Source organism: Trichosurus vulpecula, chromosome 6 (genome assembly GCF_011100635.1).
Source record: "Trichosurus vulpecula isolate mTriVul1 chromosome 6, mTriVul1.pri, whole genome shotgun sequence".
NCBI classification, from domain to species: Eukaryota; Metazoa; Chordata; class Mammalia; order Diprotodontia; family Phalangeridae; genus Trichosurus; species Trichosurus vulpecula.
The window spans coordinates 247,969,093-248,113,271 of NC_050578.1; the positions used below are offsets into that span (position 1 = coordinate 247,969,093).

Sequence of the window (144,179 nt, forward strand, 5' to 3'; positions counted from 1 at the left end):
GAGAAGACTAAGGTGGTACCTAAGAGCTGTGTTCAAGTACTAAAGGGATGTCATAGAGAAGAGATGTGGAGCTTGTTCTGTTTGGATCCCGATGGCAGAACTAGGGCAATGAGTGGAAGCTACAAGGAGGCAGATTTGTTTTGATGTGAGGGCAGAGGTAGGGCTAGGGTACATGCCTTCATGAAAGCAAAAACAAGAGGATAAAAAAAAAAACCACCTTCCTCCTTTCTTTCGGCCCACCCCCAGAGGAAAAAAATAATCCAATAACTGGGACTAAGCTTGCTTGGGTCACTTTACCATATATAATAATAATCATTTAATATCAATTTGGTAACTTCAATAAGGGTCAGAGCCTGAACTGATTAACCAGAGGAAGAGCTTGAACTGATTAACCAGAAGAGTCTGAACCTAAGCTTCTTTGTTCTCTGAGTAAACTCAGAGAATACCTCTTCCTATGTCAACAAGGCCAGATTGGGCTCACTTAAGAGCATTCTTTTCCTCTGTCTATTAGCCATTAAGGATGAGGCCCTTAACCTGAGAAACTATCTTGCTCAATATTTTATGGGCATATACTATGTTATGGCATGTTAATGGTAAATTACACACAGAGATCCTAGGTTTGTAATTTCAATTGACAATTTGTCAACTCTCTTATCTTATTGTATTTACAATCTATTCAATTAAGAAAAGTCCTTTTCTTGTATCATGGTTAAACATACGTGGGGATCATAAAATTGAAGTAACGCAGGCATGCTGAGTTGGGACTAAAAATGTATTTAAACCTTCTCATTCCTTTGTTCAGGCATTCAGAACTTAAGCTCTGGCTCCTTGTACATACAAGTAAGCTAGCTTTGTACCAGGAGCCAGAGCATAAGTTCTGACTATCTGGAAAAAAGAGTGAGAAGGCTTAAATACACTCTAGAATAATCTTAACTTAGCATGTCTGTGTTATTCAAATTTATGATTTCCATGTATATTTAACCATGATACAAGAAAAGGACTTTTCTTAATTGAATAGGTTATAAATATAATTAGATAAGAGAACTGACAAAGTGTCAATTGAAATTACAACCCAGGATCTCTGTGTTTAATTTACAGTTAACATGACATAACATAGTATATGTCCATAAAATATTAAGATAAGAGGGGGGAGAGTCACGATGGCAGCTGGAAAGCAGAGTCTTGCTTAAGATCTCCCCCAAATCCCTCCAAACACCTATAAAAATGGCTCTGAACAAATTCTAGAGCTCTGGAACCCATGAAATAGCAGAGGGAAGCAGGTCTCCAGCCCAGGACAGCCTGGATGGTCACTGGGAAGGGTCTATTGCATGGTGCTAGGAGCAGAGTGCAGGCCAGCATGGGTCATGCCAGGACCAACCAGACCAGCAGTTGGGCGGAGCAGGCCTGTGGGCCATGAATTATTGAACTGTGGCAGTTAACAGACCTCTCAATCCACAAACACCAAAGACCACAGTGCAGGGTAGTGGGAAAACTGCTGGATCAGGTTAGAAAGTGGGCCAGCCCAGCCCTGGGGGTGGTAGAGGTGGCACAGCAGTGGCAGTGGCAGCAGCAGGAAGCTCCTGCAGCTGCTTCCAGAGCTCCAGTGTCAGCTGCTTACGGAGTCCCTGGCTCACACGGTGGGAGAAATCAAGCGGTGGATCAGAATGGGAGTGCAAGGAGCATTTTGCTGGCAAAGAGGCAGGTTCTCTTGCTGTGCCCTGCTTGGATCTGGGTCGTGGTCCTGGTTGGTGGTTCTTGGGGGAGGAGGAGTGCTGCTGTGGTAGAGCTTGTGGTGACAGTGGAGTAGAAGTAGCTCTGAAAAGAGCAGCACAGCCCCTAAAGCTTGGGACAAAGTACTCTCTACTCTACAAGCAGTCATACCCTGACAAAAAGCTCAAAGGTCAAGTAGTTGGCTGGGAACATAAACAGGCAGCAAAAAAGGACACAGACTCAGACTAAAACTGAGACTCTAGAATCTTTTTTTGTTGACAAAGAAGATCAAAACATACAGCCAGAATAAGTCAACAAAGTCAAAGAGCCTACATCAAAAGCCTCCAAGAAAATATGAATTGGTCTCAAGCCAAGGAAGAGCTCAAAAAAGATTTGGAAAACCAAGTAAGAGAAGTAGAGGAAAAAATATAGTTAGTCTTTTACAACATGAGTATTGTAAAAATGTTTTACATAATGATACATATGTGGCCTATGTTTAATTGCTTGCCTTCTTAGGGAGGGTGGGTGGGAAGGGAAGAGGGGAGAGAATTTGGAACTCAAAATTTTAAAAGCAGGTGCTCAAAAAGGCTGTTTTTGCATGCCACTGGGAAATATGATATATAGGGAGTGGGACATAGAAACCTATCCTGCCCTACAAGAAAGTAAGGGGAAAGGGGATGGTGAGGGGAGTGGGGGGACAGAAGGGAGGGCTGACTGGGGAACAGGGTAGTCAGAATATATTCCATCTTGGAGTGGGGGGGAGGGTAGAAATGGGGAGAAAATTTGTAACTCAAAATCTTGTGGAAATCAATGTCGAAAACTAAAATAAAATATGAAAAAATATGAAAAAAATATGAAAAAATAAAAAAAATTAAGATAAGAAAAAGTCACGTTATTCAAGATAGCATCTCTCAGGTTAAAGGCCTCATCCTTATTGGCCATAGACAGATGAAAGAATGCTCTTAAGTCAGCGCCGTCTGGACTTGTTGACATAAGAAGAGGTATTCTCTAAGTTTACTCAGAGAACAAAGAAGCTGTTAGGTCCAGGCTCTTCTTCTGGTTGATTAGTTCAGACTCTGGCCCTTATTGAAATTACTAAATTGATATTAAATGATTATCAAGGCCAAGGCAAAGCCCAACTGCCTGTGTCTCCAACTTTCTTGCCTTGGTACTGCCTTCCCCGCTATCTTACTTGACTCCCAACTGTAGATTCCAAAAAGGTTTGTGGGGCTGGATTTGTGTTTATGGGGATGGAGAAGTAGGGTGTGGGAGGGACTTGTCTGGAATCCAGGAGAGGAGAGAGGGATTTTTTCCAGAAGGCCATGGGTAAAAATTAGCTAAATTATTGCCACAACAATTCATTTATCACTTTACCCTGTTGATACCGCAGTCCTTGAGAGATTAAGAAAGACAAATCTCAATGTGGGAACCTGAAGGGAGGTAGAGCATAGGAACTCAATTAGGACATGGGATGTGAAAGCAGGAAGGGGCCTCAGAGATCGTGAAGTCCAAATGAAACCCAAGGTAGTACAATGACTTGCCCAAGGTACCGCCTGCGCTCCTTATTCTTTGTGTGATTTTGGACAAATTCCCAAACCTTTTTGAGTCTCAGCTTCCTCATCTGTAAAATAAGGCGATTGGACTAAATTGCTTCTCAAGTTCCTTATTGCTCTTAATTGAAATAAAGTTATTTAGAATTCTCTTACTCCCTGTCTGTCTTACATGTGTCATATTACTCATTCCCAGTCCAGGTGAACTTGGAAAGCTTAATGGATTCGTAGGATCGCCTTTGCAATCATTTACAATTTTTTTTAAATCGATGACTTTTAAAAAACTATCACCTGTGTTTCCATATATTCCTTCTCCCTATCCTTCCCACACTCAGAGGGCCATCCCTTGTTTCAAAGAATAAAAATAAAAAAAGAAGCAATTTAGAGAAACTATCCAACTGAGCATGGCGGCTAGGCGGTGCGGTAGATGGAATGCTGGGCCTGGAGTCAAGAAGATTCATCTTCCTGAGTTCAAATCCAGCCTCAGACACTTACAAGGGCAGTGACCCTGGACCCTGGGCTTCCTCATCTGTAAAATGAGGGGTTTGATTCAGTGACCTCTAATGTCCTTACCAGCTCAAAATCTACGATCCTATGATCTTATGGGTTTCCTCTGAGCTAAGTACTTTTGGTGTTGTTAACCCACTTTACAGATGAACAAACTAAGATTGAGATGAAGTCACTTGCCTGTGGCCACAAAGCATCTGAGGCAGGATTCAAACCGAGGTCTCTTCTGGCTGTCATTTTAGTGATGACTAGAACCCCTCTGTATACTCAGCCTTACAGTGAATCGAAGGTAAATCTTTGTGCAATGCACTTGGCCCCCAGGGATTCTGTCCACTTCCATTATCCATAAGAACAAAATGACTTCAGTCAGATGGGCTGAATATCAGCCCCAGAAAATCTGTCACTGTGTGTCTCTTTCTCTCAGTTGAGGAAGAGGCTGCATAGAACCCATTAGGTTTGCTCAACTGGCATGTTCTATTGAGTGCCATCTCAACAATGATGCATGGCCATTGATTGTCCTCCTTCCAGCTCCCTTAAAATATTATGCTACTTGACACTATCCTGTTTTCTTTTTTCTTTTTTTTAGTCCTGCAGATAAGCTGTCTGAGTCATATTATTGAATCTGTAATTGGTTGTACATGTTCAACATTTAGACATATCTGGGAAGTGGAAGAAAATACTTTATTCCATCCTGATGCTCTCAAATTATTTTGCAAAGCATTGTTAGGGTGGCCTGATATTAAAGTAAAGAGATGTCTTCTTTTTAACAACCCTGCTGGAACCCTGGCAGTCAAAGGGGTTAGTCTGCAAGTGCTTCAAGAGAAGCTTTCTTCTTTATTTTTCCACCTTGCTTTTGTCCTCATATTATACTATCCAGCTGGGTCACACTCACTAGATTTGGCACTGAATGACATTTTCATAAATCATTCTACCCTCTAGGGATGAAGATTTGCCATTGTTGTGTGCATTTAAAAGGATGTGAAATACTTTCTGAATTCCATTTCCACAGGTACTCCAAAAATGTTTTGAGTAATCCAATCTAATAAACATTAATTAGATAGATTGATAAAACATTGATTAAGCACTATGTATCAGATACTGTGCTAAGCCTGCTAGGGATGTAGGTAGAGCAAGAAGGTCTTTGATCTCAAGGAGCTGGTATTCTAATGGAGGAAGACAACAGGTAAGAGTGCCAGCCTTCTTATTGTAAGGCGTTGTGCCTGGCAATACAAAGATAAAAGTGAAAAATAGTCCTTTCTTGCAAGGAGGTTTACATTCTTTAAGGGGGATATAACATGTAAGCACATTAGTATTGTTTAATATTAAAATATATGTGTAAATCACATAAAATTCCCTCCAAAGATGCAGATTGCAACCCGCCCATGCCTGTCCATCCTGTGAGACTTTTGTTCGTGTCCTCCCACAGGTTGGAGGTCCATTCAATATGCTAGATGCCTACTTCCATTTCTTCTAACGTCAGGTGGGTACCAGTGAACAGTCTGGCTGTCCATCTGTTACCCTTTGGTCTCTCCATGTGCCCAGCCCATCTTCTCTTCCTATCACATATTTTCCTGATGGCACCTTTTACTACTTTGGGTGGATGAAACAATCAGGGATCAGGATAGGTTTTCTGTAGGAGAATTCATAGGAGTTAAGCCTTAAAAGAAGATGGGGGATTCTAAGAGCAAAGGCAACATATCTGATAGAAGGTAAGCTACTTGAGGATATGACGGTATTTTGTTTTCTTTTTTGGATACTCGGCACTTAAAACTCTGCTGTAAGGTGCACATAGTAGGGGCTTAATAAATTCTCATTGGATTAAATGAAGTTGGAAGACATGAATAGTTTCTCAAAATGACTCCCTTAAATGCGGGACAAGTTGCTTTATTGGGATATTTTAGTTGTTGTATATTAAATTTTGTTATATTATAATCGTGTAATGGACATTGCTCTTATTGCCGAGATGAGTTAAAAGGACATATTTTGCATACCAGTTGTTTTTCCTCATGATAAAAAAAATAACCCCTCCATCCCAACTGGGAATGAAAAGTGCCATTTGTGAGATGTAAATTTGACTGTAGACTACAGTGCATAGGGATGTGGACTGCAGCAGTGACTTCATCAATATAAGGAACCAATTCTTCCAATGCAGGTTGGCACCTTCTTTGCAAGTTAATCTTATGGCATTGCCTATGGCACAGAAAGAGATTAAGAGACTTGCCCAGGGTCACATAGTCAGTACTTGTATGTAAGGACTTGGGTGACCTCCCCACCCTCCCCACTCTAGGAATCCCAAATCTCCCAAGTCACCTGGCCAAAGCAATGTCCCTATGAATGGCCAAAAGCTCAGTTTCCCTTTGGCAGAGAGTTTGAATATCAACCAGCTGCCAACTCCTGGGTAGGAAACCCTCTCTCCTTCCTTCCCTATCCCTACTGACCAGCACGAATTAGCATCAGTATGGGCTCCTCACTCCCTCCTCCCAATGCCTGGTCCTGCTTAACCCAGTTGAAAACCCTTTGAAACCCGCCAGATTTTACTGGTTTGGGGTGTCCTATTCCTCTGGGCCTTAGCCGACCGGACCTGTTCCCGTTGTCCCTGACTGCCCTTCTTTATTGTGAGTATGCTGTGCCCCCTTTGTTGTCGTTCAGTTGGTTCAGTCATCATGTCCAACTTTCCGTGACCCCATTTGGGGTTTGCTTTGCAAAGATACTGGAGGGGTTTGCCATTTCCTTCTCCAACTCGTTTTTTTTAACAAATGAGGAAACTAAGGCAAACAGGGTCAAGTGACTTACCTAGGGTCACACAGCTAGTACTTGTCTGAGGCCAGATTTGAACTCACAAAGATGACTCTTCCTGACTCCAGGCCTGGCGCTCCATCCACTAAGACACCTATCTGTCCTTCTGTTCCCTTTACTTTTGTATTTTTTCGTGTGTTCCTGTGTTCCTTCTACTGAATTTTGGGTACGATATTTAACCTCTCTAGGCTTCAATTTCCTCATGTGTAAAATGAGGGTTTTTGGACTAGCCAGCCTGTGAAGCCCCTTTGCCCTCTCGTTTTATGATCCTTTGGTATCTTTATTAACTAAATCAAGGGCGGAGATCAGGCCACTCCCCTCTGAGGATCACTTGGTTTCCTGAGCTCTTGTCAAAAACCTCAAGATTGCAGCCACGGTAACACTGCCATGTGATGCCTATAAATATAATAGGATATGATGACTGAGGTCTGTTGAGAGAATGGCATGGCAGAATTCTGCTCCCTTATGAGTGGCTGTGAATAATTGGTAAAAAGCAGTAGAAACAGGGAAACTCTTTACACTTCATTTATTAGTTTTATAGGATGGTATTATCCACAATGGCAGTTGAAGGTGAACACTGTAAAGAAGGAAAGAACAAGCATTTATTAGGTACCTGCTGTGTACCAGGTACTGTGCTAAGAGCTTTTTACAAGTGTAATCTTACTGGTTCCTTACAAACAACCCTGAGAGGTAAGCTCGTAAACGCTCATTTTACAGTGGGGGAAAGTGAGGCAGACAGAGAGGTTAATTGATTTGCTCAGGGTCACAAAGCTAGTAAGTGTCTGAGGCTACATTTTAGACTGGGTCTTCCTGATTCCACGCCCAGTGCTCCTTGTCGATGACTTTTGAAAATGAGTACCACAACGTAAAGAATCACTTAGAAGTCGCATTCTTCAAATTACACCACGAATACACATTGTTTAGGCTACATCGGCGATATTTGGGAGCTGGAAGATGAGGCCGCAGTCGAGGAGATGTGAGCTTTGCTGTTCCCTCTCCCACAGGACTTGTGTCTTCTCTGCTGGGCCCTTGTTGAAGACTGATAACCAGTGATGACAGGGCAACTGTTTTTAGTAGAAGATGCAATTCTTTCTTAAGAAAACACTCCAGCAGAGGGGATGTTTATTTCTAATTCTGTCTAGTGATCAATGGAAACCCTGGAGCTTCAAAATTACTAGTCCTTGTAACTTTCATTCTAGCTGGTGCAAAGCTTCTTCTTTTTCCTGTTAAGTGTCTAATTGAACCTTACCAAGCTCACTGATTTTACAATATCATTTGGCATCCAACTGCACAGGTTAACTAGGCACTAAATAAAAAAAAGAAGGACCCCTTTTACCCATTTCTAATCACATGTCTTTTAATTTCCCCACCTATTTTGAGCTTCTCTTGAAGGAATTCAATAAAAACATCTGGCTGGCCTTCACATTGGTAATTTCATTAATACCCCTCTTAACACCTTCTCAATCGCTTCTCTTTCATTTTCCCAGGGCTCAACAGGCCTGATCTTCCACTTCTTGTGAAATTGTCTTCAAAGGCTTCAGGTTTATAAGAGAGGATTTGAGGCCAGAAAGGCCCTTAGAGATAAAATAGTCCAGGCTCCCCTCATTTAGGGATGAGGATACTGAAAGCCAGTGAGGTCACTCTCACCTGGAAAGGTTACACAGGGGGTCAGCAGCAAAGCCAGGAACAGAACAAGGTTCTCTGAGCCCAAGTGTGTGATCTTTCCAGTGCACCTGGTGATCTGCTGGAGCTCAGCAACTGAATTAGTTCTAACTAATTCAGCTCACTGCTTTAGCTCAGCACCTGAAGCTCTTATGATGAGTAAGGTGTAGAGTCAACACTGTAGACACTTGGGGATGGTGAGTGATATTGACTAGAACTGGAAAGATGTTAGGACTAAATGTTCCCTTTTCCTTATGCCATTAGATAGACATTAAAAAAATGAGATCCTAGACACAGACTATAGGCTCAATGTGATGTAGAGGAAAGGTCATCAGGAGTGCTGGGTTCTGGTCTCAGCTTTGCCATTAATTAGCTGTCTGACATTGGGTAACAGAAGGCATAACTAGGGTGGGGTGATCATAGTTTTCCCCCAAGGTGCTGAGGTTTAAAGGGCATTCCTTTGGCAAAAGATGGCTGGCTTTCTTCCCCCGGGGTTCCTCACACTGTGCATGAGCTCTGAGTTCTCTACCCCTTGAGCAGAATAACTGCCACATCCCAGAGTATCTACCTTTTCTCCTCACAACTGAATTTGTCTTAAAAATTTTTTGTGAGGGTTCATTTTATGCTGCTTGCTTGGGGGAATGTTTTGTGAAACTTGCCATAGGTTTTTTTTTTTTAATGCTCTGTTAGGTAGTCACAGATGTTCTCTATATTTCAGTTGTATTTATGAAGTGGGTTAATCCTGTCTCACATGAAGACCTAAGGCAGTGGTGTCAAACTCCATAGAAATGGTGCCACTAAATAGTATATAAGGATCCCTACAGGCTTCCATGTTGACTTAGAAAACTACATATTAACATTATCTGTGTTCTGTTGCACTTTTATTTATTTTGTTAAATATTTCCCAATTACATTTTAATTTGGTTGGGTTACTCTCAGTGTTGCTGGCCATATGTTTCATATCTCTGATAAAAAAGGCACAAAAATATTTATAAAATCAAAAGTTCTACAGAAATGTAAGGTATTACTATTATAATTTCTATGTTTAAGGTTTTTCATGGGTAATATTTGGATATGAAGTCTCATCGAAAATAAGGCTGGATTTGGAGTCAGGGGATCTGAGTTCAAATTTGGTTCCACTGCTTACTACCTCTGTAACCTTAGACACATCTCATAACTTGTCTAGGCTTCAGGTTCCTCATCTGTGAAATAAAGAGGTTGGATATGATGACCTCTAAGGTCTCTACCAACTCCAAAGTTATGATTTGGAAGCCTCTATATATATTACTTGCTGAACTTACAGTTTCACCACCAAATGTATTTAGAATTGTACTTTCTGAACTCTCTTTACTCTAGGACTAAACTTATATGAGGAAAAGAAAGATGATTTTTTTTCAGTGGACAAAACAGACTTTCCCTGTGTTAGAACTGTGGTTCTTTAGCTTAGGTCTAAAAATTGATGCATGAAATTGAAATTCAAAAATTCTTATCAATCTAATCAAATAACTTTCTAAAAAATGATTTCTTGGCTGGAGTTATTATTTTCACTGGGGCTTTTTTGCGGATGGGTTTCAATGGAGTTCTTTTTAAAGGCAGAGTCTTTTTCGGTGTTTGCAGGCCCCTTGCCATCTCCACATGCTCATTGCAGAAATATTTACTGCTTCCTTCTGAGAGGCGAATGAGCAGCTGCTCAGCCAAGTTCATACACTGGGCATGGACCCAGTGGCCATCTCCATGAGAACAGTAGATCATGGCAGGTTTATTGAGTTCAGTGGAATAGAAGGGTACCCAGGTGTTGATGTCAACATCACAGGTGGGGCAGCAGATGATCCAATAACCTGTTTCTGATTCATCTTCTTCATCATCTTCATTATAGGTGTCAATATCATCATCCCCATCAAAGCTGTTGATTTCTGCACTGAAACAAAATTCTTCTGAGTCTTCAAAGGGAGTGGAGTCCCCTGGGTCTTCTGCTGATGCTTGACTGCAGGAGAATGTTGCCTGTTCTTCTGCCACTGAGTCATCCTCACCACACTTTAAGATGTAGAAGTAGTGTGCATCCGACATAGTTTGCTTATTGTCCCCTGGTATACCAAGAAAAACGGTCCCATTCCCCATGCTGCTTCCAAACCATAACTTGCTGTGTTTAATATCGGGGGTCCAATCTGGGGTCTCCATATCTTGGATCTCAATCTGGTTGTCCTCTACAGTGACAATATTGCAGATCATCCTTTTTTGATTTTCAAGCTGGTAGCCTCCCACGATGACAAACTCATTGCTTTTAGTTTGAGTCAGGATGGCACTGGAGATTGACACCCCTCCTGGCAAGACAGTGCAACTCACAGCTGGGCTCCCCAGTGGCAGATCCACCTTCAGTCTGTACAGGCTGGGTGGTCGGCTATTATTAGTGAGAGAATGGCCCCCTAGAATGTAAATGGTATCATTTCTGGCAATGGAGACATGAAAGGAGAGCCCATCCTGGAGCTCTGGAAAGTTATAGGAGGTACAGCATCCAAATTCAAAATCCATTAAGAAGACATATGGAGAGCAGTCAACGACACTATTCCATTTTTCTGTGGTCCTCTGGGCAGATGGCACGTAGGACCGTCCTCCAAAGATCACACACCTGCTCTTTCCTCGGCTATAAACCACATCAATAGTGTGGCCGTATCTTGCCTCAGGAACATCTCCAACTAACTCTTTCTCAGTACAACGAAAAGTAACTTTCTTGTTGTTCTTGCAAATGGCACTCATCATGTAAATCTTATCTGACAGCTCATTGTTTGGGGTTTTTCCTCCATGGATGATATATTGCACTTTTTCCGACTCGAGGCTACTTTGGAAGGTGCAAGTAGCTGGGTACCGAAGAGGTGGGAGGTAGCAGGAGTCCTTAGAGAAAAGAGCAGGCTTCAGTTTGAGCTGATTCCGCTTGATGTCGAAGAGAAAAACGCCAGTAGGGCAAGACCTCTTGGGCCAACCTTTTTGCCCAAAGAAAAAAACTTGTCCATCAAAATTCATCAAAGAGAAACCTGGTTGAATTAAGGAGGCGTTATTATTCACTGTTATCATCTGTAGGGACATATTGGCTGATGATGGGCAGATCCTTTATCTAAAGAAATCACAGAAAACAACAGTAAGAACTCACATTTATATACCACTTTTATTGGTTGTTGTTGCTGTTCCGTCAGGTCTGATTCTACATGACTTTTCTGGCAAAGATACTGGAGTGGTTTACCATTTCCTTTTCTGGTGCATTTTCATTTTGCAGATGAGGAACTGAGACAAGTAGGGGTTAAATGACTTGTCTAGGGTCACACGGCTGTAAGCGTCTGAGGCTGGATTTGAATTTAGGAAGATGAGTCTTCCTGATTCCGTTCTATCCACTGTGCCACATAGTTGCCCTTAAAGTAAATAAATATGAATGTGTGTGTGTATACATGTGTATATATATGTGTGTGTGTGTATATATTTATTTTTGTATATACAGGAATTTGAACTTGTATATGTGTACATATATACACACACACATATATATATATATACACATATGTATATACACACACACACACAGACATATACACACACAGAGCAGTTAATTCAAGGTTGTTTGGGATGGCACCTCAGAAATGTGAAATGACTTGACCAGGATCTCCCCACTGGTGTGAGCCAGGGCTCTAACCCAGGTGTCTTGAGTCTCTGTCCAAGGTGCTGCTGCTTCATGGTGGCCCTGGAGATGGAGATCACTCCTGGCAAGGCTGCATAGCTTATCAGTGAGCTCCCCGTTACAAGAGCTACCCCCGGTTTTTGGATTTTCACCCTCGAGCTCATCGTCACCTAGACTGGCAGCCAGTAGCACCGTAGACAGAGAGCATTGCACTTGGAGGCAGGAATTCAAGCTCCAGTTCATTCTCTGAACCTTCCTGGCCGTGGGACCTTGGGCCAGTCACTGGTTTCCAAGTTTTAGCCACCATGAAAGTCAGTTGCCTTCTGCTTCCACTCCTCCCAGCTTCCTCTCCCCTGGGAGAGCTCTTTCTCAGTCCCCACCTTGGGGAAGGGCTCCATCCCGCCCGGCCATCCCTTATTCTCCCCAGGCCAGGTATTTTCTCTCCCTTCTCCCCTTTTCAGCGTTGTCTTCAGTCACGAGAATGGAAGCCCCTTGAGGGCAGGCATGTCCTTTTGTTTGTATTGGTATTCCTGGTACACTCTTTCCTATTGGTAGGAATGGCCTCAGGGAAGCTAGATGGCCCAGTGGATAGAGTTTAGGGCCTGCACTCAAGAAGCCCTGAGTTCAAATGAAGACTTAGACACTTAATTGGCTGTGTGACCTTGGGTAAGTCACTCAACCCTAATTGCCTCAGTTTCCTCTTCCGTAAAATGAGCTGGAGAGGGAAATGGAAAACCACTCCAGTATCTTTGCCAATAAAACCCCAAATGGGGTCACGAAGAGTCAGATACGAGTGAACAGCAACAACAAAACAGCCAACAGCCACCCCCCAAAACAGACGGCCCCGTTAAGTGAGGGGTCGCAGAACTTTCTACCGGAGCTCTTCCAGCCGTGGGGACAGGTTTAAGGACAGGACTTGTTTCCCTGGGAATTCTGGGAATTGTAGTCCCGCGTGCCTACACTTTCCGCTCTTGGTCCTGCGGGCGGGACTTAAACTACATTTCCTAGAAGCCTTTTCGCTCAGAGATGCGCGGCTAACGGCGGCGCAGGCCTCCCCCCCACCTCCACCCCCGTCCCCGCTCCCAGCGGGAAGGAAGCCCGGACTGCTCTCGGCTCCAGAGCGAGGCGCACACAGCAACGAGGTGAGCGCCGAGGCGAGCGTCGAGGCCTACTGCGCCGGCAGCCGAGGGGCGGGGGAGGCCCGAGGGCCCAGCAGAAAGGGCGGTCCCGGGCCGGGAGCGGCGGGGAGCCGCCGTTGTCATGGTGACCCGCCTCCTCCCGCTCAGCTCTGACCACCCGGAGGAGCCCGAGCTGGGGGCGCGGTGAGGGGGGAAGGGAGCGGGCTGGGAGGCCGTGCGGCCCAGCCGCCTGCATCTTACGGAGGGGGAAACTGAGGCCAAGCTCGCAGATCTCCAGCTGGCAGGGAACCCACCTCCCTCGTCCCATTTTACAGATGAGGAAACTGAGGCACAAGGCGGTAGCGAGCTCTATCGCCGTAAAGGACCCCCGCAGTCACAGATTTCCCACCCCACCCCCTCGTTTCACAAATGAGAAAACCGGGCCCCCAGAGCGGGGAGGAGACTTTTCCAAGGCTGCCCCGCTAGGACTGGACACAGCATTCGAACCCAGGCCCTCGGGCCCCAGAACCAGCAGCGCTGGGCCTCAGAAGGAGGCAGCTTTAATAATCGGATGGCACGGTAGAGACTGCCAGATTTGCGGTAGGAAAGACCTGGATTCAAATTCTGCTTTTGACATTTCTTAGCTGTGTGGACCCCAGGCAAACCACTGGATCTCTTGGCGTCTCTCCGTTTGTTCCTGCGTTAAGTGGGAGAGGCACCAGATCTGTCATTGCATGGGTTTGGGGGACTCCCTCTGTCCCTCGGGATCAGTACTTTCTCTGCAATTTAGAGCTTATGTGACACAGGCAAGACTTGAACCCAGGACTTCCCTGCTTCCAGGTCAACTTTCCATCCTCTAGGCTGCCCTGGTCATCTGTTAAAGGAGCTTTAGAGGACCTTGTGAGGTTTGAATGAGACCGTGTAGAAAGTGCAGACCCTCAAGCCCCACGTGTGCTCCACATGCCCGTCACTGTCAGTCGTCCTGAGCCTCTGATGGGCTGGGATGTGGATGGCTGCTGCGTACACAGTGCCAGCAAGTTGAATGAAGGGAGCCAGCCCTACTTTCAATTTATTTCTTACCAGCGCGTTTTTTTCCCTTTGGGTTCATCTTTCTCTATCCCTCCCTATGCCCTTTTATTCATTCTCTGTCCCCTGTGTTAGAAGTTAGTTCAAATTTGAGCCCTGAAGTTATTTTATCGTGATGTGGGCTTGGCCAAACCACAGAATCCCGGTGTCTGAGCTCAAAGAGTTGGTGAGATCATCTAAGCCGAGAGTTCTTAACCTTTTTTTTTTTTTTTTTTGGTGCCTTTGACAGTTTGGAGAATCCAGAATGTTTTTAAATCCATGAAATAAATCACATAGGATTGTGAGGGAGACCAATTCTATTGACACATAATTATCAAAATATTAACAAGTTCACATTTTCCTGGCTAAGAACTACCAACCTACTCCAGGCTTCTCATTTTATGTTGGAAGAAACTGAGGCAGAAAGTGACCTTTCCAAAGTTAGATCCCTAATAAAGGACAAAGCCAAACTGGAATCCAGGCCTTTTAAGGATTTTGACCTTCAGGTGGTCTCTTCCACGTTTCCTCCCAGTGAACCTCTCCAAGCCTCTGTTTCTCTATCTTGCAAATAGGCTTCATACATAGTTGTTTCACTACATAGTTCACACAGCACAGTGTGAATTTAATTTACTCTTATAAGGCAAGCCAGTCTCCCTCTCCTTTCTCCTTTTCTTTCTCCAAAGAACAGATAGGAAAACGATGAAAGTGGGGTCCAGTGAGTTACTACCTCTTATTCTCACTGTCCTGCTTTCTGAGATGGGAAGGGGCTTTATATCTTCTCTGAGAACAAATTGTTATTGAATAAAAAATATGCTTTCACATGTGAGAGTGCAAGTCTTTCTCGATTCAGTAGACATTTATTAAGCATTAAAGACAAAAGCAAAACTGTCCCTGCCCTGAAGAGTTTACATTCTACTGAGCGAGTTAATTGGGAGTAGGGGACCGCATCTTCATTTGGGCAGTTCCACAAGGGGTGACCCCGAATCAGATCTTTTTAGGAAGCCATTTATTATAAGGGGCCAAAATGAGAGGGGCCAGGAGTCAGGTATGGAAAGCGGCTTATGTCAATACCCAGAGGTGGGAGTTAGAATGTCAAGTTTGGGGCATGGCTGGTATCTGGGTCAGATTGTCAATTCTGTGTAGAGGAGTATCCTGAAATGAGGTTGGAAAGGTGTGTTGGAGTCAGATTATGTAGGGCTTTAAATGTCAGCTGGAGAAATTTGTGTTTTTATAATTTATTCAGAGGTAATAGCCACTGAAGCTTTTTGGGTCATAATAAGGTCAGACCTGGGCCTTTGGAGGATTATTTGGGCAGCTGTGTGGGTAGTGGATCACAGAGGGCTGAGACTGGAAGCAGGTGGACCAAGTAGGAAGCTCTCACAGAAAGTGCAGGGGAGAGGTGATGAAGGCCAGAACTAGGGTGGTAGCTGGGAGGTAGAGAGATGGGGACCTAAGCGAGAGATTGTGGAGGCAGAATTGACAAACTTGCCAGCAGATTGGGTATAAGGAGTGAGGCACAGGAAGTAATCCAAGATGACACTAAAGTTATGAAGCCTCGTTCACTGAGAGGATGGTGGTATGTGCCTTCCCTCCCTGCAGAAATAGGAAAGTTTGAAAGAGGCAACTTCTGGGAGGGGAGATGATGGCTTCCATTTTGAGCGTTAAGTTTGACATGCTGAGGGAACGTGTGAGTGGAGATGGTGATAAGGGTTAGGGGTTTAGGAGTGGGATTACGGCTAGATACATAGATAAGGGGAGTCTTTTATATTTTGCCATGGTAAAGTAAGATCAGCAAGGGAAGACGGTATATAGGGAGAAGAGGAAGAGGCACAGTACAGAGCCTTGGGGACACCCATGATTGAGGATGGGAGAGGGATGATGACCCCACAGAAGAAACCGAGAAGTCCTACAAGAGATAAATTGAGATAGAGCGGTGTTAGGGAGCAGCTGCTCTCTGGAAAGCCAACATGACAAGGAGGTCCTGAAACTAACTGAGGTTTTAGTATTTATTTCTTATTTCAACTGAAAAATAGCTCAGTGTCTTTCCTAAAGGCACTTAAAATCTAACAAGGTGAAGGAGATTCATGTAATACTAACTATGGCATTTTGAAGTTTGTGAAGTGCTATATATGTACATATATGTATCTTACATACCTACCATATATAAATGTATATATGCACACATATACATATATATTTATAACTATCTAATAAATAACCTCTTTTGTTTGAAACACCCAGATAAGTCTAGTTCAAGGTGGAATGTGATCATTTCTTAAATACCCTTTACCATGCAAAGTAAGTATAATTAGACCTTATTTAGAATGTGAACTTATGAGGGATATTGGGTCTTCTAATGCTGTATACCATGCCTGTTTAAATAGTAGTGAAGCTAAGGCCAAGAGGTTCAGGGAACAAACAGAAACAGTAGTGTCAGAATGGAGCCGGGAAGCATGTCTTGAATTTATTGGGCCCTTTTTTTAATAGGCTACTAAATCTCTGCATCTGAACCTGTCACAAGCGATGCTGTTAGTATATAATAACTTGTCACACTTGGGAGGATGATGGTCTTAACGCTGACAGGTGATTACTAAGCTTTGGAAACTGGGACAACTGGTTATTGTGTATGGATTTTTAACCTTCCTGGTTAAGTGGGATAGAATGAGTCACCTTCAGTGGCTCCCCTTTGTCCCTAAGATAAAGGTTAAATTCCTTACTTTGGCATTTAAAGGGAGGCAGCTAGGTGGTGCCGTGGATAAGACTTGCAGTTAAAAAGACCTGGGTTTGAATCTTGGCTCTGTCACTTACCAGCTGTGGGACTCTGGGCAAGTCACTTGAGTGCTCTGTGCCTCAGTTTCCTCCTCTGTGAAATGGGGATAGTAACAGCAGTTACCTCCTGGGGCTGTGGTGATGATTGAAAGCAATCACATATATAAAGCACTTTGCAAACCTAAAGCACCATGGAAATGCTAGCTACCACTAGCCCTTATTAAGGCTTTTTACAGTCTAGCTTCAAGCTGCCTTATTTGACACTACTCCCCATCACACACTCCATGCCCCAGGTTAACTGGCCTTCTGGCTGTTCAGTTTATATCTGTGTATTTGTACAGGCTACTTTGTCCTGCCTGCTTAGAACCTACTCCCTGCTCTTCTCTGCTTGTGGAAATCCTTCTCTTCTGTAGCCAGACTCGGGGCCATGGCCTCCCTGAAATCTTCCCTAAAAGAGATCATATCTCCTTCAGTTTTCCTCAAGCATTTTGTTTCTCTCTCGTCCTCCTCCTCGTCACATTCCTCTTTGTACCACACCTAATGGGGCACCATATGTCCTCCCCTTTGGACTGGAAGCAGATGCATGTTGCTTTTCACTTTGTATCCTTAGTGCCTAACAGAGGCCTTACAGATAGGAAGGTGCTTAAAAGTGATTGAATTAAATTGGGGGTCTTGAGATCAATTCAAATAACATAGTTTAGTGCCTTCCACTAGGCTCCCAGGGACTGGAGAATCAGGAATTCCTTCAATAAAGAATGAGAGGTTCAAATGACAAGATTACTAAGGGTTCTTCCAAACTCTTGGAATCTTTGATTCTGTGATCAGTTTGCTGCCCATGTATCCTTGAACCATGTTGATGGTTCCCTAACCCTAATTTGTAGTAATTTTCAGGGAGTGGTTGGTGCTTCTACCTAAATCAGTGCTCCATATTATATCTTATTAAATCTTCTATGTATAAAGGTTTTGGACTGAGGAGTGATCTTTAAACCTTAACTCTCCTGAATTTCCCTGGTGGGGTGGGGCGTGGCAGAATCTATTGATAACAATCTTGGTCCCCTCGACACTATTGGGCCAGAAGTGATGTATAAGAAGGGTTCCCCCCCACAAAAAAACTCTTGGTTTTCTTTTTCCTTGGAACATACAGGTATGTAGGTTTAACAAGGTATTTTTGTTTTTGTTTTTTTATGTGTATGTTAGTCCTAGTGGCAGACTTATTTACCATTGGCTTATCCTGGCACAGGAAGAGATGGCAGTCATGTAATTAAGAAGGTTCTGGCTATGAATCTATAATAACTGAAAGGAATTATTACTGGCCCTCAATTTAATAAGCTGGAACACATAGGTGATTATACTCAGCAGTATGTACATCATTCTCTCATAGCTGCATAGCTCTGGGGCACAGGCCACGAAGAAGCCAGAGGCTGCTTGTTTCTAACACCTGGGAAGGCTGTTATTAGGTTAGAAAACAAACTTTGCAATGGGAAATGGCTTCCAGATCCCATGGGTGAAGCAGACACTATGGAGCAGGATGTTTTTTGTTCAGTAAGGCTTTTAAAAACAAGTTTTTATTTTAACCCACTGGCTTCAGCTTTTGAGTGTCATAGGGATCTTGGACTCTCATATGTGAAAACATGATTATTTTTGATTAAATAAAAAATTTGTCCTTGGACAAGAGTCAAGGAAGACTCCTCATCCCTGCTATCTTAGGGTCACTGTGGATTTCCCTAGCAGCTTTGGAAATGAGTACTTGACAATACTGAATTTTTGACCTGCCCTTACTTTGCCCCTGTTGGTAACTCACTTCATTGTCATTACAGGGGCCTCAGAACAGTGGCTGAGATGACAAATAAATAAGATAAGTTGGCCTTATGTGTTTTGTACCACTTACCAAATATTTCCCTATTCCATTTACAAAAATACTTCCTATTTAAAATCAGGTAAGTAATACACATATGTAAATGATCAAATATGTTTCACCTGTACAACCTATTATTTTGCCCTATTTTTTGGTTAGTTACATATCACTTTGTTAGGTCAAATATATGTTCCTTGATTTAGGCAGTTATACATTTTCCATAAATTTCATATATTTGCCGTGCCTTTGTTTTTAAATGAATACTGGGAATTAAAATAATGTAACAATGGTCTTTCTTTAAAAAAGAATAAGTTAAAATGGGCCAAATTTTAAACAAGGCACTATTCTTCAACCGAGGGAAATTTCAAAGTGAGCACACATTGAAGAGCTTTTCTAAAAGGCAGAAATCTCATACCATTACACTTCTATGGTTTTTCTAACCCCATGCTAACATTTCTCAGTGGGAGAATTTCATTTATTCATTTTGAAGCCAAGAGCATAGATTACACTCAAACCAAGACTGCAATATGAGGTCTGGGTTTGTAGTTTCTCGTATCAGTTTTCCTTCCTCCTCCCCCCTGATTTTTTCCTTCTTGAAGAAGGTACTGGACTCTGGATTAAGATCAGATTTAATCTGTCAGTATTGCCCATGTTTTCAGATCGCCCCTTAATAGCAGATAACTTTATGTAACTGCAGGCATTTAGTGTATGAATTAACACCATCTTGCAAGGTTAATCAGGTTTGATGCATACATTATTTGATTTTTGCTAGCAGTAAAACTAGGATTAGTTTTTCTTTCTGACAGTTCTGCCAGGGAAGCATTTGTGCACTAAGATTAATACACAGTTCTCCAAAGGCACAGGGATTAAATTCCCGCAGTGTGCTGAGCCAGAAAAGCAACCCAGCTTCCCAATTCTTCATTATCCCTTCCCCATCTGGACACCCAGTCCACTTGAAATGAATAAGCTTCTGAAGTGTGGCATTATAATTTCCCCCAAAGTTTATGAAGTGGCCCCCAGCTTTAGATTTGGTAGAAATGAATGGATTGGACCTACCTGAGCGCCAGAGGGGCTGCTTCCCCCTCCCTGAAATCTTTGCGTCTAAACCAGGATTAAAATGTCAGCACTTTGGGAAGATTCTGTGCCTGCACAGTGGGGCCGTGGCAGCAGAAAGCTGACAGTGAGAGAGAGTGTGTGTGCTTACAGATGTTCTAATGAACACTCTTCGAATGTGGGTAACTGACTGTGACTGTTTCCCCCCCCCACCCCCTTCAGATGGTTCAGGAAGATACCCAACAGGGTATATGGTGTAGGTTCAAAATTTAACTGTTTCATGACTAGTCAGAGAACAGGGAAGAATGGTGGTGGTGCTGGTGGTGGGCCGGAGGATTCAGTTTGGGCTTGTGAAGATGTGTTCCTTTGGCATGTGAATTTTTGTAAAAAACATTTTAGGGAATAATAACAACAAATTCAAGTTTTATCAAATGTGAATACTTCCTCCTAAAGTAGAGACTACAGTCACTCAATCAGTAAACATTTATTAAACACCTGCTATGTGCCAGGTGCTGTGCTAATAAAAAAGAGGCAAAAGATGGTCCTTACTCTCAAAGAGCTTGCCATCTAATGGAGAGACAATCAATGTGCAAACAAATATATACCAAGCAAGCTATATACAGGATAAATAAGAAATAATTAGGAGGGGTAGGTGCTGGAATTAAGAGATGTTGGGGAAGGCTTCCTGTGGAAGGTGTGGTTTTAGTTGGAACTTAAAGGAGGCCAGGGAGATCAGTAGTCAGAGTGGAGGAGGAGAGCACTCCAGGGATGGGATGGCCAGAGAGAATAGCCAGAACCACGAGTTAGTCTTCTTCATGGAACAGCCATTAGGCCAGTGTCACTGGATTGAAGAATGTGTGTTGGGAAGGTGGGGGGGGGACTTAGGTATGAAGGGCTTTGAATACTAAACAGAACATTTTATTTTTATTCCTGGAGGTGATAGGGGAGGCATTGGAGTTTATTGAGTAGAGGGTGTGACATAATTGGTCCTGAGCTTTAGGAAAATCCCCTTAGTGGCTGAATGGAGGAAGGGGTGGAGTAGGGAGAGACTTGAGGCAGGCAGACCCACCAGCGGTTATTGTAATAATCCAGGCATAAGGAGATGAGGGCCTGTACCAGGGTGGGGGCAATATCAGAGGAGAGAAAGGGGTGTATTTGAGATGCTGAACAGGTGAAATTGACAAGCTTTGGCAACAGCTTGGATATAGGGAGTGAGAGATAAGGGGTCTAGGCTGATTCCTAGTTTGTAAGCCTGAGGAACTGGGTGCCCTCTACAGTAATAGAGAAGGTAGGGGTTGGGAGAAAAATAATGAGTTCTGTTTTGGACATACTGACTTTAAGATGTCTGCTGGATATCTAGTTCAGGATGTCTGAAAGGCAGTTGGACACGCAAGATTGAAGGTCAGCGGAGGGACTGGGGTAGAAAAGGTAGATTTGGGAATCATCAGCAGAGATAGTTTATTAATATAGATAATAAATAGATAATTAAATCCCATGGAAACGATGAGATCATCAAGTGAAGCAGTATGGGAGAAGAGAAGAGGGCCAAGGACAGAATCTTGAGGGACACCTTTAGTTAGAGGGCGTGATCTGGAGGAAGATCTAGAAAAGGAGAGAGAAGGAGCAGTGAGATAGGTAGGAGGAGAATCAGGAGAGTGGTAGCTCAGAAACCTAGAGACAAGAGACATTCAAGGAGGAGAGAGTGATCAGCATTGTCAAAAGCTGCAGAGAGGTCAAGGAGAATGAGAACTGAGAAAAGGCCATGGGATTTGACAACTAAGAAATCATTAATTTTGGAGAGAGTGTTTTTGGTGGAATGATAAGATTGGAAGTCGGAATAGAATGAAAGGAGAGAAAATGGAGGTAGCTATTGTAGATGGCCTTTTTGAGGAGTTCAGATACAAAGGGCAGAAGAGAAATAGGATTTTAGTAGGGATGGAAAGGTCAAGTGAGTTTTGTTTTCAGGATAGAGAAGACATAGGCATGCTCGTAGGCAATAGGGAATCAACCAGTAGACAACAGGAGTTTGAAAATCAGTAAAAGAGTGGAGATGACAGAGGAGGGCATCTGTTGGAAGAGATGGGATGGAATGGGATGGCTTTAACAAGTAGGAGGGTTAGCCTTGGTAAGTAATAAGCCCAGTTTATCATGTGAGACAAGGGTGAAGGAGAGAATGTCAGAAGGCATCTGAGTGATAGGAGATGAGGAAGAGTGGAGAAGAGGGAGCTCATAGTGAATGGCCTCAATTTTTTCTGTACAATAATGAGGCAAGGTTCTCGGCTGATAGAAGGGAGTGGGGGAAGCGTGAGAGGTTTGAGGGGGTATGAAAAGTTTTGGAAGAGTTGCCATGGAGAGTGGGAGAATGAGTTGAGATCCTGATAACGTAGATGTGCATTTCTGGTGGCTTTTTTGTTTGGGGACCTAACCAAAGGGAGCTTATGTCTAGTTTTAGTACCCTTAGCAGCTGGAGGCCAGTAACTTCCAGATGGTCAAAGGATGAGTAAGCCAGAGTGAAGAATCAGCATAGCACACTCTAGTTTTCTTGCTGATTGGTTTCCAGAAATGGCATGAATATCATACGAAAGGATAAATAACAGGAGAAACAAAGTCAGCCAGCCTTGTAGTGAAGATGAGGGGACAACACATAGCCTCAGTGCTGCCATGTTAAAATGTTGAGAGCAAGGCCTCTGTCATGTGGGCATCCTTAATGGAGGATTTATGGAGAGACAGGAACAAGAATTTTGCAGTGGGAGAAAGTTGCCTCCCTGGGTTGCAGTTTGTGTGGGCAGGCTGATGAAATCACAGAGAATGAGAAATCAGTTGGAATATGGTTTCCATTGATTAGAGTATTGGCCCATACCTGTAAAAATGGGAAATTCTATTCCAGATATTTCTTCCAGATTACCTTTTTGGTTTGGTAGCAAAATAGATTCCACAGGATCTTTTTTGCACTCTGTTTATATTGGCATGTGCAGAGCTATGATTGATTTCAAGAAGAAAGCATAATGAGGAATTCAAATGAAGAATATCAAAGAATTGGCATACCAGGTGTCCCATGGTCTGAATTTATCAAGACAAATTAAATAGCACAGAATAGAAATAATTAGTAGCTATTGGCTAGTTTCTGAGATTATGGGTTTTAGTAATAACTAAATAACTGTAGATAGGTTCAGTAAATTCCTCAGTATGGAGCATAGTAGTTGCCTTCCAGGGAGGTTGGGATTTAGCAAAAATATAGGTTCATAGAATTCAGAGCAGGAAGGAAGTTACCTTAGATTGTCTAACCCTTTCATATTCTATATTAGGAAGATGAAGCCCTGAGAGATGAAGAACCATTGAACATCACCCAGGACTCAGGCTCAGATACGTGACTCCAAAGTCAGTGCTCTCAGAGCTTAGACTGTGCACATGCCACCTCATTCATTGTTAGCAAATTTGAGAATTGCCCTGATCAAAGGCAGGCAGCCTGCCCCACTGATGTCTTGTTTGACACCTAGAAGAGAAGTGGCCAGTCAGCAAAATGCCAGCGCCTACTGGGTATGGAACCATAGCTTAGTAAGGCCTCGAGAGAATTAGAAAGGAAGTGTTGGATATAGTGTGGGCTTCTAAAGACCTTAAAGAGTGGTGGGAAAAAGCAGCCACACAGGCAACTTCTGGTTGTGGTTACATTCGATCAGAATTATCTTGACTTTTGTTTTCCTGCCTGATTCAGCATTTCCCAGTAAGTCACCCATAGGGAAATCACAGTCATAAGCTATATGTTCTTCCTCCTTTTTTCAGGCAGATCAGAAATAAAATTTTCACTGTAACATATTTCTATACCCTTGTCTTAAATCAGAAGCAAATGAACATTTGTAGAATGGGAGTAAATGTAATACCAAAGGTAGAAAAAAATCTTTGCATCTGTGTGTATTTGGAAGGCTTAGCAAGGCAATATACTGACATCCTTTGATCCTTGGATGGAACTTGATGTTAACAGTGAGGACGTTCCCTTTCCCCAGGGCATATTTTAACCTCTTCACAGCTTCTCATCCTGTGCCATTTTTGTGTGTAGCTTTTCTGAAATCCTTCAGAGAGGATATTCTTAAGGGATTGGAGGCTTCCTGTGATTCTTTTACTATCTTAGGGATACTAGACTATGGATTGTCCACTAATTTGTTTATCATTTCTGTGACATAACTGGTTCACCTCCTTTTGGAATGATACATGTCCTCAGTGCTGTCTTTTCTCTCACTTCTCATGTACTAGCCAACTGTAGTGATATGTTGCAGTATCTTTATGCCGACCATACATTTTTCTGTTACCTTTTGGGCTACTTGTAATTTTGATTCTTCTGAGATTGTGATCTTCCATTATTTATAATGAAATAACATTGCCAAGAAAGTATTTGTGTTAAAGAGATGGATTATTTTTTGGCAGTAAGAATTTTGGCATCTTTGAAAACATGAGTTATTATGAGTTTTCCAAATGACTCATCCTGATCTCCTTTTACTTAATTCTAGACTTAGACTTAATAAGTAATGAATTGTCTATATACATTTTCATGGGCAGCTCTTGCCCATATCTGTGGGTCCAAGATGTTTGAGTAGTTATGTGGTGCTTTTAGTGACCCTGAGCTTTTCCTGGGATAGGGAGAGACCTGTATTTTTAAACAGCAATATTCTTCCAGTGGTGCTGTGTGGCTATGGCTTTGAAGATCACGGTTTCTAAAGAATTAAAATTGAGCCTCCCCAAAGGCCAGTGCAGTAGGCCACAACAAGTTACCCATGGAAAGTTATGAGAGGAAAGCCTCAGGGAGGATGTCATCAGAGGAAACTGAGCAGAAAAGGTGAGCCAGTCAGTCCTGTGGTGAGAGCAAAGAAGAAATGATGGGCATCCATACCATGTTGGAGACCCTGTAGAAAATTTATGGGAAGATATAGACAGAAATCACATAGAATGAGGGGATGTGGATGGGTTGTGATTGGCACCTTTGGGGAGGGTACCATTGGTGATAGTACTATTTCTGAATAAGTCACTGGTAGGGAAATTACAGTCATTAGTTATCCATTCTTCGCCCTGCTTCCAGGCGGGATGGAATTTGTGTTATTATTGTAATATATGTATCTACGTATATAACCTGTGTACATCCTATATCTATCAATATCTATATCTACATCTACATCTACATCCATATCCATATCCATATCTGTATCTATATCCACACTGTATATAAATGGACTTGCTCAGTATCTCTACAAATGATGTGTGGTTGCCCATCCCACCTGATGAGGCAATGATGATAAAAGGGAAGGGAATCAGTAACAACAAACCAGAGCTGTGGAAGGGACTTTAGATGTTCTTTAGTGTATCCTCTTTGTTTTATAGATGGGAAATTGAGGCCCAAGGATGTGAATCTACTTGCCCAGTGTTACATAGTTAGTAAGTAGAGAAGAATAGGGCAGCCTCTTTCATTAAATTATCTTAGCAACATGAAAGTATCTGTGCAAAACTTGCAAGCATTTTTCTACTTTACAAATAGAGAAGCAGTTTAAATAACTAACAAGATGAACTTCAACAGGAATAAATGTAAAATTCTGCATTTAAGTTAAAACTTTCAGCTGTGTAAGTACTTTTTAACCAGACTGAATTGTTTACTAACTCAGTATGAGCCATCAGTGTGGTGTGGTTGCTAACAAAGTGAACATTGTCTTAGTCACATTAATAATAACATACAGATCAAGGGAGGTAACAGTCTCACTTCGTTCAGCACCAGTCAAACCACAGCTGGAATTTGGTGACCGGTATTGCACATTGTATTTGAAGTGGAATTTCGCAAAGTAGAAAGAATATATAGAGGACAGTCAGAATTTTTAGGGGTCTGGAAATGAATGTGTTTAATAATTGGATTGAGGGAATTAGGGAGTTTAGGCTTTAAAAAGCAAAGACTCAGAGGAAACATAATAGTTCTCTTTTGATATTTTGAAGTACTGTGATTTGGAAGAGGGAGTAGTAGTTGATTACATGTGACTCCAGAAGGCTGAATTAGGACCAGTGAGTGGAAATTCTAGAAAGGCAGAGTTGGGCTTATATGGCACAGACCTTTCTAACAATCAAGCAGTCTATCAGTGGAATGGGTTGTCACAAAATAGTGATCTCCTTGTCACTAGAAGTGTTTAAAAAAGAGATGGACTTCTGTCAAGGATGTCTGAGTAGAATGGATTCTTTCATTGGGAGAACTGTTAGACTCCATGACCTCTAAGGTACCTTCCAAGGCTAAGATACTATCATTTTAAGACTTAGTGTTGCCCAATGAGTCAATAAAAGTATCAAAAAATAGAATCAGTGGCAGTTTTTCACAATATTTAGGATAAGCCTAGAAAATTGAATCATTGCTCTCTGTTAACAAGTACCTGACCTGTCAGGAAATAATATAACTGAGATTGGAAAGGGAGATAGTTTGGCTTGTTGAATGAATGATTATTACTATGAGAACTTTCTGAAACTGGCAAAAAGGAGGAAGGAGGAAATGAAGGGAAATACCAAGAGAGAGGCAATTTCTAATTATCATGATGGATTGGTAAGAGGAGAAAAGGTGACAGTTGATGTGCCAATTTCATTTAAAACAATTAATTAAATGTAACCATCCGACCAGAATAACTAGAATGATCCTTCACTAAAAGGTTCCATGATCTCTGTTTTAAAGTTAGGCTAAAAGTGATGCTTGAAAATGAAGATGAAATCCAAATTCTAGGGCAGGTTTGCAGTGGCGATTGAAATTCCTTTTCCAGAGGGAGAAAGCTTGTCTTTCCATCCTTTGAGCGTGGAGAAAATGTTGGCAAAGTGAAGCTGTTTTTTGACACATTGAAAAAGTGGAATCAAAACTGCAAAAAGAAAATATTGAAACCAATCTGTTTCAAACTTTTAGAATTTTACTTCTTAAAAATTTAAATTCTATAAAATGTGCAGACACATAGTAAATTCACACAAAACTTATACCCACATCATATCCTTTTTAGAAAAGATGATAAACTTGATTTTAGTTAGTAACCTATTCCTAATACACATCTTTATTACATATTTTGTCTCTAATGTTTTAAAGTTTTGAGTTCCAAGTTCTACCCCTCATTCACTCCCTCCTTTTCCCCCTCCCTGAGATGCTAAGCAATTAGATATAGGCTATACATGTGCAATTATGTAGAGCATTTCCATGTTCATCATTTTATAGAAGAAGACTTGAATAATAAGAGAAAGAAATTAAAAAATGTATCATGCTTCAGTCTGTATTCAATCAATATCAGTTTTTTCTCTGGAGGTGGATGGTATGCTTCATCATTAGTCCTTTGGAATTGTCTTGGATCAGTATATTGCTGAGAATAGCTGAGTCATTTACAGTTTCTCATTGAACAATATTGCTGTTACTATGTACAACGTTCTCCTGGTTCTGTTTCCTTCACTATGTATCAGTTCATGTAAGCCTTTCCGGGTTTTTCTGAAATCATCTTGCTTATCAATTCTTATGGCACAATAATATTCCATTACAAGCATATACCACAGCTTGTTTAACCATTCCCCAACTGATCGGTATCCCTTTGATTTTCAATTCTTAGCCACCACAAAAAGACCTGCTACAAATATTTTTGTACATATAGTTCCTTTCCCCCTTTTTTGGATGTCTGGGATGTAGACCTAGCAGTGGTATTGCTGGATCAAAGGGGATGCACAGTTTCATAGCCCTTTGGGCATAGTTCCAAATTGCTCTCTAGAATGGTTGGATCAGTTTACGACCCCACCAGCAGTGCATTAGTGTCCAAATTTTCCCACATCCTCTCCAGCATCCAACATTTTCCTTTTTTTTGGTCATATTAGCTACTCTGATAGGTATAAGGTGGTACCTCCAAGTTGTTTTAATGTGCATTTCTCTGATCAATAGTGACTTAGACCATTTTTTCATATGACTATAGATAACTTTGATTTCTTTGTCTGAAAACTGCCTGTTCATATTCTTTGACCATTTATCAATTGGGGAATGACTTGTATTTTTATAAATTTGACTCAGTTCTCTATATATTTGAGAGATGGAGCCTTTACCAGAGATACTTATTGCAAAATTTTCCCCTAGTTTTCTGCTTTCCTTATAATTTTGTTTGCATTGGTTTTGTTTGTGCAAAAACTTTTAAATTTTATATAATCAAAATGATCTATTTTATATTTTGTAATGCTCTCTGTATCTTTTTTGTCCTAATTTCTTCCCTCATCCATAAATTTGACAGATAAACTATTCTGTGCTCTCTTAATTTGCTTATGGAATCACTCTTTACATGAAAATCATGTATCCATTTTGACCTTATCTTGGTATATGGTGTGAGATGTTGGTCTATACCTAGTTTCTGCCATACTGTTTTCCAGTTTTCCCAGGAGTTTTTGTCAAACAATGAATTTTTGTTTCAAAAGCTTGGATCTTTGGGTTTATCATATATTAGATTGCTATGGTCATTTACTATAATATAATTTGTACCTTATTATGTTCCACTGATCCACCACTCTCTTTCTTAGCTAGTACCAGATTGTTTTGATAATTACCTCTTTATAATACAGTTTCAGATCTGGTATGGCCAGACCACAGTCTTTCACATTTTTTCATTGATTCCCTTAATATCCTTGAGCTTTTGTTCATCCAGATGAATTTTGTTATTATTTTTTTCTAGCTCTATAAAATAATTTTTTGATAGTGTGATTGTATGGCACTGAATAAAAAGATTACCTTAGGTAGAATTGTCATTTTTATTATGTTGGCTTAGCCTACCTGTGAGCAATTAATATTTTTCTAGTTGTTTAGATCTGACTTTATTTGTGGGAAAAGTGTTTTATAGTTGTGTTCGTATAATTCCTGGGTTTGTCTTGGCAGGTAGATATGCAAATATATTATATTGTCTATAGTTATTTTAAATGGAATTTCTCTTTCTATCTCTTGCTGCTGGACTTTGTTGGTGACATATATAAATGCTGATGATTTATGTGGGTATCTTTTCTAACCTATAACTTTGTTAAAGTAGTCTTTTAGTTTTTAGGTATTACATCATATCTACAAAGAGTAATAGTTTTGTTTTCTCATTGTCAATTCTAATTCCTTTAATTTCTTTTTCTTCTCTTATTGCTATAGCTAACATTTCTAGTACAATATTAAATAATAGCGGTGATAATGAGCATCTTTCCTTCCCCTGTGATTGTGTTGGAAAGGCTTCTAGCTTATCCCCAGTATAGATAATACTTGCTGATGGTTTTAGAGAAATATTACTTATTTTAAGGTAAGGTCCATTTATTCCTGTGCTTACTGGTGTTTTTTTTTTAATAGGAATGGGTGGTGCGCTTTGTCAAAGGCTTTTTCTGCATCTATTGAGATAATCATATGATTTCTGTTGGTATTGTTATTAATATGATCAATTGTGCTGATGGTTTTCCTAATATTGAACTAGCCATAAATCCCTGGTCATAGTATATGATCCTTGTGATATATTGTTGTAATCTCTTTTCTAGTATTTTATTTAGAATTTTTGCAACAACATTCATTTAGGAAATTGGTCTATAATTTTCTGTTTCTGTTTTGGCTCTTCCTAGTTTGGGTATCAGCACCATATTTGTGTTGTAAAAAGAATTTGGTAGGACTTTTTCTTTGCCTGTCTTTCCAAATAGTTTATGTAGTATTGGGATTAATTATTATTTCTTTTTCTAAAAATTGGTTAAATATTTTATTTCTTCTTTTGCAAATCTGGGTAATATGTATTTTTGTAGATATTCATTCATTTCATTTCGATTGTCAAATTTTTTGGCATATAATTGGGCAAAATAGCTCCTAACTATTGTCTTAATTTCCTCTTCATTGGTTGTGAATTCACTCCTTTCATTTTTGATACTAGTAATTTGGTTTTCTTCTTTCCCTTTTTTAATCAAATTAACCAAAGTTTATCTGTTTTATTGTTTTTTTTTTCCATAAAACCAGCTTCTTCTAGTTTTATTTATTAGTTCAATGGCTTTCTTTCTTTCAGTTTTATTACTCTCTCCTTTGAGTTTCAGAATTTCTAATTTGGTGTTTAAATGGGGATTTTTAAATTGTTACTTTTCTAGGTTCTTTTAGTTGCATGTCCAGTTAATTGATCTGCTTTTTCTCTATTTTATTGATATAAACAATTAGAGATATGCAATTTCTCCTGAGTACTGCTTTGGCTGCATCACCTAAATTTTAGTATGTTGTCTCATTGTTGTCATTTTCTTTAATGAAATTATGAATTGTTTCTATGATTTATCCTTTGACCCACTTGTTTTTTAGGATTAGATTATTTAATTTGCAATTAATTTTTTTTATTTTTCTTTTGATTGCCCATTATTGAATGTAATTTTTATTGCATTATGATCTTAAAAGTATGCATTTACTATTTCTGCTTTTCTGCATTTGGTTGTGAGTTTTTTACGTCCTAATATATGGTCAGTTTTTGTGTAGGTGCTGTGTACTGCTGAGAAATATGTGTGTGTATATATATATATGCATATATACATATATATGCATACATATCTTTTAATTTCCATTCAATTTTCTCTGGAGATCTATATAACTTTTCCAGAATTTTATTCACTCCTTTCTTATTTATTTTTTGGTTAGGTTTATCTAGTTGTGAGAAGGGAAAGTTGACATCCCCCACTAACATAGTTTTATTATCTATTTCTTCCTGTAACTCATTAAACTTCTTCAGAAATTTAGATGCTGTACCATTTGGTGCATATATGTTTAGTATTGATATGACTTCATTGTCTATGGTAGCTTTCAGCAAGATATAGTTTCCTTTTTTATTTCTGGTTTTAAGTCCTCCCAACACTGAGTCACAAGAGTGGAGAGAGACTTTCTTCTTTTGCCACAGAGCTGAGTTTGAATGTGGATGAAATGTATGAGATGTGGACCAAATGCAGAATGTCACTTGATGGAGTGCTGATTTCTGAATTTGCTAAGGGGGAGTTTTGGCTGGGAATATTGTAGGTTTATTTGATGCAGATTACACATAACTCTGGTATTTCAAAAGTTCAAGTATTTTAATCTATTTAATTAAAAGATAATGGATTTTTACAAGATTTTGTTTTATAGGCACATAATTCAGGTTCCTTGGACTCAAGAGAGTTTTTATTTTTTTTTAAAGAGGAAGCTCAAGTGCTTAACTATTTTCCTTTGTTTAATGGAATTAATAACTGTGTAATTGAAATCACACTAATATTCAGCTGACCTAACTTGGTGATTCAATTCAGACACTTCTGGGTTGGTTTAAACAGCTGGGAGGAAGACTATATATTTTTTTTGGAAATAAGATTGATTTTATACAATCTGCTGATGATCAGTAAGACTTAATGAATGATAGCCTCGAGAAACTTAATTATTATTATTTGGATGGGTGAACAGGAAAGGAAAGCACATTTTTCAATAAGAAAAAAAGTTTCTGTTTAGCCATATAATTTTATAGGCTAGTTTTGTTTTCATTCCCCAGGCTTTCTGAAGAAGGATATAAATGGGCAACCCTGAACTCTAGTACTACAGAGGCAGCAGAGGACAGTGGAAAGAAAGCTGGGTATAGAATCAGGAGACCTGAGTTCAAATTCTTCTACTGGCACTTAGTTATGTGACCATAGGCACGTTACCTAACCTCTTAATTTCCTCATTTGTAAAATAAGAACAATGATAATTTCTCTACCTATCTCATAGGTTTGTTTTGAGAAAAGTGCTTTGTAAAGTATTATGTTTGTGCAAATTGCTGTTACATAAAATTTTAGAAAATTTTAGGTCCTTAGAACTTTACTTGCACAATTGGTCTTGTTTTGTCACTGATCTGTGTCGTGTTTGTTTTCTTCTTCTAATTTTATCTTTTTATTCCCCTTTGTATTTTTTTTTTGCTTTTCTTTTAATATAATCTTGTTCTGATTTATGTAGTCACAAGTGACCCTGCTACAGTATTGAAACTCTCTCACTAAATAATTAAGTAGATTATAAGCCTTTTTGAGAATAGGCTTCTGATCTTCTTTTAGCACAGTTTGTCACACCTATTCTTACTTCAGGACAGCAAGGTGGTGTAGTGAATAGAATGCTAGGCTGGAGTCAGGACCATCTTCCTTAAACCAAACCAGAATCTGGCCTCAGATACTAGCTTTGTGACTCTGGACAAGTCACTTAACTTCTGTTTGTCTTAATCCACTGGAGAAAGAAATGACAAACTAGCCCAGTCTATTTACCAAGAAGACCCAAAATGGAATCACAGAAAGTGGGACACAACTGAAAAATGACTAAAATTCTTACTTTGATGGGTTTGTGATATGCCTGATATGGTCTTCCTCTGCTGGGTCAGGCCTCAGGCCATCTATGCCTTTTCATCCCATGCTGTTCTTTTCCGTGGTCCTTTATGAGTCTTCTCTGGAAAATATACCCAATGTGCAAGAAGCCTGTCTAGATAGCAATAATTGCCAATGTTTTCAGGCATAAGGGCCCCCTTTTAATGTGAAAAAAATTTCATATTGCCTTCCCCCACCACATGATAGGTGTTGTACTATTACTATGCATTGATTGAGAAAGTGTATGACTTTTTGGGAATTCAGTGATGCTTCGAAATAGCATCTACATTCATTTAGAAAAATCTTACCTATCCTGTGAAACATTATTTATAGTTTTGCATGGGAATTTGTGGACCTTTACAGTTACTCAGTAGACCCAACCAGGTTCATGTCCTAAAAGTTGGAAACCACTTGTGTGCTTTTCAGTAGTTCATGGGTACCAATGTAGTCCTCAGACTGTCTGTGCATTATTGCTTGTCCATGTTATATAACTGGCCCACTTCAATTCTGGATTGTTTATTTTCTTCATGATGTCTTTTATGTCACTTATGACATGTAAATCATTATTGTAATAAGCTTCAGCGTACTTAGACTTACCATGTGCCTGGTGATTTTAATTCTTCAGTGATTGTGGTATTCCATGGTAGCATCATATTTTATAATGATAATATGGCTTGGAGAATATTGATGTTAAAAAGATGAGTTTTTGTGTCAGGGAACAGGAGGGAGATCATTGAAACCTCTTTATAGTTTCCCAAATACAAAACAGCTTACCCTCTGTCTTCTTGTCATTTCTGGGCGTAGTTCACTGTCCCTCTGCTTTCTTTGTCTAAAATAAATGTAATATTGGACTAACTCAGTGGACTGCCTAGTCAATTGAATATCATTATTTGGGGATTACACGTTTTTCATCCTGTTTTTCCCCCCATATAGATTGCTTGGTCAATCTGTTTTGAGTGACCAAGGACCTTAATGGGTAGACCTTTTAGTATCCTGAGGCTTGATATAATCATCACAATGTAATCAGTAGCATTTGGAGGATCTCACTATCAATAGGAAGTCTCTCTTTTGTTTGGACTGTACATGGGAATCCTCTATTAGTGTCAATCATCCTTGGTGAGCATATATACACACACACACACACACACACATATATATATATATATATATATATACATATGTATACGTATTTATTTTATTTATGCCGTGCTTGACTGAAGCCCTGCTCTATTTCCTCATGTAGGTGATCCTGTGACCTCCAGTGCTTTCATAGCAGACCGCAAACTCTGTCAGGTTCTATCAAATTGGAAAGGCAAAATATGATCTGGATAACAGGCCATGTATGCTGCTTACAGGCCAGCCTAGTCAGGTTTGGAGAGGCTCATCTCTAGCAGATGGATTACCAACTGATGATAGTCATTGACCATGGTGACTTGTGAAACAAAGAAAAACATACAGTCACCCTCAGTCCTCTGTGGCCATGGTCTTGTTCTGCAGTTATTCTGGTGGAATAGCAGGAGAGGAAGGTGTTAGATCATCCACAAATACCAAGTTAATACAAAAAGCATTTTCTAAGTATGTACTATGTACTAATGATTTGAGATGGAAAACAAAAGCAGTCCCTGTTATCAAGGAACTTAATACTTCTGGAGGGGAAACAACACAAAGATAGCCCAGTCCAGTGGAAAGAGTGCTAAAATTCAAATCGAGGAAATCTGATTTGGGTTCAAATGCTGACTCTGCTGCTTGCTACCTATTTTGCCTGGAATATAGAATATGTGAGCTGGGAGGAAAAAAAAATAATGATTGCTGGTACTTTAAAAGTGAAACCTTTGCCCACCAACCAATGATGTCAACATGCTATCAGAGCAATCAGATTGTAGCAGTATTGACGTTATCACCCTTTGGAGAGAGAAATATAGGACTTGGCAAGGTTGCTTCCATTTTATACCCAAAGGCCATAAGAAACATAATTTTATGGGAAAATTGGTTATTTTGCCGTCAAGCACTGTTCATGATATAAACAAATTACCAGAAAAGAAAAGGGAGGAGGAGAACAGGCATTTATTAAGCACCTACTGAGAGCCAAGCTCTAGCTAAGTACTTTACAATGTTATCTCATTTGATCCTTACTATAACCTGACAAAGTAGTGTAGTGCCAATGGGATACCCACAGCTGCTACGGCGGCTATGAATGTGCCGGACTAGTTCTGAATCATAAAATGTAACAGACTCTCTCTACTGAAGGTGAAACCAAAACATTTATTCAAACACCAGAAAGCCAAATCCATAGCAACAAAGAAATCTATACACATTATTGGTGCAGGGGGTACTGCCATCCCCAAGCCTTCCCTCTGTTAGGGCCTTCCCACAAACAAGGGCAAAATCACTCCCTCTCTCGCTCACAGTCGTAGCTGCTCAGTGTCTCTCTGTCTTCCAGCTCTGCTCCGCCCTTCCTGCCGCACTTGTTCAGCAAGCTCCTCACACCACAGACTATGTGACTCAGAGAGGTCACATAGACCTATTAATGCACGGGAAGATCTTCACATTGTATTAACAATTCGTTAACAATACCAGTAGGTGCTACAATGATCCTCATTTTGCAGTTGAAGAAACTGAGGCAGACAGCAGTTAAGTGACTTGCCCAGGGCCACACAGCTAGTAAGTGTCTGACGTCACATTTGAACTCAGGAAGATGCATCTTCCTGACTCCAGGTCTGGCATTCTGTACTGTGGTGCCATCTAGCTGCCCCAAAGTGAGAATAGCTATGACAAATTGTGCTGAAAGAAGACTTCAATCCTTACTGACTTCAGGCCCAGTATTCTATTCACTCTGCCACCTAGCTGCCTATCTATGAGTATACATTAATACTCAGTAATCTTGATGCAGAAGATTGCAAGGAATAATTGGAAAATATAGTTTGGGATTAAGAAATGAAAGAGACCAAAGGACTATAGACCCATCAGAAGCATCATACTTATATATCATGAATACCTTATTTAAGAAGTGGACATGCTGAGCATTGAACAATGTCACATACACAAGTAAAACTGGCCGTATTTTAATAGACTGCTAATAATTGGTCGTTGTTGTGTTAGTCTCGTATGAGCTCTGTTTACAGTCAGATCAGTTAGAAGAAGGAGTAAGGCCATACGATTGCAACAGCACCAGCCTGATTTATTCATGCTGCATGATGGGAAACCGATAAAAAGCAGAAGACATTAACATGGACCATCACCATTTCCTATAGAAGTTACCTATGATAAGGTCATTGCCATAGTGAGGAAACTGGAGGAGCCAAGAAACTGCTTCTGTTGGGAAACGTTTGATCTCGATGAGAAGGGAGATGAGGGAATCCAGGGCAATGCTGGTTTTTGAATAGAAGCTATTTTGCTAAATGTTAGAGAGGAGACTGGGAGAAAATTTTGTGCAATATTACCTCACAAGAACAAACAATAGTGAAGGGGAAAAACAAATCTGTGGAAAGCTTAGTATTAGACTCAAGCCAGATTATCCCAAGAACATTTAGAGATGAAACTGGAAGAACAACACATAGTTGAAGATGGCATAGTCTATAAGAATTCCTCCCACAAACGTTTCACCATCACTAAATGGAAAAACCACACTTGGACTTCATCTTTCCCAGCCCATTATGTTCTGTGAAGTTGAAATGGCAGTTTTAAGAGAGATTCTGGAAGAACAGCTACACCAGGCCAGATGAACCACAGAAACCATTCATGCTGGAGAGTCAGTGTTGAAAGCATCGAGGGATCAAATGATTTTTAAGATTTGTGAAAATAAGGAAGATGCTGAGTAACTAGAGAGAACCATGAACAGTATCATTTTTAAAAAGAGATGATTGAGAAGACTTAATAGTGATTCATTTACCTGTTGTCTCATTTCTATAATGTCTTTATGAGAATGATCCACTTTTTGAATATATTCTGATGAAATTGTGAAAAGGTGAGCAGACATCTTTTTGTAAATTATCCTCAGTCACATAGTTAATGAAAGGTACAGAGGATTCAAAATCTTGCCATTTATTCCTTGCTGATTATTATAAAAAAGCATTTGCTCACTAGAACAGAAAGTATCTTTAAAGGTCTTGTTCCATCTAGTTGTCTCCCATGCGTATGTGAAGATCATACATAATTCCTTGATTGCTACAATATCAGCAATACCTTTACTCAGCAATCTCCTGATTGTTGGTGTCAAGCAAGGCATAAAACAATATACATTATGAGAAGTTTTCACTCTTGGTTTTGAGGAGGATGTCCAGTGTAGAGTCCAAACGAAGGAGGGCTTCCCCAGACAAGTCCTCCAGATGGCATTGTGCCAGTTATGCCAAAACCCATAATGGTACAATATCTCCTCAGTGAGCGCCACAGCCACTTAAAAGAAATCACAGACAGAAAAGCAAATGGATTAAGGATACCTATCACTTTCTAATGGGGGAAACAGCAAATGCAGAAGGTAAGATTTGAGCAGTCTTAAAGGGAGATGGACAATAAAAAGTCAAGGTGAGGGGGGAGAGCGTTCTAAGCATGGTGGACAGTCAGTATAAGGCATGGAGACAGGAGTTGGAGCGTCATGATAAGTAGGCCAGCAAAACTGGATTGGATTAAGTAAAAAAGTAGGAAGGGAAACAGGCTATAAAGAACTTAAATGCCAAGTGGAGTCATTTATATTTGATCCTAGAGGTAATAGGAAGCTTCCGGAGCTTATTGTATAGGGAGGTGATTTGGTCAGTCATGCTTTAGAAAAACCACTTTGACATCTGAGTGGGCATGGAATGGGGGAGATTTATGGCAGGGAAGGCAATGAAAAAACTATCATTCTAGTCCAGAGGAGAGATGATGAGGGCACAAACCGGGGTGGTGGCTGTGTCAGTTAAGAAAAGGCAGTTTTCCTAAGAGGTGCTGAGAAGGTAGAAACAGCATTTGCAATGGATTGGATTTGTGGGGTGAGAGGGAGTGAGGAGTTACAATGACATTGAAGTTAAGAGCTGAGGTGACTGGGAGGAGGGTGATGCCCTGGATAGTCATTAGGAAGTTGGGAAGAGGAGAGAGTTTTGGGGGAAAAGAATGGGTCCTGTTTTGGACACATTGAGTTTGAGATGCCTCTGAGACTTCTGATTTGAGATTCCCAAAATGAGGTAGCTGATACAGGACTTGTGTAACTCAAGAGATGGACTTGGCCTGAGTATGTACATTGGGAGGCGTAGCCATAGGGATGATAGTGGAACCCACGGGAGCTGATGAGATCTCCAAATGAGATCAAAAGAAAAGAGAAGAGGGGCTGAGCTTTACGGGACACTCATAGTGAATGTGACCTGGATGGAGATCCAACAAATGAGACAAGAAGGAGTGGTCAAACAGATAGCATAACTCAATTAACGTGAATACTACTCATTCTTGGTGGGCATTTATCTAGAACAGTGGCAGGGACATGCTTCCCATTTGCCAATACAGATGGATGGAGAGAATGCCACCAATCATCAGACACAGTTATTAATGTTTGTAGTTTGAACCTCCCTTCTACCTGAACTTTGTGCATACCCTAAAATGTGTAATAATGAACATTTGTTTTAAAAGAGACTCATGTCATCATCAACCAAATACTTTATACCTTGGGGCTTATTTGAGGAGGCTTAAATGTTAGCTGTTGTTCAGTTGTGTATGACTCTATGACCCCATTTGGGGTTTTTCTTGGCAAAGATGCTAGAGTGGTTTGCCACTTCTATCTCCAACTCATTTTGTAGATGTGGAAACTGAAGCAAACAGGTTTAAGTGACTCTGACCTTTGGTCAGAGGCCAGATTTGAACTCAGGAAGATGTCTTCCTGACTTCAGATTTGTGCTACCTTCCTGCCCCAATATTAGCTACCAAGTCTTATAGCATGCTAGACTGAAGTCTACCAAATGTTATCCTGAATTTTAGTCTTTATTTCTTAGGCCTTTAGGTTTGAAGTTTTTTGTGATCTAGATTAGGTTGGAAAGCTAGACCAACTGAGTATGGAAGCACATCTCACTGCCTTTCATCATATGGGAATTTGCAGGTCATTAGTCATTAATTGAGTCATAAATTGATAAAGACCCCTCCTGATCTTTCTTTCCCTTAGTATTCTATTTTATTATTAGATGACATCCCCCTCACCTTCAGTATAACCCTTCAGACATAATAAACATTAGATAGTTGCATCTCAGAACTAATACTAGTTTTAACTACCTTTTGAATCATTCAATCCAATTACATTGCTATTTGGTTTCCTTGGGCTCTGGTCATTTGCAAAAATGTAAAAGGAAATCTACATTGAAAATTACAGAGGTTACTTGCTTAAAATTTCCTTAGCCAAGGTGAGTTATTTTTGTAATATCCTTTTTCATCTCTAATCATAGCAACAGATTCCTATTGAACTTAGAACCATCAAAATTTGAGAAAGTGGGCTTTAATGGCCCCTCTACAGTCCTTGGAAAATGTCAAATTGTTTATTGCTTCTAAGCAGAAGCAATAAGCCTCAAGTTATGTGTTTCTTTTAAAAACTTTTTTTTAATGCAGATACACAATCCCCTGTGGTGTTAAAAGGAGTTTGCACTTTGAGAGGAGACTAGTCTCCAGGGGGCTTAGTTTCACAGTCTCTCTGGCACTCTCTTTTGAAAACATGACCCTCCAGGTAATTTTTATTTTTGTGATAAGTGGGGATTTGAATTTAATATATATTAGTGGTAGAAAGTAAGGTCTTCATAGCTGGAATACTGATGATATTAATGATGATTATTGAGGGGAAATTAATAATGATAATCTATGATTTTATAGGTGGGGTTGTGACCATCACTGATGGAGCGTGCCTTCTTTCCAAGCTTTCTCATCCTCTGTGATTCTTGACTGTGTTTTCCTGTAAGTCTCACAGAGGCATTGTAATATGGTGAAAAGAGTGCTTTGTGACTGTGGGGCCAGCCTAATCCCTCAGTTTCCTCATCTGTAAAATAAATGATAATGTAGTGTCTGTCTTGCAGGATTGTTGTTCCAGAGTCTTAGGGGCAGGGGTCAAGGTTCCATTTGGGCTCCCTGTGAGGTTCATCTTCCTGAGGCGTTTGTCATTGCATTGGTTGTTGGAGGGAGACCACACAGTGAGGGTACTTCTATTTAAATGAACATTTGCAGCCAGTGCCCAACTCTGAACCGTTTCCCAGTTTCTGCCATTCTGGTCATTGTTGCTTTGGAATGAAAAGAGGAGTGAACAGGGCTGAAAGCCATTTTGTAATTTTGTTTGTTTTCTAGGTTTCTGTGGCCAAAAATATTCCCTGCTTGGTAGTCAGCCTTCTGATAATGAGCCTCTTCATGTTTAGCATCTCTTGTCTGAACTTCAATGGAAGTCTTACCAAGTCTTGCCAGAGCTTGTGCTGTATTGGCAAAACCTTGGAAAATGTGGGATTTCCAGGAGGACTTAGTGGATCTTCAGTGGTTATTGTATTGCACCATATTCTTATTAGTAATTTCCCTCCAGAGGGTACACATAGTATTTATAAATATCATCTCAGGTGGTTGTTTTTCTATTTTTAAAGATGGGAAATAATAATGATAATGGTTATTATCATTTACATAATTACTATCTATTATAGATAAATATATATGTTTTTATAAAAGAACTATAGAGTACTTTAAGATTGGTAAAATGTTATCACATATGGTATCGTATTTGATCCAGACAATAACCCTGGAAGTTTGAAATAGAAACTTTGAGTGGTTAAGTGATTCTTCCTTCGTTATTGATTACTAGGAAGGGAAGGCTTTCTTCTTGTCCAGTGCTAGTGGTATCCTTTAGTGAACTTCAGTATTCCAGGGCCAAGTGTGTAACTTTCACTTCCTTTCTTGGTTTGGAGTAGAGTGGGAGAAAGTCGCTAATACATGAGGAAGGCAACAAGCATTTGTAAAACACCTTCTATGTGCCAGACACCATGATAGGTGGTTTACAGATATTATCTCATTTGACTGCCACAACAACCTAGGAGGTGGGTGCTGTTTTATTTTCCCCCTTTTACAGTAGAGGAAACTCAGGCAGACAAGGGCTTAGTGACTTTTTGTAGGGTTACACAACTAGTATTTGAGGTCAGATTGAACTCACTTCCCTGACTTTAAGCCCAGTGCTCTATACACTGCACTACCTAGCTATAATACTACTTATTATACTAATACCATTCATTAAGACTCTCCTGCCGTGATCCTAATGGTGTTGAGGTGACCCGAAGGTCTTGGAGACTATCAGAATAAAGCATAATTTCTGACAGAACCTATACCAACTATGAAGGATTCTGGTATGAGCCTTGTCATGGACTGTGTGACTGTTGCCTCAGGATAAGACACATTCAGAGAGTCTGGAGATACTAGTGAATCTTCCTGACTTCCAGGACTCCATCCACTGCACTACTGCCTACCTGCCCCCGTGAACGTGAACACAAACAATTTGGAGACCCTTTACAACAGGCTTGGTCACTAGGTAGGGCATTTTGGGTCATTTCAGCTCTTTAAATTGTCTATTAAGGTTGTAGTCTTCATAGCTAGAATGTTTTGGAATAGTATTAATGTTTTTTAAAATTATATTTACTTCATTAAATAGTTCCCAATGACATGTAAAAGAATTTTTAACCATCATTTTTTATAATTTTGAGTTCCAAATTCTCTTTCTTTCTCTCCCTTCTCTCCTTGTTGAGGAGCAGGCACTTTAATTTCTATTATACATGTGAGGTCATGCCAAACATTTCCATATTAGTCATGCTACAAAATAAAAGACAAACAAAAGAGAACAATAAAGATAAAAAAGTAAAAAAGCATACTTCAGTCTGCACTCAGAGTTCATCATTTCTCTCTCTGGAGGTGGATAACATTTTTCATCATGTGTCCTTTGGAATTGTCTTGCCTCATTGTCTTGATCAGAGCAGTTGACTCTTTCACAATTGATCATCCTTACAATATTGCAGTTACTGTGTGAAATATACTTCTAGTTCTGTTTACTTCACTTTGCTCACATGTAAATCCTCCCGAGTTTTTCTGAAATCATCCTACTTATCATTTCTTATAGCACAATAGTATTCCAGCAATCGTATACCACAGCTTGTTCAGCCATTCCCCAACTGATGGACATCCCCTCTTTTTCCAATTCTTTGCCACCACAAAAAGAGCTGTTATAAATATTTTTGGTACAAATGGGTCATTTTCCCTTTTCTTTGATCTCTTTGGGATATACAGACCTAGTAGTGGGATTTTTGAGTCAAAGGGTATGCTGTTTTATAGCTCTTTGGGTGTAGTTCCAAATTATTCTTCAGAATAGTTGGATCAGTTCACAGCTCCACCAACAGTGCATTAGTGTTCCAATTTTTCCACATCCCCTTCATTGTGTCATTTTCCTTTTCTGTCATGTTAGCTAGTCAGGTAGGTGTGAGGTGCTATCTCAGAATTGTTTTAACTTGAATTTCTCTAATCAGTAGCAATTTAGAGCATTTTTTCATGTGACTATTGATAGCTTTGATTTCTTCTTCTGAAAACTGCCTATTCATATCCTTTGACCATTTGTCAACTAGAAAATGGGTCTTATTTGTATAAATTTGGCTCAGTTTCCTATACATACATACATACATATATATATATATCTATATATATATATGAGAAATGAGTTTCTCAGAGAAACTTGTTGCAAATTCTCCCTCTCCCAGTTTTCTGTTTTACTTGTAATTTTGGCTGCATCAGTTTTATTTGTGCAAAAGCCTTTTAATTTTATGTAATCAAAATCATCTGTTTTACTTCCAGTATTCTCCTCTATCTCTGTTTGGTCATAAAGTCTTCCTTTATGCATAGATCTGACAGATATATTTTCTACTCTCCCCTAATTTAGTTATGACATCATTGTTTATGTCTAAATCATTTATTGATTTTGACCTTATCTTTTTTATTGAATGTTATCATTTTTATTTAATATTTTAGTTTTCCACATTGATTTCCACAAGATTTTAAATTACAAATTTTCTCCCCATTTCTACCCTCCCTCCCATTCCAAAATGACATATATTCTGATTGCTTCGTTCCCCAATCAGCCCTCCCTTCTGACACCACACTCCTGCCCCGTTCCCTTCTCCTTACTTTCTTGTAGGGCAGAATAGGTTTCTATGCCCCATTCCCTATATATCTTGTTTCACAGCTGCATGCAAAAAACAACTTTTTTTTTGAGCATCTGCTTTTAAGACTTTGAGTACCGAATACTCTCCCCTCTTCCCTTCCCACCCACCCTCCCTAGGAAGGCAAGCAATGCATAGATCACACCTGTATCATTATGCAAAACACTTCCACAATGCTCATGTTGTGAAAGGCTAACTGTATTTCCTTCTATTCTATCCTGTCCCCTTTTATTCAGTTTTCTCCCTTGATCCTGTCCCTTTTCAAAAGAGTTTGCTTTTGATTACCTCCTCCCCCTATCTGCCCTCCCTTCTGTCTTCCCCCTTTTTTATCTCCTTCCCCTTACTTTCCTGTGGAGTAAGATACCCATTTGAGTGTGTATGTTATTCCCTCCTCAGGTTGAATCTGATGAGAGTAAGATTCACTCATTCCCCCTCACCTGCCCCCTCTTCCCTTCCAACAGAACTGCTTTATCTTGCCACTTTTATGTGAGATAGTTTACCCCATTCTACCTCTCCTTTTCTCCCTCTCTCAATATAGTCCTTTCTTGCCTCTTAAATTTATTTCATTCTTTTAGATATTGTCCCTCCATATTCAACTCACCCTGTGCCCTCTGTCTATATATATATGTATATTCCCTTCAACTACCCTAATACTGAGAAAGGTCTCATGGATTACACACATCATCTTTCCATGTAGGAATGTAAACAAAACAGTTCAGCTTTAGTCAGTCCCTTATGAATTCTCTTTCTTGTTTACCTTTTCATGCTTCTCTTGATTCTTGTATTTGAAAGTCAGATTTTCTATTCAGCTCTGAGAAAGCTTGAAAGTCCTCTGTTTTATTGAAAGTCCATATTTTGCCTTGGAGCATTATACTCAGTTTTGCTGGGTAGGGGATTCTTGGTTTTAATCCTAGCTCCTTTGACCTCTGGAATATCACATTCCAAGCCCTTTGATCCCTTAATGTAGAAGCTGCTAGATCTTGTGTTATCCTGATTATGTTTCCACAATACTCAAATTGTTTCTTTCTGGCTGCTTGCAGTATTTTCTCCTTGACCTGGATACTCTGGAATTTGGCGACAATATTCCTAGGAGTTTTCTTTTTGGGATCTTTTTCAGGAGGCGATCAGTGGATTCTTTCGATTTCTATTTTACCCTCTGACTCTAGAATATCAGGGCAGTTCTCTTTGATGATTTCTTGAAAGATGACATCTAGGCTCTTTTTTTGATCATGGCTTTCAGGTAGTCCAATAATTTTTGAATTATTTCTCCTGGATCTATATTCCAGGTCAGTGGTTTTTCCAATGAGATATTTCACATTATCTTCCATTTTTTTCATTCCTTTGGTTCTGTTTTATAATATCTTGATTTCTCATAAAGTCACTAGCTTCCACTTGCTCCAGTCTAATTTTTAAGGTAGTATTTTCTTCAGTGGTCTTTTGGACCTCCTTCTCCATTTGGCTAATTTTGCCTTTCAAGGCATTCTTCTCCTCACTGGATTTTTGGAGCTCTTTTGCCATTTGGGTTAGTCTATTCTTTAAGGTGTTATTTTCTTCAGTATTTTTTTTGGATCTCCTTTAGCAAGTCATTGACTTGTTTTTCATGGTTTTCTTGCATCACTCTCATCTCTCTTTCCAATTTTTCCTCTACTTCTCTTATTTGCTTTTCCAAATCCTTTTTGAGCTCTTCCATGGCCTGAGACCAATTCATATTTTTCTTGGAGGCTTTTGATGTAGGCTTTTTGACTTTGTTAACTTCTTCTGGCTGTGTGTTTTGATCTTCTTTGTCAACAAAAAAGGAATCTAGAGTTTGAGTTTGAGTCTGAGTTCATTTTCACTGCCTGTTCATGTTCCCAGCCATCTTGACCCTTGAGCTTTTTGTGAGTGTATGACTGCTTGTAGAGTAGAGAGTACTACTTTGTACCAAGCTTTAGGGTCCAAGCACTGCTGTTTTCAGAGCTACTTCTACTCCACCATCAGCCCAGGCTCTGTCACAGCAGTGCTTCTCTTCCCCCAAGAACTGCCAACCAGGACCACAATCCAGATCCAAGTAGGGCACAGCAAGAGAACCTGCCTTTGTGCCCACAAAGTGCTCCTTGCGCTCCCTCTCTGATACGCTGCTAGATTCCTCCCACCTTGTGAGCCAGGGACTCAGGAAGCCGCTGACACTGGAGTTCTGTAAGCAGCCTCAGGAGTTTCCTGTTGTTGCCACTGCCACCACTGCACCACCTCTGCCACCCGCAGGGCTGGTGATCCAACTGCTCTGAACTCAATCCCTCAGTTTCCCACTAACGTGATCTTTGGCTTTTGTGGGTTGAGAAGTCTGGTAACTGCCACAGCTCAATGATTCATTGCTCTAAGGCCTGTTTCGACTGGCTGATTCCTGGTCTGGTCTGTCCTGGCGCGGCCCATGCTGGGCTGTGCTCTCCTCCCAGCACTGTGAGATAGATCCTTCCCAGTGACCATCCAGGCTCTCCTGGGCTGGAGACCTGTTTCCCTCTGCTATTCTGTGGGTTCCGCAGCTCTAGAATTTGTTCAGAGCCATTTTTCACAGGTGTTTGGAGGGATTTGGGGGAGAGCTTAAGCAAGTCCCTGCTTTCCAGCTGCCTTCTTGGCTCTGCCCCATAGGCTAGACTTAAGGAATCTGAGCCTATTTCGACCTTATCTTGGCATACTCTGCTCTTTCCCTAGTTTCTGCCAAACTGCTTTCTACTTTTCCCAGTGATTTTTGTCAAATACTGAATTTTTACCCCCAAAGTTTGGATCTTGGGGTTTATCGAACATTGAATTACTGTTGTCATTTCCCACTGTGTGTTGTGTACCTCCCATTCCACTGATCCACCACTCTATTTCTTACCCAGTACTGGAATGTTTTGATGACTATTTCTTTGTAATATAGTTTGAAATCTGGAACTGCTAGGCTGTCTCCCTTAACACTTTTTTTTGTTTCCCTTGATATTCTTGACCTTTAGTTCTTTCAGATTAATTTTGTTACTAATTTTTTTCTAGTTCAAAAATAGTTGTTTGGTAGTTTCATTGATATGGCACTGAATAAGTAAATCAATTTATATGGAATTGTCATTTTTATCATATTGTCTTGGTCTACCCATGATTCATTAATATTTCAAAATTATTAGATCTAGATTTGTGTGAAAACTGTTTTGTAATTATGTTTATATAATCCTTAGATTGGACTTGGCAGATAGATCCCAGGTATTTTATATTGTCTCTAGTTATTTTAAATGGATTTTCTCTCTCTATTGCTTGCTTCTGGGTTTTGTTGGTAGTGTATAAAAATGCTGATGATTTCTGTGGATATTTTTTCAATCCTACAGCTTTGTAGAAATTGTCAAGTAATTATTCTAGTTGATACTCTAGGGTATCTAAGTATACCATCATATCATCTACAAAGAATGACATTTTTAGGGATGGAGCCAAGATGGTGGAGAGAAGCCAGGGAATTGCCTCAGCTCTCCCCAGTTTCCTAGGAAAAAATGTTAACTCAAACCACTAAAGGAATTCTGGGGCAACAGAATCCAGTAAAAGATGGAGTGAAACAATTTTCCAGCCCAAGATAACTTAGAATAACTTCAGGAAAGATCCGTCTCATTTGGGTAGAAGGAGAGTGCAGTCCAGCACAGGTGGTGTTCAGGCAAACCAGCACTGCAACCAAGGACCCTGTGGTCTGTGCTCATCAGGCCAGTGCCACAGCAGGCAAACTGCTAGCCCTAGAACTCAGGACACAATAGGCAGGACTAGGCCGGGCCACCCTAGCACAGTGGGCAAGCCACAAACCCCAGAGGCAGCAAGTCAGTGACCAGACCCCAGGCCCCCAGTGCAAGAAGCTTGGGACAGTGCCCCCTGAACCCTAGTACCAGAACTCAACTGTTAAAAATGAGCCAAAACCAAAAAGAGCCTTGACCATAGAAAGCTATTATGGCAACAAGGAAGATCAAAACACAAACTCAGAAGAGGACAACAATATCAAAATGTCTAGATGTGGTGCCTCAACGGGGAATATGAATTGGTTTCAAGTCCAAAAAGTCCTCTTGGAAGAGCTCAAAAAGGATTTTAAAAATCAAGTAAGAGAGGTAGCAGAAAAATTCGGAAAAGAAGTAAGAATTATGCAAGAGAATTATGAAAAAAGACTCAACAGTTTTGAAAAGAAAGCACAAAATTGACTGAAGGAAACAACTCCTTAAAATAGAATTGGCCAAATGGAAAAAAAACCCATTGAACAAAACAACTCCTTTAAAAAGTAGAACTGGACAAATGGAAAAGGAGGTACAAGAACTAATTGAAGAAAATAATTACTTAAAAATTAGTATTGGGCAAGTGGAAGCTAATGACTCTATGAGACATAAAGAATCAGTCAAACAAAATCAAAAGAATGAAAAAAATAGAAGAAAATATAAAATACCTCATTGGAAAAACAACTGACCTGGAAAATAGATCCAGGAGAGATCATTTAAAAATTATTGGGCTACCTGAAAGCCATCACCAAAAAAAGAGCCTGGACTGCATCTTTTTTTTTTATTTGTATTTTTGGAGGGGGGAAGGTAGGGCAATTGGGGTTAAGTGACTTGCCCAAGGTCACACAGCTAGTAAGTGTGTCAAGTGTCTGAGGCTGGATTTGAACTCAGCTCTTCCTGACTCCAGGACTAGTGCTCTGCTCACTGCGCCACCTAGTTGACCCAAGAAAGGAGAATGTCCATTTGTTTTTTTATTTTTTTTTGAGGAGGGAAGGCAGGGCAATTGGGGTTAAGTGACTTGCCCAAGGTCACACAGCTTGTGTGTCAAGTGTCTGAGGTCAGATTTGAACTCCGGTCCTCCTGACTCCAGGGCTGGTGCTCTACTCACTGCACCACCTAGCAGTCCCTGGACAGCATCTTTCAATAAATTATCAAGGAAAACTGCCCCATTAACCTAGAACCAGAGGGTAAAATAGTCACTGAAAGAAACCACTGATCACCTCCTAAAAGAGATTCCAAAATGAATACTCCAAGGTATATTGTAGCCAAATTCCAGACCTCTCAGGTCAAGGAGAAAGTGCTGCAAGCAGCTAGAAAGAAACAATTCAAATATCAAGGAGCCACAGTCAGGATTACGCAGTACTTAGCAATGTCTACATTAATGGATCAGAAGGCTTGCAATATGATATTCTGGAAGGCAAAGGAGCTTGGATTACAACCAAAAATCAAGTATCCAGAAAAATTGAGCATAATCTTTCGAGGGAAAAGATGGATATTCATGAAATAGGGGGCTTTCAGAATTTCCTGATGAAAAGACTGGAGCTGAACAAAAAATTTGATATTCAAATATAAGACTCAAGAGAAGCATAAAAAGGTAAACAGAAAAGAAAAAAAAACCCTGGTATTCAGTAAGGTTAAACTGTTTACATTCCTACATGGGAAGATGATACTTGTAGCTCTTCAGGAAGAAATAGCAAAATCTTTCTAATGGTGGACCTTTACCTCTCTCTTTCAGAACTAGATAAATCTAACCACAAAATAAACAAGAAAGAAGTTAAGGAGGTGAATAGAATTTTAGAAAAAGTAGATGTGATGGATGTCTGGAGAAAATGGAATGAGGATAGAAAGGAATATACCTTTTTCTCAGTGGTACATGGCACCTACACAAAAATTGACCATGTATCAGGGCATAAAAACCTTACAATCAAATGCAGAAAAGCAGAAATATTTAATGTATCCTTCTCAGATCATGATGCAAGAAAAATTACATGTAATAAAGGGCTATGGAAAGATAGATTAAAAATTAGTTGGAAGCTAATTAATCTAATCCTAAAGAATGAGTGGGTCAAATAACAAATCATAGAAACAATACTTTCATCAAGGAGGATGACAATAATGAGACAACATGACAAAATTTATGGGATGCTGCCAAAGTAATACTCAAAGAAAATTTGTGTCTCCAAACAGTTACATCAATAAAATGTAGAAAGAAGATATCAACAAATTGGGCATGTAATTTAAAAAGGTAGAAAAAATTTAAAAATCCCCAATGAAAGACCAAAGTAGAAATTCTGAAAATCAAAATGAAAGTAAGAGAACTATTGAATTTATAAATAAAACTGAACTAGTTTTATGGAAAAAACACAATAAAAAGACAAAACTTTGGTTAATTTGATTTAAAAAAAAAAGAAAGGAGAAATCCAAATTACCAGTATCAAAAAGGAAAAGGGTGAATTCACCACCAATGAAGAGGAAATTATAGCAATAATTAGGAGCAATTTTGCCCAAATGTATGCCAATAAATCTGATAATCTAAGCAAAATGGATGAATATTTACAAAAATATAAATTGACCAGATTAGCAGAAGAAGAAATAAAATACTTAAATGATCCTATTTTAGAAAAAGAAATTAAACAAGCCACCAGTGAACTCCATAAGACCAAATCTCCAGGGCTAAATGGATTTACAAGTGAATTTTACCAAACATTTAAAGAACAATTAATTCCAATACTATATAAACTATTTGAAAAAAATAGGTGAAGAAGGAGTCCTACCTAGGTCCTTCTTATGACATAAATATGATGTTGATACCTAAACCAGGAAGAGTCAGAACAGAGAAAGAAAATTATAAACCAATCTCCCAAATACGTATTGATGAAAAATTTTTAAATAAAATGCTAGTAGAGATTACAACAATATATCACAAAGATCATATGACCAGGTGGGATTTATACTAGGAATGCAGGGCTGGTTCAGTAGTAGGAAAACTATCAGCACAACTGATCATAACAATAACAAAACCAACCAAAATCATATGATTATCTCAATAGATGCAGAAAAAGCTTTTGACAAAAAATAGCACCCATTCCTATTAAAGTCACTAGAGACCATAGGAATAAATGGAATTTTCCTTAAAATGATAAAGTAGTATGATCTAAAACCATTAGCAAGTATTATCTGTAATTGACTCCGAAAGACTCATGATGGAAAATGCCATCCACATCCAGAGAAAGAAATATGGAGTCTGAATGCAGATTGAAGCAGACTGTTTGCTCTCTTTTTTTTTGTTTTTGTTTTTGTTTTTTTTTCCTGCATGGTTCTTCCCATTCATTCTAATTCTTCTATGCAACATGACTAATGTGAAAATATGTTTAATAAGAATGTATTTGTAGAGCCTATGTTGGATTTCACCGTCTTGGAGAGGTGGAGAAAATTTAAAACTTATGGAAGTGAATGTTGAAAACAAAATAAATTAATTTGTATAAAAAAGAATTATCTGCAATTGGGATAAGCTAGAAGCCTTCTCAGTAAGATCAAGGGTGAAACAAGGATGCCCTTTGTCACCACTCTTATGCAATATTATACTAGAAATTTTGGCTTTAGCAATAAGAGAAAAAAAAGAAATTGAAGGAATTGGAATAGTCAATGAGGAGATAAAACTATCACTCTTTGCAGGCGATATAATGGTATACTTAGAGAAACCTAGAGAATCAACTAAAAAACTTCTCGAAATAATTAACAACTTTAGCAAAGTCACAGGATATAAAATAAACCCACCTAAACCATCAGCATTTCTATATATTACCAGAAAAGCTTGGCAGCAAGAGATAGAGAAATTCCATTTTAAATAACTGTAGACAACATAAAATATTTGGAAGTCTACTTGCTAAGACACATCCAGGAACTGTATGAACACAATTACAAAACACTTTTTACACAAATAAAATTGGATCTAGATAGTTGGAAAAAATATCAGTTACTCGTGGGTAGGCAAAGCCAATTTAATAAAAATGACTATTCTGCCTAAATTAATTTACTTATTCAGTGCCATACCAATCAAACTACCAAAAATTATTTTATTGTGCTAGGAAAAATAATAACAAAATTCATTTGGAAGAACAAAAGATCAAGAATATCAAGGAAATTAATGAAAAAATGCAAAGGAAGGCAGCCTAGCCATACCGGATCTAAAACTATAATATAAAGTGGCAGTCATCAAAACTATTTTGATAAATGGTCAAAGGATATGAACAGGCAATTTTCAGATGAAGAAATTAAAGCTATCTATATTCATATGAAAAATGCTCTAAATCACTATGGATTAGAGAAATGCAAATTAAAACAATTCTGAGGTACCTCAGGTGTGTCAGATTGGCTAATATGATAGGAAAGAAAAATAATAAACTTTGGAGAATACATGGGAAAACTGGGACACTAATGCATTGTTAGTGGAGTTGTTAACTGATCCAACCATTCTGGAGAGCAATTTGGAACTATGCCCAAAGGGCAATCAAACTGTGCATACCCTTTGATCCAGCAATACCACTACTAGGTCTGTATCCCAAAGAAATCGTACAAAAAGGGAAAAGGACCTTCAAGTACAAAAATGTTTATAGTCATTTTTTGTGGTATTATAGAATTGAAAATTGTGGTGTATAAATGTAATTGAATACTATTGTGCTATAAGAAATGATGAGTAGGTGGATTTCAGAAAAATCTGGAAAAGTTTACATGAATTGTTGCTGAGTGAAGTGAGCAGAACCAGGAGAACACTGTACACAGTAATGGTAACCATGACCAACTATTACTTAACTCTTCTCAGCAATACAATGATCCAAGATAATTCCAAAAGACTCATGATGGAAAAAGCTATCCGCATCCAGAGAAAGAACTATGGAGTCTGAATGTAGATTGAAGAATATTATTTTCACTTTTTTTGTTTTTTTTGGTGGATTTTCTGTTTTGTTTTATTTCTTCTTTCACAACATGACTAATGTGGAAATATATTACAGTGATTACACATGTATAACCTATATCAAATTGCTTGCCATCTTAGGGAGGGTGGAGGAAAGGGAGGAAGGGAGAAAAATTTGGAAGTCAAAATCTTATAAAAAATGAATGTTGAAAACTATCTTTAATTGTAATTGGAAAAAATAAAATACTATTTGTAAAAAAATAATATTTTTATTTCCTTATTGTCTGTTTTATTCCTTCAATTTCTTTTTCTTGTTTTATTTCTATAGCTAACATTTCTACTACGATATTGAATAATAATGGTGATAATGGACATCATTACTTCATTCCTGATCTTATTGGGAAAACTTCAAGTTAATCCCCATTACAGATATTGCTTACTTGTGGTTTTAGATAGATACTACTTATCATTTTAAAGAAAAGTTCCATTGATTCCTGTGATTTCTAGTGTTTTTTTTTTTTAAAGAGGAATGAGTATTGAATTTTGTCAAAGGCTTTTTTTGCATCTATTGATATCTGATTTTTATTGTCATTGATATGGTCAATTATGCTAATAGTTTTACCAATATTGAACTAGCCTTGCAATCCTGATAGAAAACCCACCTGGTCATAGTGTATAATCGTTGTGATATATTGCTGTAATCTCTTTTCTAGTATTTTATTTGAAATTTTTTGTATTGATATTCATTAAGGAAATTGGTCTATAGTTTTGATTCTCCATTTTTGCTCTCCCTGATTTAGGTATCAAAACTATATTTGTGTCATAAAAGGAATTTGATAGGACTCCTTTACCTATTTTTTTCAAATAACTTTTGTAGTATTTGGATTAATTGTTCCTTAAATGTTTAGTAGAACTCACTTGTGAATCCATTTGGTCCTGGGGATTTTTAATTAGGGAGCTCAATTATGGCTTGTTCAATTTTGCTTTCTATGATAGGGTTATTTAAATATTTTATTTTCTCTTCTGTTAATCTGGGCAGTTTATCTTTTTGTAAATATTCATCTATTTCACTTAGATTGTCAGTTTTATTGGCATATAATTGGGCAAAATAACTCCTAATAATTGCTTTAATTTCATCTTACATGGTGGTGCATTCACCCTTTTCATTTTTGACATTGGTAATTTGGTTTTCTTTCTTTTTAAAAATCAAATTAACCAAGGATTTATCTATTTTATTGTTTTTTCCCCATAAAACCAGTTCCCAGGTTTATTTATTAGCTTAGTGAGTTTTTTTTTTACTTTAAGTTTTATTAATCGCTTCTTTGACTTTTAGGATTTCATTTTTTTTGTTTAGTTGGGGATTTAAAATTTATTCTTTTTCTATTTTTTAGATACATCCACTCTTTCTCTCTATTATTGATGTATACATTTAAAGATACAAATTTTTTCCTAAGCACTGCTTTGGCTGCATCCCATAAATTTTGGACTGTTGTCTCATCATTGTCATTCTCTTTAATGAAATTATTGATTGTTTCTCTGATTTGCTCTTTGACCTACTCATTCATTCTTTAGGATTAGATTACTTAGTTTCCAATTAACTTTTAATCTATGCTTCCATGGCTCTTTATTAAATGAAATTTTTGTTGCATTATGGTCTGAAAAGGGTGTATTTAATATTTCTTCTTTTTTGCATTTGGTTGTGAGGTTTTTATGCCTTAATAATACATGGTCACTTTTTGTGGAGGTGCCCTGTACAGCTAAGAAAAGATATACTCCTTTCTATTCTCATTCAGTTTCCTCCAGAGGTCTATCAAATCCAATTTATCTAAGATTTGATTAATCTCCTTGACTTCTTTACCATTTATTTTATGGTTAAATTTATCTAGCTCTGAGAGGGGAAAGTTGAGGTCCCCACTAGTATAGTTTTACTATTTATTTCCTCCGGTAATTAACTTAACTTTTCCTTTAAAAATTTAGATATTATGCCTTTTGGTGCATATATGTTTAGTATTGATATTATTTCATTGTCTATGGTTCCTTTTAGCAAGATTAGTTTCCCTGCTTCCCCCTTTTAATTATGTCTCTTTTTGCTTCTGCTTTGTCTGAGATCATAATTGCTATCCCTGCCTTTTTTACTTCAGCAGGAGGTCTGCTCCAGCTCCTTATTTTTAACTCTTGTATGGGTTTCTCTGTTTCAAGTGTGTTTCTTATGAACAAAATATTGTTGAATTCTGGTTTCTAATTCATTCTGCTTTCCATTTCCATTTTATAGGTGAGTTCATCCCATTCACATTCACAGTTATGATTATTAACTGTGCATTTTCCTGCCTCCTGTTTTCTTCTGCTTATCCTTCTCTCTTTATGCTGTCCCTCTTCTAAAGTCTGTTTTGCTTCTAACTACTGCTTTATTTTATCTTCTCTCCTTTTTATCCCCTTCCCGCCTCCCCCCCTTCTCCTATTTCTTTTCCCTCCTATTTCCCTGTTGGGTAAGATAGAGTTCTCTTACCAATTGAGTATGTATGTGTACATACATAATACATACATACATATATATGTAATTTCCCCCTTTTTGAACCAATTCAGATGTGAGTGAGGTCCAAGCATTGCCTGTTCTCCCAAACCCCCACCATTTTCCCCTTCACTGTTAAAGCTCCTCTTTGAATGCCTCTTTTATGTGAGATAATTTTCCCCATTCTTCCTCTGCCTGACCCCTTCTTCCAGGGTATCCTTCTTTCTTGCCTGTCCGTTTTTTTTTTTTTTTTTTTTTTTTTTATTAATGCAATTTATTTATTTAACAAATTTGGTTTTCAGCATTGATTTTCACAACAGTTTGAATTACAAATTTTCTCCCCATTTCTGCCCTCCCCCCCCACTCCAAGATGGCGTATATTCTGGTTACCCTGTTCCCCAGTCAGCCCTCCCCTCTATCACCCCCCTCCCCTCTCATCCCCTTTTCCCTTCCTTTCTTGTAGGGCAAGATAAATTTCTACGCCCCATTGCCTGTGTATCTTATTTTTTAGTTGCATACAAAAAGTTTTTTTTTTTTTTGAACATCTGATTTTAAAACTTTGAGTTCCAAATTCCCTTCCCTCTTCCCTTCCCACCCACCCTCCCTAAGAAGTTGAGCAATTCAACCTAGGCCCCCCATGTATTATTATGTATAACCCTTCCACAATATTCATGTTGTGAAAGGCTAACTACATTTTGCTCCTTCCCAACCCATCCCGCTTTATTGAATTTTCTTCCTTGACCCTGTCCCCTTTCCAAAGTGTTTGTTTTGATTACCTCCACCCCCATCTGCCCTCCACTCCATCATCCCCCTGCCTTTTATTTTTTTTTTTTATCTTCCTCCCTCTTCTTTCCTGTGGGGTAAGATACCCAACTGAGTATGTATGGTATTCCCCCTCAGGCCAAATCTGATGAGAGCAAGGTTCACTCATTCCCCCCTCACCTGCCCACTCCCCTCCTCTCCTAGAACTGCTTCCTCTTGCCACCTTTATGGGAGATAATCCACCCCATTCTATCTCTCCCTATCTCCCTCTCTCAGTAAGTTACTCTCTCATCCCTTAATTTCATTTTATTTCTTTTAGCTATCTTCCCTTCATCCTCAACTCACCCTGTGTCTGCTCTCTTTCTTTTACATATATATATATACACATACAAACATATACACATAGATACATGCATACATACACATTCACTTATATATATACATAAACATATATATATATGCATATATATATATGCATATTCCCTTCAACTACCCTAATACTGAGGTCTCATGAATCATACTCATCCTCTTTCCATGTAGGAATGTAAACAAAACAGTTCAACTTTAGTAAGTCCCTTGCAATTTCCGTTTCTTGATTACCTTTTCATGCTTCTCTTGATTCTTGTGTTTGAAAGTCAAATTTTCTATTCAGTTCTGGTCTTTTCACTGAGAAAGCTTGAAAGTCCTCCATTTTATTGAAAGTCCATATTTTGCCTTGGAACATGATACTCAGTTTTGCTGGGTAGGTGATTCTAGGTTTTAATCCTAGCTCCATTGACCTCCGGAATATCGCATTCCAAGCCCTTCGATCTCTTAATGTAGAAGCTGCCAGGTCTTGGGTAATTCTGATTGGGTTTCCACAATATTCAAATTGTTTCTTTCTGGCTGCTTGCAGTATTTTCTCCTTGATCTGGGAGCTCTGGAATTTGGCAACAATATTCCTAGGAGATTTCTTTTTGGGATCTATTTGCAGAGGCGATCGATGGATTCTTTCAATTTCTATTTTGCCCTGTGGCTCTAGAATATCAGGGCAGTTCTCCTTGATAATTTCCTGAAAGATGGTATCTAGGCTCTTTTTTTGATCATGGCTTTCAGGTAGTCCAATAATTTTTAAATTATCTCTCCTGGATCTATTTTCCAGGTCAGTGGTTTTTCCAAGGAGATATTTCACATTGTCTTCCATTTTTTCATTCCTCTGGTTCTGTTTTATAATATCCTGATTTCTCATAAAGTCACTAGCTTCCACTTGCTCCAATCTAATTTTTAAAGTAGTATTTTCTTTAGTGGTCTTTTGGACCTCCTTTTCCATTTGGCTAATTCTGCCTTTCAAGGAATTCTTCTCCTCATTGGCTTTTTGGAGCTCTTTTGCCATTTGAGTTAGTCTATTTTGTAAGGTGTTGTTTTCTTCAGTGTATTTTTCAGTATTTTTTTGGGTCTCCTTTAGCAAGTCATTGACTTGTTTTTCATGGTTTTCTCGCATCCTTCTTATTTCTCTTCCCAATTTTTCCTCTACTTCTCTAACTTGCTTTTCCAAATCCTTTTTGAGTTCTTCTATGGTCTGGGGCCAGTTCATGTTTTTCTTGGAGGCTTTGGTTGTAGGCTCTATGACTTTGCTGTCTTCTTTAGGCTGTATGTTTTGGTCTTCTTTGTCACCAAAGAAAGAATCCAAAGTCTGAGACTGAATCTGGGCGCGTTTTCGCGTCCTGGCCATATTCCCAACCAACTAACTTGACCCTTGAGTTTTTCAGTGGGGTATGACTGCTTGTAGATTACAGAGTTCTATGTTCTACGTTTGGGGGGGAGGTGCCAGCTCTATCAGAGCCGCACTCCTCCTTCCCCAAGGACCCCCAGTCCAGACTGGGCTCAGATCTTCGGCAGGCTGTTGCACTCCTGTTCTGATCCGCCACTTAATTCCTCCCACCAGGTGGGCCTGGAGCCGGAAGTAACAACAGCTGTAGCTGCCCCACCTCCGCTGCCCCCGGGGCTGGAAGCCTAACCGCGAACTCCTTCCACTCCCGCAGCTTTTCCCACTAACCTTCTCCGCAGTCTTTGGTGTTTGTGGGTCGAGGGGTCTGGTAACTGCCGCAGCTCACATATTCAGGGCGCTAGGGCCCCCTCCGCCCGGCTTCTGGCCTGGATCGTCCACGCCGCTCAGGCTGGGCTCTGCTCCACTCCGTTCCCAGCTCCCAGCTCCCAGCTCCCAGCTCCGTGTGGAATAGAGCTCACCCAGAGACCATCCGGGCTGTCCTGGGCTGGAGCCCTGCTTCCCTCTGCTCTTCTGTGGGTTCTACCGTTCTAGAATTGGTTCAGAGCCCTTTTTTATAGGTTTTTGGAGGGACTCGGTACGGAGCTCACTCTAGTCCGTGCTTACCAGCCGCCATCTTGGCTCCGCCCCCCGCCTGTCCGTTTTTTACATCATTCTGACATAATTGACTCATTCCTGTGCTCTCTTTCTATGTAGAATTTTCCTAACAATGATAACGTTCTTAGAAGATACACATATCATTTTCCTGTGTAGAAAAGAATACAGTTTTACCTTATTGAATACCTTATTATTTCTCTTTCATGTTCGCCTTTTTATGCTTCTCTAGAGTCTTGTATTTGAAAATCAGATTTTCTCTTTAGCTCTGGTCTTTTCATAAGGAATGCTCAAAAGGCCTTTATTTCATTACATATTTATTTTTTCCTTTGAAGAATTATACTCAGTTTTGCTGGGTAAGTTATTCTTGGTTGTAATCACAGCTCTTTTGCCTGCCAGAATACCATATTCCAAGCCCTCTGCTCCTTTAATATGGTAGCTGCTAAATCTTGTGTGACCTTGACTGTGGCTCCATGGTATTTGAATGTTTTCTTGCTTGTTGCCAGAAGTGTTTTCTCTTTGATCTGGGAACTCTGGAATTTGACTATAATATTCTTGGGACCTTTCATTTTGGTAGTGATTGGTAGATTCTTTCAATTTCCCTCTGATTCTAGGATATTAGGGGGGCAATTTTGCTTGATAATTTCTTGAAATATTATATCTAGTCTCTTTCTTTGATTGTGACCTTCAGATAATCCCAGAATTCTTAAATTATCTCTCCTGCATCTATTTTCCAAGTTAGTTGCTTTCCAATGAGATATTTCACATTTTTTTTCATTATTTTGACATTGCGTTATTGTTTCTTGATGTCTCGTGGAGTCATTAATTTCCACTTGTCTAGTTTTAATTTTTACAGAATTATTTTTTTCAGTGAGCTTTTGATCTCTTTTCCCCTTTGGCTGATTCTGTTTTAAAGGTGTTATTTTCTTTAGTATTTTTGTTCCTCTTTACCAAGGTGTCAGTTGTCTTTTCCTAATTTTCTTCCTCTACTTCATTTCTTTATCTAATTTTTCCTCTAGTTTTCTTATTTTATTTTAAAAATAAACTTTTAGCTTTTTCCAGGAATCTTTGTTGGGCTTGTATCCAAGTCACATATTTCTTTGATGCTTAGCTTGTAGCTGTTTTGACTTCATTGTCTTCTTTTGAGTTTGTGTCTTAATTTTCCCTGTTGCCATTTTATTTTTATATTGCTTTTTATGGTCAGGTTCTTTTTTGCCTCTTTTCTTTGCTCACTTTCCCATTCTATTTCTTGACTTTGAATTTTATATTAACATTGGGCTGTGTTCCAGATTGTGGGTGGAGAGTGAGGGGTAGAAGGCCTCCTTCTCAAGCTTTAGGCTTTTTCACACTGCTGTTTTCAGAACTAGTTCTCAGGGTTTGGAAATTTTTCAGTACTTCTGATTTGGTGTGATCTGGGGACACGTGTGGTCACTGTTCTCTTGGTTTTCCTCTAGTCCTTACCCAGGAAGGGCCTCTGAGCCCTTGGGACTGCAATCAGTATTGCTCTTCAGGGCCTCTCCTCCCTTGGCACCAGAAGTGATATTGCCTCTCAGAGTCCCTGATCCCTTGGGGCTAGGAGTTATACTGCCCCCCAAGACTTCTGCTTCCTCTCTGCCCTGTAACTATGACTCAGAAGTGGATATAGGCAATGGGGTTGCCAAAAAGTACCTGATCCTGTATCCAGTGCTAGCAAAGGGGCCTCTTGTTAACTCTTTCTGACCAGTTGCCATGTCCCTGTACCATTCTTGGCTTGTGAGTTCTCCAAGCTGCTGCTGTTTCTCTTGCCACAGCTTAGTTCCACCATATGGGCTCATCCACATGGGCTCTGGGCTGATCTCTCTCTTTTTAAAGCTAGAAAAACATCTCACTCTGGCTTTTTGTTGGCTCTGCCACTCCAGAATTTGATTTGAGGTGTGGTTTTAAAGTTGGTTGGAGGGGAATGTTGGGAGAACTCAGATTAATGCTTCTCCACCATCTTGGCACCATCCTTGGAAGTTTCAAGTAGTATTAGTGTTAACACGTATTAATCACATAGTGTGTTATGAAGTCTTAATTTGGAACATTACCAAAACGTCCTGAGGAGATATTTCTTAGGGCAAGGCATTTTTCTGAGAAAAATTTCTTATGGTTAGAAATACTAGTAAGTGAATGGTGACTGAAAGAGCATTATTTCCTCCATACAACCACCACAATTTACATAAATCACTTGCACTGTCTGGCAAAGGATTATTTGCTGTCAGTCCCTGGAGACTTTTAACATTGGGTTGTTTTTTTTTTTAAATAGATTTAAAGAAAGTTATGAATTTCCAGATATGTATTTGTTAAACATTTTGAATGATGACATTTGTGAAATTGGATATTCTAAAAGCCTTAAGAAGGCAATAAAAGCACTGTCGTAAAATCCTGCATCTCTCTGTCTCTCTTTCTTTTGTTCTGTGGTAACTACATGAATAAAATGAAAGAGTGTAATGGACTTTACAGCTAATTCCTGTTGATTATTTGCTGTCTGTCAGTATCACTGAAATAGCTGTAAGAAATGTATAATATGAACTTCAGTTTTAGAATTGGAAGGAATCTTTTAAAAATATTCAAAATATTGGACTTGAAACATCCTGAAGGAGACACGTAGAGCCAATATAAACTGCAGTTTGGCTGTTTCTGTTTGGTGTTCTGTTTGGTACTTGGTACCAGCGATGTTACAAAGAAAGGTATGTCATTGAGATCTTGTCAGATTGATAGAGAGATCCTTGAAGCAATTTGGTTTCGTGGGAAATCATTGTACTGAAATTCAGTGGACCCAGGTTCTAGACCTTCATTTTTTTAAAAAACAGGTACCAGTTACTTTGGTCAAGTCATGTTACTCTCTGGGCTCTGGTTTCTGTACTTATAAAATAAGGAAATTAAATTTAGTGATTTTTTGTGGTCCTTTTCATCTCTTAAAATTTTATTATTCTAAGTAAAGCACATCTCACTGACAGCTATTAGACATCTTGTGTGTGTTTCTAGTAATATTACTATTGTAGCAAACAAATTTTGGCCATGGAACCCAGATTACTACATTATACATTTCAGAATTCTCCCAGCTAGAGTCATAGCTGATGTAGTATCTAATTTTATATATAAATATCTACTACATATACAAATATGTCTAATAGTTAGATGACAAATCTAATTATACATGTAATAGATATCTGGTTTTTCTTTTTTGTTTTGGCAGGTCAGTTGGGGTTAAGTGACTTGCCCAAGGTCACACAGCTAGTACATGTGTTAAGTGTCTGAGGGCAGATTTGAACTCAGGGCTTCCAGGGCCGGTGCTCTACTCACTGCACCACCTATCTGCCCCATGTAATATATATCTAATAGTATCTTATTTCATATACAAATGCCTCTAAATTTATCTTTTAAAAAAAGGTCATTGGCTAGTTCCTTACTAGCAAGTCTTTTCATTTTAATTCAGTGTGGTGGAAGGACGTCAGAAGAGGCCTGAATTTGAATTCTAACTAACATGTTTAGCACTATAACCTTGGGCAGCTCTTGTCAACTCTCTATGCCCCAGATTTCTGATCTATAAAGTGAGTGATAATACTTATAGGATCCACATGGTTCTATGGGGTGTTCAGGGAGGAAGAGGGAAGTTCAGGGAGGACTAGCACCTCTGGTAGGAGGACTTGCCATGCCCTTTTCGAGGCTGCTCATCCACCTTTGGTCTCTGCCTGACACTCATCTCTCACATGTGGCTCCAAGAAGCTGTAGCATGTGCAGCAGCCACAGCCTGGTGAACTGTCTAAGCCGATGGGTTAAACCAGGTTGATGATAAGCGGTGGGCCTCAAACCCATGGGCGAGGCAGGGGGTGTCTGCCCCAAGCATGGGAAGATTTCCCCTGGGAGAATGGGCAGATGAGAACAATTTGTTCCAGTGGCCATGAAGGTGGCAATGCGGGTGCCATGGAGCGCTTAGAGTGTGGTCAAACCTTGAAGACGCCATGCTCATCTGCTGCATCTGGAGCCATTGCTAGTCATCTTGACTTTTGTCTTGCTACTGAATGTCGATGACTGGAAGAGAAAATGAAGGCGACGACTTTGTGTACCTCTGCCTTACTTAAATCCAAATCATGCACGAGTCGTGACATCACCTGGTGGTGTCATTGGTCCTCTTCAAAAATGAAGGACAAACAATACCGTACGGATTGTTAGGAGGATCAAACGAGATACTGAAAATTCTATACCAATGTGAGCTATTAATGCTCTATTCACTGTGCCACCCTAGCTGCCCCATTGCTTTGATTTTTCTTTAGGTTATAGCATACATTTTAAAGTCATAGGTCTACACAGACCTAACAGATTTGTTTATTTTTTGGTTATCAAAGGAGAATTTAGAATTAGGCATCTAACTGTATTTCTTTGCAATAAAAAATCTTAATATTCATCAAATCACAGAGATATAAAAATAGAGAGACCATCATACCAAAGAGATAGGCAAAGTATATGGTAGAGATGGTGATTCCTACTTTCTCTCAGTGGTGTATGTTTAAATACTAGGTCCCCAACAGTCCACAAACTCCCGAAGTCCACTTGCCACAGAGCCATGAAACATTTTGCCTTTTGAGAGTGTTTTCCCCTCCACCTCCTATTGCATAGGTCCCTTGGACAGAGATTATATTGTGCCTAAACTTTTTACACTTATCATATCTAAGACTTCATAATGGTAATCCTTGGTATTGATTTTACAAATTTCTTTTTAGAGTGTTCAGAATAGTTTCATAAACTTCTTGTGAATCAGGAAGATACTTGATGGAAAAATTGAAGACAGAAAAGTTAAATGACTTCTCTACGACAATTATCAAGGGAGTCTTAGAGATGTATAGTTTCCCGATTTCTAAGTTCCGTGCTATCTCAACTGTTTCCATTTCTCCTTTGGTTTATTAAGTGTGAGATTCTTCATATACCTTATTCAGACAATTTCCAGAGGGGCTGTAATTGTGTGTCATGGTCTTAGAGCTCATTTATTTTTTTATCTTTATATCACAGATGAAGAGGCTGCTCCATTAGATATGTCTGCTCAGTTGTTGGGACTGGGGATCATGGATGAAGATCGGTTAATTGAACAAGCCCTGGACCAGTTTATTAATCGCCACGAGCAGACATATGAAGAATTTTTGAATACTTTCACTCATCTTTCAAAAGGTAAAATTGAAGTGCGATACTTTTATATTTTAACACGATGAAAACAGAGTGTTTTACACTAGTTCTTGTTCTGTCTTTGTTGTCTCTTTGTAGAGGCTTTCTGAGTATTTATAAACATTCATTTATCCAATTCACATTGTATTGCCCATTGCCATCTAACCAGCAGTCTCTCTGGCAGCCAACAAAACGAAAAGTTTAGACCAAATAGAGGGTTATCATTGGTGAAAAGCATATATTAGGTTTTCCTCTGTGATGATACAGTATGAATATTTTAATCCTTTGGACAGGTAAAGAGAGGTTAGAGAAGAAGCTGTCTGACTCCCTTCATTAGCTATACATGGATTAGGGAACATTTCTGATGTCAAACATATGTATGTTTGTATGGCATACCTAGAAAAAGGCATATCACTATATCCATATTGATTTTATTCTTGCCGTAAATTGTTGCAAAAATTGAGCTGAAATAAATGATTTCACAAGTCACATAAACTGCATTTCCAAGCACACTAGCTTGGTTTTTTTTTCTCCTTTCAATATATCCCAAGGCACTAGTTCACATTATAAACTAATGACCTGAAAAAAAAATCCACTCAAGGCACAAAGTATTTCTGAGTTGTAAGTGCAAAAACATGTCTTAAACTAGCAAACTCTCATTTTCTTTTATGAAACATTAAAAATTTCTGAAGAGTTAAACTGGTACAGTTAAGGAGGACCCAGTGGCTGGGTAGTGGGCAACATAATTGACCCCTGTGAAGGTGGCTGATTCACATTCCATCTGCGTGAGGAAGACCTTGCTCCAAAAGACCTCATTCTTTCATTTCACAAGCCCTTCATTTGTCTTACTGGGTTCTGGTGCTTCACTGATATGCAGTAGAATCAGTTTTGTGTGAAAGTGGTTATCACCCTGCATACGTTTGCATATTTCTCTAGTAAGTTTAGTTTCCCAAGTCTATTACCATTTCAATTCAAAAAGAGTGACTGTTCTATTTATTGTTATAATACTTATACGCCAGGATGCTCATGGGATTCATTTTCTTTCCAAGACTGTTAAAAGGGTCAGTAATCCTATTAAAAATATTTCCCAGAAAAAAATTAAACCATAGCTTTATTAAAAGAAATTCACATTACTGATTCAGAATCTTGGAAATCAGTCTGAAACTGTTAATATTGTAATATAATTTTCACCTATGGTAGATTTATTTTAACTGGTTTTTGGAGTTTTTATCAGTGAGCACCTCTGGCTTGCTGAACTGTGTCAAACTGACAATAAATATTGAGCTCAGAATGCATTGTTTAATAGATGGTTCACTCAATATTTCTGAATGACAAAAACATCATTAATGTCTTTGGTTCTCCAGTTGATGTCTAGGTCTTTCTTTAAATGTATCTTAGAAAATTAAGATGGAGGGGTTGGCTTCATTCACTGGTGAAGGCTTTGTAGTAGAAAGAACACAAGACTTAGAGTCAGAAGACTTGGGTTCGAATGTAGGCGCTGTCATTTAGTAGTTAGGTATCAGAGCAAGTTCCTTATCTCTGAGTCTCAATTTACTCATTTGTAAAATGGGGATAATAATACTTGTACTGCCTGTTTCATAAAGTTGTTGAAAATTCTTTGTAAGCCTTAAAAAACGCCGTATAAATGTGTTATATTTTTTAGCTTATACATTTAATCATATGTAATGCATATAATTATAAGAACATTAATCATGTTGTTAAGGATATAATATCAGTAACTTTTATTCCTTTATATCTTAACTTCTTTGTGGATATGCTTCATTAAAGATGTCTTTAAAGACTCGGCTGCAACCCATCTTTCCAGGCTCATTACCCATCCTGCTCCCTTCCGCTCTCTGCTGTCCAGTCACACTGACCGTCTTCTTCTTCCTCATGATGTGACACACATACGTGACAGTTGTATCTCCCTTCTCTGAGCCTTTGCACAGGCTCGCCTCCCACCCCCCATGGAATCCTTCTTTCCTTTCAGGCTTAGCTCAAGTGTCACCATCTACCTAACGACTTTCCCTGTAGGTGTTAGTACTTCTCTGGGTAGCTAGTTCGAATCCAGCCTCAGACACTTACTGGCTATGTGACCCTGGGCAAGTCACTCAACCCTGTTTGTCTCAGTTTCCTCATCTGTAAAATGAGTGGGAGAAGGAAATGGCAAACCACAGCAGTATCTTCACCGAGAAAACCCCAAACGGGGTCACGAAGAGTTGGATGTGATAGAAAACGACTTAAACAATAACAAATTAGTGCCTGCCCACCAACGTAGCCTTGTGTTTGCTTTGTAATTGTTTCAGTATTAGTTTCATGTGTAAGCTCTTTAATGATAAGGATTTAAAAGGTGTAGCCTTCACAACCTGCATAGTGCCTGGCATGGAGTGGGCGCTTCACAAATGCTTGTTGGTCAATCAGTTCTTTATGTTATTCACGTAATCAAAAGTGGCATTTTCTTTTAAAATCATTTAAACATTTTCCATTTATTGTTTTTTGTTTACTCTTAAAAAACAAACTCATAGACGAGTATAGAACCAGAAAACAGAATTTTTGAAATCCAACAGAGCCATTGACTTGAGTGTTGCTTGAGCTGTGAGACCCGTAATTATTAGGTCATAAAGTGCCTTCGTTGGCAATGATCGTTTCTGACCTCATTTTCATTTTTGTGCTGATGTAGACAGATCTCTCCAGAGCAGCTCTCCACTGACTTTACTTTGTTCTAATGTGGCTTAGTGGTTATTCTCAACTCTTGTAAATCCTCGAAAACTTCCTTACATTTCAGTCCGTACCAGAATTACCACATGGCTCAATTTGGAAAGCATTCACTCCACCTTTCAGAATTGTAATTATTGGTCATATTTCTCACTCAGAGAAATTGTATATTCAGGAAATCAGTGGCTTAGAAACTGGCATCAAACCTCTTCAACCCCATTGTATTGCATCTGGTGACCATGAAGGGTAGTATCAGTTATGTTTGCTTCAATATCACTCAATTCATTCTTCACAAAGAGGGCTAGTTGCACTGATTTCATGCTTCAGCCCAAAATATACGTCAGCTCCCAGAAAAGTTGTCATTTTTACTGATTATCTGTCAATGGTTTAGGGATGGAGATGAATCTACTGTGCCCCCTCTGATTAGCCCTTAAATAATTTATCCATTCTTTGCTTCTCAGTATCAATTCTTCTGATTCTAAAAGATTCTGCTTTTCCCAATGATGCCCATTTTCAGCTTTTTTTTAGTATTCCTTCTGTACAATCCACACATTTTCATTTCTTGCTATATTCATAACCATGAATATGATTCTTGGGTTCAAGACTTTATGATTTTTAAGCGTAATTTTGTTTCCAAGAGTTAGTCTGAATTGCACTAGAGTGCATTGTGCTTCCAGGATTTTTATTGTTCTTTTAGATTATATCCCTCTTAAAAAAAGAATTCCTCCCTTTCTGACCTTCTTCCTTCAGGATTTAATATTTGAATACATTTCACTTTTGGTCTGATTATTGTGTGTCTGAATATTCAGAAATAAATTGTTTTGTCTAGTGATTTGTAAACTGATTTGGATATAGGATTTTTGGGTCATTGGCATGTTAAAAAAACTTAAGTTCATTTCATTTTCTCTTTGATTAAAAAACAATGAAGTTTGAATCCATATGCTTCTGCTTTATTGCCTTACCCAGACTTTTAGTTTTTAAGGAACTATTTTGAGGAATGAATGACAAAGAAAAGAAATTTATTATATATTATATGCAGAGCACTGTACTAAGCTCTAAAGATAATAAATAGGAAAATAAGACTATCTTGGTTTTGGCTGAGTCCTATCCTCATAGGAGGAGACAGTATACACAATGGAATCGGGGGCAGAGGGTTGCAGATGGCTGGCCTCGTAGTCCATAGGATCCTGCTGCATGGTATCTGGATAGCAAGGCTTGGTGGTCCTTTGGGTTAGATGTTAGAACTATTTTGTCAAAACAAAGGCCAGAGTTGAGCAGTTTCTGCATGATTTGGGGCTGGGCAGGCAAGAAATTTAGATAGACCTATTCTTTAATGATTGGACCATCTACTTTCTCTCAGACCAACCCTAATCTTTATTTAGGTTGTAGAGAGCTTGCTTAGGGGATATTTTGAAGTCCTGTTTACCAGCGAATTTTCCTCCTCATTTCCTTAAGAGTGTAAAATCTTGGAGTTGGGGCTTAGTTTGCAATTCAACTATTTCCATCTGAACTTGAGAGAAAGGAATTAAGAATAAGATTGATGACATCCCACATCACCCCATGCAGTATTAGCAGTTTTCCTCCTCAGTCTCCCCTTTCCCCTAGTCTTCTTGACAGCATGACTACAGTTTGTGTTTGTAGCTTCCGAGGTTTGTAGCCTAGTACATACTAGGGACTCAAATCTTTGATGAATGTTGAATAAGTGGCTGACATTTAGCTCTATTCACAGCATACCTGAAACTGACCTATCTTACTTGGATGCCCCAAACTGTTTTGAGTTTGAACATAAAAATGTATCTTTAACTTTCTGTGGGATACAAAGAGAGGCTTTTCCCATTCTAAAGAATAAATTGGAAATCTGCTATAGAAAAACACCACAGAGAATAATATAAGAAAGCAGCTGGGCCTCTTACCAATTTCAGAGCAGGAAGGGAATTTCAGTAGAGCATAAAAACAGCTTTCCCTTGCTAAAAAAAAACCCACCAGAATCATAATCCTTACTGTGTTCCCTTTTGCTATTGTTTGCTATCTAGGGCTAGACGGAGACCAGAGGCCTTACCAGTGTTTTGCTCTCTCTGCTTCTGGCAGTTTGCCTACCAGAGGAAGTTGCAAACGGACTGACCAGCGTGAGGCTTCCAGGTGGCTCTCCAGCCGCCTTCTCTGTACTGTTGTTATCAGCCACTTAATTCCCTGCTGAATAGTAAGTGGTGTTTTGAGTTCACAGCCCTTCTGCCAGTGTCTTTCTTACTACTTCCTTAAAAAAAAATCTTTTTTTTTTTAAGCCAGCTTTGGAAGCACTTTTGCAAATGTGAGTTTTAGCAGAAAAAAAACCTCACCATAGAAAATAACACATCGAATAGTAATAAACTTACTTTAACTTAAGAAATAGATTGATGGGATAGTGTTAACCCCATGAGAAATTTGTAGAAGGCATCATGTAAGTGGACTTGCCAATAAAAGCAACTAGGCAGTTCAATAAAACTAATTAAATTAATCTGGTATCCCAAGGGAAGTTGAACAAGGCCTGGAATAAAGGAAACAATGTCATTTTGGGGCTTTTTTATTGATGCGTTTTGTCATATTGTCAAAAAAATGAAATGAGAGGAAAAAAAGGTTTGCAATTTTCTATTGATCATAAATTCAGCAACTATCTGTATGTAACCTCTTTAGCACAATGTAAAATCAACAATCATGGGGATCACTGAAGAGAAGAAAGTTAGGGACGAATGAAGTGAACTAATTTATAAAAGATTCCTGTGCAAAGACATGGCATCAGCAGGATTAACCTGTTCTTTCTCTTCGGGGAAACATCTGCAAATTGTAATTAAGCAGTTTTCTCTTGCTACTTTATTTCTTTTTTCATCACCAAATCACTACTGGTAGGGAGCAGATCAGACAATTTATGAAACACAGAAAATCTGCTGTTTCAGTTGCAGAAGGGAATTTTCCCACTTAAATTATGACAGATTTTCAGCTGACAGAGGCCTTTTGTTTCAGATAATTTGGCATAAATCTCCAACCACAGTTGTTACAATTCATATCCACTGCTCACATGACAGTTTGTCCTATAGATACTCATTTGTTCCTTATGTCTGATATAGCTTAGATGTAATTGTTTAAGGAAATAAAACATTTTGTTGTTTCCAACATTTTGAATTCTAATCACTAAATTTATCTTTTCTGATGTCAGTTTGTAATGTAGTGCTGCTGTTACAATATGTAACTTTTAAAAATGCCTTCTCCCAGTTAAGCCAGATGTTATAAAAATCATATAATTGTTTGTTTTAGGCAAATATTAGGAATCATCTTGCCAGATTCTGTCCCCACATTATAGATTATGCTTTCTGTCCTTTTAAAACAGAGGGATCTATGAGAGAGAGAGAGAGGGAGCGAGAGACAGACTTTTCCGGCCAACGAAAATTTTAACTTCAATAAAATATAGGTCAGACCTTACTACTGTTGTTCATATAACCACCACTGATCTGTCTGTCTATTCATCTCCTCTCCAATTGAAGCAAAATAAAACATAGTTATTTTCGTATATATTTTTTCTTACTTGAGAATTATTTTTAGCCATGGTTATTATGTTTTCTTCTTTTGTGGAAAAATGGAGAATTGCTCAGCCAGGCAACTGAAGTAGTCCTAAACATATGTTGTATGATTCAACCCAATGGGCACATATTTAGATGTGAGTGATTTTTAGAAAAATGCCCTTTCAGCCGTAGAACAATAATATTTTCTTTGAAATGGTCAACTGAACAAAAAAGGACACAAACAGGAAGCTGTCTGAAACAAACCCATATGCTTACATGAAGAGCAAAACAGAGGATATCTAGCATCTGGTTTCAGCAGATATTTTCAGTGTCGTGTAGTTTATTATCTAATCTACTTGGATTCTGGGCATAGAAAATTCCAAAAATTGTCAATTTAAAAACTGCTCTCAATATCCATTGTTCTTTATCAATTTTACTGCTTTCTGGAACATAGAAGAATAATTTTGTTTGAATTTTCTATACACGTAGCTTAAATTATACTATTATAGCAGGAAGCTTAAGGAATTGTGGATTAAGAATCTTATTTTCATTTCCCTGTTTAGTCAGTGGTGCTCTCTGTACTTTGAAGCAAATTTCTGTTGAATTTGGTAATCATCTAATCTCTGTTGATAGTTTAAACCCAGTTCTTAGCAACCTTTTAGCTATTTGGTTTTGTAGAATTATTGTTCCTTGATTATAGAGTGCTAAGACATCCAAATGCTAGATGTCAGAATTTTAAAAATTCCATTTTTAAAGGTTTGTAAAGGTAGTGTTTGATGGATAGGGGCCCTGACAATCACCCTTTGTATAATTCTGCTAAGCCTGTATTTGGAATAGTTCATTCTCCTTTGGTACTTCTCGCACCAGAATGAATATATTACCCAGTAGTTCTGAAGAGAGCAAGAAAATGGAGTGCTTTTCAAACCATGTTCCTTTAAACTAAAACTTCTGTGAGGTATCTCTTAGGGATTCCATGGAAGAAACATGAATATCTTTATTGTCTGTGATTTGAGTTTGCCTTAACATTCTTTCAAAGGTTTGAGTTGAGTCATTAAGAACAATATAGAATGCTTCTATTACGTCCTAAATGAAGGAGAGGTGGTTTGTGATCAAGAGGGAAGAACGCATCTGTACATGGTTGAAACAGGTTGGCGTCAACAGACATAGGAAGACTGTACCACTTTATCCAAGGTATTCAAGGACTCTGTGAGAACTCCTATCAAGAGGACTAAGAGGCTACATCCCAGAGAGGTGTGTATGGCCAGAAGGGAGATGTGGGAGTTGCTCTCCATCTCTATGCAGAGTAGGGGATATTGAGGCAGCTAGCTGGTACAGTGAGTAGTGGGCTGCACTGGGAGTCAAGAAGAACTGAGTTCAGACCTTGCCTCAGATACTTATGAGCCATGTGACTGGACAAATCACAACCTTTCTCAGACTGTTTTCTCATCTGTAAAATTATGGGATTGAATCCGATGGCCTCTTAACGTCTTTTCTAAGTCTAATTCTCTGATCCTATGATGGTTTATATTCTATGACCTCTGAGAAGAGCTTAAGATGAATAGGCTGCTGCAGCGGGGATATGATAATTCTTCTTGGCCTGGCACACTTGCCGTGGGTGATGGATATTGAGAGAGAAATATTAGAAAGATGATGGGATAAAAGAAGATATGAAGGCACTAAAGCTCAACATTAAGAAAACTTTGCACATATAACCTTAAGAAATTGTGCAGTATTGTCTCTAGCGGATGTGATGAGAACTGCATTCATTGAAATAAAACCAAATTGGATAGAGTAGCAGTTCTCAAAGAGGGATCTGCAGACCCTGGCGGGGCGTGGAGGGCTCCTCAAGACACTTCTGAACTACTGGCTCAAAACTATTTTTGTAATGGTACTAAGATGTTATTTTCCTATTAAATACTCCTCCCTTTTCCAGCTGTATGCCTGTGTGAGTATTAATCCTTCATACATTTTAACCAAAGCAATATATCACGAGAGATTGACTGCAGAAGTATATAATCTAGCCATTTCCTATTAAGCAAAGCATTGAAGAGATGTACAAAGATAAGTAAAACAGTGCTACTCTTTTCACTGTTTTTTTTCCCCCAGAAAATAGAATTTTTTTCATGAAACTGTGTTAATATGTAATGGGTTTATTATTCTTATCTTAAATAAGTGTTAAAAACTTTTACCTGTTTTAATTTCTAATATAGTAAATGTTGATAGATATAGCCCATATTTGGGGTCCTCAATAAGTTTTAGATTGCAAAGGGCTCTTGAGACCAAGAAGTTTGAGAACTGCTGGGCTACACCAAGGGATAGTCCTACACTGGCCCCTGGTGGAGGGACTAAGCTACTTTGTCTATGAATATTATTCATAAATAGTGCCTAGTAGCATCCACCAGTCAGTATATATATATGTATATATATATATATATATATATTATATGTGTATATATATGTGTGTGTGTGTGTATGTGTGTGTGCGTGTATACATGCTTTGACAAAAATATTTTTCTTTTGCACTATTCATTGCTACGTTGTATTGAAACATTGATTTGGAAGGGTGGTGATTTGAAAGTTTCCCATGATAGGCATGTTGGCCATGAAAAGTGAGGCATTTTGATTATTATTTTTATTTTGTTGTTTCTGCTTTGATCTGAAGCCTGATATGTAAAAGATTATTGTCTCCTAGGGAGATGAGTGGTCCAAGGAATGGTCTGGAAACTCGTGAGATCAGAGAGTATCATAGCTCGAAGGAACCTCTGAGATAATCTAGTTCAGCCCTCTCTTTTTAGAACTAAGGAAATTTTTATCCAGAGAGGTGAAATTTGCCCAAAGTCACAGAGCTAGTAAAAGGAAGAGTTGGGATTTGGTCTTAGTTCCTCTGATTCAGATCCAGTGTTGTTTCTACCGTATCACGCTGCTTTTTTTTCCTGAAATTTTCTGCTCCTAGCCTAATAGAGAACTGTGCCCATGACTTTATGGTCTTCTGGGCAAGGATCATGGCTTCTATTTTTCTTGTACCCAATCCTCTTTTACTTTCCATCTCTATTTTTTATGTAGAGCCTAGCAAGATACTTGGTGCCTAGCCGGCATTTAGTTAATAGATGATGGATTGGTGGGCTTGGTACCATCCTGCTAACTCAGTATGGCTTTGTTTTCTTTGGTCTGGAAAGCTACAAGTCCAGGGTTATTTAGCTTTTATCATTGTGGACAACACCTTTATCACTGAAATCCGTCTTTGATTTTGTCTACCAAACCTGTGTTCCTGATCCCGCTTCTCCCATTAACTCATGAGATTTGACGAGATTTGCTGTCCTTGGTCCTCAATTCCCTTACTTACAAAATGAGAAGATTGTACTGGATGACCTCTAAGGCATCATCCCCTCTGACTCTATGGATGTGCTGACTTTGTGGGGAGTCAGCATTCTCTGTGCCTCTGTGTTAGAGCGCTAATAGTAGGAGTGAAATAACTGGTGTGGTACTTTACAGTCCACACTGTACTGATTGGCTCAATTACCCTGTGAGGTGATTATTTCTCTTCTACAGGTGAGGACCACTGCTCTGTGGTTGCCTCCCAGCGTACAACCTAAGCTCATGTTTCTGTCCTCCAAATGGGCTGGTGGACAGAGGGGAACCGAGATTCATTCTTTCTCTTTTTATTGTTAGTGCCCAGCACATAGTACTTAGTAAATGCTTGTTGATTGATTCTGAAGAATTGAGAGTTAGTGTCACCCAGAGGGCAAAAGTGTAAGCGAGGGTAGGGACTATTTAATGTTTGTGTTTGTACCCCTAAGTCCTGGCACAGTGCCTGGCACATGATAGGTGCTTAATAAATGCTTGTTGATTGATTGCAATATACTGGGAGAAATACTATGATGAGTATTGGTACAATACTCCTTGCTCTCAAGGAGATTATAGTCTTCCTAGTAGGAGGAGAAGACATATTCAAATAAGGGTCTAAGACAGGTGTTCTTAACCTTTTGGTTATGGACCTCTTCTCAGAATAATGATTTTAAACGCATAAAATAAAATACATAGAATTACAAAGGAAACCACTTAGATTGAAATACTATTATCAAAATACATATAAAAAAATCAGGTTCATGAAGCCCAGGTTAAGAACCTCTGACCTCAGAGGACTGTCCAGTTTGAATTGGGCTGCATGTTTGGAGTCTCTCCCAGCCCAGTGGTGGTGGCTATTATCCAGTGCTATGTCAATTACAACCCTAGTGCTGCCAGAGAGGACGGGATTCCTCCATAGAGCGTCCCAAATCAGAAGCAAAAGGAAAGAAATGGTAGAGGTGGTAGAGGAGAGGCAAAGTAAGCCTTTTGTGGTCTGTAGGGAAAAGGAGAAATACCGAGGTGTGTGTAGTCTTCTTAATTACCTGCCTTAGAAATGTCAAGGCAGACCTCTTTGTGGCATGAGTCACAGAACTCACTCAGCACTCCCCCAGATTTACTGCCAGCCAGCCTTCCCAGGCTCCCCCCTTCCCACCGTATATTTCTGCTAAGTGACTTCCAGTAGCCATTTCAAAGTTCATCCCCTTCTTAACTTGCTGCTCTTATGCCCCTCATTTAGGGACTCTGGCACACCTTCTTTAGGCCACGTTGTGTGTGCAGTGCCTTGGCAGGTGGAGAGCTGCTGTGAATAATGAGTCAATTATCCCCTAGCCCCGGGGAAAGCACAATTATTCCTGGCTGCCCAGACTGAGGTAATCCTCTCCTCCTCATGCCCTTTCAAATGAAGACCATAAAACAGTTGGAATTCAGAGCACTGAAAAGGGAATTTAGACGAGACATTTGTCCGCTAGATTTGGTTTCTTTGGGTCTATTCTGATTTATGATTGATTGGTTTTTAAATTGCTTATTTAATTCCAGCAACCATCACCTTGGGGGAGGCTAGTTACCAAGGGGCCTGTGATCAAGGAGCAATGAAGGGAATTTGCCTCAATGGACAAAGCCAGAGCAGACATGACTGTCCTGGAGGATGTCGCCCCAGGCCAAGAATGTGAGATTACAAGCAGCCCCTGACTCTCATAGCGCCTAAACTTGTTATAGGCACGAGGACTTATCCCCTATTCTCTGGTGCAAGATTTTTGCATCTCCCTAGGGTTGTACAGAATTTTTTCCTCATGAATTTTTTTCTTCTAGCAATAAATCCAGTGTCTCTTCACTGAGCAGATGTTTTTGAAATATGTGATAGTGACAACTGCTGAGCAATTGTGCCAAAGTTTCTGCCGGGGTCTGGTCACGTGCCCTAAATGGTGGTTGTCTGGATCTGTGAAAACTGAGCTTTTGAATACCGGGAGCCCGCCCATCTATATTGAAAGTTGGCTGCTTTGTATTTCCATCTATTAGGGTTAAAAGGCTTTTCTACCAGAATCAAGGAAATTTGCCCGACTTTTCTCAAAAATGCCCCTGCTTTCTGGAAAATACATAATTAGGCTATGGTTAGTTTCTAATTTTTCAAGGAATCAATAGCTTTAACCTTTTCAAGGAATGTAACCTTTTTCTTAGATCTGAAATTAGATACCGGTTGCAGTGGTGGTCTTAGTAAGGGCGATCTCTTGGAAGCTTGCCTGTTCAGTATCAAAAGGAAATTGAAATTCCATTGCTACAGAATAATGAAACCTTTTAAAACCTTTAGAAAAACTTTTGTTTCATCTCTATTGAAGTTTTGACTCAGAAATGCCCAAAGAAAAGCTCTTTCAGGTCTCAATAACCTCCTTGTTCTCTCAAATATTGCTGTTAGATTTATAAAGTGTATTATGTCTGACACTTATTTCAAAGCAAGAAACATTAGGGATGAGATGAAAGGGTGGGGAAGGACTCTGATGAAAAATAGAAACAGAAAGAGGATGAGAGGAACACTAATGTAGCAAATTTAGATTGCGGCATGCATATAGCTGTGGAAGGCGTCTGGCTACCTAATCATAGCATTGGGCCACCCCCGATTCTTGGCTCTGCCCGGATCTGCCATTTTCAACATTACTATGTTGAAAAAGAAAATTTTTTCTCTTTTATTTTTGCTCTGCCAGAGGTTAATTTTTTTTGCCAAAAATATAAACAAAAGTAAAGAAAAGCTATAGCAGGAACAGGAAAGTTTGGAGGGAAGCAGGGGGTGGATTAGTTTAATTTTAGATCTTGGAGCTTGGGATCATGGATTTAGAGCTGGATGAGGCCTCAGAAGCCATCCAGTCTAGCCTCATTGAGGCAGATAGAACTATAGAGAGAAAGCTGGACTTGGAATCAGGAAGACCAGAGTTTGAATGTTGCCAAGGCATTTAATAGTAATGTGAGCCTGGGTAAGTCATTTAGACTTTTTGAGCCTCAGTTGCTCTAATGTAAAGCAAGAGGTTTGGACCTGATCTATGATCCCTTCATTTTACGGTTGAGGCAGCTAAGGCTTGGAGAGATCTGGTGCCTTGCCTCTGGTGGGGTTTGACTCCAGATCCTTTGACTCTGGGTTAGGTGTCCTTCCCATTTACCCCATGATGAATATGAGATGCTGGGGGGACATCCAGGTAGAAGAGAGATGTTTAGTGTGCACTTAAAAATGCAATTTAGAAGAGATGTTTTTTATTGTTCACTCATTTTTCAGTCATGTCTGACTCTTTGTGACCCATTTGGGGTTTCTTTGGCAGAGATACTGGAGTGGTTTGCCATTTCCTTCTCCAGCTTATTTTAAAGCTGAGGAAACTGAGGCAAACTGGGTGAAGTGACTTGCCCAGGGTCACACAGCTACAAGGAGGCTGGATTTGAACTTAGGTGTTTCAGACTTCAGGCCCATCTCTCTATTCACTGTACTGCCTAGCTGGGCTGGGCATATAGAGATTTGAGATCCGTGTACAGGGACATACATAACTCAATTCATGGCAGAAGGTGGGATCACCAAGTGTATTCAGTGAAGAAGGCATCCAATACGTTTATTGGTTGTGCTAGGTATAAAGGGGAAGGAGTGAAACATATCCACTTCCTAATAATGCATGGTGGCTTTTATGAAAACACCCAATTATAATACTGGATTAGTGAGATTTCAAGTACATGATACATCTTGTATTAATGTGGTGCTGGTATAGATGTAACTCCTGCATTCAACACACAGGCTAGTGGGGATGTGGTACAACATTTGTTAAGGGTCAATGGGAAGTTTGACTGATAATGACTGTGAGCCTCAGCAGTTGTTAAGACCCATAAGGAGATGATTTCTCTTGTGATTATAAGGACTCCATCATAGTAATATTGAGATACCCAGTAAATGCATTAGAAGGCCAGCACATTGCATTTCTGAGTATTATGGTGCTTTTAGCACTAGATACTCAAGCTGATTTTAGCAGCAGTGAGTTTCCCCAAATTCCCTATTTGAGATTTTGCTGTTTATAAGTGAATTTTTACCAATTAATAATTTTTCGTATCTTTAGCAGCCTTTCACCTTTAAATCTCAAAATGCTTTATAAATACCAACTCATTATCTCCAGAACATGTCCTCAGGCAAAGTAGAATGTAATTAACACTGAGGGGAGCTGCTAGTCCAGTGGTACTTCTAATCACACTGTCTTTAGGAATGGGGCAAAAAGGGGGATTTACTGCTCTGATTGTCCAAACCATAGTTTGTTAAGTTGTATTATATTTTTGATGTTAAAAATAAAAGTTATGTCCACTAGCTGGGTATAGGCCCTTGTAGTGAAGAAATTGTAAACTTTAGATGTTTTCTTCATGATAAGAGAGATGTAAAAAAAAAAAAAACCCAACAACTCCAAAATGAACTGAACTGAAAATATCATTGCCTCCTTCCTTTTCTTCTCCTTCCATATCGAATCGGTCCCCAAATATTTTCATTTCTCCCTCTGAGATGTCTTAGTTATCCATTCCTCACCACTCACATGGCCCTTGCACTAGTTAAGGGTCTTGTTAAATAAAGCATCATAGGACCTTAGCTGTCATTTAGTCCAACCTCCCCATTTTGCAAAAGAGAGAAATAAGGTCTGGAGACCTCCTGTCTTCAATGACTTGATCCCATTGCCCAGGTCAGAGTAAAAGGGAGAAACCAAGCTGAAAACTCCCAATACAGGGAGTATTGCCACTTTATCTTGTCTTCGCAATTATGATTGCTACCTACTGGGCTTTTTGCCTCATCTCACTTTTTTCCTTCTCTCTCCCTCCTTTGTTTTTTATTATTAATTGCACAGTCATCAGCCATCACAAACCCATCAAGACTAGCACTGAGGCTTACACAAAATAAGCACTTGATAAAGATTTGTTGAATTGAATGATACAAGGTAGATAGCAAAAAAGATAAAAGATAGACCTGAAGTACTTTAAGGAAATTTGAGGAGGCAGAGAGCACTTTTTTTTCTGAAAGGATCAGGAAACATCTAATGGAGGAAGTGATGCATGACCTGAGCCTTGAAGCTAGAAAGGGATTTCAGTAGTGGAGATGTAGAGAGAACATATTTATTCATAAACATAGAGGGGAGGTATGAAGGAAAAGGATGAAGATCTGCAAACAGACACTGATCCAGTTTGGTTGTAGCATATGGAATAAATACATTTAACATGTGAAATAAAACAAGAAGGGTAAGTTGGAGCCAAGATGCACAGGACCTAAATGCCAGAGAGAAAGTTTATATTCTGGACTCTAGGTTAGCAGTTAGCAAACTCTGGCCCAGTAGCCAAATTGGGCCAAATTACCTGTTTGCTCACCTAATATTCTAGGAATGGTCATATTCTTAGCTTGGAATGCTGTATAAAAACAGGCAAGGGGGCTGGATTTAGCCCTTGGCCAGTAGTTTGCAGACCCCCTGTTCTAGGTAAAGGATTGACACGCAAGATAGGTAGGAAAATAGACAAAAAGCATCTAGTTATCTTTGGTCGTTCTTTACCTTTCCAAATAACCACCCATCATCTGTTCGATAATTTGCTCTTGGAGTTTGCTAGGAGTTGAAGTTAAACTGTTTTATGTAGTTTGCAGAATATGCTATCTTCTCTTGTTTTAAAAAATATTTATTTGTTTTTAGTTTCTGACGTTCACTTCTATAAGATTTTGCATTCTAAATTTTCTCCCCCTCCCTCCACTCCCCCTCCCCAAGACAGTGTGCAATCTGATATAGGCTACATACATACAATCATATTAAACATATTTTCACATTAGTCGTGTTGTAAAGAATGCTATCTTCTCTTTTTTGAAAATCAAGGTGACATTTGCCCATCTTCAGTCCTGAGGTCCCACCTTTCCCTCTAAATCCTGGAAAATCTTTAACAACAGCTTAGCAGTCACATTCTTCAGCTCCTTTAAGGGTGGATGCGCCTCACCTGGGTCAAAGGACTCCAGTTTGTTTATTTCAGCCAGGACCTCCTTATTTCTTTGCTTCTCTTTGATTTCAGTTCCCCTTTGCCTCCTTTTATCTCATCTCTTGCAGTCAGGAGTCATTTTCCTTGATGGAGAAATAGAAATAATAAAGAGTTGAGTATTTGTGCTTAACAAAATTAAGGATCTGTGAGGTGGAAGTGATCCCAGAGGTTATCTAGCCCAACCTATATGTGACCAAGAAAATGTTCTGCAGCACCATGGAGAAGTGGCCACCAATCCTTTGTTTGAAGACGAAGGAGATTTTTTTTGTCATCTGTTACCATTCCTACCTCCATTCTTCCACCCCTATAAATACTTCTTCTTATCCCTAACATGGTAAAAACAAACAAAAAAAGGTCCAACAAAACCCAAAAGACAAAACTCCTTTTTTGTGGTACTGGTCTCACTTTCTTTTTTTGTATATGCCCTTTAAAAATATGAACTTATTAGGAAAGTCTGGCCTCATCAGCAGCTGTGTGTCTTTCCCCCTTATCTTTCAGAATCATTTGAGATTAGGTTGTCAGAATTTCATTCTTGAGTCTTCAATTCCTCTTAAGTCAGCTTCCCTTTTACAGCTTCAGGCCAAAGTACCATGACTATATATTCTCTAAACTTTTTGAAATTTTCTCTCTGAAAGACTAAATGGTGCACCTCAGGTTGTTACCCTCCTTATCTACTACAATTCCAAATTATAGTCCCCCCAATGCTGTTGGGGTAAATAGGTCAAAAATGATTGGGAAAGGCCATTACCCTCTGAGGTCGTCCAGCTCTGCCATGTAACTTTGTTTGCCCCACATCAACTACGGGAGAAATGCTGCATGGCAGGTGCACACTCGTACCTTTGCTTGGCCGAGTAATCATAGTCAGAGGAAAAACTAGGGGGCATTTGGGTTTTCTTCCAGAATTAACCAACTGTCATATAATTCACACCCTTTACAAAAGAAATCCTGTAGGTCAGTGGCTCTCTAGGGACAAATTGTGCGAAAATTTTGAAGAATTCATTGAGGAGAAATAGTCTTGGAATAAATTCACAAGGGGAGACAATGAACATGGTTAAAAAGAAAGGCATTTTCCTACAGGAGGTTACATGGGGGTAGTGCTAAGAATACTGGGCTTGGAGTCAGAAGACTTAGTCTTGAGTCTTACTTTTGACACTTGCAAGCTGGGTGACCCTGGCGTGTCACTCTGGGCCTCAGTTTCCTCATTTGTTGTTCAGTCGTTTTCGGTCGTGTCCAACCCTCTGTGATCCCTTTAGGAGATTTTCTTGGCAAAGATACTGGAGTGGTTTGCCATTTGCTTCTCCAGCTCATTTTTACAGATGAGGAAACCAAGGCAAACAGGGTTAGGTGGCTTGCCCAGGGTCACACACCTAGGAAGTATCTGAGGCTGGATTTGAACTCAGGTCTTCCTGACTTTAACTCAGAAACTCTATCCACTGTGCCCTTAATCTGTAGAATGGGGATAAAGTATATGCACTACATATCACAGGCTAATTGGGAAGAAAGTATCTTGTAAATTTTCTATTGTTTTGTAAATATGAACTATTAGGATGATAGGAAGACAGATTTAGAGCTAGAAGGACCTGAGAGATCATTTGGTGCAGACACTTCATTTTACAAATGAGAATTGATAAAGGAGCTTGGTCCAAGTCACACAGGTAGTGAAGGAGAGCCCAGATTTGGGCCCAAGTTCTCTATTTCCGTTGCACCCTGTTGACTCTCATCTCATTTTGCTCCTCTTAGGAAGTCCTGATGAAAGAGCTCTGTGCCAGACCTCTATTCTGTCATCATTCTTATCGTTAATTATCTGTGTTGTTATTGATCTGGTGCTGGGTGAGGGTTGCATTCAGTTTGAGAAAACCCATGTCCTTTATTTCAGCAATTCTTAGCTTTCTTTATGCCAAAAAGTTATTTGAAAAGTCTGATTTGGGACTGAATTGGTTCAAGTAAAAATCTGTAGTCACTGCATTAGGTAATTGGAGCTCCCCTCCCAGATGTGTTGCCAGATTAAATGTTTGTGTTATCCTCTCTTTGGCAGCACTCATACCCAAAGTAGAGCAATATAGAGATAATTAGCACAATCCCTCCACAGTGGACCATGCAAATTCACTTAGTGTCTATATTAAAAAAAAAAAAAGGTTCATGTTGCCAACCATGACCAAATGGTGTTGTCCCTTTATACTTCTCTCAGAAGACTTGGTAGCAGTAATGTTTGGTAAGAGTTGGGAGACACTTCCAGATCCCTGGACAACTGTCAGGATAGAGAACTGTCCGTGGCCTACAAACCACTGTTTGGCCATCTTTGGATCATGCTGTTAATTTTTCCAGCAGCCCCTGATATTGATTTCTGCTTCTGCAGTGGACTTGTATTTTAGTTCTTCAATGACTCTGTGGTCTCATAGTCAGAGATCCTTTTTCAGTCAGTACAGATGTTTCATTGACATCTGGAGAAGAGAAATCCAGGTTAAGTACACATTTGTTACTACAGAATCCTGTAAACATGGGCATACTAGTATGGGAGGCTGTTGAGTCATTTTGTTTGGACAATATCCTAAAAATATGCTGAACAGCTTTCTTTCCCTGGCACTGATGCAATGAGGTCTTGCTTACAGGAAGGGATTGTGCTTTCTGCTTTCTTATTCCAGGAGGGAAGTTTATTTATGTTATTTCCTTGTGACAAGAGCAAACAATCTCTTCCCGTACTTTTATTTCCTTACCTATTCAGTAGAATTAATAGGACATAGTCACACCATGAGTGGTATGCTTGTCAAGCACTTAGAAATGTTTGTAAGAAAGATGCCATATAATGAAAGGACTGGGTCCTAGAGGAGGTTTCTAACGTAAAATCATTCATCCTTCCAGATCGTCACATGATCAAGAACAGAACACCTGGAACAGACTCTTCAGGAGATGGCTTTGGTCCGGTTGTGTATCCTCCCGCTCAGCATATCAGGAATGAGCACCTTTCTCTCTGTCCTGTAGCACAGCCTCCAGAGGAAGAGCAGGTAATGCTACGGCATCTTCATTTATCTGTGGATTCAGTCAGGACCCTTGAGCTGGAGAGCCAGGATTGTCTCTGAGTTATCTCATCTGTAAAACAGAAATTATGAGACTTGTGCTTGGTAACAGTGGTAGCCCAGATGTGAGCAGGGATCGGGGTCCTGCAGCACCCCTGGCACATACTGTAATGGATGACAAGTGGAGTGAGGACTGCTCCTGGAGGGGCCTGCCAGCCCTGTGCTGGGTCAGGCCTCCTCCTTACAACAGCCTAGGAAGGAAGCTTCTGTAAGTGTGACAGTCGATTATTCTGAGGAGGTGTAGAAGACAGGGAATCCCTTGCATTGGGTCACATGGCCAGTAAGTGTCCAAACTGGGATTCAATTTCAGATCTGACTCTTGTGTGTCTTTTCTGTTACACCATGTGCCTCACACACAGCACTCCAGCTCCCACCACCAGGACTTTGCATTGGCCATCCGCCTTGACTCCAATGCTCTCCCTCCACCTTTGCTTCTGGGAGTCCCCCAGCTCCATCCCACCTTCTCCATCCAACCTTTCCTGATTCTTCCCCAGCTCTAAGTGCCTTCCTTCTACCTTTGCCTGGTCTTTCTTTTGTGTATATGTTGTGTATATGCGTGCGTGTGGTCTCACATGTGGATCTGTCTCCCCAGGAGAAGGTGAGCTCTTTGAGCATGTGGACTGTTTTATCTGTGTCTTTGAATTCTCGATGCCTCATTTGGTCCCTGGCTCATTCAAGGGCTTAATAAAGGGCTCTCTGATCAACTAATTGGGATTGCAAAATGGTCTACTCTCACATGGTTGTCTTCTAAAGTTAGAGTCCTTAACCTTGAGTCCATGAACTTGTTCCTTAAAAAAATTAATTTTATTTCAATATAATTGGCTTCCTTTGTAATCCTGTTTAATGTATTTTATGCATTTTAAAACATTATTCTGAGAAATGGTGTGTAAGCCTCACCAGCCAGGGGGCTACAACAGAAACAAAGAGGTTCTTACTCTGCTCTAAGATGTCAATCTCCAGTGGTTATGGAGGCCCCCTAGACTTCCTCCAAAATCTATGAGGGCTCTCCCATGGAGGATTTTCTCTTGAACCCATTAATTAATTTGTACTTGTAATTCTACTTAGAGTAATGAGTTCTACTGTGTTAGTAATCAGGAGTAGAAAATGAAACTCACTTTTTTGTGGTCTTAAAACCACCTACTTCAAAGGACAACCTTAATTTTTACTATTTCCAGATTTGGCAACCAAATTCATATTCTTCATGCTTTTGTGAACTTCATTCTTATCTCTCAATGCCAAGAAGACTTCTTTCCTTAAGGGTGTTAGTTTGCATTTTCTTTCTCTGTTTTGGAACCTGGTGGCCAGGATTGCACATAGTGGTCTAGCAGCGACCAACAGAGTAGTTTTGTTAAAGGGTCAGGAAAGAAGGTTGTATGGAAAAAAATATCTGTTTTCTAAAAACCAGCAATGACCTTTATTTAGCACCAGGACCTAGGCCAGGTGAGAGCACATGGGATTTAAGATCATAGGCCTTTTTTTTTTTTTGGTGGGTGCAGCATTCTTTTTCCTTTTGTTTTTAATGAAGCAGCATTTATTATCCTACCTCCTCTCACCCCCCACCCAAGTACAGGAGGTAGGGAGGGGAAGAAGGGCAGCTGCAGATTTCTCATGGTGATGCCTGCCCTTGGCTCGTAGGCATCCTAGAGCTTCTTGGGGGCATTTACGGAGGAGGACTTTGGGTTTAGCCTGCAGATCCCCGAGTAGCCATGTTCTCCCAGGATCTGGAAACACTGCACTGACATTCCTTCATTGGTTCTTTTAGCATTCTTTGTGTTATTCCAGTGTATACAGGAGGAACTGAGTTTAAGTAACTGCCTGCTTCTGCTGTGGATGAGCTAGGGGGCAAGCCCATTCCTGTAGCTTCTGCTGCTATTTAGTGGAGCAGGTCCATCGGCCACATCTAATTAATAGAGAAGACAAGGGAAGGCTGGCCTGGCCTAGGGAGAGAAGCACTGTGCCTGGCTTTGTGCTGTTTCATTTCCCATCTTACTATTCTTACTGTATTTACAGATTGTGATTGATGAAGGCCAGAAAGTTGGCATTTCCATTCGAGGTGACCTAAATCGGGCAGGAAAGGTCAAGGTGAGGCATCATTTTCATTTTTTCAACCTAATCTCAGGCACATTCAGGAGCATAAGTAACTTTCATCTTTTTTATTGTTTTAATATTTATTTTGTATTTGGGCAGCTAGGTGGCTCAGTGGATAGAGTACCAGGCCTAGAGTCCAGAAGACCTGAGTTTAATTCCAGCCTCAGACACTTACTAGCCATGTGACCCTGGGCGAGTCACTTCACCCTGTTTGCCTCAGTTCCTCATCTATAAAATGAGCTGGAGGAGGAAATGGCAAACCATTCCAGTATCTTTGCCAAGAAAACCCCAGACGGGGTCATGAAGAGTGAGATGTGACTGAAACAACATTTTGTTTTTTGGTTGGGTTGAACTGAGGTCCCTGCCTCCTAGATGCTTGCCAGATAGAAGGGTTATTTGTTATAGAGAAAAGTGAGTCGTGTTCTCCATAGAATATACTGAATGAGAAATACAGAAGCCCGACGAATGCCTAAACTATTCCCCAAAAGCATTTACATCAAAAATAAATGGAGGGGGACACGTTTTGAATGCCAACAAATGACTACATGGAAAGAAAAAATATGAGGTTCCAGTTATTTTCAGGATGTTGAAGTAACCTCTTATTGTTGTCTGGGAAGTAGTGGGCTGATGAAAAAGAAGCTGTGCTATGTATTTTTAAAAGCCTAATACTATTTTTGAGGTCGTTACTGCCATTGTAAAGCACTTTGTCATGTATAAGCTGTTACTCAAGGAGGTACGGAGGTGTTTTTCAGCCTTTACTCCTCTAGGTCTTACTCTCGGGAGCGGTGAAATCATTTGATCATTTACGCCCTCTGGTGTTCCCCTGAAATGAATTAGCTGGGCTCTGAAATGCTCCCACTTTGTCTCTGTGTTGTGAGAGGTAATATTTCACTGGGGATGTTTATTTTTCAGTGATGTGCTGCCATTATATCTGCAAAGGTCATTTGCTCAGCATTTTACTTTAAAGACATTTTCAATTGTGTTTATGTGAGAGAACACATGGTTTTTTTTGCCTTCCTCATCTTTCCTGTTATGTTCCTGAAGCAGGATGTTGTGTTCTGCAGATCTCTTGCTTGTGTGACCCTTGGCAAAGCACTTTCCCTTTCTCAGCCTCAGTTTCCTCATCCATAAAACGGGGATAATGATAGCACCTACCTCACATAGGAGACACCATAAGCTGTTATTATCTTTCTTCCCCTGCCTTTCGTTTCCTTCTCGGAATCCTCAGGGAGAGCCTCAGGGGCCTTTGGCAGATGCCACTAGACTTAGCATCACAGATCCCTGGTGCTTTGGGTGACCAGAGTGTGTTTGCTGCTGGCTCATCTGTGGCAGCTCCAGCTCTGGCTCCCCCTACCCCTAGCATGGAGAGTTCTAATTATAGACCAGTTACCTTAGACTGCGACAGAACGAATACAAGAACCAGCATTCCCATTTAGAAGGTGCTTCAATGGGGCCCAGAGCGCTTTGCCTGTGTTAGAGGTCCTCATGCCATCTTGGGGGATCTCAGGGAGGTTTGGCAGAACTCCTACCTCCCAGGGCCGCTCATCTCGATAGATGTTGAGGATGGGATTCCTGACTCCAGCTCTTCCTGACTTCCTGACTTCTGTTCCACACTGCCTTTACCAAATTACAAATGACACCAGACAGTCCTAGCTATGGGGCTGAAAGGCACCTCCTGAGGAATTTCCCTTTGCCCCAAGCATGTCACAGCAGGCGCAGGTTCAGGTGACCTGTCCTGTCCAAAGGAGCGGCATTTTTTCTCTTCTGTGTAGATACCCCGCAGTTTCTATTTGTTAGGTCAATAAGTCGGCAAGCATTTACCATGTGCCATGTATTGTGCTAAAGCAGAGGCAAGCAGAAAGAAAGACAGTCCTGCAAGGGGCTTGTTTTGTAATGGGGGAAGAGAACATGTCAGATTAAGCTGAGAGGGATGAGTAGGGAAGAAAAGGAGAGGTGGAGAAAGCCTGGCCGAGTCAGGAGGGCAGCCTGCAGACAAATGAAGATTGTGCTTTCCTGGACATTGTCCCTCAAACAGGTTCTGGGAGGAACAAGAGACTAAGGAAAGGCTGCAGGAATGCGAGGTACTTCCAGAGGGAGAAATCCAGGGGTGTAGTGAGCTTCCAGGATGAAGAGGTTTCTGGGCTGTGCTAGAGAAAGCCGAGAGTCAAGAGGGCAGGCTGGAAAAGGTATTCTTAGCCCCTGCACTACCTAGACTGTCTTACAGCTCCAGAGGTGCTACTGTGCATCTCTGGGAAACGCAGACTTAACAGGAAGACTTCTAGCTTTGCCCCAAAACCTGAGAAAAGTGGATTTTGCCACTCACTTGAGAAGCTTGGTTGAGCTGCATTTCTTTATTCTTGTCTAGGGTAAGCACTTAATAAAATGGGTTTCTCTCTTTCTCTCTCCTCTGTCTTTCTGAATCTCTCTGTGTCTCTCTGTCTCTGTCTCTCTGTCTCTGTCTGTCTCTTTCTGTCTCTGTCTCTCTCTCTCTCTCTGTGTCTCTTTCTTTTTCTCTCTCTTCTCTGGTCCAATATATACATAAAAATAGACTTGACTTTTTTCCCTCCAGGTAGATAATTTCCTAGATTTGGAAGATTTTGACATGGATGAAGAAACTGACCACAGATTGGGCCGAGGTATGCTTTCTCTCTCCCCCTCCTTCTCGGATTTTTCTCAAAAACTAACAAACCTTGAGGTGGCCTCTTATTTGTAGCCAAACGTCTTCTCTCTGCTTTTCATGGAGATAATAAACTTTGAACTAATAAAAGTCCTTTGAGTAATCAGAGTTCTGTAGAATTCAGGGTGAAGGATGAACGTCCTTCCTGTTATCAGGGATTTCCTGGGCCTTAGGTCTTATCCTAGACATCCGTGTTTCCCTGAAGATCCTGATGCCTTTTGAGAAAAGTTCTCTACCATGACAGTCTCAAAATATTAACCCTTTGAAGAAGCTCTTGTTTCCTAAGCACTTGACTCGATATGCAAGTTTTTCATGATTTCTGGCTGGTCTGTGGACCAGGTCAGCTCAGAAATCAGGAGCCGCCTCAGCTCTGAGACCTTGAGCCTCAGTTTGCTCATTTATAAAGTGGGGATTATACGCTTAGAAGACCTGGTGGAGTGGATGTAAGCTGAAGAGCAAGCGGAACAGTACCCATTCTAATAATGTGCATCGTAACCATAAACACAGTATAAATGTGTCATTGTCGCTGCTGTTATGTGAAATTTACCTTTTTGGAGGGCATGATAATGTAGATAAAAGTGTGAGAGACTTTCCGGGTTTTATTTCCTACCAGTCGTGAGAGTATCAGTATTGACTGGTGTTGACAAGAGTTTTCCGTGTATTAAATAGGACATTGTCATTTGATTTACGCCATATCACATAGGCACACAGCAGCTAGGGGGCCCCACAGTGCCCAGAGCGCTGGGCCGGGTGTGAGGAAGATCTGGATTTGCATTTGACCTTGGACATGCCCTAGCAGTGCGCCCCTGGGCTGGTCCCTTTACTGCCCTCTGCCTCAGTTTTCCTCAGTCGTAAAATGGGGATGATAGTAGCACCTACTTCCCAGGGTTGCTGTGAGGAGTAAAGGAGACACTATTTATGAGGTGCTTTGCAAACCCAAATGTACTATAAAGGCTAACTGTTATTTATTGTGGTGGTTATTATTGCAGTGGGTTTTTTTTTACCTTTTTGGTTCTTTCCAAGTTGCCTAAAATATTTGGAGTTCTTTTCTTTCATAAGCCTCTCTCTTCATTTATTCATCCTTGTTTTCTCCCAAAGAGGCCTTCATACCATGATCCTGCTTGGAAGCAGACGAGAGGCCCAGCCACAGTTGTGGGGGCAAACCGTTGGGACTGACCCAAGTCTCAGCTGCTTGCCATGAGCGAGTCACCACCTTCCCATCCTGGGGGAAGAACTTTGGAAAAAGCCTTTTGAAAAGTGAACTAGGTGCTGCTGAACTGTTACAGTGATTAAAAAGACCACTAGGGCTTGGAGGAGGGGGGGGTGGCGGTGTTCTTTAATGCACAATTTGGATCATTCGAGAAAAATAAATAACCTGCACCCAGGGAAACTGCTGTCTGAGCCTCATTTGTACCTTTCAGGAATTTGAGCAGAAGGCAGATATTTATTTCAGATGGGGACATTTTAAATAGGCAACCGACTGAATAATTTTGGCAGCTGGAAGACCGGCTGATTAGATTCTGTTGTTATTATTTAAGTAGCAGCGTTGCCTGGGGTGACAAAGAAGTGGCTTATATATTGTTTTTCCATCCTTCACTTTACTTTTTCCCAGTCACAAAATATTTTCCGCATTCAGGCTCATGATTCTCTTTTTGTGTTTGGTTCATCTTTCTGGATTCTCTGGTCGAGAGACACAAACCACCTCAGGGCAGGGTCATTGTACAGTCAGTCACCTGAAGCTATGTTGAAGGTAGGGCATCAGTGCCAGAGTTCTGTGTTCTGCCTTGGTTTGGACATTGCTAAAGCTGCTTTTTCCCTTTTGGATTCAAGGCAGACTAGTTAACCTGATGGTATTGGGGGATTATGGAATGGTCACACATGCCCCAGACAAGCTGGCTCATAGTGGATATCCAGTAAAATCCTTATTTGCAGTAAATGCTAGTATTTTACTGAAGCAATTTACAGGAAGAATATCTTCTTTTCTTCTTTTTTTTTGTCTCCTTTCTCGGTTGGCCCAGCTGGTCATCTGGATGGGATGAACTGGTTCTTTGTTTGAAGCCCACTTCCCTGAATTGCACTGGTTTGCGTAAGTCAGCTGTCCTTTGGGGTGCCCCTGCTAGACCAGAATGGGCAGGAAGCCTGAATCTGGCACTTTCTGTGGTGGGAATGTAGCTTGACTTAGTCCTACCAGCCATGTAGTAATCCTTGTTTGATTCTCTTTATTGCAAATATCACCAACCCAGTTATCTTTTCATGCCTAACATGTACTATTATTACCAGAGATGTGAAAGCCAAGCCATACCTTCTCTTTATTGTTTATTAATTTCTATTTACAACTCAAAGTAGCTTAATGTATTTATGACATTCTTCCCTTTTAGTTGACGTGTGCAAGTAGTGGCTACATTATACTTTTAGGACTATTCACAAAATCTGTAGAATATAAGCTTTTGGAGGGCAGGGATTATCACTTTCTTTGGTCTTTATATCCCTGGTTCCTGCATATAGGCAGCCTTATTTGCAGTAGGCACTTCATAAATGTGTGTTGAATTGTCAATCTATTTTTTCACTGCTTAAAAAATGATTCAATTGCTTTATCTCCATTACAAAACTGAAAACATTAGGAAAAAATCCTTCCCTCATAATGAATTTTTGAAGACTTTAAAAGGTGAAATGTCATGGGGTTTCTAGATATTGTTTGATGCAAATTGGGTATCAAACGAATTGTATGTGGAACATTCAAATAGAGGATAAGTTTCAAAAGAGCATCACATATATCATTGTGTATTCTGAAATCCCTGAGCAGCCGTTCATTAATCATTCCGTTTGAGAAGAGAGTTTGCCCAGCCACACTTCTGGAGATAAGGAAATAGAAAGATTGGATGCTTTGCCCGTAGTTCTGTGATGAATCTCCCTGGCACAGTCTGGGTCCAAATGCACACTCTTCATATTCTGGGACAGGCTTGGCCCACACAGAGGCTTTGATTTTGTTCAAAAATGGTTTTAATATGACCCAGATCCATTTCTTTCTCTTCCTTTTTTTAATTCAGGAGGAAATATTTAGACAGATAGAAAGAGCTAGGCACTTAGCATACTCAGAGACAACTATTGGTCACATTTTGGAGTGAGAGGGTGGAGAAAAGCAGGAGGGAATCTTTTCAAATTACTAGGTGAAGATTTTAAATGAAAATTTGTCCTTTTCCTGTGTGTTTTCATTTTATATGCTGCCTCAGATCCCTTTTGCAAGCCAATTGGGGTCATCAGTCACAAATAAGTACAACATTAAAAATAAACTTCATCTGTTTCAGAATTTATGACTTTTAAAAGACTAACAATAACAACTTTATACAGTAATGGGCCCCTCGGTGGTTGAGTTCTTTTTACTCCAAAGCAGTTTAAATTGGTCAAATCTCCACGCATCACCCGTTTTGGAAAAAGTAGATTTTTATGTGTGGGAAGCTAAGTGTCTCAGTGGGTAGAGTGATGGACCTGAGCTGAATAGAATGGGGAACTTGACGTTAGGAAGATCTGAGTTCAAATCCTGCTTCAGACACTTGCTAGCCACGTGACCCTTGGCAAAAACCAAAAACCCCAAACAAAAATCCATGACCACGTGTTTGACACCTCTGGTCTAGGCCTTGAGCAGCACAATATGGGGGAGGGGAATGGAAGGGAATAAGTGTTTCTACAGAGCCTACTATGTGCCAGGCACTGTACTAAGTGCTTCACAAATGTTATCTCATTTGGTCCTCACAACAACCCTGTGAGATAGGTTCTATTCTGGTCTCCATTTTACAGTTGAGGAAACTGAGGCCCAGAAAGCAGAAGATTGTACATCAGCTAAGTTGTGGAGTTGGGCTTGAGCTGAGGGCCTCTGACTCCATGTCCAGCACTCATTCTACTGGAATATGTTGGCCTTTTTCTTCAAAAGACCATTTCTCTTGGTAGATCCCACAATCACCCACTCCTGGCTAGGATTGTGTTGTTCCTAGTCAGTTTCATGACAACCAGCATGGTGGTGCTTTTGAGCCCTGGATATATGACTGGGCATGTAAAAAAGCCAGCTTCTGAAACTGATGTTTATTTGATTGATAACAAAGGAAATCAATTATTCTGGAATATGTTTATCTATCTATTAAAATCTATTAATTATTATATATCTTATATATATGATTTATTCTTATTGTTAATCTATTTTAAAAAGTTAATAGTTCCCAGGTTAAGAATCCCTGACTTTATATGACATTGCTGTTCAGTCTGTCCCAGGAGCAGAGCTTGTAGATAGACAGCACTGCCTGACTGGGACTTCAGAGATGTTACTTGGCTTGATTCAGGCCCGAACAAGAATCTTCTGGACACCCACTGCTTGACTAACCCTAGTAATGAGACAGCTCGTGCCACTTTTGGATAACTCTAACTACCTTCCGTTGAGCCATCATTAAAAGAAAGGAAGGGAAAAAAAAAAACAAGCCCCACCCAAACCCAAATAAAGCAGGTTAGCCCAGGCTACCAGTCCACATGGCTGTGCCCCAAGGTCTGGAGTCTGAGGACCATGTCATTGCACAATTGGAAAAGCTGTTCTCCATGGTGGGAAGCAAGGTGCATTTCAAATAAGACTATGTGTTCCAATATCAATACTTGCTCCGTTATTTCCCTATTCACGCTGTCATTGGCAGCAGCCAAGGCTTTCCTCTTCATTAATCACCTCCTCTGAAAACTTAATTAGTGGCTTAATTAGGATCATCCTCCAGTCTGGTAGTATCATCCTGGCCAGGTGTGAATCACTGGATATGTCCTGTGAACCTAACTACTCTCAGAGAAGCTCAAGTCAAGGAAGAAAACCATTTCTGATTTTTACCCTCATTTTACTTAGTTCCAGAGAGGAGAAACGAGGAGCAATGGCTGAAAGTTGCTGAAAGACAGATTTTTTTTTCAATATAAGGAAAAAATATTCCTGACATTTAGCCATCTAAAATTAGAATGGGGTTTCCTGTCGTCAGAAGTCTTGAAGCACTGGCTGGATGGCAAGGTGCCAAGGATGTTGTGAAGAAGGTTCCTGCCCAGGAATGGGATAGACCCTATAACCCCTGAAGTCCCAACTCTGACATTCCACGGTCCTTTGAGAGCTTTCTGGAACATACACATTTTCCCATTATGGCAGCTTTGCTGGTCCTATGCAGAAATAAGAGGAAACAATTCACTGACTTTGGATCTATTGAAAAACAAATAGCAGTTGCTGATTCTGAAGACTGTGATAAAGAAGCTAAAAGCATGTTCCAGTTATTTGCCAGAGCTAAAAATTAGACCATGCATTTTGAATATGACAGTTTTCTTTTTGCTGAAAGTTAAAATACTTTCTTTCTGCCTTTCTTATTTTTCAGCGTTATCTTTTTTGAGAGATTGCCAGATTGTTGCATGATGAATTCAGCACTCTGTTTTCTTTGCTTATTTTGTCTCTCTCTTTGGGAGCAGGAAGAGTGGAATTAGAGGGCAAATAGAAGAAATAGTGTAAACTAATTTTGGAAAACCCTCACCTACCCCTAAACGAAATATCTTTCTACTATTATACAGCTTTTGCTGTGAAGCCTCCTTCTTCCCATGTATCTCTTAACTAATCCGTGTCTTTTAAGGCTATATGATTCTTGCGTATGGCCTGCCATAGATCCTCCATAGGAGATGTACTCAGGGTGCTGGAGGTCTTTTTGTTGGGGTGTTGTTGTTGTCTTAAATAAGAGATCACATCAGCTGCTGTCCATTTATTGTTCCCGGCTCTGCCTGTAAGACTGGTGCAGTTCCTTTTCTGGTAACACACATCCTTGTTAATGTTGGGCTTTTTTGGCGGGGGGGGGCAATTCTCAAATATAGATTACCACTGGTTTGTGTCACACCGTGTTTCTATCCGCCGTGTGTCTTTCCATTGTCTTTTGGGTCACCTAGATTTTGAATCTTCTGAGATTTCTGTTTTTGTGATTTCGGGCCATGATTATCACTGGGAAAACATGTTAAAAAGATGTCCTTTTTCATCGAAGAGCAGCTCAAGGCCCCTGAAAATGCTGCAGTCTAGATGGAGTGTTTCTTTCTCCTCCTTAATTCTGGGCCCATTTCATTGTTTGTTCTGAGTATGTTTCCAAGATATATATATATATATGTGTGTGTGTGTGTGTGTGTATGTGTGTATATATATAATATATATATGTGTGTATATATATGTATATATACACACATATACACATATATAAAACACACACATATATAGAAACATATATGATTGCATGTATGTATATATTCAGATACATATGTATACGCTGATTGACTTTACATATATAAAATGTACATACGTATGTGTATTTGTTTCTGTCTGTCTCTGGCTGTCTATATCTCCATCCTGAATGACTACCTTAGTGAGTTACCCATCCAACTCGAATGTTACAATATGGACAATTTACATTTTTTTATCTATTTCCTTCTAACTGTGGATTGCTGGGCTGATCCCTTTTGAGTGGCCATGGCTATCATTGAGGAGTCCTATAGTGATCCAGGGCTCAGTGCTATCTGAAAAATGCCATCAATTAGTCAATAAGCATTTATTAAGCACTTACTGTATATGTGTCAGACATTGGCAGATGGAAGCAGGGTAATCCAATCTATCTTTTAAAAACAAAACCACCTAGAAAATCTTCTTCTTCTTTTGAATGTAATCTAACTTTACACCTTGCAATAAAAATGTGTGGATCATAACTTTGTCTTTTGGTAAAATTAGCCTCACTTGTGGTAAGAACCTTAAATTTTACATCAGAATTCAATCACGCACCTTGAACTGGTCTTCTTGCCTGTGTATGGTGTCTATTTGGTGTTTTGTTTTGAATATTATTGACTAGTGAATGATTTAGTGAAGTCGTGTACTTGGTGAAAGGGTCAAGTAAACTCTTCTTTCTTCCCCAGAGTTGCTGCTGCTTCCAGGAGAGGTAGAAGAGGAGGTACATTTCTCTGTCTCAGGCTACATTCCTTCTTTTGACCGGCACTCTCTCCCTGAATCGAAGACTTGCCCAACAGAAGAACTGGCGTGCTGGCATTTGAAGGAGGTACCCTTCCCTGCAGCCCATTCACTTCTCTCTCCTGGGGGATCAGATGCAGAGGCATGGCATGGGGTGGGGAGGGTCTGGGATGGGATTCTTAGGGATTGCAAGGATTTTGGGCCTTACTTTTTTTTTTTGCCAGGTCACTGGATGGACTTGAAGGTTTTTACGTTTTTCCTCCATCTTTATGGATGCTTAAAATTAAAGTTGCTTCATCAGTCCTCCTCACTACCATTCATATTCAACTTATTTATCTCTTTTGGAACATTTAGTGCAATTATGCTCTTTAGTGGAACTGATTTTCACTTGATGGTAGCGTTATGCTCTGAGTCAGTCCTGTATGGACACTCTCCAATAGAAAAGACAATTTCCTTGCCTACCTTTAGTTTTATCTGGTCACTTTTTGCTTATTATTGCATTTTGCAGTTCCAGCAAAACTTTGCCATTGCAGACCTTGTATCTTCAAAGTTATTTGTCTGAGGTCATTGTATAAGTCTTAGAAAATGGGACCCCAAGAGCCATTTTTTCCCTTGGGTTTAAGAAACTCTTGACCTCTATTCACCCCTCATGTTAATGGATGGGAGGTGAAAGCCTTTTTTACAAGGCATTTATTTGGCAACTGGCATAGAAGGAAGAAGGCAGAATGTGGAGTCAATGGACTTGTGTTTGAGTCCTGGCCTAATTCCTGATTAGCACTGATAACCCAGGAAACCTTGGGCAAGTCATTTTCCTCCTCTGGCTTCAGGCTCCTTGTCTAAATATGGAGGCATTGGATTAGAGATCTCTAAGGTTACTCCCAGCTCTGAATCTCTGAAACTGGCTTCCTAAGGTTTCCTTATTTACTTGGTTTCTTAAAACTATCCCGGGAACATTTCTTGATTGTAAGAGGTACATACATGGTCATTGGGAATTTAACTGTGAAACATTTAAAAAATCTTCTCAACAACTTGGTGTCCAGTTGGTGTGAAGAGGTTACATTATGAAGCTCAGTCTTTCAATTGCAAGCGATCAATGCATTGTAATTTAAGATTGATCTTTCCTATTGGAACTTTTATCTCATTCCAATCACAAGGGAGAGACTAGAATATTTTGGCCTTCTAGTACACTGTTAAGATGGTTGGTTGACAGACCGATTGGTAGGAACAGCCTCCTTTGAGTTTGATTTTTTAATTAAGAATTTCCTACCTTCCTCAAATGCAAGAACCTCCAGTTACAAGGTTGTTTCCAGCAGGATTCCATTTATTTTATAGGCTGTCTCTCTTTCTTGACTTGAAGCATGATTACAAAATATATTAGAACAGTAAGTGGTTGTAGCACCTGACAGAGTTTTGACAATTGTTATAAAATGATTTTAGTTGTTGGGCAAAAAAGGATGAAATACTTCTGGAGCCCTTCAGATAGATGACAAAATACTAGCTAAATTCCATGCTTATGTCAGTGTTTCTTGAAAGAAACTTCTGGTAAAAGCAAGATAAGATGGACGACACTTACATTAGCAGCATGCTGAAGTGTGGACTGTGAATTTCAAGACCCATCTTTAAATCTGGGCTCTGTGGTATGATGGGAAAAATCATTTAGCTTCTCTGACTCTCAGTTTCCTCATCCATAAAATGGGAATTATAATAATAACCTTTTATCTGCGTACATATTGAAGTGTATGTGTATATAGACTGTGCCTGTGTGTACGTGTGCACATAGAAACGCTTGGGTTTGCAGGGGCATTTTCTTGCAGCGCTTCTCTGTATATGTGTCTGGCTGGGTTTATGAACATGGAGGGCTATACGGTGTTTTGTAATCACAAAGTGCTGTGTAAATGTGAGTTATGATTATTTTTTATTATTATTGACAACCTTGCGGCTTGTGGGCAGATCTGTCTCGATAAAGGCTGTATCACAAAGCCTGTGGGGAGCTGCCTTGTGATTGCCAGGGAGAGAACCTTCTTAGATCCGCAGCAGCTCCACTGGCTGTTCCTGCATTTTTCCCCTTTGGCACCTGTCACCTTCTTCTGGTGCTTCGCATCATCCGTGACAGAACACCAGCATTTATTGGTTCTCATTGCAAGCATTACAGAAATGAGGCAGATGGAAGTTCTCAGGATGTTAAATGTGGTAGAAGCTCTCTGATTTCATGTTCCAACAGGAAAAAAAATAATGTAAATCTCTCTGAAATTAGGTCAACATTTCTTCCATTTTGGTAATATCCCTCGTCATGATGGGCAGAATGATTTGCATGTGGATGTACTATCCAACCGATCCTGCTAAATATTGGGAAAGGGGGAAGAAATCCATAACTCGCTTTCAAAGATGTAAGAAGCAGAGTCCTAGGAATCACTAAATAAATGTGTGTTTACTGAGCAGCTACTCTGTGGTGGCCACTGTGCTAGGCACTGAGGGGACAAGTCCAGAGAATGAAACAGTCTCTACCCTCCGGGAGCTACAGTCCAATGGAAGAGGCAACAACTAAGGTTAGAGAGAGACCCCATAAATATAAGGTGAATAAATACAGACATGTTGGAAGCAGTTAAACATAAGGCCTTTGGGGAGGGAGGTCACTGGTACTTGTGGAGGGTGGGGCTCAGAAAAGGCTTGATTGAGAAGACAGTACATGAGGCTGAGGTGAGGAGGGAATGTATTCCAGGCACAACTGGTCAGTTTATTCCAAGGTAGTCCTTCAAAGGCGTGGAATGGGAGATGCAGTGTTATATGTGATAGAGAGAAGGCAGACTGTGGGAGGGGGATTGATGTCCAGTGAGGCTGCAAATACGGATTGGGGCCAGGTTGTGTGCGGCTTTTATATTTTAACCTCAAGGGAATAGGAAGCTACTAAATTTGATCAAGCAGGAGAGTCACCTGATCAAATTTGTGCTCAAGGAAAATGACTTTGGCAGCATCACATAGGATAGATTGGAGTGGGGGGTGACATGGTGAGGCCTGTTTTTAAAAAAAAAAATTTAAAAACATTTTTTGCATTTATTTAGTATTTAATTTTTCTCCAGTTACATGTAAAAACAATTTTAAACATTTGTTTTTAAAAATTCTAATTCCAAATTCTCTCCCTTCCTCCCTCCCCCCCACTGAGAAGGCAAGCAATTCCATATAGGTTATACATATGTAGTCATGCAAAACATCCATAATAGTCATGTTGTGAAAGAAAACACACACAAAAATAACTTAAGAAAAATAAAGAAAGTTAAAAAAAAAGTATGCTTCAATCTGTATTCATATATCGTCAGTTCTTTCTCTGGGGACAGATAGCGTTTATTTTTCATCCTAAGTCCACCAGAGTTGTCATGGATCGTTGTATTGATGAGAATAACTAAGCCATTCACAGCTGATCATCTTACAGTATTGGTTACTTTGCACCCAGTACATTTCACTGTTTTTCTGAGAGCGTCCTGATCATCATTTCTTAAAATACAATCATATTCTATCACAATTACACACCAAAACTTGTTCAGCCATTCCCCAATTGATGAGCCTCCCCTCAATTTCTAATTCTTTACCCCCAGAAAAGAGCTGCTATAAATATTTTTGTACATATAGATCCTTTTCCTTTTTTTAAATCTCTTCTGGGATGCAGACCTAGTAGTGGTATTGCTGAGTCAAAGGGTATGCATGGTTTTATAGCCCTTTGGATGTAGTTCCAAATTGCTCTATAGAACGGTTGAATTAGTTCACACCTCTAGTAGTACATTAATGTCTCATTTTCCTCACATGCCTTCCAACATATGTCATTTACCTTTCCTGTCCTATTAGCCAATCTAATAGGTGTGAGATGGTATGTCAGAATTGCTTTAATTTACATTTCTCCAGTCAATAGTGAGTTAGAATATTTTTTCATATTTTTGTATGTTTTCCCCTGAAGGATTATACTCAGTTTTCCTGGGTAGGTGATTCTTGGTTGTAATTCTGGCTCCTTTGCCCTCAGGATCCTTTAATGTAGAAGCTGTTAAATCTTGTCTCATCCTGCCTGTGGCTTCACAATACTTAAATTGTTTTCTTTCTGACTGCTTGCAATATTTTCTCCTTGACCTGGGAACTCTGGAATTTGGGTATAATATTCCTGGGAGTTTTCACTTTGGGATCTTGTTCAGGAGGTGATCAGTGGATTCTTTCAATTTCTATTTTATCCTCTGCTTCTAGAATATCAGGGCAGTTTTCCCTGATAATTTCTTGAAAGATGATGTCTAGGCTCTTTTTTTGACCATGGCTTTCAAGTCCAATAATTTTTAAATTATCTCTCCTGGATCTGTTTTCTAGATTAGTTGTTTTTCCAGTGAGATATTTTACGTTGTCTTTTTTTTTTCATTCTTTTGACTTTGTCTTATTGCTTCTTGGTTTCTCGTAAAGTCATTAGCTTCTGTTTGCTCCATTCTAATTTTTAAGCAATTATTTTCTTCAGTGAGCTTTTGTACCTCCTTTTCCGTGCGGCCATATCTGCTTTTTAAAGCAATCTTCTCCTCATTGGCTTTTTGGACCTCTTTTGCCATTTGGCCTAGTCTGTTTCGTAAGGTGTTATTTTCTTCAGTATTTTTTTTGTGTATCTCCTTCACCGAGTTGTTGACTCTTTTCTCATGATTTTCTTGCATCACTCTTACTTCTCTTCCCAATTTTTCCACTACTTTTCTTACTTGATTTTCAAAATTCATTTTGAGCTCTTCCATGGCCTGAGACCAATTCACATTTTTCTTGGAGGCTTTGGATCTAGGAGCTGTCACTTTGCTATCTTCTTCTGAGTGTATATTTTGATCTTCCTTGTCACCATAATAACTTTCTGTAGTCAGAGTTTTTTTTTTTCCATTGTTTGCTCATTTTCCCAGCCTATTACTTGACTTTTAACTGTTTGTTAAAGTAGGGCTCTGCTTCCAGGGTGGAGGGTGCACTGTCCCAAGCCTCAGGGTTTTGTGCAGCTGTTTTCAGAGATACTTCTAGGGACCCATACATTTTCAGTTCTTCCAACATAGTGTGATCAAAGGAGAGGTGTTTACTCCCCTCCTGGCCCGTGCTTTGGTCTGTGAGTGACTGCAAGCACTCTTTTCTGCCCTGGAACTGTAAGGAGGATCTCCTTTCCACTGCTGCCGCAAACTCTGCTATGCTAGCGCTCCTCCTTGTGTTGGGACTGCTGCCCAGGACTTTGACCCTATCTAAGCATGGGCAAAGCAACAGAGTCCTGCCTCAGTGTTAGCAAAAAGACCCTGTAATCTCCTTCTGACCAGTTGTTTGACTCCCTTACCATCTGTGTGCTGGGAGCTCCAGAAGCAGATGTTGTGGCTGTGGCTGTGACTGCCACTGCTGATTCAATCACTCCTAAAGCCTGCTCCTGGCCTGCTGGCCTGCGCTGGCCTGCGTTCCACTCCCACTGTGGCGTGACAGACCCTTCCTTCTGACCCTATAAGTTGTCCCCAGTGTCTGTGGGCTGAGATGTCTGGAAACTGCCACAGCTGCCAGCAGTTCAGTCACCGCGAAGCCTGCTCTGGGCTCACTGGGCCGGTCTGCGCCTGCGCTGGACTGCATTCCTGTCTCAGCCTGGTGCAACAGATCTTTCCTGCTGACCCTGTAAGTTGTTTTGGGCTGGAAATTTGTTTCACTCTATTTTTGTGGGTTCTGCTACTCTAGAATTTGTTTAGAGTCATTTTTAAAGGTAATTGGAGGAGAGCTCTGGGGAGTCCCTGCCTTTACTCTGCCATCTTGGCTCTGCCATGCCACCCCCCCATGCCAACCCCTACGCCACCCCCCCAGCCTGTTTTAGAAGTTCACTTTGACAGCTGAGTGGAGGATGGACTAGAAGGAGGACAGGCTTGTGACAGGAAGACTGACCTGAAGATGATGAGGGTCTGTTCCGGGGTAGTGGCAGGGCAGAAGGGACGAGGGGCTGTACTCGAGAGATGTTACAGAGGTAAAATTGACTGGCCTTGGCAACACTTGGCCGTGGTGGGGGGGTTGTATGAGAGAAAGGAGTTGAGTATGACTTCATTGTGTATGAGCTTGGGTGAACGGGAGGATGGTGACACCCTCAAGAAGGGTAGGGAAGTTAGTAAGAGGAGAAGATTTTCCTCCTCCTCCTCCTCCTCCTCCTTCTTTCTGTTTAATAGAGGGGGGTGCATGTTGTCATATATAAGCACCTTAGGGGCAGGAATGGTTTCATTTGTTAACTTTTTAGTGCTATATAAATGCTGAGTATTATTATTAATTTCTGTCTTTGTATCCCTAGTGCTTAGTAAAGTTCTTGACAAAGGGTAGGCACTTAATAATTGCTTTCTAATCTATTTTTTGAAGCACTCACCCAACCTTTGCTTGAATTTTGGTATGGTTAAATTTTGTTCCTGATTTTAGCTTGAGGTTTTTAGATATATGTATTTTACCATTAAAGTCAGATATTCTTCAGAAACCTAGTGTTCTCTATTTGTGCCTTGCTTATTCTTTTCCAAGGAATCTGAGAACATTCAACCAGCTTTATTGGGCAAAAAGAGTTCACCTTAGGGACGTGAAAATTGCATGCTTTCAATTCAAAAGCAAGAAAAAAGGTAATCTGTAAAGGGCAGAAAGGAGGTGCTCTTAGGTGTACTTTAATACTAGTAACCATTTCTGTGTAAAGACTGCTTTGCCTATTCTTAATAGACTTTTAAAGTTCTCATCTCCAGATCATTTATTTATACCATTTCTCTGCAAAATAACCTACAGCTAAATGCTGCTGTTATTGATATGAGCATTAAGTTCTTTTCCCTTAATTTGGACGTGTGGTCCTATGAATGAAAATGATTCTTTCCTTAACACCCGCTCAGTTAGATTAAGTCACATGGGCAATTTTAGGGAAACTGGCAGTTTTTCTAATAGTGCACAAATTCTATTCCCAAAGAGTGTACAAAAAAGATTTCAATTAGATCTGAAATTAGACACCTGAAATCCACATATTTCTCTCAGCTCCTTAGGCAAAAATAACAAGTTAATAACTTGGTTTGCAGTTGTTTTTTTGTTCAGTGGCAGGGGATTCAGTGTTCTACTGTGCAAATTCTTCCCTTTGAAATAAATTAGAATTTCAGTTTGTAGTCTAAAGGTGCATTCTCCCTACATAGGAGACTGGAATGAACTAAAGCTTGAAAGTACTCCCAAAGCATTCCTCAGAAGAAGAGATGCAACTGCATTGGATTGTAAAAGCTTTCACTAGGGATGCCACAGGACTGTAGACTGGTCGTTACATTTATATCCAGTTTCACTTTGAATTTATATTTGTATCTCTAAACATACATCTACACATATATGCATACATATACATCCTTTTGGGATCAGAATTTTAATTCATTCACTTGCATATTCACAAAAATAATTAAAATGCAGATTGTTAGATAACTTTTTTTCAGAATTACACTTCTAGAGGGGTATGTATCCAGTTTGTATCCAATGCACCTAATATTGGTAAGAAAATAGAAAAAGGCATCTCATTGAGGTGGTGCTAAGAGTTTTAGCCTTGGTTCAAAGAACATTTCACACTGATCAAGTGTATTATTTTCTCAAAATGTAGTTGTTTTATTGATGCCTGTTGTCTTTGCATCATAGTTCTTTCAAACCTTCCCTCAGCTCTAGATGGAGCCTGTCCTTGTGACAAAGAAAAATTTTGAGCAACAATATCCTCTGCAAAAGATAATCAGTTTTATTATATCCACAATACTCTGTCCTAGCTTTCCTCTGCTTTTTTTTGCTGCAAAGAGAAAGATGTCTCACTGTCTGTTTTCTGGCACCTTCATTGGTTTTTCAGTCATTTAGCATTTGACTTCATTTTTACTTATCTCTTCCTTTACAGTGTTGTAGGTATGTTGTTCTCCTGGCTTTGTTTATAGCATTCTGCATCAGTTCATACAAACCTTCTCATATTTTACTGAATTCTTCCTATTAACCAATTTTTATTGCACAGTAATATTCCATTATATTAATAAACCATTATATTTTGAACCATTTTTCAGTTTTTCTAGGTTTTGGCTCCCACAAAGCACACTGCTATGAATAGTTTGGTATATAATGGCCCTTCCTTTCTGTCTTTGTCTTCTTTGAGGTAGTTGGGTCACTGGGGCAAGTGGTATGAACAGTCTAGTGACTTATTGTAGAATTCCCAGTTGGGATCCAGAATGAATGGGATGATCTACAGCTATTTCAAGAGTCTATTTGTGTGTAAGGAAGGAAGATATTCTTGCAATTTAGCATAGCTTTTCCTTACAAAGTCCTTTTCATAAAAGGATGTATTGGCTTTGGTACAATGTCCGGTAGTTCTGACATCCACAGTTAAACTTGTTTAAAAACTACTGAGTGTCATATTTTGGCACAGAAATATGTTAATCTATGACTGTTCTTGGCTGCATGCTTTTTAATTTCATCCTTTAATTGATTGCCCAGGAAATTAATCTAGCAACAGTTGCTGTTAATGACTCTTCTTTCTAAGTGGAGAAAACATTTACAGCTCTTAGAGTAATATCAACTTTCAGGGTGTGAGAATAATCCTTTTTCTAGAGTTCTATTTACTGACTTTTCACAGACAATCCTTGCTTTTGGTATGATCAACACTATATCACTGATGGAGAAAACCATGTGGTCCAGAAAAGAAATATTTAAATGTTAGAATGAGAGTATTGACGGGAAAGCACATAATGCTTCTATTTAAAAAGAGGGTCAGGACCGAGTGTGATCTGGCCCCCGTGTGTTTGAGCCAGCTTAGGAGTACCTATTGATCGATTGCCTTGTGATCAGTTTGTGACGGGTGTGGTACACAGAGAAGGCCAAAATGAATGGACCCTTCTTCAGTCAGTCCGATACCCCTGGCTTCTTTCCTGTATAGAGCTGACGACTTAAAGAGGCTGGAGAAGTCACAGAGCCTTTGGTAGAGAACCTTGGCCTGGCACCAAGACATCTTGGAGCAAGTCTTGGTTTCTCTCGTAACCCTGGGGATGTGATTTACTTTCTTTGAGACTCACTTTTCTCATCTGTAGAATGAGGGTGTTGACTTGGCTGGCATCTCACAATGCTTTTAGGTTTAATGCTCTGATAGTATAGTATTACTGTTTTGTGGCAGGTAATGGGAATACTTCGCCATGTTAAGAAAGAAGCTTTTTCTTACAAAGATGCATTGCATAGTCCATTTTCTAAGTGGATTTTTACTTGGCATTTTGGGGAAGAGTAAAGTTGCTAAAATATGCTCTGTAGGTAGCGCTGGCAGAGAAGCCTGGCCTCCCCTTGGATTGTTTCACAAGAGTAGGACAGTGATGTACAAAGTTGCACAGCTAAGTCCTGGAGAACAAATGAGCAGAACTGCTGTTTGTGTGGGAGCTGCCTTTCTGAATATGTGCTGTGGAGGAGGAAGGAAACTGCCCTTTTCATGACTTCTTTTCAAGATTAGTTTTCTGTCATTTCTGAGCCAGGTACTTTTCTTTTAAGATACTCCAGTGCTGACTCAGAGATTGCCAGGTGTGCACAGCTACTCTTGACGATGACTCCATCCCATGTTGTTGTGCGCTGTTGTGTGAGCTGTAGTCCCTGGTCATTGCAGGAACACCAGACATTGCGTGTCCTCATTCTAGATCTATACGCAGGGTACTGATCCTTTGCTGTGTGACCCACAGTACACAAAGGCCTCTGTGAAGAGCCAAGGAGAAGGCGAAGCCCAGGAGAGTTGAAGCAGGGTCTTCCTGGTCATTTACTGAGAATATTTTTTTATCCAGTATCTTTTTACTAAGTGTGTCTTTAAAGATCATGAATCATGAATGAGGAAGGATACTTTATTCCACTTCTTTTCAGCTATCCTTATTGTATGCATAAAACCGCTAAACCTCTCACTTATCTGTGTTTTGGTATAGGGAAAAAGATGTCTGGACCTTGTAATGGGCTGTGATTGGAGTTTCCCAGTTACTTCTTTTATCTGTCCAGCGGGTATAGCCGTTACCTGAGGATGTGTAATATTTACGTAAATAGAATGTGCTATATCCACTCTTAAATAATGCCTTTCATTGAGACAAGTCATTTTAGGTGTTGGTCAAAGAACAGTTTAACTTACTATGATCCAAAGGTATATGTGATCACAATTTAGCATAAATTCTAATTTTTCCATAGCCCTGCAGCCTTGTTACTACGACTGGTAGAAATGGAATGGTTATGGGCAGGAGAGACTTTCTGATTCTTTGCCTGGAGCCAAATTAGTTCATGATGCTCATTCAGATACAGTATAGTACAAATGGGGCTCATTAAGAGGCTTAAATTAGGTCAAACTGAATAATTGAATTTATTCTTTTACTTAAAAACAGCTTAATCAGTTGTGAGTGCTGAAGTCTAACCAAAGTTTAATTAAATATTAATAGCTAGTGTATGTTTTCAACTTTTTAAATCTTCCTTTTACATCATTTCTGCTATGAAACATGTCTCTCTTTCCTCCTTATTATCTCAGGTACCCGGGGATGAAGTCCAGCCGTTCTCACTTGATGAAGAGTTTGACTACGACAGTGTGATGCTGACCCCCAAGTTCTCTAGTGCAGAGATGAAAGCAATTGTGGAAATGTCCAGCCAGAGCAGACTGGAGCCTGACATGGAGGCCGGAGGACCAAACACCTGACTAGGAGTAATAGTTTCTTGTTTCCTTTTTCTCTTGTCCTTATCAAGTAATTTTAAAATAAAAGGCAAACCAACTGTTGTATGTTAGGATCATATATCTGTAGTAAGTGTATTTATTTTGTGTGTGTGTCCTCACTCCCCTCCAGTAGAACGTAAGCTTCTCAATGCCAGGTATTATGTGATTTTTGTCTTTACAACCTCAGGACCTAGCACAGTCCCTGGCAGAGTAGCTACTTAATGTTTGTTGAACTGAATTGAAAAGCATATGAACCAAGTATGTGGAAATATTTAAAGAATGAGTCCCTACCGTCAGGGGGTTCTGAGTGCAGGAGGATGAGGAGAGGGCCTGGAAGAGTCAGAGAAACAGAAGGAGATGTTGAAGAAAGCTGGAGAAGAAACAGAGACAGACACAAATGCAGACAGAAACATGCGTGTGCGCGTGTGCGCGCACACAGAAACAGAGGCAGACACATCGAGACAGAGAAAAATACACACACAAAGACAGAGACAAAGAGAGAAAAACAGAGTGGGGGGGAAGAGAGAGAGAGAGAGAGAGAGAGAGAGAGAGAGAGAGAGAGAGAGAGAGAGAGAGAGGGAGGGAGAGAGAGAGAGGAGAGGGAGGGAGAGACAGAGAGAGGAGAGAAAGAGAGCATGAGAGAGACAGAGAGACAGAGACATGGGGGGAGGGAGAGGGAGAGGAGTGAGACAGAGACAGAGACAGACAGAGAGAGAATGAGAGAGAGTGAGAATGAGAATCATTGCAGGACTGGAGTGTCTGGAGTTGAGTGACATTTGGGGAGCATTAATTGTGATGTATTTGTGTATGCTATTTGTGGTGTTATTATGTAATTGTGTTGATATTTGAGTTGCTGTGATAATATTTGAGAATTCAGAAAATCAATGTGTAGTCATTAAGTGGCAGGCATATTTCTGTTCTCCAAAGTGAAATGGAAGTTATAAGAACTCTCTTTTCAAGAAGCTTATAATATACTTAGGGAGTCAAGAAATATATGTATGGAACCATTGTAGAAAATTACAATGTCTAATCAGTCATTGATCCATAAGTATTTATTAAACCCCCAAACCTCTGTTATGTGCCAGGCTCTATGTTAGATGCTGGAGGCATAAGTGCAAGGAATGAAACAAACTCCAGTTGCGTGAACTAAGAGCATAGAGATGGATTTTGGGAGAGACTTGAGATTCTAGTGCAGGGCTAGGGAAGCTTTGGCCTCGAGGCCACATGTGGCCCTCTAGGTACTCAAGTGCAGCCCTTTCATTGATCCACACTTCACAGAACAAATCACCTTCGTAAAAGGATTTGTCCTGTAAAACTCACTCAATCAAAAGGCTGCACCCAAGGACCTAGAAAGCCCTGTGTGACCTTGAGGCCGTAGCTTCCCCGCCCCGCCCTCCCGTTCAAGTTCTTATTAGAGGCAGCTGGTGGCCCAGAGCCCTGGGCCTGGAGCCAGGAGCACCTGAGCTGAAATCCAGCTTTACACTTTCCTAGCTGTGTGACCTTGGGCATGTCGCTTCACCTCTTGTCTAACTCAGCTTCCTCCACTGTATAATGAGGATCCCAGCAGCACCAACTCCCAGGGTTGTTGTGAGGATCCAATAAGATAACTTTTGTAAAAAGCACTTTGCACAGTGCCTGGCCTATAGTAAATGCTCAGTAATGCTCATTCTTTCTCTTCTCCCCCTCTCTCCCTGCCCCCACACTGCTGCAGGACCTAAGAGACAGTGTGGTATAGAGTGAAGAATGCGGGATTTAAAGTCAGGGTCTGGGTGGGATTCAAGCTCTGTCTCCAAGTCCCATCTTGCCACTGGGCCATTCCTGGGTTCTTTGAACCTAGGTCTTCCTGACTCCAGGACTGATGCTCTATCCAATGTACCGCCTAACTGCCCCTAGAATAAGTATCAGAATTTTACCCACACCTGTTGTTTCTTCAGTGTACTCCACTCTGAGTAAGGAGATTCTCTACCACAATGATGGGCACCAGCTGCTCTGCAATTTAGGGTTTTAGAGTTGCCCCTCTAGCCACTTGGCTATGCTTTCTTTGTGTTAATAGAAAGAACAAGGTCATAGTATTTTGTGCTTTTGTTCTCTCCCTCTCCCTCCCTTCCTCCCTCTCTCTCTCTCTCTCTCTCTCTCTCTCTCTCTCACTCTCTCTCTCTCTCTCTCTCTCCCCCTTCCTCCCTCTTTCTCTCTGTATTGGGAACATTTCTATAGACAGCTCATTCTCTCACTTGGCATAGCAGATAACAAAGGAAACTTTGTCTGTTGGACTACATATATTGGAACTCTTTAGTATTTTCCAGCTTCTTTCTTCTCGGCGTCTTTTGAAACATTTCTGTATTTGTAATAGCTGTGCCTGATGACCTTGCTTGATTTCTCTGTAATCAACTTTCAAAATCACAATTGGAGCAGAGGCATTTTTAACTATTTTTGTTTCCTGGACCCCTGTGGGAGTCTGGTGCAGCTTATGGGCTACTCAGAATAATGCTTTCAAATGAATAAATTAAAATACATAAGATTACAAAAAAAACCCAGAACAAGCAAAGGTTGGTGAAAATAAAGATGTAATTTCTTCCCATCTAAGTAGAGGCCCTCTCAAATTTATCTGTGGATCCCTTAGGGGTCCATGTAAGCACACCTGCCTTTGAGGTTGTCTGGTCCAACTTGTATGTGAAACACAAAATCCCCTTTACAGCATTTTTGATTCTTTTAGAAAAGTTATATTGGAAAAAGCTTTCCACTTGAATGAATGAATTTAAAACCTTTTGAGTGAAAATCTGCTTTGTCTTGGGGTTGGTTAGGAAGAGAATGGTGGTGGTGGAGGGGAGAGGTGTCACATCCCGGGATTGCCGCTTCTCTGCTGAAAAATTCCACGAGTCAAAGGAAGCAGCATTGCACTTACAGAGAAAGCAATTTGTTTCAGGCTGATTCACAAATGGGAGCCTCATGTCTTTGGCAGTAGCGTGGTCTTGCTTTGATTGATAGATCCCACCTTGACAGGGCAAGTGTTGGTTCAGGTCAGATGAATCGAGAGTGAGGGGAAGAAAGAAGCATCTAAGTGTAACAGACCCAATGGGAGAGAAAAACATCAAATTTCCCAAAGTACCTTGAAAAAAATGTGAAAGTGGTAATGCCAACTGGCCAGAACAGAGAAATTCAGCTCCAAGGCCAGAACATCAGCCTCCGCTCTGTCACATCTGTCTTAGCTGATTCTCTTTGGCAGCACACACTGAACATTCAAATCAGACCCATTCCTTTCGTTCACAGTGTGTCTCATGAAGGGTAACACTCAGCTCTGACACTGGACTTCCCTCTTTACTCAGGAAGCCTCTTCTAGTCATTTCCTGTGAATGGACTATATCCTTGAGGGCTTTTCAACAAAAGACTTTTAGTTTTGTTGGCTGTTGTATGGTCACATTATGATGTTAAACAAGATTACAAATGGTAAAAATACTCCAGCCACATCTACAGATTTCCCAGAAGCAATTGAATAGGGTAATGGAGGAAATGGTGAGGGAAAGACAAATACACAAATAGGGTTTGTTTTGGGGGAAAAATCATCCATGTATAGAATGGAAACCTGGAAGATTGCATAAGCTGAGTATTTTGCATTCCTGAACTTATATCCTGCTTCCTTTAAGTAAGTTCAGAATTAGAACCAGGCTGATAGATATTCTAAAGGTTAACATGGTTGAGGAGCTCAAAAGAATATGGGGGAAGTTGTTCTCAGGGTGAAACAGAGGCACACACATGTATAGATTTTCTTTCTATTAGAATTTAGAAGCATGAGTGACATGGTACAAAATATCATTACCCTTTTGTGGTCATTCTTATGGAAAAAGTTTTCTTTCTTTGAGCTAGCATTTCCTTCAGAAAGATATATGCTGGGAAAATGATAGCAGATTTCCTGAAGTGAGGACTAATGACTTATGAATGGAAAATAGACAATTAAAAAGTAAGTTAGAATGGATTGGTAGGAGGAGGAAAAATTGTAACTTGACTTCTAGGTCTTGGAATCAAATTCATTCATTCACTCCATCAATATGTTTTGAACCCCTAGGCTCTACAAGCAAGGTGGTGTGTGGGTTGCTGGTTAGCCAGGCAAGCCAGACTGAGAAATAGCCATCATGAATACAGCAATCAAAGATGAATGAGACATAGCATCTGCTTTCAAGGAATCGATTTTGATATTTCAGTGGATCTGGGATCTCGTTGATGTGGATCCACCCTCTGTTCAGCTTTGCTCACCCGATCTGTGTAATGCCTGTCTCTGTACTCTCACCAATTTGCGACAGACCCTGCTGGGGGCTTTCATCTAAAGCTCTAGACACTACATAGGTCCCAAGGGAGCACACCTGATCTATTTTTTTCTATTATCTCTTCTCTTCACTATGCGTTCTGCCCAATTTCTCAGCCATACTTTTCTTTTTTCCTGATGCTACCTTTTATTCTCTGCAGGAATCCCATGGTTATAATGTGTGCTAGACTGCTCATGCCCACTCTGTGTTTCTCTGTTGCCCTTTTCCTGATCCTCAGCTTGAATCCTTATTGATGATGGACATTTGTGATGCCTCTTAAAAAAACAACAGCAGCAACAAACTAAATCAAAAGTTCTTAACATTTATTTTTGTGTTATAGGCCTCTTTGGAGGTCTGGTGAAGCCTACATACCCTTTCATAAAATATTTTAAATGCATAAAATAAAATAATTAGGATTACAAAGGAAATAAGTTATAATGAAATTCAGTTATCAAAATACATGCATGTATATGTGTATGTATATATGTTATGTTATATACAAATATGTATTATATATGCAAGTGTATGTTATATATAAATTATGATATACACATAATGTACTACATACATATCTCTATGTATCTATTTATCTATCAAAGCTCATGGACCCCAGGCTAAGAACCTCTAAACCAAAGCAATTCTCTAGCCACCCCTTGAATTCTGTCTCTGTTTAAACTCAGGGAATCAAGCTCAAGAGGTGCTGATACTTTGTATTCATATCCTTTTTATTAAAACAATGACCAAGCTATCCTACAATAGTACAAAGTGTGTCACCTTGGATAAAGGCTATAGAGGCTGACATCAATTTGTAGAAGGATAGTGTTTCAAAAAGATTGTTTTATAAGTACCCTTGTTTGAAACTTGATACACATTTTCCCATAGAAGCAATGTTATACGTGACAATTTGGTTTCCAGATTCGCCAACAAAGGGCCCTGAAAGCCAGACTGAGTACAGCCATCATGAACGCTCATTCAGAATTCTAACTCAGGAGGGGTGCCAGGAACACATTTTAGAGAGGGAAGACAGTGCAATGGAACGAAGACTGAATTTAGAGGCAGGGGACCTAGGTTCAAATCCTTATTGTGTGAATTTGGGAAATTTACATAAACACTCTGAGCCTTAGTTCCCTCACATGTAAATTGAGATTGGATTTTAATCCAATTCCTTTTTTTTTTTTTTTGGAGCGGGGAAGGCAGGGTAATTGGGGTTAAGTGACTTGCCCAACATCACACAGCTAGAAAGTAAATCAAGTGTCTGAGGTCGGATTTGAACTCAGGTCCTCCTGACTCCAGGGCTGGTGCTCTACTCACTGCACCATCTAGCTGCCCCAATCCAATTCCTTCTGAGGGAACTTCCCTTCCATCCCTAAAGCTATGATTCCATGTGCCATTGTGGCCCCAACAATATTTGAATTTAAGGTCTTCAGCCTTCTAAGTGCCTTTTCACGTAATAAATGTTCACATTATAGGAATGAATGAATGAACCTCTCCTGTTGCTGACTCCCATCAGCAAAAGGGAGATGGGTCTCTGGGCATCTCAAAAAAGTGCTAAAAAAGGACTGTGGTATCTGCAGTAGCTGTGAGAAGGGGAAGGGGATCTCAGGCACCCCATAGTAGAGGAGAGGTCTGGAGAATTGAGTCCCAAGCCAGGACAGCTATTTGTATATAAGGGAAGTTTGTAATTTGGATATGTGTGAGTTGGAAGCATCCAATAAATTAAGACCTTTAACATAATGAATTATAACATTGAAACTGATTCTTTAAACAAGTGGAGCAAATGGACAATTCTATGTTCCCCTCAAATTATATTTTCTTAATTTTTCTATGGAAATAAATGATTATTTTCATTAATTTCATGCAGCAATCTGTTTGATGTAATGAAGAGAAGTTAATGAAAAAGCAGTTTAAGATGTCATATGGATTTTGATTTCCTGAAGTAGGAATGAGAACGAATAATTCCAATTACTGTAAAAACAAAACAAACAAATTTATATATGAATAGTACCATTCTAATTCATGAGAGTTTGTTTTTGCTTGGAGGAGTAGAAGAAGATTCAGTCTATTGTATTTCCCTACTTAAAGCATGGCAAGCTAGCAATATAGGTTAAAGCACATGATACTTAATTATGTAATGCGTTGCCTTTCCACAGCAATGCAGCATTTTTACAGATATTTTTGTTGGTTCCACATCAGATCACACTACATTGCTATCTCTGTTGTGCACTTGGGATATCGGCATCCTTGTTAAGATTAAAAAATAAATCCAATAACTCTTAAAATTGTGTTAATATCGGCTATGTTCTCAGAAAGAAATTAGCATCAATTTTACTTGAGATTGAAAAGTATTTTCAAAGGATAGCTTTGTGCAAATGGTGGTAAATGGCGCTTGAAGTAATTAGGGTGTTTAACAACCAGGCAGAAAAAAAAACCACTAATTACTCCCAGCTTCATTCTCCCCCCTACAATGAGAGGAAAACCTGGAAAGGATTTGAATTTTAGAAAGACTGAGAAATTTTTATTTTATTATTATTATTATTATTATTTACTATGCTTGATCGGGGGGGGGCAGAGGGGGAGGGGACAATTTTCAAAAGTACTTTTTGATTTATCATTCAACATTTTAAGTGCCTACTGTATTCTGAGCACTAGGCTAGGTACTGGGGGGGGGGAGGGGAGATATCAAGTTGACATTCCTGAGTTACCTACCATATCATGTATGATTTTTGAAAGTGTGGTTATTTGGACTTTAGAGGCCATAGGGTTCCTCCTCTGCTACTAACATTCTTTGCCAACTGAGCCAAATCACCTCCTTACCCTGAGTCGCAGTTTTGACACGTGTGAAATGAGGGAATTAAATTGGATGACACCCAAGGTTCCCCCCAGCTCTAAGATTCCATGACATCTATGACATTTGAACTCCATCGAGGAAGACAAATGGTTTTTGTAATTTATGGAGAAGGATTAGAATAGAAACTTCTTCTGGGCAAGGACTCTTGATTTTTGCCTTTGTATTGCACATAGAAGGTGCTTGATAAATGCTGGCTGAATTGAGCATCCCCATAGAGCTTGAATTCTTTCTCATAACAGCAACATCCTACTACTATCACAAATGATGACTTCCGCTAGGCCATCACACAGTGTGGCTTTGTTAGATACAAAAAAACTAATTTGGTTTCAGATTTCCACAGGGTTTGCACTGACCTCCCCTCTCTGCATACTCCTCCCTCCCTCCAACTGGTGTTTCTATCATTTCCCAGAAAAACAATGATACTATGTTCAGGTCGCTTTCAGCTCTAAATTTAGTGATCCTGCAAGCCCATGACCAGAGCAATACAGAATTAGGTTTTTATCAATTCCATTTTTGTTCCTTTGGGAATATTATTTTCTCAATCTGTGGTTCTGTGTGTACCAACTGATCCTGCTCTGCCCTGTGCCCTATTTTAAAATGTTACATAGAGAGGTTTAAAAAAAAGCCATGTTTTTGGCACCTGGCTGTCTAAACACAGGTGCACACACAGTATTTGGGTATTGGTTTTTGGTTGCCAAAAGTCCCTGCTGCTGTATCTTATATTGCAGGTGAGGGGTTGTGGTGTGAAACGAGAAACTTGATTGGGGTTATTTTGTTCTGGGAAAATGACCTTATATCAGGGCAATGTATTGGAGAATAAACTGGATGTAGACATAAGGGAGACTGCTTTGAATCTCGGCTCCAACACTGGGACCCCAGAGCCTCATTCCCCTTATAAAATGAGTCATAGGCTCATAGAGCTAGACTTGGAAGAGCCCTCAGAAGCACACAGGAACCTTGCATTTGTCCTGAGTGTCAACACTAAAGGATAATGGATAGCATGTGCAGATTTGCAAAGTGCTTTACCCATTATCCCATTTAATTCCTATTTCAGTTCTGTGAGGTAGGTGCTATTATCATCCCATGTGAGGAAATCGACGCTCAGAGTGGTTAAGTACCTTGTCATTGTCACACAGCCAGGAAGTGTCTTGAGGCAACGTTCAAAGGCAGATTTTCCTGACTCCAAGACTAGTGCTCTCTCCACTATGAAACATCATCTCCTAGAAATGTGACCACTTTTGAGGTTCTTTTTCTAGCAAAACCAAGGCAATCAGGTCCTTTTCCATTTATAAAATATTTATTGTTTGCCAGGACCATGGAGAGCGTTGCTACACACAATGCTTCTCTTTTTGCTGAAAGGGAGCTTGAATAGGCCACACTATACCAATTATTTAACCAATTCCAAAGTGGCTGTATTACCATAGGGGAAGCAACATAGAAAACCTGGCAGTAAGCATTCCCATATGGGACATTTCCCCCAAGCTTGTAACAGTATTAATAATGATAATAGCACAACAAATCAATTAAGTATTAAGTGCCCACTATATGGTCAACACCATCTTGGGTACTGTAGGGATTACTTTAAAGCACCCCAGAGAGGCATATATTTGTATCAACTCAATATTGCTGGATAAATCAATAGAGAACTGGGAATACAATTCAAATGCTTTATTTCATACTCTGCCCATTTCATGACTCCTTCATATATCCTTAAAAGCAATATAGCTAAGCTGATGAGAAAACTTAGGAGGATTCTTTCTGTTTTTAGAGGCTGTATTGTTCATAATGGAGAAACATATCATGGGGATCACAGTATAGTGAAAAAAACACTAGATTTGCAGGAGTAAATCATGGATTCAAGTCCCTACTCTGCTATGTGATCTGCATGACCTTGTTAATGTGCTTTTATCTCTTTGGGTCTTGCCCTCTCTACTTGTAAAATGAGGTTGTTGGACTAGGTGATTCTGAGGGTCTCTTTCAAATAAAAAAGTGTCTCTCTGATCTTGGTCATACATTTGGTTGGTAAAACATCCTTAGATCAGTTCATATATGCCCATTGTTTATTTTTCCATGAGTATCTTTATCCTTTTAAAATTATCTTTCTATTGTGAACTTAATCATTAATTAGTACAAACATTTACACATACAAAGAATGGCAACAACAAAAAGGATTGTGTATGAAACCATGAATGTCTGTTACATAGATTGTTTTTAAAATGTATATTAAATAGGGGAAGAAACATAGAAAACCTGGCATTGAAGGTGGTACCTTGTCATTTGGGTTTTTCAAGAACTGGGACAGGTATCTCATCTGCATCTCACTTTGAGCAGTTCAGAGAAAGGCAGCACTGGATACACTTGGGGTGCATGTTACTGATGTTTGGATGCACAAAAATCACATTAACAAGATAAGATTTCTCCTCAAACCCAGTAAATTAGCAAAAGATAGGAATAGATAGAGAATGGAATGAGGAAAGACAGGAATAGTAAGCTTTAGTGGTGGTGTAGTGGCAGGATGGGCAGACTAATATATGATTGATGGGGCTGTAAATTGGTCCAACCATTCTAGAAAGCAATTTGGAATTATGCAAAGAAAGTGACTAAAATGTCTATATTCTTTGACTCAGAAATTCCACTGCAAGCCATATACCCAAAGGAGAGCAATGTCAAAAAGGAAGGTTCCATGTATGTTGAAATATTTAAAACAATACTTTTTTTGGTAGTAACAAAGAAATGGGGGGGGGGGAAGGGAAGTAAAAGTCCATTAATTGAGGAGTATTTGAATAAATTATGGAACCTGAATGCAACGGAATATTACTCTGCTGTTCAAAAACAAAATATGGACATTATGAATACTGAGATGCATGGGAAAATAAGTGAACTGATGCAAAGTAAACACAACAGGGAAAACAACATACATAATAAGGACCCTAACAGTATAATGAAAAAAATAATAACAAAACAATAATAACAAAACAAAAAAATAATAACAAAACAGAATTTTAATGCTCAAACTTGGTCCTCCCAAAAAGCTATAATACAGCACTTACCCTCCACCATTTCTTTGTAGAGATCAGGGGCTATGGGTATGGAACACTGCACAGTAATATCAGTCTTTCTTTCGATGTGTTGGTTAGTTTTATTGAACAACTCCTCCACCCCCACCCCAACACACATGCCCTTTGCTATAAGGGATAGCCTGGGGTGGGGGTAATGGTAGAGAGACACATTGGAAAAGAACAAAAGATGTCAATAAGTTTTAATTAAAAAAAGAAAGTTAAAAATTGTTTCTACATGTAATTTGAAAAAAACTTTAAAAAAGAACACTGAAAAAAATGAGGTCCTGTTTAGATCCCCTTCTGATCTTTTTGTTGTCTTAGTGGTGTATTTTTTATTTTTTAAAAAAATTGTCTCCAAATTCTCTTCTCCACCCCCTTTATCACCCATCATAAAGACAAGAAATGCAATATCTGGTGTATATTTTGATGCTGTGTTGATGCTTCCCCCCTGCCTTTTCTACATCTTTATTAATAAGCCCTAATTTATCCCCATTTCCCTAAATTCAAAGCCCTTCATTGCAAAAAAAAATCTAGTCAAAGTACAACACATTGACCATGTCTGAAAAAGTGTCTGATTCTGGTCTTGATTGCCCCTCCAAGAGGTTAGAGACATGACCACCTTAGAAGGCAGAGTCCTTTGGCCTCACTAGCTCCATTTGGTCCCTGAATGCTGCTGCACAGATGGCTGCAGGTTCCCTTTGTAGTGGTGTGGCCTGGACATGAAAGGCAGAGAAACCTTTGACAGCCATCTTTCTCAACCCCACAAGAACAGCTTCCCAGAGCCACAGAGATAAAAGCTCCAGATAGCGGGGGCATTCCCACCACTGAATGCTCTCTTGTGGGTGAGTGACGGTTGACACAGGTGGGTGTCAGGAGCTCTTTCTTTTGAAGTCTGTCTGTTGAAAGGTAATGCCACCTGTTGGTGATGTGGAGGTTTTTCTGGTCGGCTCAGCCAGGTGCCCATTACCTGTCCATCCGTGTTGAGAGCCATAGGTGGCTGTCAAGAGATCCAATAGGGGTACAAAGTTGGGGCAAGGTGGCAAGTCTGGTAAACCTTGGTGGAGTGTGGCCGTTGAAGGTGACACCTTGTCATTTGGGTTTTTCAGCAACTGGGACAAGTATCTCATCTGTCTCTCACTTTGAGCAGTTCAGAGAAAGCCAGCATTGGCTACACTTGGGGTGCATGTTACTGATGTTTGGATGCAAAAAAATCACATGTTCAGTGATACTGCTATTTAAGCAAAGAGCATTTGTTGGAAATTGCATGTCCTTATTTTGTCTTGCTTCACAACTAAGAGAAGCCTATTTTAATATAGTATGGCACACAAGATCTTTGGTTCATTAATAAAACCCTTGGAAGGGGAATGCAACTCTTAGACACTTGCATTGTGTAGTACTGAAATTTTGTCCCACCCCTACCTCCCTTTGTGTCAATATTCTCTCTGTAATTATTCCCTAAATAAACTGGCCCACAAATCCTTAGGCTCTTTCTTGCCTTAGCAAGAAGGGCTTTAGGGTTGTGGTTTTTAAAGTAAATTAAAAACAAACAAACAAACCTCTAGATTAGCAGCTAGACAAATGTCCCTAGAAGAAGTATCGTTTGCTAGGCAATCTAAGCTTTTTGGAAAACCTCAGAGGGCAAAAGCTGGGCCGAAGAAAATGTATTCAGAGGTGTTGACTGATGTGATTTTCTGTCTTTTTTCAGCTTTTCTGCAAAAGCAAAATTAATATTTCATGCTAACAAGGCATAATAGTGTAGTGGAAAGAAGGCTGAAGTGGAGTTATAGATAATAAATTGTCTGAGAGCTTGAAGGGACCTCAGAAGCCATCTAGGGCAACCTCTTCCTTTTTAGAGATGAGGAAACAGGCTTGGGGAAATTAGGTGACTTGCCTAAAGTCAAACACAAAGTAAGTGTGGGAGGTGGAATTTGAACCCAAGAGAGACCCATATTCTTTACTGTACTAAACTAGAGCTCCCCAAACAGATTAATCAACAAGCATTTATTAGGCATGTGCTATGTACCAAGCACTGAATTAAAAACGAACAAACAAATGAAACAGTCCCTGCTCTCCATACTACATTCAGAAGATCTGGTTTCAATCCTTGGCTCTACCAACTTTGGCAAGTCAGATAATTTCTCTCAGAGTCATTTGCCTCATTTGTTAAAATGTGAGTAATAATCTTGAATGACACACTTCACAGGATCATTGTGAGGATCAAATGAGATATATATTAGTGTGAACAATCATTCCCATGACGTAGACACATATATTTAAATTCATACAAGTTGTAATTATGTAAAATGTGGTAATTGGTCCCAGTCCAATGGAAATACATAGTAGAAATTTGAATAACATAATCACTTCATGTGATTCATTATTGGCACTAATCAAGACCTAGCAACAATGTGCATAAAGTCCTCTGAAACTAATAAGTACCATTTTCACCAATGTCAAGGATCTGTGATTTTATCAGTGTGATAATTTCGCCAACAAAGTTGGCAAACTTGGCTGTAGCTTATAGTTTCAAAGAATCACCTTAGGTTCATGGCATGAGGTAACTTGCCCATGGTTATATAACAATGTGTTAGAGGTAGGATTCTGACCCAGAGCTTCCTAACTTCATGTATAGCATTCTATCCATGCTGTCTCTCTCAAGTGCCATACAAAGAGAATTTATTTGTCCATTAATTAATTAATTAATCCATTTATTACTGTTGTTGTTATTCATTAAGTGAATCAAAGTGCCAAATCCAATTTTCCCTTATGAAACCTGAATTATCTCATAACACTATCATTTTGTGGTCACCTAGTCAATGACATGCTTTTATTCAGTTCACCTCAACTATAATTGGGAAGCAACAAGCAGGAGGCGGTTGATAGAGCACCAGACCTGGGATTGAGAAGACTTGAATTCAAATCCTGCCTCAGACACCTACTAACTGTGTGACCGAGGCAAGTCATAACCTCTGCCTCATTTTCCACTTCAATAAAATGAGGATAATAATAGCATGTATGTCGGTCATTGTGAGGATAAAATGTGATAATATTTATAAGGTACCTTGCAAACTCTGAAGTGCTATATAAATCCTAGCTAAGTGTGTCAAGAGGGGTTTTTAGTTTGTTATTATTATTATTGTTACCAACTGAGAAAAAAAGGCATGTTGGAGTCACACAATTTGTCAGAGGTCATTGGATGTGTTGGGAGTGGGATATAGTGGAGACCAGACAGGACCAAATCCACCATTTGATCACTGAGTATGATAGGGGGAAAATGAATTATTTAAGGAGTTTTTAGAAAAGATTTTTTTAGGAAAGAGTTTATTGACTGAAAAAAGAACTAAAGAAAAGATGAAAAGAGGCAGCAAATTTCACAGAATACTGGTGCATAACTTATCTTTATAGTATCCATGTGATTATTCAGCCAAGATAGAAATGCATTTATCCATACAGTTACTTAGTGTTAAAGAATCATTTGCAGCATACTGCCTGTTTTAAAGTTCATCTTTTGGAATAGAAAGTCCTGATAAAAAATGGGTGTGAACCATCTCATAGGCTTCGCTGAAGCTTGAGAAACCAGGCTCTCTTCTGTCTCTGTATTTTCTCTTTGCTGATCTCACTACTTTATGCAAGTGTGCCTTGCAAAGAGCAAACACTTAATGAATGTTTGTTAGATTGAATTGTATTAACCTGACTCATCCACGCTCATAGCTTCAGTCATCACCTGTATTCATCCATATTACCTTTGGAACTTTCGCCCAGAGCTCCAGTTCTATAATTTCTAATTGTCTGCTTGATAATTCCTTTTACATCCCCACCCCAGCCAGTTAAATTCAAAATTTATTTAGAAACTTGCTCACATCATACCTTCAGCTTCCCCCTTATCCTAACTTCCTTGTTTTTATGAAATGTATCATTCTTCCTCATCATGTAAACTAAAGTCATTTCTGATTTCTGTCTCCTTCGCTCTGTACATCCAGACACTTGACAAGTCCTATTTAAAAAAATTCATATTAGTCATGTTGGAAAAGAAGAAACAGACGCCCCCCCAAAAAAAAATCCATAAAAAAGGAAAAAAAAATAATACGCTTTGATCTACATTCAGACTCCATCAATTCTTTCTTTGGAGGTGGGTAGAATTTTTCATCATGAGTCCTTTAAAACTGTCTTGGATCATTGTATTCCTTAAAATAGCTGCCATTCACAGGAGAGCATCATACACTATTGCTGTTACTCTGTACAATGTTCTCCTGGTTCTGCTGACTTCACTTTGCATCAGTTCATGTAAGTCTTTAAAGGTTTTTCTGAAATCATACTGTTCATCATTTCTCATAGCCCAATAAAATTCTATCATAATCATGTATTACAACTTGTTCAGCCATTCTCCAATTGATGGGCATCCCCTCAATTTCCATCTTTGCCATCACAAAAAGAGCTGCTATAAATATTTTTGTACAAATAGGTCCTTTTCCCTTTCAAAAAATCTCTTTGGGATATAGGCCAAAGAGTGGTATTGCTGGATCAGAGGGTATGCATAGTTTTATAGCCCTTTGAACATAGATCCAAATTGCTTTCCAAAATGGCTGGATCAGACCATGACTCCACCAACAGTGTATTAGTGTTCCAATTTTCCCATGTCTCCTCCAACATTTATCATTTCCCTTTCTGTCATATTAGCTAATCTGATAGGAGTGAAATGGTACCTCAGAGATGTTTTAATTTGCATTTCTCTAATAAATAGTGATTTAGAGCATTTTCTATATCATTATAGAGAGCTTCAATTGCTTCATCTGAAAACTGCTTATTCATATCCTTTGAGTCAGGTTATGGTTTGTCCTTAATTCTTGAAGAGGACCATGACATAAAGAAGATGATGACATGACTTCCATTGAATTGGATTTGAGTGAGGGAAGGCTGTGCAAAGTCACCAGCCTCACTTTCTCCTCCATAGCCATCTATGTCCAGTGGCCAGATATAGATCAGAATGACTGCAGATGACCCAGGATACAATGGGAGATTTTAGCATTTTAAACTAAGTTCTGAGTTCTCACTTTGAGGAGGCAGTGCACGTTTAGTGAATAGACCCTTTTAAGAAGTGATTCAAGGGATGGCCCCTTTCATCCCCAAAAAATCAAACTGGGAAGGGAAGACCCTCAGTGTTGCTGGCCAAAAGAGAAACAATTACTGTTTGCATTCACTCTGAGCCAGGAGAGCCCCAAAAGTAACCATTAAGTGGTGCTTGGGCAGGGACCTATTGCCCAATCAATGAGAGCCAGAGTGAATTGGATTTAAGGCATGGTCTTTAAGAAAGAAATCTAGCCAGTAAACCCCACTTCTCTGGAATCACTCTCATTTCTTTTCCCATTTTTTCTTCTACATCTCTTATTTGATTTTTAAAATCCTTTTTGAGTTCTTCCATGAGTTCTTTTTGGGCCTGAGACCAATTCACATTTTATTTTGAGGCTTTGAATTTAGGCATTTTGACTCCAATGGTTTTAAATGTTGTGACATTTCTTATACCTTCGTTCCTCTGTCTACTCTCATTGTGGCCACCCTGTGGCCCTCATATCTTCTCACCTAGGATGTCATTCTCTCCAGTCTATTTCCTTTTTAATCTGTAGGATACTTCTATTTTGTTGGTCAAGTAATTTTTCTGGTGAATGACTGGGGCAGTCATGTCACTCTTCAACTCAAAAGGCTTCAATGACTCCTCTCTGTCTGTTGAATAAAGTCTAAACTATTATCTCTGACACTCAAAGCCCTTGGCAATCTGACTCCAACTAATCTATATAATATCATCATACATTACAGCTCATCAAAGGATCATAGAATTAGAGGTCATCTAGTATGATGAGTACTTAGATACCTAGAGGTTAAGTGACTTACCCAAGACATACAAGAAGTATGATTTGAACCAAGGTTATTTGACTTCCAAACCAGTGTTCTTTTGTTACACCATGAGAACCACTGAGAGATAGCATGGTGTAGTAGACAGAGGCTTGACCTCAAAGGCAAGAAGACTTAGGTCTTGCCTCTGATGTAAACTGACTGTGTATATTGGCAATCAAGATGGGCTCTTAGCACTCATTCAACCAAGTGCCCTTGAAGAGTTTGGGCTTTGTTTCCTTGATTAAATTAGGAGTCCTTGATGACCTCCTTGCCTCAAGGGAAAGCCTAGTTTACATGGGTTTGAGTGACAGGTTTGTGACATCAGAGGCTTTTAGACCACGTGGGTTTAAGTAGCATTTTCTGATGCTTTTAGGTCACGTGGGTGCATGTGTGACTCACCTCTGACCCTGAACAAGACATATAAACCCAGAGATTACTTTCTCTTTTGGAGCTCTGAGCCATAGCAGGAATGGCGTGTGAGTCTGGGTCAGCCATTGTTATGAGTTTCCTGGCTTTGGAGAAAACTAAGATGTTGATGCTTCTCTGGTAACTGCATATTGTGATTTTGTCAGATGGAAATCTGTCTGTTGATTCATGTTGATTTGCTCTGTTTGTATTTGCTCTGAAGCTCAGGGCGCTGGCTTTTCCTACTGAGCTGAGTGAATGATATTTGTATGTTAGATTAAAGTAAGATTGTTAACCCCCTTAACTCTACTTTCCTTAGTAAAGCAGATCAAAAGAACCTGTGCTTGCAGCATTTTTGTTATTGGGCTTGTGTTGGTCCTTCACCTCCACAATAGCTGCTGGCTGAATTGTTGCAACACTGTGTGACTATGGGAAAGTCACTTGGTACCCAACATAGTATTCTAAGGCTATAAGCTCCAGCAAAGGTCCTGACCTGAATTGGAAGAAGGAATTTTCCTCACCTCAAAGTTTCTCTCAAACAAATAAAATTACAGGTCTAATCTAGGTTCCAGATCCCTGTGAGAATCTCTATTTTCTAGCCAAACTAGATTACTCTAGAGGCAGTGATAGAGTGTAGGATTTGGAACGATGAAGACCTGAGTTCAAATCCTACCTTGCACACTTACTAGAAGTGAGACCCTGGGCAAGGCAGTCATTTAACCTCTCTCTTCTTCATTTTCTCTGTTTGTAAAATGTGGAAAACCGATAGCAGCTACATTACAGGTAGTGAGAGTCAAAGGAGATAACATATGTAAAATGTTTTGGAGCACTGAAGGTGCTATAAAATGCTAGCCATTATTAATTGTTGTTATTATCACTCTTCAAAACCTTATTCTTTCTGCCCTTTTATATCTCCATGTCTTTGCTCACACCATCCCCACACCTAGAATAGAATTACTATTCATGCCCAAGAGGATTTACTCCTCATGTCCCTCCTCATCTCTCTTGACTGCTTCCTTTTCAGTTAAAAATGTTATCATGCTTCCTTAAATTTTTCAGAGAACTGCCAAGAAGTTATCTCTTCTTTGTACCTATCTCATTTTCTCATATTATTATTTGTCTTTCCCCCTGCCCCCATTAGGTTGTAGTCTGCCTGAGGACTTGCAGTTTAAAAAAATCTTGTATTCCTAGAACTGAGCACCATTCTTTGTACATATTGAACACTAAATTCATCCACGCATCCATCCATCCATCCATCCATCCATCCATCCATCCATCCATCCATCCATCCATTTGATAGTAAGGTGGCTCTGATGTCAGCAAGACTTGAATTTGAATCCTGCCTCTGAAATTTACTATCTGTGTGACACTGAACAAAACCTCTCTTCCCTTCAGTTTCCACCTCAATAAAATTGGGATAATAATATCTACCTTATGATGTTATTGTAAGGATAAGATGAGATAATGGAGAGAAAATGCTTAGTCAGCCTTAAAGAGTTATAGAAATATTAGTTATCACCATTATTTAATTCAACAAGTACTCTATTAAAGACCTACTATGTGTCAGGGACTAGGGATAGAAAAATAGCATTGGGAGACTGGGACTTCAGGGAGCTCATAATTTTTTGGTGATGGAGTGGACAAACATATCCACAGAAAAGCAAATATAACATATATACAAAGTAGACATAAAATGATTTCCCAGGATGAGAAGATTAACTGGAGGGATCAGGACTGGCTTCCTGTAGGTGGTGCTACTATAGCTGAGCTAGGAAAGGAAGTTAGGGATTCTGTTTATTGACTTAAAGGATTTACAGCTGTGTGTTTAGTTGATAAGACAACTTGAATATGCTCTGGAAAGCCCCTGCTGTGCTATAGCTGATGACTTTTCCAAGGTCATGTATGAGTCAGTCTCAATGCATAGCTCAGGAGTGGTCCAGCTGTTTTTAAAGGAGATATGTTGAGGAAGCAAACCTGACTGAAACGGAGGGTCATGGAAGAAGGGGATGCACTGATCTTTTCTGGCTCAATCTCTGCCAAGGCTGTGAATGTTTTTGTCACAATGCTCATTTTTCAGGGCTGTGATTTTGATCTGCTTTCTTCACAAATCCACATCTCTGTGAAATTGGAACCCATGAACCAGCCTTTGGTCTCCTTGTTTTATTAGATGTAAATAAAAGAAAGGCTATGATGGGTTTTTGTGCTGGAAAAATACAGCTATGTTCTTCAGAGGGGCCATCTCCCTTCACTCTGTAAGGGAAGTGTGGACAGCATTTTAGAGAATGCTCATTCCTTGCTAAGAAGCTCTATTGGCCTCTCATTAGGCCAGCTTCATTCTTCTCTATATCTACTTTTATAAGATGTGGCCATTGCCAAAAAGAATGCTTCATGGTTAGTTTCAGAGCCACTGCATATGGGAGATAAATCTCTTGATGCTGTACAAAGCCCAGGTAAGGAGACTTGCTTGCTAACCTTTGAAGTCTGGAGATCTTATTTGAGTCACTAAATAACTGAACTCAGCTGCAGTAAATATAAATAGTTTTAAAGAATCTAGTACCACTTTTGTTAGCGAAAAAAATCATTATATAACATTCATTCATCGATTAAAAAGCATTTCTTAAGCACCTACTATCTTCCAAGCACCATGCTAGACACCAGGGTTTCAAAGGCAAAAAATAGTCCCTGCCCTCAAGGATCTTATATTCCATTAATTTTCCCTCCTGCAAATTATTTTGACCTTTAATTCAATGAAGATTTATTAAATGTCCACTATGTGAAAATTACTATGCTAGGTTTTTAGGGTACAAAGAAAAAATGCTAGTCTTTCCCTTCCATGAATGTGTATTCTAATAATCCTTCCTCCAGTAAATCAGTTCCATTCTCCCTTCAATACGCTTTTATTAAGTGTCTACTGTGTACAAAGTTGTGTAATATGGGCTTGGAATATAAAGAGAAAAAAGAAAGCCAGTGTACCCCACTCCCCACCCCCACAGTTGATATTCTACTGGGAGCACAATATGTAAACAGGTAAATATAAGTTCATTTGAGGGAGAAGAGAAAACTAAGAGCTGGGGGGTCAGGATGGACCACCAGTAGAAATTGAGCACTAACGGAAGCTAAAGATTCTAAAAGTCTGAGTTGAGGTAGGGGTGCTAGGGATGCCAGATTCATGAAAAAGCCATGTGAAGTCACAGAGGTGGGAGATGATATGCCAGGTTGTGGTAAGTACAATTAGACCAGTTTAATTGGAATATAGATTACGTTAAGGGGGAGCAATAAGAAATATGTCCACATGACTGGTTGGAGCCAGATCGTTTAGGACTTTAAATGTCAAGCTGATGCATTTGCATTTTATCCTAGGGGCCGTAGAGAGGCACTGAAAATTCTTGAGCATATTGGCAGTGATAGGGCAGATGTCCAGACGCCCTGCTGATAAGACCCTGGTACGCTGGAAGAGGTTAACTAGGCTATACTCAATGCCAAGAGTCAGAACTGAGCTGTAGGCCCCAGGAAGATAAGGAGCTAGCTAGCTAGCTAGCTAGATGATAGACAGATGGATAGATGGTAGACAGATGATAGGTAGATAGATGGATAGATGGATGGAAAGATGATAGGTAGATATCATATGTAGATATGATAGGTAGCATTGCTAGACATACACATAGATATATAGACAGGTAAATAAATAAATAGCTGTATAGCTGGATAAGTAGGATATATAGAAAGATAGATGGCCACGTGTAACAATATATGTATCTCATTCTGTACCTATAGTCTACCACCTGACCTGGATAGCCTTGACAATAGCTTCAGACATTTATTTGCTGTGTGACCCTGGTCAAGTCACTTAACTTCTATTGGCCTCAGTTTCCTCCTCTCTAAAATGGGGATAATAATAGCACCATATGCCAGGAGTTTTGTGAGGATAAAAGGAGATAGGAATTATAAATTACCTTGTAAACTTTAAAGTGTTATATGAATGATGGCTATTATTATTTTTATTCAGTTATTTAAAGACCTATACTTTCCTGAATGAGGGTAATCCCTCCCCTGTCACAGATTGCGACTCCTCTATAGTGATATTTGGCCTTTAAATAGTGCTCTATGAAGATTATCTTGTTTGGTTCTCATAATAACCCTGTGAGCTAGTTGGCATAGAGATTTATTATATTCTCCTATTTTATGGAGGAGAAAACTGAGACTTAAGGAAGTGATTTGACTTGAACATGGTCATAGGACTTTGTTAGTCATGAGGACAAACCCCCAAATCTAAAATAGTTTTGGAAATTTATTTGGCCACTTGGTAGAGGAGAGAGCCAGAAGAAGGTGTGGCTCCCTGTCTAATTTCTGTGAGGTTTATAATATATAGAGTTCAGACAAGGGCATAAGGACATTTGCCAGGCAGTAGGTAGTCTCCAGAGAAGGGCAATTTGAGGTATAAATCAATCTAATTTGTAGGACACAAGTTTTGCATAGATCCAAACCCAACACTGGTAGGATGAAGGCATTCTTTACAATTACCCAACTTCCCTGAAAATTGTTTCTGAGATCAGGCTGATCTCTACAGCTTTTGTGTTAGATGATTTTCCAGTCATGTAACGTTAGGTTCAAAAATATTAGTAAATGATAAGCAATAATTTTTTCCACAACTTTTAAGTGTCAGAGTCAGAATTAGAACCTAAGTCCTGTTGATTTCAAGTCCAGGACTCAATTGATGACACTAGACTGTCTTCAAATAACTTAGCAGATGATGTTCAGGAGTTGCTTGGTCCTGACATGAGCTTCATCACTTTTCTGCCAGCCTGGTAATGATTCTCTGAGGTTTACTAGGTCAGTTCTTGGGCAATAGTCATGCGGTCTGTCACCTGATCTGTACTCAAAGTGTTCCTAGCTTAGGAGGGACAGCTGGGATTTTCGAAGGTCATTTCCTCACTGTAGTGAGTCAATGGAGCATGAAGTTCATGGAAGACATGCCTAGCTAATCTGATCAATTAATTCAAGTGGATAATGACTAGCACTTCTATAGAATTCTAAGGTTTACAAAGCACTTTCACACTGTTATTGTAACAAGGCCTGTCTTGGGATAGAGTCTCATTTGCTTAAGGTCAGAAAAGAACAAACACAAAAGAGATGAGCCCAACACAGACTCAGACTTGCTTAGGCAGGACATGTGCTTCAGAGGCCATGTGCTCGTGGCTGCATGGAGAACTGGATGGAAGGTAGGGCAAGCTGTCCCTTCCCTCACTCCTGGCAGGAGCAGCTTGAAACAGCCTTGACATAATTTGTAGGAGAGAGGATGAAACGGTCATTTGTTTCCTTTTGTAGATCCCCTGAACCATCAGTGCTTCTGGTGCCCCAAAGTGCCAGCCCTTTAGACCAGAGTCACCTCTGGCCAGAAAGAGACTTCAGAACTTTCACATGGTTGACTGGAACCAGGAAGAACAGCTCTGAGCATGTTCCATGGGCTGGGCTCTACAGGCCAATTCAACTTTGTGATGCTATGGGCACTGTGTTTTTAACTTCAGGATTTTCTTTTCACTCTAGTACAAGTAGTGGATTTAATGGTTACTCATATCCAGCCAACATTTGATTTAATAGTACTCTTTAAAAGGATTGCCAGCTATGGGAATGTTACAGAACCCCATAAGGAATCTATTAATTAATTTTTGGTGGGGAGAGGCTTTTTATTACCTGTGAAAATATACACATGAGTACGTACACACATATACTCACTCATACACACACACACACACACACACACACACACACGCTCACAAGCACCCTGTCTATGTTTGGTCTCTGAAATGGGTATCAGGCAGAGTTGTAGTTAGTGATTTTTTTACCCAGGGAAAGCAAAATGAATATGCTCTCAAATCAACTTTTTAAAAGTCAGATTCAATGGAGGGTAGGAGATAGGTAGCTGGGGACACACTGAGATCACTGTTGGGGAAACAGCTACTAATGGGGTGGGCTTAGCCGAGGAGGAACTTACCTGGAGCTACTGGGGAAAAAGCAAGCTATCTGCTAGCTTTCCCTTTTATTTAATTGTATCTCATGATTCATCTATAATTATTCTTGCTGACTAGGTGACAATATCAATTATTATTATACTGCCGAAGAATGATATGATCATAGAATTGTAGATTTAGAGATGGAATGGATTTTAGAAGTCATCTAGTCCTCCCCTCTCGTTTTACATAGCAGGAAATTAAAGCCAAGAGAAGCTGAATGACTTTTCTAGGGTTACACAACTAGTAAGTTACTTGAGATAGCAATTAGAAACCGGGTCTTCTTGACTCTAGGACTGCCAGAGCTGCCAATGCCGTCTAAATTTCACCACCCTGGAACTAAGCCCTGATGGCCATGCCCTAGTTATGGCTTCACTCCTCATCTATCCACTATAGTATTAGCTACTATTCAGTGCCCCAAGTTTCCCTGTGGGATCTGAGTTCCTTTTGGTGGATGATGTGATCTCATTTGCAGCAGTGCATCAGAACTCAGCTGAGAATGCTTCAGAAATCCCAGCCTTTTATGAATCCTCATTTGAAAACCTAAAAAAGAGATATAAAAATCAATTAACTTCACACATGAAAAAATACCTCATATGGTTAATCTTCCCTTACATGGTTTCCTGATTATGTTTGGAAGTAAATTGCCTTGATTATACTTTGGATGGAAAGGAATGTCTTTTAATTAATTTGATACATGCTGTAGTGATGCTGATTTGTACCAAAGAATGATGAATTGGGTTGGAAGCAGGAAGTCGCTCCAGTAGGACTGAGTACAGTTCGGATGGCCGTACTTTAGTTTTAATTTTATTTTTGGTTGGGTTGCAAAATCCCCAGCTCTACTTTTTCAAAGGGTCTATGAGGGTCTGGAAAAACAATTTGGTAAAATGGAAAAAGCAAGAAATGGGTAAGCAGGAGACTGCAGTTTTAGACTTAGGTCTTCCCCCTAACTACCTGGGATACTTTGGGCAAATGAGTCCCTTTACATCTTGAATATTACTTTTCTCATTTCTTTCTTTCTTTTTTTTTGGAGGGGGGGAAGGCAAGGGAATTGGGGTTAAGTGACTCACCCAAGGTCACACAGCTAGTAAGTGTGTCAGGTGTCTGAGGTCAGATTTGAATTCAGGTCCTCCTGACTCCAGGGCCAGTGCTCTACTCACTGCGCCACCTAGCTCCTCCTATTTTTCTCATTTCTAAAATAAAGATATTGGAATGGGAAAGAAAAGAACAATAAAATGAAACTTATCTAATCATAATGACCAACCTTGGCCTTGGAAAAGAAATGTATAAAGTATATCTCTCTTTTCATTGGTGGAAGACTATGCTGTGGAGTGTTGCATACACTGCCAGACAATTATCATTATTTTGTCTTTGTTACAATATAAGAATAACTAGGAAAGTTCAAGGGATGGCTGAGGGGGTAGGCATATCCAGACAAAAGGCATCAAAACTCTTAAACAGAAACAAAATGATTGAAGTAGATGATCCTTAAGGAAGTATATTCCTAAAGAGACTTAGGAGGGGTGTTATTGCTGTTTTCAAGTATTTGGAAGGGTAGGAGAGAAGCTCCTATAGGGAAAGGGCCATTTCATTTTTGTCTTTTTAGCCCCTCTGGTATAATATAGCCCATTCACATTGTAGGCATTTAGAAAAAACACTTGTTGAATTGAAGAAAGATCAGAATTATTCTCTTTGTCCCCAGAGGAATGGCCTGAGAGCACTAGGTAGAAGGACAGAGAGAAGTGAATTTTTCTGGATATCAAGGTAAGTTTCCAAACAATCAGAATCTTTCAAAAATGGAATGGACTACCTCACCGCTTTTGCCTCCCTGGAGTTTTTCAAGCAGAGCCTGGATAGCCACTTAGGGACTTTGCAGAGAGGAGTCTTGTTGCAACTAGTTGATGCAGTATATAAAGTGCTAGACTTGGAGTCAGGGAGACCTGAGTTCAGCTTCCACCTCAGATATGTAATAGCCATGGGCAAGATATCTAACCGCTCTCTGCCTGAGTTTCCTTACATGTAAAGTAAGAACATTAACAAAATCTATCCCATGGGGTTGTTGTAGGGGTGAGAAGCTTTGCAAATCTTAAACTGCTCTGTAAATGCTAGTTATTATTGTTCAGGTACAAATGGACTAGACATCTCTTCACCCCCAGTTACTTTACATCTTTGAGATTCCATGACTGGAGACTCTGATTTACTTGAATTGGGCACCATAGTAATTTTAGGGAGAGAAGGCAGTTCTGATACCTTCTTAAGGCTGTCAATGTCTTTGAATGATTGGAATCATCAATTATGACTCTTCTAAGTACAATGAGAAGAATTTTGAGCTCCTTAGATGACAGCGCTAGATTAAGAGATTCTCCTGACCGATTCCATTTGGATTATTGGGGCCCTCTTAGTGATTGGCAATTAATTTTTAAAAAATAGTAGCATCTTACTTGAAATGTTAAATCATTACTCATATCTGCCCCACAGGGACTAAGATATTGTTGGTGAATGGGACAAACCTTTGAATTATGAAATTGTTTTAGGAACCAAGAGAACAATCCATTTTTCCTTCTCCCATCAACATCCTTAACTTGTCTCTGTCTTAATCCAGACCTGATGGAATATATAACCCAAGGAAAAGAATATTTTCATTTTTTTTTGTCATGGAGCCATCCTTCATCATCCTGGCATGCTTCAAATACAGGCAAGTGGAAAATAGTCCAAGTATTTATGCCAGAGTTTCAAGTATACTGAAATTGAGCATGAAAAAAAAATCTTCAAGGGAATCTGTATATTTTTCTAGGGATATATATATACATAGTACTTGACACATTGTTGCTGTTCAGTCTCATCTGATTCTTTGTGACCTCATTGGGGTTTTCTTGATAAAGATACTGGAGTATTTTGCCATTTCCTTCTCCAGCCCATTTTACAGTGAGGAAACTGAGGCCAACAGGGTTAAGTGACTTGCCCAGGGTGATACAGCTAATAAATGTCTGGGGCCAGATTTGAATTTAAGATGAGGTGTCTGACTCCAGGCCCAGTGCTCTATGCACTATGGCTCCACCTAGCTGTCTCTGCTTGACACAGCAAGTGCTTAATAAATGCTTGTTGACTTGTCCTTTGTATCCTGCTTCCTCAATCATCCCAACAGCCTGATGTGGTAGAAAGAATCAAGGATTTTAAAAAAGAGGGCCTGAAGGGTGAATCCTGGTTCTGCTACTTACTCCTTGTGGAACCTTAAGCAACTCATTTAATCTTTGCAAACTCATTTCCTCTTCTGTAAAATGCGGTAGGGCAGGGTTGGACTAAATCAGAGGAACTTAATCATTTTTGTGTCATGGACCTCTTTGGCAGTCTGGTGAAGCCCTTAACGCCCTTTTGGCATCATATTGTTAAATGGATAAAATAAAATATGCAGGACTTCAAGGGAAATAATTTTTATTGAAATCCAGTTATGTGTGTATGCATGCATGCATGTATGTATGCATGTATATATATGTATGTAGGCAACTAGGTGGCAGATAGAGTGCTGGGCCTAGAGTCAGGAAGACCTGAGTTCAAATCTGGTCTCAGACACTCGATAACTGTGTGATCCTGGGCAAGTCACTTAATCCTGTTTGCCTCAATTTCCTCATCTGTAAAATGAGCTGGAGAAGGAAATGACAAACTACCCTATATCTTTGCCAAGAAACCCCCACAGACAGTATGGTTCATGGAGTCACAAAGAATTCAATATAACTGAATGACTGAACAACAATAAATTGTATGTATATATATATATATATATATATATATATATGTACATCTATCTATCTATCTATCTATCTATATATATATTCTCTCTCTCTCTCTTTCTCTCTCTCTCTCTCTCTCTCAGCTCATGGGCCCCCAAGTTAAGAATGCCTGCACTAGATGATCTCTGAGGTCCTCTGTAGCTCCACATTCAGTGATCTAGTTTTCAAGTCTTGGGTCCCATCAGAAGAATCTTTACTTTGAAAAGAAATTTTCTTTTCCATCTCTTCCAAAACAGCTCTGAAGACTGAAGGAAGAGATGGAAAAATAATATGGGTAACTCAGAATACAGATGCTATGTTTTCTTTTGTATGAACTGACTTTTTAAAGAAAAAAATCTCCTCCAAATTAGTTTAGATTTGTTCCTTAGTTAGCCCCATTCTGAAGAGGCAGCATGGGATAGTGGCACACAGGCTAGATGACTTGGACTCAATCTCTGCCCTTCACCTTTACTAGGTATGTGATACTGGGCAAGACACTTAACCTCTATGAACCTCATACAACTCCTTTGGGCTAATTAGAGGAAGATAAGTGGTGAAGTGGACGGAATACCCATCCTAGAGTTAGAAAGCTTTGAGTCCAAATATGGCCTAGATGCTTAATAGCTGTTTTACTCTGGGCAGGTCACTTAACCCCTGTTTGTCTCAGTTCCTCATCTGTAAAGTAGGGATAATAGTAGCAACTACTTTTTAGGGATATTGTGAGGATCACAGTATTTAGTATAGTGCCCGGCACATAATAAGCGCTATATAATTGTTAGTCATTATTATTATTTATTGTCATGGGTGAAAATCTACATTGGTAGATGGAATTCAATCACTAGGCATTTCCTATGCTAATGATATTTTGAATTAATGCAGGGAGTTCCCATACTAGGAGATCCATATGTTGGTGAACTCACAGATTCTTAGTGTATCCCCATTATACATAGTGAGAAACTGAGATAATGTAGCCTTTTAGTAATAGTTGTAAAGGTCATCTAGATTCTTGGATTCTTTTCTTCTTAATTCCGAATCTCTGTGTAGTGGAGGTTGAGTGAGCTTATAGGGTTAATTTCATAGAGGATGGTCAGAATTGGCTTCCATTTGTTATCATGAAGCTTTGGGGCCAGTTTCTAGCCATATATGACCCAGGCCTTACACTTGGAGATGACAAAGAGTCTCCTTAATGGCTGAAGAGCTAGAGGAGCTGATGACTCAGTGGACCTTTTAAAAGAGGAAATTACTTCCAGGTGAGACGATCTCAGCTACAACTTTTCAGGCAGCATATGACATCAGCTAGGGATGGGGAAGGAGGAGTCCTTCTCCTCCTTAGTATCATGGCACCCTTACTGCATGTCAGGTAGCAACAAGTACTGCAACTAGGTCAGCTGGCTGCCTCTTTTTGTTTTTTTTTTTCTCTTTTAATCTTAGCCAAGTGAGTGTTTCAAGGTAGACATGATCAGGATTAGAGAGAGACCATAGGAATTCAAGTACCCTCATCAGGGCTGTTATATGTGTATGCATGCATGCATGTATGCATGTATGTGTATATATGTAGTCAACTAGGTGGCAGATAGAGTGCTGGGCCTAGAGTCAGGAAGTTATCAGAGCTGAATGGCAGCAAGGGAAGAGTCCTTGGCAACTACTGTAGTGTTTTGGGTGAGGATGGCCACCAAGAAGAAGTGGCTTAGACCAAGACTGGTCATTTCCCCAGCAGTTCTGTTTAGACAATGTCAAGAGAGGTGAAATGTCAAATGTCTGATTAGCATTTCTGTATGCTGCTTTATGTTCTGATGAGATTTAAGTATCAACCTCATGGAATGTTATAATTGTATTGAATTCTAATTTTCTGTGAATACTCACTGTAATCCTTCTGTTTAGTATTCTTGTTGTGTATGAGAATTACTTACCTGTCCCATACCGTAATTTATGTTATCCACTGAGTAACTCTTTTATTCACCCCTTTTGGGAGACTTAGACACGAACCAGAACCTAATTTTGCCCTGGGTACCAGAATGGGGGATGTGATGAGCCAATGATTGTGAGAAAAGAGAGCCTTCTCTCATCAGAGAATAGGATCCCAAGGAGTGAACTTGGTCCAAAGCGCTGATTGATCCCTAAAAGGGAGTGGCTCATTAACTCCGGCCTCTGTGGCCCCAGCGATTCTCTCAATGCTAGTCTGACTTCCACCTTGCTTGTCAGACTATCAGACAAATTCATCAAATTTACGTAAGTTGAGTTTCTTGACAGACATATTATTGCTCTCTTAAGGAGTCTTGGTAGAATCAAAGTAGGCATGTAAATTCTATCAGTACCATCAGGGAAGTTTTTTTTTCTTTTGTAGTCAAAAATCCTTCCACGTATGGAAGGTTGGAGAGAAACAACAGACTTTGCATAATATTTTAATTAGAGGATGTTTGCTTTGTAAAACCTTATGTGATCCATGAAATGATCAAAATAATTATGGGCACAAATTGCATATGCAAAAACAGAGACCTGGTAGGTGTTCTCTAATCCACAATTTTTATACCACAGGGGATAGCTGGGTAATGACACCAAAAGTGTCTATAGTCACAAGTATGCAGGCCCTGCTTCCCTTTGCTTTATTCAAATATATTTCTATCCTGTGCAGGACAGACAACACCCTGGACTTACCTAGAATCACTGAGCCTTGAGGAACCATCTGGTACAGTTGCCCGATTCCAGGTCGACATACCTCTTATTGTCCATAGCGAATATCGTCCATAATTGCTCATTCTGGATAGTGGAAGGGTAAGGTGGTTGCAAGAGAACTGGATTTGGAGTTGGGGGGGATCTGGGTTCAAATCACACCTCCAATACTTGTTAGCTGTATGACCATGGACAATTTACTGTAACTCTGATCCTAAGATTCTTTATCTGGAAAATGGGGATACGAATACCTTTGACAGCACCTCAGTGGGCTGTGGTGGGATTCAGATGACGTAATGTTTAAAGTTCATTAAGACACTACATGGAGATCGGCTATTACTGTTTTGGACTTTATTGTCTTATAATGATGTCATCCTTTTCGAGAGTGAAGGACAACAACCAACTCTCTTACAAGTACAAGTACATTTTTGTGACTATGTTCAATTCAATGAACATTAGGTACCTGCTATGTATAAGGCAGTCATGGTGTAGTGACTAGAAAACCAGATATGGAGTCTGGAAAACCTGGGTTTGAGAACCATTCCTGACCCATGCCGACTGGGGGAGCCTGGGTTTAAGAGCAGGTACTGATTTTCATTGGTAGATTCGATGTGGGGCTCCATATTCCAAAGAAATCCCAGGTCTCATGTTCTCCATCCCTATTCCCTTCCCCTACCCCCCAACCCACCATTGTACTAGGTACCTGAGACACAAAAGACTGTTTTTGTCTTTCTTTGCATTCCTCATGTTTAGCATGCTGTCTAGCATGCAGTAGATGTTTGATAAAATGCTTGTTGACTAATGAACTGGCAGAAAGCTTAAATTGTCACAGCAGCACATATGGGGAGTTTGAAGACAACTCAAGGACCATCTAATCCAACCTTCTCATTTCACATATGAATAAGCAGAGGCCCAAGTTGCATGACTTTTCCAAGGCCACACAGGTAGTAAATGTCAGGGAAGGGATTTGAACCTAGGTATGATTTCCCCCCTGGGCCAGATTCATATCATTTACTCATCTGGAAACAGCTTATAATTGTTATTTTCCAGGATCCAAGTGACATATGGGCTACAAACCTCAAGGTTGAATGTTGAGGGGTATGAAAGAAACATGCATCTCAAGGGCTTTACTCAGCCATCCAAAATGCTCTGGGGAACAGAGAAAGAAATAAGCAGTGGCTGGTCCTGTCAGGATTTATCCTGTCATCAGCCACAAGGTGGCAGTATTACATCATTTCTGAGGATACCAGATTTCCACCCTACCAGCGCAGCATCTAAGAGAATGTCAATTCATTTGTTAAAGCAAAAAATTGGCAGATGCAATAATCCAATGTTGGTTTAACCAGTGAACATTATGCTTGTACTTGGTGCCACTGATTGTGTTTTCTGTGATAAAATATAGCAGACAACAGGAAAAGTAATACATTCTTCACCCTCCCTGTTCGAACATAGGTATAATTCGGGCAAATAATAAACATGGACACAGTTTGAATTTTGCAGTCACACCGACTCAGTTTTACCCAAGATTAGATCAGTCTAATTAGTTTTATTCCATTCAGCCAACACCTGCTTGAGGAGAACATTTAATGTAATAAAACAAACCACCCACCAAGAAGCCAAGGAAGCACACTGATGTCTCAGCTCTAAAACAAAGCTTCACTCTGCACCCTGTTGCATTCTTTTGGTAGAAACTCCATTTTCTACTAGAAACTACTCTGTAGAAAAAAGTTCTTTTCTGGGCCCCAAAATGTCCTTGAGCAAATGACACTGTTGGAGAATGCTTGCCATTTCATTAGGAAAGGCTCTGGATGGGTCACTTTTAAGGCTTGTTGAGTTTTGGAGGCAACAGAGATCTCTGGTTAGCAATTGTCTCTGGGGAAAGCAGGAAATGAGATTTGATGGGTCTTTTGACCCTGTCCCCTGTTTTGGATTATCTTTAAAAGAGTTTAAAGCTAAATGGTAAATACTCTTTCAAGATGGTAGAAGCCAGATTATCATAGATTTGGATCTGAGAGGGATCTGAAAGATCATTTAGCCCACTTTCTCACATGGGAAACTGAGGACCAGCTAAGTTAAATGACTTATTCAATATCATTGTGCTAGGAAATGGCTCCCTTCTCTTCAAATTATCACATATATTTTTATCTGTTTACAATAATAGCCAACATTTACATATCACTTAAGGTTTGTAATGAATTTTATGTGATTGTTCCAATGGCTCTGTGGGGTAGATGATATTACCTTCATCATGATGAAACTAAGGCTAAGAAGTTAAATGACTTGGAGAGGGTTACACAGCTAGTGAGATTTAAAACAAGTTATATGTGTTTATTGATTTACATTCATTCTTTTATCCTTATTGTTTATTTATTCATTTTCATTAATTTTTATTTCATTTTTGATTTTATTTATTTTATTCTGAACTTACGAAATAAAGTAAGCATTTCCATAAGAGAATAGAAAAAAAAGATGATTGTACATGAAATTGCAAATCTAGTATGTATAACTTGCTGTTCCTTTCAAATATATAATAAAGTCATCATGTCACTTTCTTTTTTCCCCTTTTTTTATTTCCTTTCCCTCCCTCTCCCCCAGATGGCTGCCATTAGTGGGATTTGAATGCAGATCTTCTGGACTCATTGTCCAGTACTCCATCTGCTATACCATATGCTATGTTTTCATGTTGTATAGTGTCAGTAGAATGGGAAATTTTTGATGTCAGGGATTATTTTTTGCAGAATCATAGAGTTGCAGCATTTGAGATTTAAGAAGATCTCAGTAGGAATCTACTCCCACCCATATCCCCAAAGAATTGCCTTTGTAATATACCATGATATGACCAGCAACTATTCTTTTAGCTTTTGCTTGAAAACTTCCATTGCGGAGGAAACCCATCTCTCAAGGCAATCTGCTCCACTTTTGAATAATTCTAATTGTTAAGAAATTTTCCTTATTACCAGGCTTAAATCTATCTCTTAGCAACTTCCACTCACCCATCACTCCTGGTTCTGCTTTCTGGGGCTAACACAGAGGAAGGAATCCCTTCTCCACAAGAGGGCGCCTTCATTTTGTCTTTGCATCAGCATCTTACTGCTAGTAGGTGATTAGTACATGCTTATTGGACTGGACTGGAAATAGGAGAACCAGGATTCAAATCTGATTCTAGGTACAGTACACTGTACATTGTACCACACTGTCCTCTAGTTAAGTTTTAGAGTATTGTCTTCTAGGTAAGGCCCAGGGATAACTCATTTATTCTCTTGGAATATGTTAAAGGAAGAGCATTCTCCATCACCAGCACCAGATATTCTCCGTCTTCATTTAGTACTTGGCAAGGGGGAAGAGTTTTGTGCCTAAGTCAATAAGAGATCACCAGACCTATGTGCATGGTATGTTTTGACCACAAATTGCTTTCTGAAATGACCAGCTAGTTGGGAGAGATTGCGCAGGATTCAGGGAGAAGCGTTGCTAACATGGGATAAACTTTAGACTAGACTCTTCTCTATCTTTCATATTTAAGATGAGAATAAACAGCTAAGGGAAGATCTGTGGCTTGGTGCATACAGTGCTGGACTTTGATTTAGATAGTCCTAGGTTCAAATCTCGCTTACCACATCTGCTAGCTATGTTGCCTTGGGTAATTCACTTATCTTCACTAACACAGACTGTACTAAGTAACAGGCTACAATCTGGATTGAGACAGGAGTTGCCATAGTGACAAAATCGCAGATCCTTGACATATTAACAGCCAAGACATTCAATTCACTAAGGCTTTATTAAAGGCCAACTATGTGTCATCAGAACATTAGATACTGGGAATGTAAAGATGAAAACAAACAAAGCAATTCCTGTCCACCAGGAGCATACATTCTATTGAAGAGGTGTGTGTGTGTGTATTTGTGTGTGTGTGTGTGTGTGTGTGTGTATGTTTGTGTGTGTGTGTGTGTGTGTATGTTTGTGTGTGTGTGTGTATGTTTGTGTGTGTGTATGTGTATGGGTGTGTTGTGCGCGCATGCATGTGTTCATGTATGAAGCAAGCTAGACATAGGAAATTAATTAAATACAAAAAAAGGCAAAGTAGTTTGGAAGAGGGTAGAGTGGTTCCTATGTACGATTAGATATCCTGCTTAGAGAAAGGGTTTTGTGTCCCCATCCCACTCCATCACCCAGCTTCTTAGAGGGTGCTTAGCTAAGAGCTGTGCTCAGTACGTGTTCTCTGACACAAAGAGTGACTGATTTCTGTCTTCAGAGGTTGTCCATATGATGCCAACGTGGGCATTGTTTCTAATACTACCTGTATGACAAATCACACGACCTCCCTACACCTCATCTGTAAAATGAGGAAGTGTTTCCACAATCTTGCTAACAGCTTCTGTGGGGGTGTAAGATCCACCAACAACCAGCACCCAGAAAGCTGCCAACACGCTGCAAAAGTACAGGTTCTTTTGATCTGCTTTAGTACGGAAAGCAATGTTAAGGGGTTGACAAGCTTACTTTAATTCAGCATACAAATATCATTCACTTAGTTCAGGGGAAAAAACCAGCACTCTGAACTTCAGAGCAAAATACAAATAAATTACAAACATCAACAGACATAGTTACCAGAGTTTAACAAAGTCTCAGCATCCGGGTTACAAGCTGGAGGGCTCTTAGCTACAGCTGCCCGGGAGCCTCCACACCAACACCATGGAGAGTAAGAGCCGTAAACAAATTACAAACATCGATAGACAGACCAAATACAGATTCATAGTTACCAACATCTAGGAGCTCATATTGTGGACTGGCCCAGAGTCATGTGCGCCACCATGGCTGTGGGTAAGAGCTCCAAAGAAGAAAAAGCCAACCCCTGGTTTTATATCTTTTTCAGGGTCAGGAGTGAGTCACACATGTGACTCACCCACGTGACCTAGAATTGTCACAAAGAGGCGACTTAAACCCACATGGTCTGAAAGCCTCTGCTGTCCCAGACATGTCACTCAAACTCTGAGTAAACTAGGCCCTCCCCTTAGTTAGCCCCACCTTGGGCCCCACCTTAGTTACCAATCCACACCCACATAGGTTTTACACCTAATACAGGTTTGGGCCTAGGGCTTAGCACCTAGTAAGACTCAACGAAATATACTGAATTACTCAAAGGAAACAAAAGCCAAACTCTTCAAGGGCACTTGGTTGAACTAAGTGCTAAGAGCCCATTTTGCTTACCAACACAGAAAGTTGCATTTGATGGATTCTTGGGTCCCTTCCAGCTTTAGATCTGGGCTCTTTGGAAAAGAAATGAAGTCAAATAATCACAAACATTTATTAAGTACTTACTGTTTGTGGTTCAGTGTGCTAGGTAGGGGGAGGTGAGAATATGAAGTTTAGAAGACACATGGTCTATGCCTTGTCAAATAACTGGCTTAATGGAATTTTCTATTGGATTGATAGTGACTTAACTGAACTGGACAGACAGCAACTCTTTTGGGTGTTGTATGGCCAACCAGTGTAGGAAATTCAGAGCAAATTGTGTGAATTTCTGTAGGTCACAAATAATTATTTTTTTTGGGAGGGGGTACGTAAGAAAAAAAATCTTCTCAGGACTTATAATATGTGATGTGCATTAAGCTGGGGCTGTGCATTTTGGCTTTGTTTGGGTCTGGCTCTTGACACAACTGCCCCCTCTTGCATGACATCAGGAGGTGAGCTGGTACCTCTTGGTGTGGCAGCCCATCAGGGCTGGCCAGCCCCATCCCTGCAGACATTGACAGTTCACTGAGCATGGCAAATCGCTGTCAGCTCTTCGCTGAGCCCACACTGTCCTTTTGATCTTCCTTGGTTCGTGTTCAGGCTGCTCTGACATGGCTCTGGCCCTTTGTCTGGTCCAGGTGCTGGCTTGTCATTTCACTACATTCTTAAGCAAGCGCTTATTCAGGGCCTGCTCTGTACAATTCAACGACATTCCTTAAATACCTAGCAATGTACAAGGTACTGTACTAGGTGCTTGGAATAGGAAGACAAAGAGAAAATAATCTTTGCCCTCAGGGAGCTTATATTCTGTTGGCTCAGTGGTAAGCAATAGTTATACAAATCCCATTCTACCAGGTTTTGCACATGGCTTTAGAAAAACAGGTATGGGGGCAACTAGGTGGCGTAGTGAGTAGAGCACCGGCCCTGGAGTCAGGAGGACCTGAGTTCAAATGTGGCCTCAGACACTTGACACATGTACTAGCTGTGTGACCTTGGGCAAGTCACTAAACCCCAATTGCCCTGCCCCCCCCCAAAAGAAAAACAGGTATGAAAAAACACATAGCTGCTGGCTTCAAGTAGTTTATAATATAATATAATATATAATATAATATAATATAATATAATATGATATGATATGATATGATATGATATGATATGATATGACATGACATGACATGACATAATATAACATAATATAATATAATATAATATAATATAACATAACGTAACGTAACGTGACGTGACGCGACGTGATGTGACGCGACGCGACGCGACGCGACGTGACGTGACGTGACGTGACGTAACGTAACGTAACGTAATATAATATAACATAATATAACGTAATGTAATATAATACAGGAGGTAGGGGGTGCATCTGGGGGAGGGAAGAGAAATATACATAAATAGCCATTGTAGTTACCTCTGCATAGTATTTGACACAGGATGTGAGCAAAACTTGTCATATGCTCTTTTAGGAACAAAGGTCATTCTCAAGCCCCCCACCCCTCTTCAGTCTTCTATTGTCTCTCACATTAATTATTTGTCACTTCAGGGTCAATAGGTAATGTAAGTGAATATTATAGAATTACCTCAAAATTACTTAAAATATGAAAGAACTCTCTCTAATTGGCTTGGTCCCCATCTTGGCAAATAAAAGTCACAAGCTATCTTTCCTCTCACAGTATCAACCCCCAAACTTATAGGCAAACAATATTGTTACTGGGCATGAGATTTATTAATGGAAGCAAGCAATAAAAAACCCAATAAATATCTAAGCAGTGCATTGGCTGCATCAGGTGCATCAGGGAAAGACTAAGGTCCAGCATGGGCTTTTCTCAGAACTGCTGGGTCTGCCTAGTCTCTCCTACCATCACTCTTATGATGCACTTATCATTCCAAGTGTTCATCTGCTTACATCTGGGTGTAGGTTTTTGGGTCCAAAACATTGTCTCAGCTTTCTTGAGAAATTCTCCTTTGAATATAGTTCTGTCAATTCCATCAAATTCCTCACCTCTTTCTCTAAAGGCAGTTAACTGTATACATCCCACAAAGACTTCTCCCGTGACATTTTACAATGTCTCAAAATTCTCTCCATTTTCCTCAAGGCAAAGCATCAATATTCAAAGTCTCTGTGATCCTGGATCTGGGCAACACCAGGATTCCACTGTACAATTTCAATCTTTCAAAAATATGAGATTATCTTGGTATGCTTAATCCATCCACTGAAACATTTTGCCACTCCCCTACAACCACATCTGGAGTCAGCGGGCCTGAGTTCAAATATTGCTTCTGATACTTACCGCCCGACACTCAACTGTGGCCAAGTCATTCTAGAGCCCTGTGCCTCAGTTACTTTGTCTATAAAATGAGGGAGATTATATTGGATAGCCCCTGCAATGCCTTCCAGATCTATAGCCATGATCTTATGATCCTGTGAGTTTAGTAGAAGGTCTATGAGAGCTGTTGAGACCAAGAATGTCATTACCCTATGGGCAACCTGGTGATAAACATCTTGGAATTATCCTGGTCCTTGTTTCACAGATTATACAATCTATCAGCTAAAATCCTATCTTCTATAGGAAGAGTTTAAAATTTTATTTAACCAGACTTATGATTTCATTTGTACGGGAACTCCTGAATTTGACTTTAGCTGTGACTGTTTGGCATTTATAATTTTAAAGCGAGGGTTTTTAACCTGCTAGGTAGCAGAATGGATAGAGCCCCAGGCCTGGAGTCAGGAAGACCAGAGTTCAAATCCATTCTCAGACACTTACTTGCAGTGTGACCCTGGGCAAGTCACTTAACCCTGTTTACCTCAGTTTCCTCATCTACAAAATGAGCTGGAGAAGGAAATGGCAAACCATGCCAGTAACTTTGTCAAGAAAACCCAGAATGGGGTTATGGAGAGTTAGACATGACTGAAACAATAACAAAAAATGTGAACATTTAAGAAAATTGACAACTGCATTTCAATATCATTGGTTTCCTTTGTAATCTTTTGTGTTTTATTTTGTGCGCTTAAAAACAATGTCCTCAGAAGGGTACCATGGGGGGCTTCACCAGACTGCCAAAGAAGTCTGTGACACAAAATGGTTAAATACCCCTATTTAATAAGGTTTCCCAGGGCACTGAGGGATTAAATAACTTCCCCAAAGGCAGCAGATCTCAGAAACAGGATTGAAACTTCAATCTTCCGGACTCTGAGGCTGATATTCTATCCACCATGTCTGGCTGCTCTAAATGAATTCATACTAAGGTGTATATGATGGACAGCAGTCATATACTTTTCTCCCAATGGCATTTTTGTTCTAAGCAGGAAATGACAATTAAGCCAAAGCAAAGAATTTCCAATTCTGGGACTTCCGCCACCAGTGTAAAGTAGAATAGAAATGTGTTTGGGAGTGTATGGGCATCTTCCAGGCACCCGTCTCATCCCATCCCACCTCATCCCATCCCATCCCATCCTATCCCATCCCATCCCATCCCATCCCATCCCATCCCATCCCATCCCATCCCATCCCATCCCATCATGCTAGTATCTGCTCATTCTCATGACAAAATGCTCTTCTTGAGTCTAATTTACCACTGGCATAAATACCATCATAGTTACTTGTACACAATAGAGAGCAAGCATGCATTAACCTGTGGGGTTGTTTTTGTAGTAATGAAGTGATAAAACCCTCTTAGAGGCTGGAGTTTATCAGAGGCTTTTGTGGTTGATTAGCAAGGGAGTGAAACTGAAGAGTTTAATCAACGCGGGAGTTACCAGGTTCAAGTACACACCAGCACCCTAGATACTGCTCTGTGTCGGAGGGAAATTTTCTATCTCTGACTAGTCTAATGTGTTCTATTTCTGTCTCGCGGCAGTTGAAGAAAGACAGGCTGGCTGTTGCTGCTGCCCCTCCCTCGCTGGTGGTCTCTTCTGATGTGCTGACCTCACAGTTGGGCCTCAGCTCTGCTTGTTAGCTGGCCATGCCAATGAGTGCAAGGTCATGAGGATGAGCTTACTACTGGGGAGGCCCCCCCGAAGTAGACTTTGTGCAGGTGGTTGAGTCTGGAGCTAGAAGGGGATTTTGGGAACCCTGGAGGCACCACTGTTCTCTATAACTCAGTTTTGTGACCTCAAAGTCATCCTGGACTTTTCCCTCTCTCTCTCAGCCCCTCATATACAATCAGTGGCTGAGTGTATTATTTCAGTAGTCTCCTGATTTTTCTCCCTGCTTTTTGTCCCTTACCTCTTTAAGCCACTGCCAAAAGAGGCATCTTGTGATGCAAGAACAGAGTGGGAGCTGGTCAGAGGTAGGACAACCAGTGTTCAAGTCCTGCGTTGGCTATACACTGGCTGCATGACTGGGCAAGTCATCTGTTTTCTCAGTCATTCTATGATCCTAGGATGAAGAACAAGGACCTCTTGGTGTGGTAGAGAGAATTTCCTCACTCAGAGGTTTTCCTGTAACAATGAAATTACTGATGCATTCTTTTTTTTTTGAATAATGTTTTATTTTCCTCCAATTACATAGTCAAATAAAATACATTTTCTATTGGTCACATCCAACAAAAACAAAAACAAAACTTTTTTTAAAGTTTTGAGTTCCAAACTCTATCCCTTCCTTCTCTCCTCTCCTCTCCTCTGAAACAGTAAGCAATCCACTATGGTATATACATGTGCAACACCGATCCGTTCTTAAATCAAAAAAAGGCATTGCTCTGATCTCATTCCTCACCTACTTAAAAACCTTGGGGGACTCTCCAGCGCCCTGAGGATGAATGAATGAATAAAAAAGCATTTATTAAGCCCTTTCTATTTGCCAAATGGGGTAGCTAGATGGCACAGTGGATAGAGCGCTGGGCCTGGATTCAGGCCCAAGTTCAAGTCTAGTCTCAGACACATACTAGGTGTTTGACCCTGGGCAAGTCACTCAACCCAGAGAAGAAAATGGCAAACCTCTCCAGGATCTGCCAAGAAAACCCCCATAAAAAGTCACAAAGAGTTGGACATGATTGAAAAATGACTAAACAGTCACAAAATTTGCCACACACCATGCTAGATAGTGAGGACACAAATGGCAAGGTGAAGTCCCTACCCTCAGGGAGCTTATATTCTGATAGAGAAATCAACAAAGGATTGATGGCCAAGGAAGGGGGCTTAAGTGTGGAAATGTTATAGAGATGATGAGGGAGACCACAGGGGAGTAGACTGATACCTCCTATCTCTCGTTTGTCATGTAAAGTCCTTCTACATTACGACTCTAAGTCACCATAATTTCCAGCCTTATTTTATACCACTCTGCTTTGTGTGCTCTATCTCCTATTCCAGTTGAGCTTCTTAGTACATTTGCAAGGCTGTAGCCCATGTCTGAATACATTCCTTCATCCCATTTGCCTCTCCAAGACCTTGTCTTTTGAGGCTCAGTTCAAGGGCCACCTCCTCCAGGAAGCTTTGTGATTTCCTGCTCTTTCCTTCTTTAACTTAACTTGTGTTATGTTTATTTATGGTCCTATCATCTCCCTCTGGTAGAATGGGAGCTTAGTTATCATCGGACTGTTTGATTGATGTCATTGTACCCCCAGCTTCTAGGGCGGAGACTGAAACTCAGTCCATGCTTACTTTTTGGTGAATTGAATTGAATGAGGAAGCTGGGACCAAGGGAGAGTGAATTGACCCATTTCACAGAGCTAGTAAGTAGCAGAGCCAGGATCTGAAACCAGAGCTTGACTCCAAATTCAGTGCTCTTTCTACTGCATCACAGTGGTTGCCCAAGGGACAGTTAGCTTTGCCTGTGTGTTGCTCAGTTCTCTCGGAAATATTCACCATTAAGAGGGACTCTTGCCAGAACGGGGATGAGTAAGCATGAGTTCATCCCAACTCTACACATCACACAATCTATATCTTATGGACAGAAGATTGGTTTATTCATCTTTGAGTGTGGGGTTATAGGAGTTAAGATTTAAAGATAAAAGGGACCTAACTTACCCAGGGAGGAAAGAAAGGAAGGAAACAAGCATTTATATAGTGCTTACTCTGTGCCAGGCATGGTGCAAAGGACTTTTACAAATGTTGTCTCATTTTATCTTTACCACAACCCTGGTAGATAAGTGCTACATTGCCTCCATTTTACAGATTAGGAAACCGAGGTCAACAGAGTTTAGGTGACTGTAACAGGGTCACAAAGCCCGTAAGTATCTGAGGACAGATTTGAACCAGATCCTCCTAACTCCAGGCCCAATACTCTACCCTCTGTGCCAACTAGTTCTCAGGGTTAAACTAGCAAGTGACAAATGAATTACAGTGTTTATGGATATCGTTAACTGAATAATTTTACCAGGATATTGTTAAAACTAGGTCTGGTAGATGTAGAAGGAGTTTTATCTTTTTTCAAGTGAAAAAGATTTTATTGAAAAATAGGACTCTTATAATAGCTTCTTGTATAACTATGTTTGAAGTTATTATTAATAATCTTTCTAAGCTATAAATTCTGTTTTTAATAGCTAGAGACACATAGAACATTGGTCCTGTAAGAGGATGTCCATAGGACCTTCATGTTCCCACAAGTGCTTTGGGCTGAGAGGGTCTCAGTTGTTGAGAGAGAAGCTTTGGCTTTGGATGACATACCTGAGAAGGATGGGAATAGGTTCTTTAGTGCACAAGGTTTGTAAAGGAAAGCTTTAGGATAGTTTGTGAGTGGAAGCTAGTAATGTAAGTAGATTTTTTAAAAAATAGCATAGCTAGTCCCATCGTGATGGAAGGAGGAGAAGAGAGAGACTGGAAGAAATGGCAGTTTCATCAAGACCATCCTGAGTTACGTAAGTGGAGAGAATAAGACACATGGAGTCTGAGCTTTGGAACTGTGTGATCAAAGGAACAGAGGCTTTGTGGAGAGAAGATGGTACATGGACCTTGGATGGCATACCTGAAATCTAGCATCCTGCCTGAACTCTAATGTGCCTGGGTGTGATGGTCACAAGGATCAGTACCTGAGGTGGACAGCACTGAGAGTGAGAGGTAATTGATTACAGTGTAGTAAAGCACTGCACTTTTTTTTAAAAAATTGGTTCACATCTTTGTTTTTACATCATCTTTATTTCTTAATATATCTGTCTCTCCTCCCATACATAGAAATTCATTCTTTGTAAAAAAAATTGTGTGCGAGAAGAGCAATT

At 39.8% G+C, this 144,179-nt stretch overlaps 2 protein-coding genes across 4 annotated transcripts; one reads left to right on the top strand and one right to left on the bottom strand.

The window, feature by feature from the left end:
- Positions 1-9,719: 9,719 nt before the first annotated feature.
- RAG2 (recombination activating 2) lies at positions 9,720-11,306 on the bottom strand. Its single transcript, XM_036762380.1, has one exon. It carries the CDS (start codon positions 11,304-11,306, stop codon positions 9,720-9,722), a length of 1,587 nt encoding a protein of 528 aa, XP_036618275.1.
- Positions 11,307-12,913: 1,607 nt separating this feature from the next.
- On the top strand, positions 12,914-102,927 carry LOC118853736 (intraflagellar transport associated protein). 3 transcript variants are annotated; one of them, XM_036763923.1, is made up of 7 exons: positions 12,914-13,031; positions 61,583-61,738; positions 80,194-80,336; positions 82,419-82,490; positions 85,066-85,132; positions 92,113-92,252; positions 102,669-102,927. In XM_036763923.1, the coding sequence occupies exons 2-7, from the start codon at positions 61,606-61,608 to the stop codon at positions 102,831-102,833; spliced, it is 720 nt and encodes a 239-aa protein (XP_036619818.1). In that variant the 5' UTR covers positions 12,914-13,031; positions 61,583-61,605; the 3' UTR covers positions 102,834-102,927. The 3 variants fall into 3 exon arrangements, with proteins under 3 accessions (XP_036619818.1, XP_036619821.1, XP_036619819.1); XM_036763924.1 differs by lacking the exon at positions 12,914-13,031 and adding an exon at positions 18,762-18,778; XM_036763926.1 differs by lacking the exon at positions 82,419-82,490 and having other exon boundaries at positions 12,971-13,031.
- The last annotated feature ends 41,252 nt before the right edge of the window (positions 102,928-144,179 follow it).

Coding starts and splice junctions, on each gene's coding strand:
- RAG2 (XM_036762380.1), bottom strand. CDS start 11,306: ATGTCCCTACAGATGATAACAGTGAATAATAACGCCTCCTTAATTCAA.
- LOC118853736 (XM_036763923.1), top strand. CDS start 61,606: ATGTCTGCTCAGTTGTTGGGACTGGGGATCATGGATGAAGATCGGTTA. Junction 82,491..85,065: donor ATCGGGCAGGAAAGGTCAAG/GTGAGGCATCAT, acceptor TTTTCCCTCCAG/GTAGATAATTTCCTAGATTT. Junction 92,253..102,668: donor CGTGCTGGCATTTGAAGGAG/GTACCCTTCCCT, acceptor TTATTATCTCAG/GTACCCGGGGATGAAGTCCA.